The 144179-nt window shown below is 46.0% G+C and overlaps 3 protein-coding genes across 3 annotated transcripts in view; 1 reads left to right on the top strand and 2 right to left on the bottom strand.

Moving 5' to 3' along the window:
• Window positions 1-28353: 28353 nt before the first annotated feature.
• LOC119449975 (gamma-aminobutyric acid receptor subunit alpha-6-like) lies at window positions 28354-88985 on the bottom strand. Its single transcript, XM_037713299.2, has 9 exons — window positions 88512-88985; window positions 61558-61670; window positions 45736-45803; window positions 44847-45067; window positions 40345-40427; window positions 39355-39492; window positions 38209-38361; window positions 35749-35981; window positions 28354-31134 (listed from the first exon to the last, which is right to left on the bottom strand). The coding sequence occupies exons 1-9, from the start codon at window positions 88724-88726 to the stop codon at window positions 30691-30693; spliced, it is 1668 nt and encodes a 555-aa protein (XP_037569227.1). The 5' UTR covers window positions 88727-88985; the 3' UTR covers window positions 28354-30690.
• Window positions 88986-99141: 10156 nt separating this feature from the next.
• On the top strand, window positions 99142-128541 carry LOC119449974 (gamma-aminobutyric acid receptor subunit beta-like). The gene is made up of 9 exons (XM_037713298.2): window positions 99142-99345; window positions 105702-105808; window positions 106170-106237; window positions 107685-107905; window positions 110643-110725; window positions 111467-111601; window positions 114422-114574; window positions 120416-120678; window positions 123386-128541. Exons 1-9 carry the CDS (start codon window positions 99284-99286, stop codon window positions 123782-123784), a joined length of 1491 nt encoding a protein of 496 aa, XP_037569226.1. The 5' UTR covers window positions 99142-99283; the 3' UTR covers window positions 123785-128541.
• A 4478-nt stretch (window positions 128542-133019) lies between these two features.
• Window positions 133020-144179, bottom strand: part of LOC119449972 (gamma-aminobutyric acid receptor subunit beta) — a 214093-nt gene continuing 202933 nt past the window's right edge. Inside the window, exon 10 of the mRNA XM_037713296.2 lies at window positions 133020-144179. This exon is cut by the window's right edge and continues 22 nt beyond it. Coding sequence (XP_037569224.1) covers window positions 143947-144179 — 233 coding nt within the window. The 3' untranslated portion in view covers window positions 133020-143946.

Here is a 144179-nt window from a genome sequence, read left to right as displayed (position 1 = left end):
CGTTTGTCGAGAAAAGCGAGCAGATCCATTCGCGATGTCTTGTTCTATGTTCGTGTTTTGAACATGAAGGCTACAATATGATGTGAACGATGTAACGACACTCTTACAGGCAGGAAGCGGCAAGGAAAGGGTGCATGGTGACAGTCTACGATGTCCTTGTAAAAGTGCGGCGGTGAATTTTATAGGTGGGAGTTGCAGTAGTATAGACTGCGCTCAACGCCTTTCTCTCACTTGACAGGTGCGCGATTAGCAAAACATCATTAGTTAGCATTAGTAGGCGTTCCTCTCCTACATGCGTACTTCCTACATCAAGATAGAGGAGTCGAAAACCTGTGAATGGCTAAGCATCCAATGCGTCTTACACTGAGGAAGCGGCCGGTACGCGGAACTGGAGCTCCTAAAATAGACAATATTTTGAGAGGAGAAGAGGTTATGAAGCAACGCTGTTGTTGACGAAGCTGCTAAATTAATCTTACTGTTTATTGTTCAATACAGACGTTTCGTGACCGCCTCGAGCGAGACACATGACAGAAAAGCAATATTTTTCTTTCCTTCGCTGTGGTGGGAAAAGATGGAAGAGCTGCCACACCAGCCCGCGCGAAAAAAAAAAAAAAAAACCTAAATAAGAAGAAAGAGAGGAACAAAAAACACTGCTATATCCTCCATTTTAGTCAAGCTTCCTGAACTTCCAATCTTATGGGGGAAACATAGAGTTCCTAGTCGTAATTGTGCACGCCCTTATTCATTGATAATCAACCGCGTGGCGCATTCATTACGTCCGGCGCACGCGGCAAGTACGACTGTAAACTACCAATAGTTCCTGCTTTTTGTGGTCACGTATCTCTCGCAGCGACCAGTACTTGACATGCGGAGATCTTTCTCAGCCACCCGTACAACGGGCCACGTACACGAAGCTCTTTCGTGGTGAGAATCGTGGGGGTAAGAGCAATTTGTCGTTGGCCAGCACATTCTATATCATGATCGCTACCACGACAGGCTGGCGGTAGTTTGTTCCAACTCTCGTGCGCAAAAAGCTTCGTAAACTCAGGCCCAGCTTACGCCAGCGATTCTACGTCACTTTTACTCTTGCCGCTGACTGATTAAAAGTGTGACTAATATCCAACCACATATTCACGGCACGAATACATAACGAAGCAAATCACAAACAGTACTTACATAATGGTGGTTCGGCGAATATCATGCTCCAAACGATAGCCCGCTTGTGACATCCAACGCACGTTGCAACCGCCTATACTATGCTGCAAACACAAGAGAAAGCAATTAGCAAAAGCGGTAATTTGATTTCCAGTTAATTAGACTGACCAATTAGTTGTAGGCGATGCTGCAGCGGGACGTCTGAAGCATAAACGACGGGACACGGCGTGCGCACCACGCGCCGGCTCCGACGCGGTCCGACGCGCGTTCCGATAGCGACGGACGAACCGCTTGTTGAATGCCCGCCGCCGGATCCCAAGTTTCGGCGGCAGGAAAGAAAAAAAAAAAAATAGGAGCTTGTCGGGTGGTGGCAGCGCGCATGCGTCCACCACCACGTGCGCCGCTCCTTCGCGGCGGACCCCGCGTCCTCGCCCTCGAGCACCTGCTTTCATTTTCGCATCTGCACCTCCCTCGCTCGCGCGCGCGCGCGAGTGCCCGAAACCCTCCTCCCCCGAAAGCCGAACGGGAAAAGAAAATAAAGGAAGAGGGAGGCTGGGAGAAATCTCGATGTCCTATCTTTTCGTCAACCATCTCTCGCTTTTGGTTGTTTCGCTCTATTGGCACGCTTCTTTACGTTTACTTTCTCTCTCGCAATTGATCCCCCTTCGCCCCACCTGCTCGGCCGCCTCGTACGGCCCTTCTCCTCTCCTCCTTAGCTGTGTACTCTTCCATCTTCTGTTCTCCGACTCACGTTCGACGGGTTGAATGGCTGAACGGAGACGGGACCAAGTACTGTGCCGCGACGCCTGCCCGGCGAACGTAAAGCCAGAAAGGCGTGAAGCGAGCGCGACGAGTCGGAGGAGCTTGCTTCCAACGCGGCCGCGCCGGTGAAGGGACGACGTTGCGAAGAGAGATTTTTTGTTTGTTTGTTTGTTCCTTACTACGGGACGGCGCCGTCTGGTCTTGGCATTGTCACTGCCAGAATAGGTCGTATCGGGAGAGCTCTGTTGCCATCCGGTAGTCCCCTTGCTCTGCAGTATGGTTCGTTTATCGCTCTGCCTTTCATCTTTTGATGCCCTCATACTCCTTCTCCCAGTGTAGGGTAGCAAACAGAACGCACATTTGGTTGACCTCCTCATTGCCCTGATGCTTTCATGATCTGTGATACAGCACTGATATTTTTTTTTTCACTACGTCGGTGACATCAACACTGGCATTTCACTCCTTTTAATGTTTTCCTCCCCTTTCTCTTTACCCGAGTGCAGGGTAGCCAACCGGGCTCATTCCTGGATAACCTCCCTACCTTTAGATTGTCATTCGTGTGCTCTCTCTCTCTCTCTCCGTCGTACACAATGCAAGTTTCTGCAAAGGCCACTGACATACTCATCCGGCAGTGTAGGGTGAGCTCACCCAAGAGTCTGCACTCACCGACGGACGATATCCTGGACCACGTTGTTCTGGACTGCCCGGCTAACAGTTCCGAAATAAAATTAAACGAATGGTGCCCATCTTCCAGAGCCTCAACCTCCCTGGGGCGAGCCTCCAGCACCTCCAACTCCCGTTGAGCCCACGGACAGTTCATTCGTAGGCTTATTGGAAGTCGCTCATCTCTCCGCCCAAGTCTGAGTCCACATGAACCCTACACGCACATACGGATGGTAGCGGCCAAACATTGAATCCGCTCGTCCACATTTTCCCGCTGCCATCGAGCTGGCCATGCGCTGCGCTCCACACTTCATTCAATTTGCCTTTGCCTATCTCTCTCTCTCTCTCTTGTTTTTTTGCACTCTCTCCTTTCCTCAAATACAGCAGATGAAGAGGTCAGTTGAGTGATACAGTTATCGTGACTTCCCGCTTCGAAAATTCACCTTCATCGTTCGTGTCGCATCTCAAATTCACTAAGGTTCCGTTTGTACAAAACTTGGGTCCTAGAAGTGATTTGTACCAAAATACGACGTGAGTTTAGTCTTCCAATTTGCAAGCGGAGCGCGTCGCAAAACGAAAGACAAGAAGAGAATGCAGCACGAGCGCTGGCTAGGGAGAGAGAAAAAACAATTATTGATAAAACGCAGAAAGGTTAGCGTTTGCGAATTAATGTTTGCGAAGAACCGCTGAAGGACGGGCATACCCGATAAACCGCGCACGCCCTGTCCCCCCTGTGCTGTAGGGTTTGTTTGTACGATTCCCCTCACATGTCTTAAGTATACTTCCGGTACACTTCGGTAGCAGGGTCTGGTCCAAGTTGGTCTCGCGTTGTCGTGATTGCCGCCGCGTTTCAGAATGACGCGAGGTATCCTAGAAAGTAGGAACGGTCACAAAATTTGACGGGGACGAGGGAGGACGGAGGACATGTGGTAGGTATATGTTTCTTTATTGATGAGTAAGAAAGTGTTGTGATGCGTGCCACATCACAAAGGTTCATGCCTTAGGGCTGACCTCGTGCATAAGGCTGCAGCATTCTACTGCCTTGCATGATACACAATTTTTAGGTGTCAGTTGATGTTGTTGTTGCCGGAACGCCTGTGTTCATTTATGTATATTTTGTCACTTTTTCTGCTTACCTCATGAGTTCTTTGTGTAAGGCATTTTTTTTCTTGTGTGTTTTTTGTTGTCGGTGATCAAATTAAATCAAGTACAATTTTTTTTTTAAAAATCACCTGTGGCAGGTAGCATAATTCTTATCGTTGAGCTGGGTTTTTCTAAAAGGCGGACATTAGTACCACGAGAAATCGAAACATATATTTAACTAATTAACAAAACTTGACCAATGAATTTCTTAGTTAATTACTTTACGACACATATTGAAATTTCCGAATTGTAGCCGGCGAGTTTGCAAGAGGCAACCACTTGAAAATGAATTTCCAGGATGACACCAGTTTCGATATATTTCCCAAAGTGTGGGACGAAATACATAGGCGTTCCAGTTACTTTTGTGCTTCAATGTATAAAACAGTATTTTGGTAAAAAAGGAAGTGGAACAACAGTGCATTTTTTACGGCGAGTTTGATGGCGCATATCTCCAAACTGGTGTCATTCTGGAAATTCATTCCAAGTGGATGCGCCTGACAAGCTCAGCGGCTACAATTCGTAAATTGTAAAATGTGTCGTAAAGTAATTAACTAAGAAATTAATTAGTGATTTTTTAATTAGTTGAATATGTGTGTTAACTTCATCTAAAAAAGCTAAAAACTGTGTTTTAAGTTAAGAAGCGGTTCGTTGCTTAGAAAAAACGCTGGGTGAAATAGGATATGATGGTGATACGCAAAATGAAAGTACTTTTTACGCTCCCTTTCTATTTCCCTGCACTGGATGAGGACGTGGAGCACGGTAAGTGTGTCGCCCCACCTTCGACATGACGGAGGATCACTTCCAGTCAGCAGGTAAGAGTGGGTACCGAAGGTATGACCTATTCTTAATCGACAGAGGAGCACTTCTTTGTATCGAATAATATTTAGGAGTAATTCTTCCAAGAGGTGCATTTTCAGCCGGGGATGGTATATTTCATTACCACTGCACGACAAAGCGCTCACACTTGAGCAAAATCATAGTTTTCGATCTTCATGAATGCTACAAACGTTTTGTGAGGGTAAGGTATGAATCAGCTGGTAGTACGATAACACGTAGCTATATAAAAATACAAAGAAAACTGATTATAAATCGAATACCTAATAATGCCGTAGTCACCTAAACCTAATACCGTAGTCAACCTTGTAAGATGACGAAGAAATAAATGAAGTTAAATAACTTAAGGGAAAGCGAAAAATTGTGGTAAAGAGTACATCATAGATATTGAGCTGAATTCAACAATCGTTCGCATTTTATTGTGATAGTAATTATATGGATTCTCGGAGTGCATCGGCCATGGAGCCGCCGTGCTGTCTCAGCATCGACGGCGCACGTGCGGCCCGCCCGCACGTGGAAAGTTAGAAGGTGCACTTTGGCTACAAAAACGACGAAGCCAACTCGACGTCATACTTCCTTGCCCGACACGCACACACACGTACGCACACAAGCGCCCGCCATATGGCACCCGTATTCCAGTTTTTACTTGCTGCTCACATTAAATAGTGCGTGATAGCTACTAACTTTAATTATAAAGTGCTTATTGATTTCGAAATAGTTACATTATTGTGCATGTTGCAGTTGGTAAATTAGAACCGTTCAGTGTTCAAGGAGTGCGCACAAAGTAGGGTATTACTCGAACAGCGTGGTCCCTGGTATAGGAGCACAAAGCCTTGCGGGAGAAAGATGCGTAGGGCTTTCGTCTCGACCGGGGGCGCATCTTCTGCTTTAGCCGGTGTTGTTGCTACTTTAAGGCGGCCCTTTTCACTTTTATGTCCTCATTCTTCCTCAGTAAAGTGTCGTATAACATACAGCTCGTATAACATACATGACTAAGCATACCCGCCGTATGCCCGACAGTGGGATTTGTACCACTTCCGGCCCGGATTGTCCGCAGAACTTTTAGGTCGCCCGGAGAGGAGCAGCCGGTGAGACATTGTAGTGGCTGTTGGTTGTGTCATACGGTCATGCGGTACACACCTCAAAGTGGGCACCTCCTCTCTCCCCCTCTCCCCCCGTTTAAACAAAGTAACGATAAAGACGTCCTTGACAAACCGAAACAGTGGCGCATTTTCTACTGCAACGTGAAGGTGAGGCAGAATTGATTTCATTCATTCATTCATTCATTCATTCATTCATTCATTCATTCATTCATTCATTCATTCATTCATTCATTCATGAATTGCGAGAGGTGTATCGTGTGCACAAGTAACATTCGTTGATTACATTCTTCACCAGACTTCGTGCTTTGCATATCCAGAAGCGCTCTCTCAACTGCGTCAGCGTATCTCGCACATCTCCGTGAAGTACTTCGCAGTGCGCTTTGATTGCGATTAACCTTGAAAAGTGGTGTTTACTCGCCAGTATAATCGGATGCTTGAAACCTTCTGGAGCTTCCATCCGCATTAAACGCCCACCAACTCGCAGTAACCTATCTTCGTCCTGGAACGGGTTGAGACCTGCGATGTGTGACGTTTTGTCGATAGAACGGCCCTCTGAGATAGCTTTGATCTCTGCGTTGAAGAACGCATATTGTACCTGTCGAATCCAGTATTGTTCGGCTCTCGATAGCTCCTGTGCCGTGAGGGGACCAGTTTCTTTATTGCTGCCATTATGTCTGCAGCAGCTGACGAACCTCAACACCCATGCTGTAACTCTTAGCAGCTGATCGAGTCTGCTGTAACGCTCCATTACAATTAGCGGATTATTTGACTTTCTGGGGTTCTTTAACGTGCACCTAAATCGAAGTACAAGAGCGTTTTTGCGTATCGCTCTCATCGAAATGTGGTCACCGCGGTCGGGAATTGCACCCGCGACCATCAGCAGAACGCCAAACTGCGCCCCTGCGGCGGGTGAGGCAGGTGTGTTGGATCTGGTTATGCGAGCCCATGAGGAAAATATGTGGTGACGTGGTCGGTTTCAGCGCAGCCGACGCGCATGGGTACTGAATTCTTAGTCAACTTTGTCTTAACGAGTGTCCTTGTTGAACCTTCCTTCGAAGTCCAAGCAGTGTAGGTTGTCTTTGCAAGAGGTACCGTGTGCCGATGCCACAGGTTATTGATATACAGTCAGTCGCTGAGTCTACCAAGACTTTCTTCCATGATCTGATAAGGGTTCATCCAAAAGAATGGACAGCGACCAAAGTTATCTAATGATAACTAATAAGCCCGCATGCAGATAGCTGCAGAAACATTTGAGATATATGCAAGATATCTCCAGACGCATTTGCTTCCACGGCCGAGGAAATACTTTATTTATTTATTTATTCATTCCATTATTTATTTATTTATTTATTTATTTATTTATTTATTTATTTATTTATTTATTTATTTATTTATTTATTTATTTATTTATTTATTTATTTATTTATTTATTTATTTATTTATTTATTCATTTTACCCCTAAAGGCCCTCACGGGGAGGGTATTACATAGAGGGGGATACAATCATTATAACAACAACAATGCATAGAGCAATAATAAAAACAGCATTTAAAACAAAGCATAATACGAAAGGTAAGAACGAATAAAAGAACAATAAACAAAATATTATTAAACATTTCCATCACAGCGAACTAAATCTTGGAATTTTTTGTGTCAGTTTCTGTGGCAGTGCGCGATGGCAAATTGTTCCACTGAATGATCGTGCGAGGAATGAATGAGTTGGCATGAGGGGATGAATGGCACTTAACGCGTTTAACTTTGAAAGTATGATCCCGTCAGGGAAAGATGACGTGGGGTGACTGAGAGAAATCGTTCTGAAGGAATGGATGGTCATAAAGGTTACGGAAAAGTGTTGAACGAGCAATTTTACGGCGATACGATAGGTCTTCCAGTTCGGCACTTTTTTTTTTTTTTTTTTAAGTTCTGAGGTGTTTGTATAGGATGAGTAGTCTGAAAAAATCAAACGAACAGCACGGCTCTGCAAGGATTCGCTGTTAGTGATAACGTAGGCTTGATCGGGGTCCCAAATCGCCGCAGCATATTAATATTTAGGACGTATTAGACTAGCATTAGCAAGCTTTTTTACGTAGATAGGGGCCTGTTTGAGGTTATGTTTAAGAAGACCAAGTGAACGGTTACCAAAGGCTAGGGTGAGGTCAATATGGTGATGCCATGTTAAGTCACACCGACGGTACGTACCCAAAGGTACTTGTAAGTTGTTGTTAGTTCTACAGTATTGCTATTAAGAATAGTAAGTGGTTGGAATACGAGATGTACGACGAGTGAAACGCATATGTTTTGTTTTAGAAATGTTTAAGGTCATCAACCAGGACGAGCACCATGTGCTTACTTCGTTGAGGTCAGTTTGTAGGGATTGGTGGTCAGTGTCATTGGTACTGTTACTGTAAATACGCAGTCATCAGCTAAGAGTCATACTCCGGACCCTACACAGGCAGGCAAATCATTATCATAGATTAGAAAAAGCAGGGCACTGAGCACGCTTACTTGGCGTACACCAGATGTCACATGAGCAGAAGATGAATTAGAATTATTAAGAGGTGAACTGAGTTCTTGACGATAGAAAGTTTTTAATTCTGGCGAGCACATTAGCGTGGATGTTAATCTGTGCTAGGGTCAGTAGAAGTCTGTGATGAGGGACCCTATCAAAAGCCTTTGAAAAATCTAGAAATACTGCGTCGACCTGAAAGCCCGCGTCAAGCGATAAATGTAAGTCATTAACAAAGCCAGCGAGTTGAGTGTCACATGAAAAACCCTTGCAGGAAGCCAGTGCTGATATTTGAAAATAATGTTATGATCTTCGAGGTAGCTAATTACTTGGCTATGAATTACATGCTCAAGAAGTTTGCAAATGGTGCTGGTTAGTCAGATTGGTCGATAGTTAAGAGGGGAAGAACGCTCACCTGACTTGAATATAGGTATTACCTTGACTACCCGCCAGTCATTGGGAATGCGCCCGTTTGATAATGATTGTGAAAATAACAGGACAAGAGAAGACAAATGCTTAGTGATGTACTCTTAAGTATCTTATTGTTAAAGTCAAGGTGATCCGAACTACGTAGTAATTTTAAGGTTGTTTAACAAAGCTAAAATACCAGATTCGTCAATAGCGATTTCAGGGCATGCGAATATCATCAAATATATTTAATTCGGGAGATGAGCAAATATCTTCGTTGGTAAAAACTAATGAGAAGGCTTTCGTTAAAAAATCTGAGCACATTCAGATTCATCTGTTACGACGCCGTTACTGTCGGTAAGCAAAATGCCAGGATGAAAGCTAGGATTTCTGATGGGCCATAATTTACAAGGGTTGTTGGTTAACAGAGATGATAAGTTATGATTGAAAAACAGAAGTCGAGTGGATTTTAGGAGTGACTGGTACTTTTGTCACATTTCTTATATTTTTCCCCACGTGCTCAAACGAGCGTTCTTTACTGCCTGCCGGTAAAATCGCTTTTTCTTGCTGTTCATACGCCGCAACTTCCGATTAAAATCACTCTGCGCTGCTGTTACGTTTGATGGACTTGGGAGGCACGAAGGCATTGATAAGTTAGTAAGAGTATTTTTAAACAAATCCCAATTTCGCTAAACTTCTGCGAACAACCCTGAGCTCTTTAGGCGACGAAGTCTGAGCACAACCGAAGCCGTGCCAACAGCGGCGTCGCGGTGATATGCCCAACTTCATGCCAGATGAAGAGCGGCTGGCACGATGTCGACCAACGGAATATTCTAAGCAGTCTATATGCAGTCTATATGCTTCGAGGCCTGCATGCGTAACACAGGACACTGCTGTGGCGGGACCTGAAGAAGTTGGTTGAAACGGCGCGGATGCAATTTTCCGCGAAGAGGGTGGAGTCCTCAGCAGATGTGTGCACCAAATATTAGGAGGTTGTGGTCTACGCGAAGCGCGACCATATAGAATAAAGAACGTCCACAGATCATAAGCAATGCGGGAGTATATGTTAATGCGAAGCATCTAGTTAAACAACGCCTACGAATAAATGTTTATTGAAAGCTTATTACGTAGATAACCGAGTAATGTGAGATCTACTTAAGACATAAAAAAAATCACCAGCCCTCCCCTGTCGAGAAAATGGGGGTAAGCGAAGCGTGTCGTGTGTGTACTGACACAAACTTCCTGGTGACTTTCTTTCTCTCTATCTTTCTTTCTCTCGTGATCTCTCTCTCTCTCTTTCTCTCGTGATCTCTCTCTTTCGTTCTCTCTATCTCTTTCTTTCTCTCTTTCTCTCCATATCTTTCTCTATCTATTTCTCTCTTTCATCTTCCTTTCTCTCTCTTTTTGTCCCTGGTATGTGCCATTGAGCTTCGACCCTTTCTGCACTACCACCAGGATCGGCCCACTTTTCAGCGTGACACCACCACCACCGCCGACACTTGTAAGCTTCGCTTAAAAAAAAGAATGGTTGATATAGTCAACGTGCGTTTTTTAAGTCACAGGACCTCAAGTACTACGCGCTTGTATGAAACGTCCATTTTAACGCGCTGACGTGTTTACGGGCGTTACGCGTTTGGCCTGTATATTGAGATAAGCTGGTCTATAGTGCCATGCTGGGTGCCGCATTGAGAATGGTGAGTAGAGGCCAGTCATAGAAAACTCTATACTTGCCACAAAGGAACAAGTGGGAGGAGTTCCTAAGAAGCGACCACCACCACATCCAGCTCCAGGCAGTCCAAAGGGCCCACGACACCGCAACGGGATTTCGCCTCCCGGTGCCATCGTGGGCGGAGCCACCGACTTGACCTGAGGGAGCCTTCGGCTCCCCCTGGCCAGTTTCTCAGGACCATTAAATGTTTTTGTCGCCATCATGTGGTCGTGGACCTTCTAATTGTGAAGTTCCTTGCGACTCCATGATAAATGGCACACTTTGTGCATATTCTTGGCATTATGGTCGAATTGACAAGGTTGAGTTCCAATGCATCCTTCTGAACATAGGAGACTATTTGTTTGATAGATTTAGCGTGGAAGCTTGGGCGTGTTGGTGATTCATTGAAAAAAAAAACACACAGCGCAAAAAAGAAAGGGACACGAGAGAGTGACACGCACATAGCACTGTGTGCGTGTCGCTCTCTCGTGTCCCTGTCTTTTTTGAGCTGTTTTTTTTCAATTGTTTGTTCGGTTCAAAATTCCTATCTTAAGAGGAAGCTTGAGCTCGGGCCCAACTCCGATGCCTCCTATTCAAATACATGTGAAACGCAGAAATGCTTTTCTGAGATAACCACTGAGTCGATTTTAATGAAACTTTGCATTTGACAGAGAAAGGTAAAATTCTGGTGACTGTTGGAAGCGAAATTTCGATTTAGGGAATGAATATTTTTAATAGAATTTTCAAAAATTCATAAGTTCGAAAAAAATATAAGCACGAAGTTTACACATTCGTAGCTCTGCACCTAGAACAGATATCGCCGTTCTGTAAACACCATCCATTAGAGCATCCAAAGCGGACAAATTTCATATGTCAAATTTTATCTTACGTGAAGTTGTTACAATGTTTACAAAGGTTTTGCAAAAGTTCTACACACAAATTATGGGTTTAATAGAGAGCCATGTATGATTTATTCATTTTGTCCACTTTAGGTGTACTATTAGGTTAAATTTAGGACTTGCGATATCAATTTTCATTGCTGAGTTACAGAGTTGTAAACTTGATACTTTCGTTTCTGAAAGTTCGCGATTTCTGTCAATTCTTATTCAAAAATTGACGCCCTACATCAAAAATTTGCAACCAACAGTCACTAGAGTTTAACTTTTCCCTTTAAATACAACAAACATCAAATTTGATGCATTGGTTGCCGAGAAAAACAATTTCTCCTTTCCCATGTATTTAGATAGGAAGCCCCGAGCTAAAGCTTCCTCTTAATGTCACCGGTAATAAATATCGGCATGTTCGTTATCTATGTATTGTCATAGTTTAAAAGCACCGTATTGTCAGCGTTTGGTATAAGCACGATGATGTTTACGCGATTCATGTGTTCCGGTAGTTAGGCCTTGCTTAAGCGCCATTAGAGTAATATTACGTGCAACTATTTTGACATCCCCATCGATCTGTCATCATTACAAGACCAATTTCTATGCCACAATTTTGACGTCTGTAGTATAGAACACGCGCATACAGAAAGGAAAACGAAGTACTGCTGACGGGAGCACGAGGTACGTGTGTCGTTTTTGTCCTTGTGTGGAATGAACCACGAATGAAGACACGGGGGCTCTGAGCTCCGTTCCTGCGTATTGCCCTTCACATTCCATTCTATCCATTTCGCCCATTCCATTGAGTGGTCTGCGTGCATTATAGAGGTAGCTACGAGACAACGGTAACGTAATGGTATTGTGCCGTGATTTATAGCTTTTTTAAGCAGAACAACGGGGCGCTCCCGTGAACTAGATCGTAGGTCAGCTATACCATACTTCCTGACCCACCATACAAAGTAGCAGACAGATCACAATCATTCTTTCTGTTATCAAGTGTGATCGTAGCATTTATTCTTGTTTGTACTGTTTCCTTGTTACAATTTGTCACTTGTATGCTTTGTATGCTATAGCAGGGTCCCCTTGTAACAGAAATCACCCATATATATATATATATATATATATATATATATATATATATATATACGAGAGGAAAGGAAAACGAGGGGCCCGATTAATCATATCATAAGAAGCCAACAAACAATGACACCAAGAACAGCATAGGGGAAATTACATGTACTTACTGATTGAATTAAAGAAATGATAAATTAACGGAAATGAAAACGGATGAAAAAACAACTGTCCGCAGGTGGGGAACGAACCCACGTCCTCGCATTACGCGTGCGATGCTCTCACCATTGAGCTACCGTTCCCCACCTGCGGACAGTTGTTTCTTCAACCGTTTTCATTTCCATTAATTTATCATTTCTTTAATTCAAATAGTAAGTACAAGTAATTTCTCCTATGCTGTTCTTGGGGTCAATGTTTGTTGGCTTCTTATGATATATACATATATAAAATCGGGCCCCTCGGTTCCCTTCTCGTTCATATATATATATTCTATAAAAGAATATAACAATAATCAGCCTATATTTATGCCCACTGCAGGACGAAGTGATCTCCAGTGATCTCCAATATACAGGGTGTCCCGACTATCATGCACTCAGATTTAAAGATATGCATATGCCACGTAGCTGGACAGAACCAAGCTAATGTTGTTTTCCCCCGCTTAGGGATACAAATATTATTTTTTGCATTCCGCCTAATTACATATTTACTCTTAATCATAAACAATCAACTTCTCAAGTCGTATAATTAAATGAAAAGTGTCAATGAGAAAATTGTAGAGAAAAAGAACTCCCGATACAGCCTTCCGTTGCTCAGTACGTGCTACATGAAAGTTTTTCCGAGCGTAAAACAAGCCCGGGAATACACGCAAAGTGCCTCGAGCGGCCAGTCGCGCGGCACACTACCTCAAGGTTGCTTTCGGCCGTCTGGGACGACACAGTGGTATAGATGAATGTAGTGCGAAATTTCTCGAAAGCGGATGACAAGAATATGAGTAAACCACTTGTTTACAGTTACACATGCACTGCACTTCATACCCAGAATGAATATTTTGCGTAATCACTTCCGAGTGAATTTCGAAAAAAAAAAAAGTTGAACGCAATGTGCAATGCATTGTACAAAGGGTCTTAGGAGGATATACCGGGTGTTTCAGTGAACACTTTCAAACATTTTTAAAGGTTGCCTGTGGCAGATAGCTCAATTCTAGTTAACCCGTTAAGGACCCAGAAAAATCCACCAGTTACATTTTGGTGATTTTTTGTGCAAGGTGATACTTTCACACTGCAAGTACATTGTGAAAGTTTCATGAGTGCCGCTTTATTCGTTGAAACGCTATAGGTTATACTTTCACACTGCAAGTACATTGCGAAAGTTTCATTAATGCCGCTTTATTCGTTGAAACGCTACGATAGTGTACTTTATAAAGTACGCTGGGCCTTTGTGGGAGCAAAACCTGATGTAAGTCACCAAATGGGAATGCTATATTTTGGAGCTTCAAAAAACAAAAAGGCTTTCAGCGAAGAGTGAAACAAACTTTGCATAACCTTGTGGTAGCAAAATGAGCATTTTATTGGAAAGTATTTACTGGGAAGTGTTCTAACTATTCAAGTGTGCAGCATGATTTGACGGGGAAGGACTTTGGTGTTGCTTTCAGAGGCGCGCGCGATGAAAATATACTATCGATGCAGACTTACACGGGATATCTTACGATGAATGCAGGTTTTCAAAACTAAAGCATTCAGCATTTGGTTCAGTGGTAGTTGAAACATTGAACAGACTGGTGGCATCTCCTCCATAACAGTCTGTTCTTGAATTTCAGTCCTGCTGTATGAATTGGTCGGCAACATTTTCGTTTGAATTTTCTGACCTTTCAAGAGATGGGATCAACGTCTGGTTTCTAAATGCGGGTTGCTCTACTTTCATTGCATAACTCATCTCAATTGGCAGAGGAATATAGACCGTCTTTGTTGTTTTCTGTTTCCTCCCTCCTATTTTCCGATTTGTAATAAAATCCTGCATAAATAATCTGTCGTTTTAAATAATGTTCATATGATATCTAAGTGCATTTTTATTTATTTAAATTTAATGCAACACTGCTCGCTATTTTATTGACTCTGAAGATAAGAGCGTCATATTTCTCGGCAGCAAGAAAGGAACCAGGGGGAATAATAGCAATCGATGTAATACTTATTATATTTTTTTACCTGCAATGGTCTCTGAAGTGTTTGTATTCAGCAAAGAATATTCAAAAAATAGTCAGCGAATAATAATCGTAAAAAAAGCCACCGTGTGTGCTTACAGAACAAGCACTCCCGTCTAGCATACACAAAGACCCAGTGTACTTCACAAAGTACACCTATATTCATTTTCTCGCGACACTGTAAATATGTATAGTATATGGAACGTCATGCATGCATCGTTTGCGCCATGTCTTTTTAAAGCTTTCACAGAAACCTCAGCTTCGTGAAGCATATGATATACTTGATAAAAAATAAGGAAGGTGCGTGTACAGCAGCACCTGCAATGTTCAGCACTTCTCCAAATTTGACGACGAATAAATCAAACACATAATGCAGCTGACAAAAAAACTACAATGTGGTCGTCTTGGAAGGCTCTTTTTTAGCAAAATGGAACACAGTATATTTCTCCTTTAATTATTTACAAATGAAAATGGTACCGTACATTTAAAAGTACGCTGGTCCCTAATGGGTTAATGAGCTGGGCCTCCCCAACAGGCGGACATTATTAGCGCAAAAAATTGAAATGCATAATCGTATAATTAACAAAAATTTACTAACTAGGTTGTTAACTAATTACCTCAAGGTCCCTATTGTAATTTACAAATTGTAGCAGTGGAGTTCGCAAGGCGGATCCACTTGGAACAAATTTTCAGGATGACACCAGTTTCGAGATAATAATTCCCGAACTTTGCGGATAAATACGTTGGCGTTCCAGTTACTTTTGTGCTTCAATACATAAAACGACGTTATGTTAAGAAAGTAGTCGTTAACAGAAATTAAAATGAAGCTTAGACGTTGATCTTAGTGTGCATGAATACCAAATTGCTGCAAATGCAAAAATGATCGCGATAGTATGCTAAGAAGGAAAGAAAAACACGTGTCCTTTGCAGTTCTGCAAAAAAAATAAAAAATAAAAAAAGTATTTAGCGATCAAGTAACTATATTCAGTCCCGCTTTATGTTCTTTTTATTTGAAATATTACTAACAATGGCATGGGAGTCTCTTTAGAGGCGTGCAACAAATTATTATTATTATTATTATTATTATTATTATTATTATTATTATTATTATTATTATTATTATTATTATTATTATTATTATTATTAGGTTTGTATATATATATATAACACAAGGACACGAAGGAAATAGGGAGGGAGCAAGCTGACAACTGCCACCGAGAGGGGCGCAACAACGCCTGCCTACTCTTTCAGGAGGAGGGAATAGAGGAAATGAAAACATGAGGAAAGAAAAGAGGAAATGAAGAAATGACGAAGACACAGGCAGAAGAAACAAAGAGTAACAAAGAGTATGCGCTTTCAAAACTTATCATTCTTGCCCAGTAAAGAATAAATAAAGTTCACAAATAGCTCAGCTTCTTAAGCTTTCTTATCCGGGACAGGAGAGGAATTCAATCATACAAAAAAGCGGGAGCCTACCCACTGCTGATGCAAAGTTATTGTTTTTTTGTTGTTAAACGTATCCGACATCTTTCGAAAACTCTTCTGCAGGGAATGGAGTGCTTCAGTTGGCTCAGTATTTTTCCTGACGTTTTCTCGCCTTTAATTGAGGCAATTGTCAAAGCCCGGTTTTCGCTAACTTGTTGCTGCTAATGATCTCCTTCCTGTCTCTTGTTGGCACGAATGATTATCAAGATGACAATCGTGCTGAAATGTCCTCGAATAATATCGTTTTGGTGATTAATGTTAATAGGCTTAACACTTATTCATATTTTTTCCTAATTTAAATGGAGTAGCTGGAAATGTTTTGTTTGCACCCCTTCCATTTGGAACCCACTCAGTTATATAACCATCTAAATGCTTCGCTCGGGAACTGAAACATAAAATTGCTGACAACCTCACAAGATGCTATCGACAACGATAACGAGCAGACACACGCCGTCTTGGAAGCACAGCACTAGGTAACAATCTTATCTGAGGGTCAGTTTAAACCCTTGTGATATCACGTCTTGTAAGTGTCGAGTGGGTTGAGAAGTGAGCGAAAGATGGGACGAGAAGACTGCAAAAGCCCATCGTGTGGGGAGGCATCATCGCACTGGCACGTTGCATCACATTAAAAATGAAATTATCGCCGAACGCGCCAGATTGGGAATCTGACCTCAGGCTTTGACGGCCTGGATAGTACCTTTGCGTTTCTTTCTCCCTTTATCTCATTCATAGCCAGCGCTACTGATATTTCCCAACAGTTATCTACAAAAAGTGTAGGCGAGTCAGTATTCATAACAAAAATTTCGGAACACAAGTGTTGGGCAGGAACTGATAGCTTGAAGCGACAAAAAAACATTCAATCTAAAACACCAACAACCATAAAAAGTACATGCTGGTATTAGCAGCGGTAGAAGAGGCAGAGTGTATATTAAAATTTTTACCTGTTGTAGAGTGTCAATGACAACATGCTAGGCACTAACGATATAGGACCCATCAAGTCTGTCACCTGAGGCATATTGCTTCAATAATTTTCTAAGTTGAAGTTTTGTCAATTCACGTGTAGTTTTACTTGTCACGGCTGACGGTGCAAAGCTCTCTTCAGACGAACCCGCCACTAGAGGGTCGCGGCTTTTCGGTACAATTCACATCAATAACGCCGTCCGGTTGGGCGCCCTAATCGCTCTACCTGATAAATACTGACGGGTTCGAAAATACCAGCGTTGAAAAGAAGGGCACATGCGTGGAAAAAGCTTCTATACCACGAAATTAAGCCGGGGAACACGCAAATAAAGACAAAAGTACATCGAAACTGATCGGCTACATTTGACACCAAACTTCAGTACCACTATATTGCAATCTTTGCGTACAAGCGCCTCAGGCAGAGAGATAGACGTTTCTATGAGAACTCGTCGCCGGAGCTCAATGCTCTAATAACTACAAGCGAGGTAACCCGAGCGCACAGCAACAGAAGTTGAAAAGAAACGTGTGTGCAAAGCGAAGGGGCGCCAGTCCTCGGTCCCTGAACCTGCTTTTTCTGTATTCTGTATACATTTAGAACGTGAACATTCTTCTCCGGGCTTTCCTCGTACGTTCTGCTAAGCTCTGTCTATATTTCTTCATTTATTGATAAAGAGAATGTAATATCACCTCTTTTCAAATGATTAGTTTTGATTTTGTCGTCTATCTGCAAATACAGATTTAATTCAATGTGCAAAGATTCAACTGCACATTTAGCAGCGGAAATATTGAAACGCAGTCGCATAGAAAGGTTTCACGTTACATATCGACAATGGAAATTCATGGGCTTTAAATCTGCGATGTGATTAAAATTCTGCCATCAAATCGGAGTTAGATATTGCTTATTAACGCCCTATAGAGTAGGTGTTACTTAATCGAAATTTGCGATGTTTCTTGCATATGTTTAGAACTTGAACATTCGGGTTACCTCATCATGTTAATGATCGTCGTGTTTCCGTGGCAGAAGAGCTTGCCACTCTTCACAGTCATCGTCGTTACGTCGTTGTAGTGCCACGTCATCGTTCCTGTCACCGTCAACATCACACTGCGCTCGTAGTCGTCATCATGCCGACGTAGACCGCCATTTCCATTGCGCCATGAACGTCGTGGTGCTGCCGCAGCCGGGATTGAATGCCATTGCATCATGCTCATTGTCATTGTTGTCATGATTTCATCAAAAGTGTTCTGCGGTTGGAGGAGGACGAGAATTAATTTTATTTGTAGAAATGCAGAGAGGTCTGTTTGACCTAAGCGCGGCTACGCAAAACTTGGCCAGCAGCTCGCGTTAGGGTCTGCTATGCAGAGCTCATCTATGGTTGAATAAAATAGAGGGTGTGATCCCTGAAGGCGAGGTGCTGGCGAAGTTTTGCTAGCTGCATGGTTTCGACGGCAGAGAAATTGTCGCGCGACACGGAAACGGTCCTTCGTGGGCCTCTTTTTCATGTATTTGTCACTGGATGTATCATTGCGTTGGCAATGACTTAAGTTCTGTTATACGTATATGTTTAGATGAAGCTTGTGGTGGACGTATCCTTGCGTATGCATTAAGAAAAAACAAAGAAAAAAAAACAAGGCTGAGCAGACGAGCTGCATGATTACAACAAATAGAGGGCTGCGACACTGCTCGCGCCGAGACACAACAGCGAGAAGTATGGCTTAAAAGAAAGAAAGAAAGAAAGAAAGAAAGAAAGAAAGAAAGAAAGAAAGAAAGAAAGAAAGAAAGAAAGAAAGAAAGAAAGAAAGAAAGAAAGAACAGAGAATGTGCGCCTGCGGTTTGTGCTATACATCTCACTTTCTCTAGTATGAAGACAGCCATGAAATGCCTGGATCTGAGTTTCCTTTGTGTCTTCAAGTCATCGTCGTCAAAATCAATTACCTTCTCATTTATAGCTTGAATCTCACGATACGTCGAAGAAAAACAAACAAAAAACTTTGTGGAGCACAGTCACCAGTGACCGAACTCATGCCACTGCGGCGTGGCGTATAGTTTGGAGCTGGACGCACAATAACCATTCCGTTATTAGAGAACTATGCAGCTGTGCAACTTGTGCAGGATTTCGGGCGCCACGAAGGCTCTGAATGTGGAGAAGCGTATGTGTGTATTTCGAAGGCCACAGTCGGGCAAAGCTCTGTGGCGGACGAAGACGAAGTTTTGTGCATCTCAAGCGTAAATAAGTTTTTGTGAAGATGGCAGTGGCTGTGATGAGAATCTGCTCCTGTTGCGGTTAAGGAGTCCGGAGGAGGAGGAGTTGCTAAAGTCTGCTGAATTTCATTGTTTTCCTCTTTATTCGCCTATTTGAATGCCAACCTGTCAAAGCCCGAAAGCCTTGATTCTCGACTAAACTCAGGCCGATATTCTCTACTAAAATTGAGTAATTTAATACACACAACCTTATTTGCTTACGCCCTGCAGCAGTGGTGGCCTAATATCTTTGAGGGAATGCAGAACTACCACATTTTATTTAGCAAGGTCCAAATTTTCAGCTTTTTCACACGAAAGTTTGATAAAAACTCAACCCTATGCGAAGAAGGCCCACAAGGAACATAATTGTGACTCTTGTCACGAGGAAATATCAAGAGAAATTTCACTTTACTATACTGGGCCAAAGTGTACAAACTGTACATTGAGAGAAAACTTCTGTAGCACACTGTGCTATTGAATCACGAACACGCATAAACAAAAAAGTAAGAAATAGAAAAATAAAACGGGAGGTATTGAACCTGCCTGCTCCGAAAATGTTTTTCTTCGTGAAAGTGTACCGTTTGAAACGGGCGCTAAACATACATTTTGCACCAATATAAATTAACAAAGCACAACCGAAACTTTTGTATGGATCCTAATGATAGCTGGGCGAGAGAGCGAGAGAAACCATTTACGCGCTGTGGGACATACGAGTAGTTACACCCAGTGTTGACCCGGGCTGACGCGTTCATCGCAAGTCTGGATGCCTGGCGCCACCTGGTTGATTATCGACTAAGTCTGAAGGCCTCTGCGATCTGCATCATTATACTGCGGCATAAAGCCAAAAAGAGGGAGAGAGAAGAGTCGTGGGGCCATCGGAGCTTTTGCCTTACTCATTTCTTCGACAGATGGCACTTTCATTCTGCATCGATTCCAATTTTCGTTAAGCGCGGGCCTTTGAGCGCAGATTGTGATCCCGGCTTTCTCTGAGTGATGTTCAACATCCTTACGTGCGGATCGTTCACCGTTAGACGAAGCATCCGCACTACTGATAACTGCTTAAACTTGGTGGGAAATCCGAAAGCGTCCTATCGGGTGTACTTCCCTCCGTAAAAGGAAGTCTTGAAGTTCTGCTGGCTTGTACATTAACGAGGCACTTCAGAAGACCTTGTACGAGGTCTGTGCCAAGCGTTCATGCAGTGAGTGAGCAATAAATTGGGAGAGGGTGCAGCAGCGCACTTTCTCGCTCTGTCCACTCGAAAGGACCCGGTTGACCTCTAGTACAAGGCGGAATGCTGTATGATAAGCAGAGTTGCCGAGTGGCAACTCGGGAGTTGGAATGATTCCGGAATCACGTTTACGCACTTGCACGTCATTTGCAGCGAAGCACACAGATACGTGGCCTTTTTCTTTTTCTTCCATGCCAAAACTCATAGAAACACGTGACCAGTGAGAATCTGTCGAACGTTTATCTGCCTATGCGTGGTTCCTGGTAAATTTAGTACACGCGTGCACATTCAACTGGTCAGCGCCACGACTGGTCGTGATCGGCACATAGTATACGTATATCTCTGCTTGCGCCGAGATTTGACTATGCTGCTTTGTTTGGTGCTGCAGCATAAGCTTGTTTCGCCGGTTACACATAAATATTTGACACTGAATGCTCAGAAATCGACAGTACACCTAGAAGTACGAACGGCAATAGCATTGTACAAGTTCTTCATTATTGTATTAACGAGCTTATGGCATACTCACTATGCCATTTACTTACAGAGATGCGTTCAGTGCGCTGTAGCACAATCAGAATTCATACTCCGCATGGTAATGCCAATGCCATGTTGCTTGATTGAAATCGAAACACGCCGTCATGTCAGCAGTTCCACGTATCGTTCATCGCGACGTCGCAGCAGTGGTTTCTGACGTCTCCGAAATTTTCTTTCCTCCATGCCATAGCGGAAAATCTCGCTAGATCAGATATAAATTTTCTTGTTTACTTAAACAAGGCCCGAAATTTCCCTTCTCAGCTTACCTCCAACGTGGAGCCGGTATGAGGCACCGCGAGCAACATAGAATTACGAATTACTGTTTAGGAGAAACGCGCATGTAAGTTAATTAATTATTGTCTTTTCGGATTATATATACGCTAGGTAACTTTATTTTATAATCATTGATTATTACGTTTCAAACCAATTCGCAGATCCAACAGACGTTGCGTTTCCCTTACATTTGATATCGAGCACACTGTCGCACGCCTCACGAAAACCATTGCGCCACTATTATCTACAGCTTCGCTGCAGACAATTATATCAGCCATCAATCAGCCTTTTCATCCTCATCACGCACTATCTGCCACTGCTCTACCTGGCTCGCTTTTACAAGGAGAGCGCGAATAGCGCATTCACCATTTTGACCCCCTTATCGGCCATTTAAGCGCGGCGCGCGCTGGCCTTGCACAGGCTGCCACTGACCTTGCGCCTACCACAAGGGATACCCTAACGGTAAACAAACGACCAAAAACGGCCCGTTCCTCCAAACAAAAATCACAACGAATCAAGCTGAACCCCTCACCCGCACAACAGCCCCCGGTGGAAGGAGTGAGCGAACCACTCCCATGGGACCTACGGTTGAGGCCACTCTTGGGCCAGGCACGTTCGGGGTCGGCTGGACATAGAAGGCGTCGCATAAGCAACGATGGTTGCTGTTTCAGATATATATTCTGCGCTCTTGCTTCCATGGTTGTGTCGCCGTTTCGAAGATGAGTACAGCATTTCCTGCGCACCAAGTTGTCAGGGATGTGTACATCATAAAGAGCGGCAATCACAGGCTACATTGCGGGACACACACACGCATACGCACACGCACGCGCACACGCGCGCACGCACACACGCGCGCACGCACACGTACACAGGGTATTGGCTGAGCATGTTTGGTTTTTGGTAGTTTTTAATCGAAATACACTTGCTTGGCTACCCTGCCATAGCTCTCCATGCAGAGCGGGGGCACTGATCGGCCCAGCACGTGCCGATCACGTGTTAGACCGAGAGAGAGAGAGAGAGAGAGAGAGAGAGAGAAACAACTTTATTGAAATAAAGATCGTGCTTGGTTACTGTGGGGGGAGCCCCTTTTCCAGGGCCTCACTGGCTATTGCGGCGCGCAGGGCCTGGTCGAGGGTCGCCAATTGGCTTCCCAAGTCCAGTTCGGAGAGTCGGGCCCCCCACGACCAATTGCTAAATGTGTCGTTAACTAGCGGCGAGACGGCGTCTGCCGGACGCTGCGTGCATTGGTATATAGTGATTCGTTCTAGTGTCGAGGTGGAGTCGCACCATGGACATCTGTCGCTGTCTTTGTAGGGAAACATTTTGTGAAGTGCTATGTTAGTGTGGGTAGGTGTTTGTCTGTATTCGGCGCCAGTCCCTCGCCTGTCGCCTGTTGAGCTTGGGGTGAGGTGGAGCTTTGGTTCGTCTTCCTAGTCGTTGTGCCTCAAGGTGTGCTGCCGGTTGTCGGAGAGGCGTCCGTTTGAGTGGTATATGTATCGCGGCTCGGCCTGTTATACCTCGAGCCAGACGATCCGCCCGACCGTTGCCTTCCACTCCGGTGTGCGCGGGACACCAGGTTATCCCGTGGTCCACTTGGAGGCATGGTCCCAGTATGCGAAGGGCCCCGGCCGGTAGAACTCCCCGAAGGAAGAGCCGGCAGGCGTCTTGCAAGTCTGTGAGTATATAAGTCGACTGGCTCTTGGCCTCAGCGTCTCGGATGGCTAGGGCTATGGCCGCCGATTCCGCCGTGGTGCTTGAAGTCGTGCGTACGGACGCTGCTACGATCGGTCTCCCCCGGTTCGTCGCGACAGCCGCATAAGTAGGAGTCGCTGTCTCACCTCGGGGGTACAAGCCCGCGTCAGTAAAGTAGGTGTCTGCATCCTCCTGCCTTTTGCGCAGGATGGCTGCTCGGGCTTGTCGTCGTTTCACGTGGAAGTGAAGGTTCGTATGACCTGGGATGTGGTTCACATAGATTCTTGCTCGTAGATCAGATGGCATAAGTGTGGTCTTGTATCCGCAGAACTGTGGCGTTAGGGGGTATCGTAGTCGTGTTAGCACGGAGCACCCCTGGGGTGTTGCGTTTAGTCTTTCGCGCTGGGCCATGAGTGTCGCCGCGGCGAGTTATTCGTATGTGTTCGTCATGCCCAGCTCACTCAGACGGTCAGTGCTTGAGTTTTCGGGCAGGCCGAGTGCCGCCTTGCAGGCAATCCGGATCAGTCGATTTGCTTGGTCGATGTCAGTTTGTCGGGCCGCTTGGAAACGAAGAGCGTAGGTGATTCTGCTTATGTCGAAAGCCTGAACTAATTTCATAGTGTCTGTCTTCGTCATTCCCTCTCTGCTACGTGCGATTCTGTTAATGAGGCTAGTAGCGCTTGAGTTTGGACAGGGCAATGCCGGCACTGCCCGTTTCCTGTATATGCATTCCGAGCACTCGTAGCTGCTGGACTTTTCGGATGGGCTTCACCTTCTAGAAGTAGTTGTAACGGCGGAGCTCTGTTGGCTTGAGTTCTAGGTGGTGGAATATGTATGTATTCTTATTTGCTCGGTGCGCATTTCATGCCGGCATGTTTTATTGTGTATGATTCGAACGTGTCTAGGGCTTGCTGAAGTGTGTTTTGTCTGTCCCCGTATGAGCCTTTGGTCGCCCAGCGCGTAATTTCGTCGGCGTAAATTGCCACGCCGAGGTGTTCGTCTTCCTGTAACTGTAGGGCGAGCTTGCGCATTCTAATATTGAATAGGAGTGGAGACAATATTGCACCCTGAGGCGTGCCACGGCCCGGCACTTCCTATGGGAGTGACCGTGACGCTCCGAGCGCAATGTTGCGCTGCGGTCACGCAGAAAGTCCTGAATGTAATGGAATGTTCTTTCTCCGCATCCGCCGTCATCAAGGCCCTCTAGTATGGCGGAGTGAGATATGGTATCGAAGGCCTTTTGTACGTCAAGGGCGAGCAGGATTCTGTCTAGGCGGCCCGGGGGAGGGCCGAGGACCTTCGTCTTTCAGCATGAGGAAGACGTCCTGTGCAGAGACTCCCTTGCGAAAGCCGAACATCGAATCCGGAAGAAGGCTGTTACGCTCGAGGTGATTCTCCAGCCGGGTGTACACGACTCTTTCAAAGAGCTTGCCTATGCACGATGTTAATGAGATGGGCCGCAGCTGTCCGATCTCTCGCGGCTGTCCGATCTCTTGGCGTCTCCAGCGATCCCTCTGGACAGATGCAAGCCACCAGTACGGAACCCTAAACAAAATAGATCGTGTGATTTTCACATGCCGCGAGGCCTCAATAGACGAGACCAATCATGCTTACACCGCATCAGACTTAACTACACGAACTTACTACACGAACTCCTTCTACACGAACTCCTTCTACACGAACTCCTTACTACATGAACTCCTTCAAGTGCAAGATGCAACTGACCGAATCTCCAATGTGCTTTGATTGCAATGCCCCTGATGACCTGCAACACGTCCTGTGGGAATGCTGCCGCTATGCGTTGAAGTTGTAGTCAGCGCTACACCTTCAATGGATCTCTACCTGGGAACTGCGGCATATTCTCGGTCCACGGCAAAGCACCGCCTGTGCGTTACGCGCCACTAAAGCTCTGCTGACGTTCTTGCGGGCGGCAAGGCCTTAATGAAACTTTGTAAATATTCTACAGTGTGTGTGTGTGGTGTGGGGGGGGGGGGGGTGCTGTTCAGTGTTTCTCATTGTATATATTTTAATCATCACCCAGCACTTGGAGTAGCATGTCAGGCGAATAGCCAGGCTAACATCTCCAACTCGGTCGGTGCAAGAAGAGGTCGCTGCAGTATTTGGAAGCCGTGTAAACTGATTATGTATACGGCGGCTCTTCGCTTGCTCGAAACGGCGGCATTCCTTCATGATGGTTTCGACAGTCGATAGATTTCTAAAGACCAGAAGGTTGAATGCGTCGTCCGCGATACCTTTGATAATGTGCCCAGGCTTATCCGCCTCTGGCATGGACGTGTCGATTTCATGACAGAGGGCGAGGACGTTCTGAATGTAGGAGACGTAGGACTCGGTAGTAGTTTGGGCACGCGTGGCGAGTTGTTACTTGGCGGCTAGCTGTCGACCAGTCGGATTGCCAAAAACGTCGGACAGCTTCTCTTTAAACAACTCCCAGCTGGTGGGCTCTTCCTGCGTATAATACCACGTGCGTATAGGTGCGTGTAATACCACGTTCGCGGTGTTCCGTCGAGATAGAACACGACATTGGCCCGCATTATGGTCGGATCCCACCTGCTCACCTTGCTGATGCGCTCGTACATCTTCAACCACTCTTCTACGTCAACACCATTGAGGCCGTTGAACTTGCCGGGGTCTTGCGGCTGAGGTAGAGCAACGTATTGGGTCTGCGTAGTCGGCGATGCAACTGCATACGCGGTGCCTGCTGCTGGATGCATGTTCCCAGGCTGGGCGAGACGTCCGCTGCGGAGCTCCGTGGTGAAGACGCGTACCCCGCACCTCTCACCAAAATGTCACGGGTATAAACTATTTACAAAATGTATTTACAGGAGATAATTAGACAGCAGCTGAGAACACAGAGAGGCTGTTGCCACTTCGTTGTATTCTCCGTCGTCGACATTGTCTGCTTTCCTCACCGTAACAATATCATTAAAGCATGCTTTTCTCTTTCTGACTCGGCCTTTGTGGAATTGGGGGAGCAACCAGTGTAATGTTTTGTTGCGACGCTTAAAACTGTTGACGTAGGGCCTCACTTCTACACATTTTCAGAGGAAAAGAGAGAGAGAGATAAACGGGGTGGGAAAGGCATGGAATTTAACCGGAAGAGATTCTGGTTTGCTACCCTGCACTGGGGGAAGGGGAAATTAAAGACGGAAAGAACAGCGGACAGAAAAAAGCAAACGCATGAAAAAAAGTAGAGGAGGTTGAGAACGCCCGTGAGAACTATAGCCTGAGAGTTATGGTAAAAGGCACAGACAATAATTTAGGGAAGCCTAATTTAGATCAAGGACGAAGGCCTTACTTAGCCGGCGTAATGATGTCGGATGGCGTGACTAAATTATTAGGCTCAGGAGACGCAGCAGGAATGTAACGACTGTAAGCGCTTCTAGAAATATTAAGGACATTCTCTCGAAGCAATTGTCCCCCACACTTTCGTATTCCTTCGCGTCTACACAATTTGTCAGAGAAAATTACGTCCTTTCCACGTGCGTTTTTTTCTAAATGTTCTTGAGGTAGATTGTTACCTTACGTCTCTGTCGAATAAATCAGGCGAGACGACGAGGAATGTACAGTTAGAATGAGTTGCTGATGTGGTTTACTAGATGGTTTGGTTGACGTGCTAGCCCGTAATTACAGCAAAATTTGTAGTTTTGCTTTCTTGGCTTATCACGTAGCTTTATTATTTGCTACAGCGGCTTCTTATATTGTTCTTATACCTTAAACTTGAGAGCATCAATTGCTGCAGCCGAAACGAAGCTTATTTTTAATCTTAAGAAATGTCGCGCGGATGACCTTCCTTACAGTTACAAACGACGCGCATCGTCTTAAACTCTGCGAGGTGTCCTTGCTGTGAGGTGTAGAGCTATAGCAATAGAAATAAAGTATTTTTTTCCTTCATCGAAATATGAGTGTTGCACTAACACAACATGTGATATTCACATACGATGTCTGCAATATTTTTGTGAAGTTAGGTCGGCCCGCTGCTATTGGCCCCAGTATCGTGTTTCTGCTCATGATTCTTCTCTCCATGGTCGACATCGGAAGCGTAAAAATGTCCCATCGCTTCGTGCACTAGACACCTGTAGTGCCGAACTAACTGAACAATTTAACGACGTGGTGAAGAGTTTTTTTTACTTTCTATTTAAAAATATGAAACAGCGAATGCAAAATTGAGCGGAAAAAAAAGTAAGAAACGTGACTCGGACAGCGGTTGACATCGAAGAAAGACAAGGTCTTCTGAGGTGCATTAGAGTCCATGTGGTTTACTCTTGCATAGAACCATTTACTTTGTTTCTTTTAGGACTGTACTACATTCACGATTAGCCTACATTTTTAGACGGTCCTATCTCAGGTATCGGCCTATTATTTCTTGAGTTATGTCACACCTCCGGTTCCGGTATTAGGCGCGCTTGGTTTGAATGAGCGCATCTGGGTTTCATTTCATCCTCTTTGCCCAATTCTGCGCATTAGTACTGCTCCGTAGGATAGCTCTATGCTGACTTGCTGCATCGTTCTTGTTTCAAGCTTCATTTTGACGCCTTTTCCGTTGTCCTACATGCCCTATCAGGCCTCAGATCGCCTTATTTTGACGAACGCAGTTATTAATGGGCAGCCACATACGCACCATCCTACGAAACCCAAATCTTTCTGATGTCAGCCAAAGAAAAAATTGCCTTCAAAATAGAATATTTGACTAGCACTAACCTACGTGATCAGAAAGCGGCATCATCTAGTTCTTGCGAATTGATCTGGTAATGGCAAGAATTCAGCGCACGGGGCTGTCAGACGGCCACACGGAAAACTTTATGCCAGTGAAGAGTAGGTTGATAAGAAAGGAAGGCTTCGTTCTGCAACTGGCATCAGCTGAACGCTCCACTCCAACAACTGCTGTTTTTTGGTTTTTGGTGGGGGAAGGCTGCTTCCATTCGAGCACTCCGATGTGTCGACGACCATATACCGCATAGACTCTTGTAAGGGCCGCGCCTCCAACATAGCAGCCCAAAATTTGGAAACAAATTTGCAGTGGAGAAGCAATCGCGTTCGATGCCCCGATGCCGCGCGCGCGCATCGGCGAATGTTCGCAAGCTGCGTACTTCCGCGTGCCACTACTAGATGGCGAGAGCCGGAGTGTGCACAAGATCCTGGAGTGCAGAAATCGCTGGCTGCGCCGGCACCATTTTGACCAAAACCTGCGGTCCCGTGTAAGGGCCGCACCTCATCACAATTGTGAAAAAAAAAAGTGCGGCCCTTACACGAGTCTATATGGTAGAAACGATGTGCAGTAAACAAACAGTTGTAGTTGTGCGATGTGCAGTTGTATTAACTGCGTTATTCATGCCTGGATCGTATTTTCTGCCTCTAATATTGGCATTCTCAGAGCAATTTGCCATAACAAGTTCATTATATCGCTATTATCATTCAAACTTGGTCCACCTTGGCTTACCATGGGACTATACATGGGCAGGTAAGTTACAATTGCCGATGGTTATATTCTGTACAATCTTGATTTATTAATTCTGAGAAATGTTTTCTTAGGTTTGATGGCTTGTGAGCGGTAAACAATGAAGGGCAGAGGACAAATGTTGCGATGCAAATACACAGCACAATTCAGCCTTGAATAACAATAAAAGAAGCGCAAAAAGTACTTTCTCGTCTTAGCTGCTAAACCAGCAGTACAAAATTTCACATGCTACTCACAGTTTCCATGGTGGATGAACGATTGCAGTGCCGCATTTTGTCCTACATACTCTTATAAAGTAAATTGGCACTGGAGTGGAAGTTGCTGCCGGCGTCTTTGAATCGGGAGTGCAATCATGCGAACGTACGTGTCTTTCCGCCACATATTTCTCCGCGTCAAAACATTTAAGGACATGCTTTTTGCCGCAAATCAAGACACCCACAAATGCAAGAAACATAGACGACGGCATAGGCGGCACCTTCAAACTGATTTATATTGGTTGCTGACCCAGGAATATATAGACATGCGCGCCTGCGCAGGCAGCGCACAAATCTACGATTTCCAGACGTCGAACGATATCGTCTCCGATTGGTAAAGGATAACAGAAATATTGCTAATACAGCTTGAGCTTCTTTTTTATATAGTAAGCTTCCATTAGCTCACGTTCTGTCTGATTTCTGCTTCCTACCGAGAATCTTAAATTTCCTGAAAACGTGGTTGACACATGCACGCCTTGCAGTGCACTGGCAAATGTGCCACGCCATCTCTCATTAGATTTAGGTCGGGTTCCCTGGCTCGTTCATTTATGCAGTGCCCGGTCTGTCCGATCAACTTGCGGCAAAAAAACATGTCCTTCAGCAAACACCTACAAGGCCAACAAAACAGTTCTGTCAAAACATTGTTTGCTCAGTCTTGAGCACAGTCCAGAGAGCAGTCCTGAATGGCCAGAGCGCGGCTCCTATCCCCTACCCCAGTGCCACATTAGGTTGATATATAATACTGATAACGCTACAGTAGATAACCCTTTTCAAGAGTACAAAGAGTGCCCGCGCGACTATTTGCGCAAGGCGCATGCTTGTATGGGAACAGCGAACTAGTAAGCTGGCGGCGGACGCGCCGGGAACCGGTCAAAAAAAAAAAATTGTTTGAAGCAGCGTGGTGGCCTTGTTGCACTATATCTCGCGCTCACGAGTACCAACCAATTGATACGTCAACTGTCAACGTCAATTTCACCTTCCGCTGAGCGCTAGGAGGGGCAACCACATTCAGCACATTTTCGACGTACTTTCGACGTTGCGTCATCCGGCGTGGTCGAGCTCACTTCACGCCGTGACGCAATATTCGCGCTTCTGTCATGGCCGATGCACGTGCTAACCACATGAAGCGACCTGCACTACGCGCACTAAGCGCTAAACGTAATATCGACGCTCTGACGCCGGATGACGCAATGCTGGAAATACGCCGCTATACGTCTTGCGTGGTTAAACAAATTTAATTCTTGGATATTACGTGCCAAAACCCCGATTTGATTATGATGCACGCCGTAGTGGGGGACTGCGCGTTAATGTTGACCACCTGAGGTTCTTACCGCGCACCAAATGTACGGTCCAGGCATGTTGCATTTGGCCCCTTTTGAAATGGGGCCGCTGCGGCCGGGATTTGATCACGCGCCCTCGGGCTTCGCAGCGCAACACGAAAGCGACTACGCCACCACGGGGGATCAGGTGTAGTCGCCGTGTAATAGATACGGCTGTTCGCACAACACAACACTTGCAATGGATTCACATGGCATTGTTTTCTTCCATTAATGCGGGGAGCCACGCTCGATGGAAAAAGCTGATTGCGAAGCCCGAAGCTGTCAGCGCACCAATGCTCAAAGAAGAAGAAAAAAAAATGCAGCCGATTTCCGAGTACGACGGCAGTGACTTAACAGCCCAAGACGGCGCTGAACGCTTCCGTTCTCCAATCCTCTCCTTCGTCTACTTCCAGCGGTTCGTTGTTTCCCGGAAGGGCCGTGAATGCGCGCGGCGTTCCTTTCGGGAGCACTGTTCGTCGCGTCATCACGAACTCCCAGCACGTGCGGCGGCGCACGCGGACAACATAGTGACAGCGCAGGCCACACTACAGTTTAACACCACAGGGAAAACAAAACACCGATTCACGCGGCACCACGCACACAGAAGAGTCAGCTGTCACGTAGAGTGACAGACTCGGAGAGCAAACGTGGCGCACAGCGTCCTCGTTAGAAGTCGAACGTTTAACCGGAGAGAGAAGGCGTTTTAACACGGGCGGTGGACACCTCTTACACAGGACTAAAAAGAAAAAAAAAGGAAGGAAAGGAGAAGGAGACAGAGAAAGAGCGGAAAGAGAGAGATTCAGTTTTGTGAAGGCGGGTCCTCGGGGATTTCGTCGTCCACGAAGTAGAGGAACAGCGTCCAGTACAGGATTTTGAGCACGGTGAACGTGAGGGGAAAGATGATGCGCGCCCAGGCGTCCAATTCACCGGCCACTTCGCTCGGAGTGAGGCGCTGCTCCCTCGAGGATGGCGCGGGGCCGCCGACGCCACGACTGCACCGCGCGTACGCCGTGTCCGGGTGGCTGTCGCCCAGCCGCTGCTTGGGGCCCCACCAGCGGAAGCCGAATCGCGCCAAACCCAGCGCGGGGACTCCGCGATGGAGGCGGCGTTGCCGCGTGGAGGCGTCTTCCGCTCCCGCCGCCGCCGCCGCTTCCTCCTCGGCCTGCTCGAGACGGAGCCGGATGTTTTCCGAGTCGGACGTCGCGTTGTCCGCCGTTTCCTCCTGGCCGGGCTCTTTGAGCTCCTGCCGAGGACAAAGAAGGCGGCAAGTCGTGTAAATGGCACGCACTGTGATATGACTCCATCAAAGTTGGACCGGAAAGCCAGAGGGTGGGAACCAAGGAAGAAAATAAAGAAATTAAGGAAGGGCTCAAGAATTAAAGGGATGAACTGGGACTACGGGGGATCGTTTACTTCACGACGTGATGTATACTGTCAACATTAGGATGAACACCAAATATCGTATTTGGGCTTTTACAGCAAAAATGTAAAACCCAAATGCGAGCTCTACCGCCAAATGGGTCTGTCGTGTCCGTGGAGACAAAACTCGACCAATCAGCTGGAGGCGCACGCCGTGTGCGCCACTGGGTTCCTTGCAGCACCTCCAGATGGCGCTCGCCTCCACGCATCCGAGGCAGAAGCAGCACAGCCCGTGCAGGGGAAATAAATAAAAAAGAACCAGAAAGCTCGCCTTCGTGCATAGCGTTCGCCGCAAGCGTTTCCCGGAAATATTACGGTTGCATAAGCTGCACATGCCGGGAAACGACAACTGTAACATACGAAGCAGCGTATGACGTAACAACACTTTCGTTTATAAAAGAAGAACCCGCCTAGCAATTGATTTATGTTGTGATAGTGCTATCGGAAGGCCACATACAGTGAGGACTCCTGAAGAGCAGCGTGCATACGAGGCCCGGCGAAAGTGTGGTTAAGTGCATTTCTCTTCTCTCGGGTACACTCTTAGTAGGTGCACGAAGTATAGCAGCGCAAGCCAAATCGCAGACCGTTGAAACGTCTTAGGCTAATAATTAGGCAAAGTGCATGTGAATGTCACCATGTGAATAATTTAAAGCTACGTCACAATAGGTAATCGTTCTAGTTTCGTTTACAGCTTCGCTGTCCAACCATCTTCACAGCCTGGATTTGAGACCAATATTTTTTTCTCTTAAGAGATCAAGTACACTATAAAAGAGAGGCAGCAATAGTATCGATAAAAAAGCTGCAGGGTCCAAACTGCCTTCTGAGCATGTCTTGGTAGATAGTGTTAGGAGACTTCAAGAGGAGGGTAAGGAGACGAAACCTTTGCTAAAGATGCTTTTCTTCATTCTCGCTAGCCCACTATGTTGACCTGCGTTGACCACACGGTGTTGCAAGTAGGATGGTCTGCCGGTCAGAGCATTCACTAGGATCTAAGCTACATTACCTTCACTGACCGGGGGCCAGCACCGGGCGCAAGGATATTCCGAAGCCGTCCCCTATACGGTCATCACCCACACGGTCATCAAGTATGGTCATCACTTTTGGTGCCACACATCTAGAGTGCACTGCATGAGTCTGGTGGCCTGGGCCAATCATAATGGCCTAGACTGAGGTCTCGGTGCCTTTGTAACTAGAAAATGTTATTTCATCCTGCTCACGTTTCATAGCTGTAGACAGGAAAGGAAAGAAAGAGAAAGCGAGGAGCAAGGCTGGCAACTGCCACCAGAAGGGCACAACACCTGCCTATAGACAGGTCTGTTGGCGCCAGAACGCGCACCGCGACGCAAGTCAAATGAATTTGATTGCATTGATCCAAGGAGCGGCCTCGGGGCCCGGACAATGTGCGTGATAAAATTTGCACCAGGTTGAAGAAGCAGGGTTTTCCGCGCACTTCATTTATATCCTCTGCTAATTAGTGTCTTGCTACCTAAGCTAGGTCATTAATAACTGCGAGGAATATAACACAAGGTAAAAGCATCGAACACGCTATGCAAATGTGGAAGGGGCAGGTCTCGTTCCCTACTCCCCCCCCCCCCCTCTTTTCTTTTTTTTTCTTTTCATGGTTGGCGGTCATTGCCGTCGTATTATTCATGTCACGCCGACGGCAAAGCGCCGTGGAAAATAGCCGACTTGCCATTATGGCGAGCGCACGAGCTTTATACAACTGCTTATACGCTGCTTGCAGAGTACGCGCTGGCGGCTCTGACCGTTCGGTCGGGTACCCCGACCCCGGAACGTCGTCCGGTTGTGAGGAGTTTATAAGAGGGCAACGTGTTCATGTATCAAATTGAATCACTACTTGACGCGAATGCTTGATAGTTTTTTTTGGCAAAATGGCTACCGAGCTTTACACCTTAAGGTGAGTGAGTGAGTGAGTGAGTGAGTGAGTGAGTGAGTGAGTGAGTGAGTGAGTGAGTGAGTGAGTGAGTGAGTGAGTGAGTGAGTGAGTGAGTGAGTGAGTGAGTGAGTGAGTGAGTGAGAGAGCGAGCGAGCGAGCGGCCAGTGCTTGGCGCTGCAACTCCAGATGATTCAGCAAAAGTTATCTTAACACGACCAACAGCTAGCACGCCTATACTCACTGTGTTGACTGAGTTACTATGGCGTCGTGCGAATCCCAGGCGCGGCTGCCGCATTGCCATGGGGCTGGAAATCGGAACGTCCGTGTACTTTGCTATAAATTGCACGTTAAAGAAACCCAGATGGTCAAAATTATTCTTGAGCCTTCGGCTATGGCATCGTCATGACTACCTGGGAAAGGCACCACCATCAGTTTCAAGACGTGTCACCCACATACATCGACGGCTGTGAAACTTGCTGCTCTTCGTGCTACACTTCGTCTCGTCAGCCAAGAACAACCTCGAAGACGGTCAATATTCAGTGACTCGAAGGCAGCACTGCAGTCTTTACTATCAGCCCTGCGGTATGGACCACATGAACAACTCGTATTCGAGATTAGAGAACTCATCCATACCTTGACTGAGAAAGGACAGCACGTGAGATTTCAGTGGCTTCAAAGTCATTGCGGCGTCATAAGGAATGAACACGTCGATAACGCTGCTCGGTCGGCCCTTCAAAGCGAAGAAGAGGAGTCGGTACCTTTATGAAGGTCAGATGCGGCTAGAAAACTTGGAATGCTCACCCGTTATATCCCGTTCTCCATGTGGAACACACGAAGTTTCGAAAGCAACCGGCTGCACCACCTAGACTCATCTATACGCCTTCGCATCCCAGCTGAACTCTGCCATCGTGATGCTACCCAGCTTTGTTGAATATGACTAGGAGTGGCCTTTACTAAGTCTTTTGAATTCCGAATCAGATGGGCCGACGACGCCTCGTGTGATGACTTTGGTAGCGAGGAGACTCTTTCTCTGCGATTGTCCTCGCTGTAATTTACAGAGACGATCGCTCGCAATCGCGATAGCGCGCTTTAACCAAAGACCTCTAACAGAGGAACTTATTTTAGAATGCCGACATCACAAGCTGTCGTAGCGGAGCACGACGAGGCCACTGTTGCAGTTTTTAAGGGCAACAGACTTGGACAAGCAACTGTAATTTGAACAGATGTTTCATCATCATCATTATCAGCCTATATTTTATGTCCACTGCAGGACGAAGGCCTCTCCCTGCGATCTCCAATTACCCCTGTCTTGCGCTAGCGTATTCCAACTTGCGCCTGCAAATTTCCTAACTTCATCACCGCATCTGGTTTTCTGCCTACCTCGACTGCGCTTCCCTTCTCTTGGTATCCATTCTGTAACCCTAATGGTCTCGAGCTTCTTTGTTAACCCCCAAGTATCTGCCCCATATGTTAGCACCGGTAGAATGCAATGATTGTACACTTTTCTTTTCAATGACAGTGGTAAGCTCCCAGTCAGATGTTTATAGTGCTTCAAGTGCTACTGTACTGTGCGGTGACAGTATGCGGTGACAGTGACCAAATATGATTGTGTGTCTGTGCTCCTTTATCTCAAATTTCCTGTCGCTTAAGCTTCCCTCCCCTCTCTCCCCAGCGTAGGGTCGCAAACCAGATCTTCCCATCTGGTTAACTTCCCCGCCTTTCCTCTTTTTTATATATCTCTCTCGGGACGTTAAACTGCCATGTTCTTTTTTCTTTTTTTTACTCTTTTTTCTTTACAGCGAAGCGGTCTATGGCTAGAGTTCTATGCATTGTTTCGTGTCCGTCAACAGATCTGCGTGTGCAAAAACTCAGCTCCCGCATTTCATGCAAACTCGCTTCATTTTATGCAAAAGCTTATATGTCTCATCACTTGGATATGCATTTTCAGTAGATAAGTTATCAATAGGCACCGTTATCAAAATCAGTATACTCTCAGGTATTTAATAATAGTTTCTCAAAGATTTGCCGCTGTGTAACCCGCGTCGGCCATGTGTACGCACGCACCGTCCTCCCTTTGTCGTCGTTCCAAGCACTTGCGTGCCTAGTTTCCGTCCGCTCTCCTGGTGTGGCGGTCCCGTCGCGCGTTTCTAGATTCCTCCGGCTCTTGGAGGTGGCGATGTGTGTGTGCGTGTGTGTGTGCGTGTGTCTTTCTTCGGAATGAGCGCCGTCGCCACACAAGAGAAAATTTGCTCATGCCTTTGAATCAAAATTCTATGTCACCTCTATGCCATCAGCTAAACTGCTTCGCCGGTAATCCACCATCACAGCAGTGAAATAGCGCGTTTTTTTTCTTTTTTTTTTACGTGGGCAGGACTTTATATTATCCAGCTGTAAGCACCGCAATAAGGGTGGGAAGTACCATAGATGAAGGCATAGACGTCGCTGTCGGGCGTTCTGCCAGACCAATGCATATTATGCGTTAGCTTGTACCGACGGACGACACAAGCTATGAGAACAGGAAAGCAAGCATCAATTCATTACCTTAGCGAGATCTCGGCGCTCCTCCTTCTGAGCGAGGGCTTCGAGTCGCTTGCGCTCGCGGTTGAGGAGGAAGCGCTCGATGTAGTTGACGCATGCGTACTCGACGAGTGCCGTGAACACGAAGGTGAAGCACATGATGATGAACCAGTCGAGCGCCGTCGCGTAGTCCACTTTGGGGAGCGACGCACGGCCCCCGAAGCCCATCGTCACCAGTGTCAGCACTGTGGTGGCGCCTGCGTCGTTCGAGCATGAGTGCCCGAGAAAGCAAGATGACATTTCGATAGCAGTGAAATCACTGCTTCCGACAAGTTACTACCACCAAAATTGCGCTCATGCAACCAACACACTTCCCCAGAGAATAAACATTAGGTGAAGGCCAATTAAAGACATCGCTTCTCGTAAAGCTTCAAGTAGGTCTTTAGGCCACTGGCCGACAGGTTTCGACTTGCTGCTCCGTCTCTCGGTCTCATTTATCGCATTATTTTTGCAGCGAGCAAGGCTATGTTTTTACCTTGCTGCAGAAATGTCCTGTAAGGATTGAGGTGCATGCCGAGCCTGGCGGAGTACTCTGATCGTTTTCAGACAAGTGTCAATGACACCCCTCGTGGAAGGGATACATTTTGACTCGATCATCGTCACAATCAGCTTTTCTTTTTGTTACTGCTACTGAATATAGTGACAAATTATTCACCATATTGCACTTAACACACTTCGTTTACGTTGTCGTGACTTCTTTTCGTTCACTATGTTCGCATTGTGTGCGCCGACTGGCGACCTCGTGGACGACACAGCCGAGTGCTGTCTTAATGCTGACGTCGGAAGTTCAGCACCCTGATGGACTATGAGTATGAGGGTTCTATTGCAACGTAGCCTGATGACGGGTGACGAATTGTGTTCCATCCTTTTCATTTTTTTTCTGCCACAAAATGCCAAAGATTGTTTGGAGCCTTTTTACGTCGAATGTAAAGATATCGTGCTAAAGTGCTCCAATTGAACTGATGGACGTTTGCATGATTAAAACATTTGTCTAGCGTTCGACGTACTTTCTATTTTTACTGCACATTCAGTGTTCCACAACAGTTAGTTTCAGCCAAGAGAATACCGAAGCTGAGGACCCACACGTTTTTAACAGCAAATGCTTGATGTAGAAATTAGCAACCAGCTTGGCGAAGGTGGCAAGCTGTTGCACTTCGAGAGTGATTACCTTTCTTACAACACAAGCACGAATTTCTGTTTTTTTTTTCATTGCGGTGTTGCGTTGCAAGCCAACAACGACGCAGTTGAAGGATTTATTGGACAACATGAATTTAGAGTTAATCTGAAGCAGGAGTCCATAACACAGTTACGACCTTGTAGAGGCAAGTTCACTCTCGCGCAGCATGTACCAGGTTAGAAAACGTGTTCGAAAAGTTAAGGGTCGGAAACTAAGAAAACGTTGCATGTGCCAGTTTGGCAGTGCTACTTTACCACGAACAGCTGTCTAAAACTGAACCGCGCAAAAATATACAGGGGATCACGCGATTGTACACACTGTCTAGATCATCACGAAGGAAATCGGCTTAGCCTTGGCAGTGCCGCAAAAGCTGCTATGGGTACAGCGGGTTACGAATTTGATGACGTGCCCCCATCTGGGTGCATTGTCATTTGTCACTTAAAAGCCTACTGCACTTATCGTTTCACGCCGACAACAATCGCGTTTCATTTTTGATCAAATCTACAATTTATACTATAGTGCTAACACTATTCACCGAGACTCACCGATCCAACTAACGCGCAAATGACATCCTGATGATCCCCAGGTGGTCGAAATTAATCCGGAGCCCTTCACTACTTCGTGCCTCATAATCAGAACTGGTTTTGGCACGTAAAGCCCCAGAAAGAAGAAGAAAGATATCCTGATAGGAGCGTGACCATTAGGAAATGCGGAAACTTATGTGTACTCCTTCCAAGTGAACTCATGTAGACAAAGTTCAGCATATTTTTGCTCCACGTGAAACGTTGGACCCGCCGTGGTTGCTCAGTGGCTATGGTGTTGGGCTGCTGAGCACGAGGTCGCGGGATCGAATCCCGGCCACGGCGGCCGCATTTCGATGGGAGCGAAATGCGAAAACACCCGTGTATATAGATTTAGGTGCACGTTAAAGAACCCCAGGTGGTCCAAATTTCCGGAGTCCCCCACTACGGCGTGCCTCATAATCAGATCGTGGTTTTGGCACGTAAAACCACATAATTAAAGAAACGAATGGCGGTGTGCGGATGCCGCAATGTTTTGCTATGGAAGCGAACAGCGCAGTTCAGCAACCCGAACCATCTTCGGGAAGCGAAGGTAAGTCGTATACGACTAAGGCGGCAACCAAGGCACCAATAGAAAGAGGCAAAGAAAAGATACTGGGCATGAGAGCCGTTGAGAATTGCTCCACTGAGACGTGAAGAAGCGCAGCAAGACTTGAAGCGACAGACCTACAGCGACGCGGCCAGCGGCATCGCTGCGGTTGATCCAGAACGCAACCCAGGAGGCACCGACGATCATGGAGCAAGGTGCGTAAATTTGAAGGATGAAGTAGCCACGCCGACGGCTTAGGATGAAGCGGGCCATGAGTGAAGAACGTACTTCTGCACAGAAAGAGAGAGAGAGAGAGAGAGAAGGAGAAAATGTCCCGTTAGCACATATGTCTGTTCGGGGTAGGTTTTATTTTCTAATAGGAAGAGTAAATGAGGGAGTAGGTGAATGTACCGGCTCTTTTCTGTGTGATGCCTCGGCGGTGACCATGTAGAAACATCTGTGCGGCTGTGCAACTGCGTACGGGTCTTTTCTAAAGCAGGTATGTTCCAGTGTTGATTGTGCCACCTCAAGCATTTGACTGTTTAATAGTAGAGTTGCGTAGTGTAAGTATCACTTTCAACAAAACCTTAAAGCCAAATTGCGGAAGGGTTTTCTTCGTTAAAACTCTTCAGCATTCTTTGAGTGCTTTGGCTAATATGTTTGCTATGACAATTGGACCCTGCCTGTTCTTACGAGCGACACTTGCGTGTGAAGTGCTTTATGAATAGAGCCCTGGTTCATAGGAAAACGACGGCGAGAAATATAATACGAGTTTCATGATGCCTTAACTTTTAGCCAAGTGGGTCTTAGGGGAATCCTGGAGTGAAGAAAATAGATGACGTGTGTTTTTTTTATGATCATATTTGACTTTCTTTTTGCTGTTGTGCATTTGCATCAAGGCAAATGATAAACACTCACTCAGCACCCTTTTCTGCTTCAGAAAACATTGAGGCGTAGGCTAATATACACGCTGTATACACGTGATGTGACGAACATGACATTAGTGATTTATTAAAATACTCCACAGCTGTATTACAGACAAGCGAATTGAGACAACGCGTCGCCTTTCACCACGCTCGGGGGACAGCATTTGGGTGGCTTCGATGTTGTTAGTGAGTAACCCGTATACCAAGACCGAATAGTCATAGAGAAGCGACATTACTCTGACTGCAAAGTTATTCCCTGAAAGTATGTGATTTGGGAGCTATTTATCTTGGCTATAATATAATGATGGATATGTTTAGCTGGGAACAACAAACAGAGATACACACGAAGATGCTAACCGCCGCCGGGTCCATACGTAGTCAAGTTGGTCACTGTGACATTCAGAAATTCATATTGTGACAGGGTGACGTCGGGTGATATCACAACGGGTTCCGGACCTTTCCACTTGAACACCACTTCTTTCGACGAATAGGCAACTGGAATGAAATCCATAACAAGAAACGAGTTTAGTAAGAGTACCGACACCGACAGACCTTCCGTGCTCAGCTGATTGCTAGTTCATAAATGTCTATCAACACAGCATTGAAATATAGGGATTTCTCTTTTCCGAACGCGTGCTATACGGGATTTTCAGCAATTCTTGCGGCAGTGACTTCGTCAATAGCTTTCTCGCTAATACCAAGAATGGCCACTGGAACAATATTTACACGTGCCGACTATCTTATACAGCTCCCCAAGCCACATTCTTCAATGTATCTCTTAAATACATAGCATGGCAACAAGAGAGACCAGTGGCAACGCATGGTATTGTATAACTCAAACAGTGAGTGACAACTAAAATTATCTTTGGTAAATGATAAAAGTCTCATGAGATAGAGGTGGCGCTTCCTTACATGAAAATCGTAGTACAGTCGTAGCAAGTATGAAGTAACGCGAGATAACTGTAGTACAGATAGAAGAGATAAGCCGAGAAGGGATGTCAGAAAAGTTTACGCGAGTGGCTCTGAAGGTTTTTATAAGTCCCAAGTACGCACGTATACGCGTAGATATGCGGCCTTTGTCATTGCGTAACTGAATCGAAACGCTATCTCCTTAGACTATTTCATATACGTCAGTGTGACGATCGGTAGGGTGCGTAGCCCGTCTCCTTCAGCAACGACTTCAAGAAGCTGAATACACGCGAGCAGTCAAACCCTAAACGAACACCTGCACGTATGTTGCGAGAAACAAAGAAAAAGAAAAGAAACAGAAAAAAAGAGATAAAAAAACAACAGGAGAGAGTGAAAAGGAAGAGAGCAAGGAAGAGAACCGGCAAAAATGACACTCACAACTTCCGATCTCCAGCGGACAGGCCTGCGTGTCCAGTGGATACTTCCGGAGGTGCATTGGGCAGCTTGCTTTTATGGTAAGCCTGAAAGAAGATGATATTCACCGAAGGATTGTTGCTGTATACCTACGTTACTGAGGGTATCTGAAAATGCTTGTTCGTGTGATAGGCACGCCGTCACAAAATCATGCCGTTCACGCCTACCGATTTTAGTGCACATCATATAATTACATTTAGCCTCATTATTAGAACCAAATAAAACATGGCTATACACTTTCAAACAAGGAAGACTTTCGCAGGAAGGTCGTCGCTTGAAGAGATTAACGGCGTTCGAAGGAGAGCTCTGGATGTAACGTTTAATCAAGAGGATTTCTCTTCGTCCCGCTGGTCCCACGACTGCATCAGGGGTCGGACGAGACGTCACACAATCTATCCTGCACAGTCTTCAGCTGGCACACACAAGGTAAAATTAAAGCTTTCTGACGTCCAACTGATTTGTCACTCATCAAATATTGAATCCGAGCTCAACTCACATCTTAGCGCTGCCTATCTGAGCCGTGAGCACTTGAATTTATTTATTATTATTATTATTATTATTATTATTATTATTATTATTATTATTATTATTATTATTATTATTATTATTATTACAAAGCTCTGTAATACAGGAATTCATGTGAGGGATACCTATAAGTGTCACGAGGAGACGTAATAGACCACCGTATAATCGGCCATTAGCAATGCCTCTATAGGAACCTGCTTGCAAGCGAAGCATGCAGAATTGTAATTCGTTGTGCAACTAAATCCTAAGATAATGCTTCAGTATTGACGCTAACTGTTTTTAAACCTTCTAACATGGAGAAGGTCGTGTTAGTAAATTTTCGATGATGACAATCTCGCAAGGTATCTGCACCCACGCTGTCACTCATCCGGCCCTCCGCCTAAGAGAACACGACTTGGCGTCAGGGTAATCTGATAAACACAAAACGGGCACAAATCTCTACAATTAAAAAGATGAATTAACATATGTGCCACGATTGCTTATTTCTCTGCCATGCGGTGAGGCAGTTGACCTGATATAGGTCAGATATTAGGCTCCTAAAAAGTTCTTTTCTTTTTAATGAGATGAAAATCTTAGTATCCGCATGACGTAACCATAGCGGTGTGTTATCTAGAGCTGAGGAGACGTTTCTGTGCCGCTTGTGGCTTGACGTGACCTTCACGAATGCTTACTCCTTTCCGATCGGAATGGCCAACAGCCCTGCATGCGATAACTGAAGCTGCGAGGGGACAATCACCCACCATCTCTGCGAGTGCCCCCGCTTCAGTGCACCCAGGAAAGAACTTTCAAAAGTGTTAGATAGACTTGACAAACGCCCTTTGTCGGAGGAAAGGGCCTTGGGATGCTGGCCGAGACCATCCTCAGCACAGAAGGCCCTGAAAGCATTGTTAAGCTTCTTGCGGAGAACTGGTGTTAGAGACAGACTATAACAGTGTCGTATTCGCCTCCCCTTTTTCCCTTTTTTAATTCTCCTTTCCTTTTTTTATTGCGATAGCAATTATATGGACACTCCAAGCAGATTTCTGCCGTCACCGTCGCCGTCGCCGTGAGGTTCCGCATAAAGGCCAAGGGCGCTAAAATCTTCGCCGCGCGCCGTATACTGTATGTGCGAGTGAAAGCGTGCGAAGGGCGCGCGCTTTCACGGAGAGCGAACGCGCGGCGGAGAACAAACGCGATGTCTTCCGTCGCGCGAAAAGTCGCGGGGGTTTGGGTGTGGGAGGGAGGGAGGTGGGGCGGCATTGTGCTGCGGCACCAACTGCTTATCTTGCGACCACGCGCAAGGGGAATTGGTGACTCAATATCGCACGCGAAAGGAGGCAAGCGGGAAGGCAGTGCGGGAGGGAGGGGGTGCGGCTTCTACTCTGCCAGCACAATTCGGCACACGCCCAGAAAAAGAAAAAAAATTAGGGGTTGCTTCAGGCTAAGGGGTGCGAAGACTGTACAAACAGCGAAGCTGGTGGCCCTTCCCTAGCTATACCTTTGCTTTCCTTTGCTTAAGTTGGTTTGGCTTGGCTGGTTCTTAGCCAAACTTAGCCGACCCCGAGTATCGGGACGATACTCGTGTTCTAAAGGCCACTTTATAGTCCGACGTAGCGTTGACGCGCGAGCGCGCTCGGCACGGGGACGCCACGCCAGCGAAAGCGCAACACTGTATAGTCTGGTGCGAGGCGTGGCTGACGTATCCGGCGTTCGTCGGCGTGCCCCGGCTGCAGCCGGCGTCGAGATGCGACATGCTGCATTTCACACCGGCCTCGTCACCCAGAATGGACAGCATCCGCGTCTCGTCGAGCAAGATGGGCTGATGGATACTGGTGGCGGCACTTGCAGCGAGTTCGCAGTTTCGTATCATCCTTCTTCTTCTGCCTGGGGTTTTACGTGCCAAAACCAGATATGATTATGAGGCACGCCTTAGTGGAGGGCTCCGCTTTAATTCTGACCACCTGGGGTTCTTTAACGTGCACTACAGAGGGTGGTAAGCTCGCCGAGCGATGACTTAACGTGCGTCGCCTAGCAGTGCCCCGCACCAGCTGTTAGAGGTGTTGCTAGGCAACACGTGGTGACATCATCGTGAGGCGCAGTTTTTTGTTCGCACTACGCGGCCTAACCAAGAGCTTAAACAGCTCCGCTGTTAAAAAAGAAAGGTCGTTGCTACATATTTCACCCTTAAGAATGAATAAGAAACACCAAGTAATGTTTAACACTATGCTTTGAATCGCATTCAGCAAAACGGATCTAATTTTATGCGCTCCAAGTGAATACGGGAGTCAATTCATTAGACGCAGCCAACTGTTGTTAGTCATACCGACGACTTCACCGAAAGAAAATTGATTCTCATTTTTCTTTAGTTTAAATGGTGCAAGCTAGGCCCGTGAGCCTCAGCATCGTCCTACGTCGTTTATTCTTTCGGAAAATTGTGAAACAATGTAAAGAGATTTGGACGCGGATCATTGCTCTCGCTGCAGCAGAAAAATTAATTAGTCGCACCGGGGTATATATTATGCTGTTCCTCAAAGAAAAAGTGTCATGACTGTTACACGTGGGATTTATGGGGGCACTAAAAATTTATAAGTGGCTTTAAACAGTACACGCATAGCAGCGTAAAAGTAAAAAAATAAAAAGAATATGAGATAAATAAAATTTTGAAAACGTCGTGCAGAAGGTCAGAGTGGAACTCAAGATGCCGTACTAGGCGGCGCTTCTTCCCTGCTGCAGAGAAAGCTTATGCAATGCCAGTAATAATCATTCAGAAGCTTTAACATTTTTGAAGGTACAGAGTGGTTCGCTGTTAAACGGAACACTTGAGTGCAGAGCATGCCCGGATTTGTCTCTCTCGCAAGAGTACAACCTGCTATAGATTTGTAGCAAGTAACTTATAGTTGGTAGCTCTGACTCCTTTCAGCACACCTGTTCAGTGTACTGACATTGATTTCGCAGCCACTAGTAGCTAGGGCGTCAGCAAAGCGAGAGCCTCACATTTGAATGTTTCCTTTAACAGTGGACCGCACTGTACATGCCAACTGCTGTGACCATTATTGACGAGTTCATCCAAGAGGCCAGGCAATATTGCTCCGGATATATTACCGACATAACATTTCTTCAATAGCGAGCACAGGTTGCACTGTGCACTTTACACAAAGTTCCAAAGTTCCAAAGAGATGCAAGCCTATAAGCCTTCATTTTGGGGTTTTAAGTGCCAAAACCAGTTCTGATTATGAGGCACGCCGTAGTGGAGGGCTCCGGATTAATTTTGGTCACCTGGGGTTCTTTAACATGCACTACAACGCAAGTATACGGGCGTTTTTGCATTTCCCCTCCATCAAAATGCGGCCGCCGCGGCCGGGATTCAATCCCGCGAACTCGTGATCAAGCCTATGAGCCTGGGATAAGCTCCAAGATGTACCGGCGCACAAGTGAAAACAACACGCAAGTGAGATGACGCGTTCCTGATTAGACAGTAAAGGTTAAAACCTGGATGCACAGTATGCATCATAAAAAAGTTGTATACTATTCCACGCGTTCTTCGAGTTAGAAACTAAAGTTCGGGCAGCTTTAGTTTGTCTTAGTTTGGAAGTTAAAAAAAAATATTGAACGAGCATATACCGCAGATCCCTGTTCGAGTGGATTGCTGCGGAGGAGGACGTTATTTGCGACAAATCGCAATTTTCAGTGACTAATTAAAGGGATCTGTTACGCAACTTTTGAATGGTTTACGTTTGTACAGAGCAATTGAAGGTCTAGAGTAGTTATAACGCCATGCCTGCTTAGCCCGAATCCTAAGTCTAGCGCTGCATTCGAGATATCCATCCCCAAAATCAGCCGAAATATGCATTGGCTTTAGAGTTAAAGTATTACCGGATAGCCTGAAGCACGTTTTTTTCTAAACTGTAAACTGAAACGCCAATGTATTTCGCAGTACACTGACGCATATCCCTTGAACGTACCTCATGGAGTACATGAGTCGACCGTCGTGGAACAGGCGGACGAACTTGTTTGGCACGGTGACCTTGTGGAGATAGGAGCTCTTCCCGTTGAAGAAGTACGTGTCTGGCGTCCATACGAGCTCCAGGAACTGCCAGCTGACCGAGAGCACCTTGGTGTCGCCGTGGAAGCTGAGCCGGCGGTCGTACCACGTCTGCCGGAAGTAGCAGTCCATCGAAAACATCTGCGAAAGCGAGGTGGTGCATGATTTGTCGATATTTAAACGAATGATAGCGACTGTACATGTACATTTGTAAAGTCAACCACAAAAGTTTACGGACCACGGGATCTCAGAAAACGTTCAATTTCCGAGTAGCCTGCAACAGTAGTCAGTAAAACCGAACATTACAATGTTGTCCACATTTACTGCTAGAGAGTGTACATGCGAATACTAGGCTGCGTTGTGAGGCTGCGAAGATATTCAGTTTTTTTCTCAGATGTCGTGTTCCGCAAAATTTTGTGGTTGACTGTAGGCGATAACACAAATAAGAAAAATAGCTGCATGCAAGTGGTACTAATTGTGTGCGACTAACAGTTTTGTTAACCATTTGTTAGAATTTCAATGATTAAGTCACAGAGTCTGTTCTAAACTGATGGATGACACTCCCCGGCAATGAAGGCCGAAAGTGGCTGGTATGATTGTTGTACGTTTTTGTTTTTCTACGTGCGCCTGTACTTCTTTTAAACTATTAAACACCAGATCCGAAAAAATATACTTCCTTCGTATATATATGTATCACCATCATGCGATTTCTGTGTGAAGCATCACTGATTGAAGCTTGGGGGTAAACAGAGGCAGCGGCGTAAAGCATTAAAAAAATGTAGATAGGAATGCGAGCTACACAGACATACCATCTCGTTTTCCGACACCGGCCCGAAGCTTCTGATGAGAATGTCCGTGAGGATCTCCGTCGGGGGACCTGGAATTGTGACAAAATTAGACGCAGACTCGCAGGGGGCCACGCATCACTTTCCGAGAGCGGAAACCTTCCGAATAAAAGCAGAGTGGAAGAGGGCTGCACGTCAAAAGCATTTTCAAGAAACTGCAGCGCCGACTCGGAGGAAGGTAAACAGGTCGTGAGAGGCGCATGCCTCAGTCAGTTGCAATGGACTGGAACTGTCGTGGAAGCATGCACGTTCAAAACAAGTCGATACCTCTGCGGAGAGTGCGTCCTTTGCTGATATTTAGAGAAGCGTTGCAGCGCTCCGACTTTACTTTTTTTTTTATAGAGGAGTCGGAAAGATTTGTAATAGCAATTCCTCGACGTGAGATGCTATTTGGTCTTTCTGGAAACCTCTAAATAAGAGTCTAGTAGATGCGTGCGGTACTGTGCGATTGCGCTAATTGAGTTCCATAACGTGCAAGAGATTAGAATATTTTAAAACATACAATGTCGAACATCTTTGAGTTGACCCCTTTCATATAGAGGATATTTTAACGGTCTACAGATGCTTTGAGAATCATCTTTGTGTCGTGACGGAGGGGGAGCTGGAGTTACAGGCACCCCAACCTAAGCCGTTTTCCGAGCGCTGCAACGCGAACTCGGAAAGGAGTGAACATGAGCTCCAAGATCCTGCAGACACCTGCACGATGCCCGATCTCAGAGGCCACTGGTGTGACGCTTTCCACTTACCACTGGGCATTCCCCACTCTACTGGAGCTGGTATGCGCAGTCAGTGCTCAGCGATTGAAACGCGATACTCAGAGCGCGTGGCTGCCGGCAATTTCTGTGCCACCGATGGGTGCTGGAGACACCGGGCTGATGCATTCTTGCATCACACGAAAGCGACTATCTTTGTGAGGAAATGCGACTGCATTCGGGCCCTCAGTGATCACCCAGCGCTTACCAGTGGTTCAAAAAGCGGCGGCGGCACGCATGCGGTCCGAGTATCGTGTTTCAATCGATGAGCACTGTACAAATTTTTTTTAGCGGGCTCTTAATGTATTGCTACTGACTATTGCACGCGCATCGGCTGGTATTCATGTTCCGGCTGGTATCGATGCAAAGCGGATCCACACGACAACCACACACGTGAACAAAAGTGGCAATGAAACGTGTGCTTAACCAATCGATCATATGCTCGAATGGTGGCTATGCTTGCTGCTTAAGCTCAACTCTTGCTTGAGCTGAGATCGTAGCGATAGCAGTAATAACAAATATGATTTATCTTTGCGCTATTTGTTGTTATATGACCAACCGATCCGACGTTTACTGTCGTGATAAAGCCCGCACCAGTAGCGACCACAGGTGGCACTCGGGCGGGGATACTGATTGCGTCAGAAAGAGGCTACGTGCACCTGTAGCTCTCCGCGGCTACCTCGTCACCCCCCTTCCACATCTATGGGTCGGTAATAACTAAGGATGCTCCGCTGACTCCATAATGGGAGTTTGGCCATCTTTGTTCTATGTCAATGGCATATGCAAAATACCACATACATACAATATTCTGCTCTACGCCGATGATACGAATACATACTTCACTGATTCAAATTTAGCAAATATAAAAGAAAAGGGAAAATTTTGGCTAGCGGAGCTTTTTCTGGGGCTAGAAGCAAATCAGATTGAACGGAATATTACAAGAACACAAAAGTACATAGTATTAGAGCTCGAAATCTTGCTATTAGGAGTAAATTAAAAATCAAGTTTCAAGACAACATTGTACGCCCTGGTAGCAGCATAAAATTATTAGGTGTGCATTTTCATGAGCACTTATCTTAGAAGGTAAGTGTTAATTATTTGAAGCTTACAAGTTATCAATGGTTGTAGTTATTCTATCAAAAATTAATCTTGAAATTCCAGATCACTTCAAAACTGTATTTTATTACTAAATGATCCTGTATTATTTAAATAACCACCACTTAGAAATATCCGACAATTAAACTCTCGACTAAAAAAATTCTCGTGAGAACTTGTGGTTTATGAAAGCACTATAAATTTCATTTCAAAATATGTTGTTCTACGCACTAGTGAACTATACCAACATAAGATAGGAAGCACTATCTGGAATATAGAGAAAGACAAAAAAAAATTATCCGTACCCGAATAAAAGCTGCAATTTTCTAAAGCTTCACTACCGACTGCCAAAATGAAAAACAAATTACGGTTTGCCAAGTTTAAAATATCAGATTCCATATGTTCTAAATGAAAATGATGGCATGCTAAAAGAGGTGATGAAAACGATATACCTAAAAGGTTTCATAAGATAATTTGCTCATAATTTAGTGTCATAAATACAGGTTTTACCTCATTCTGAGCAAGTGCACCTGTACGTTGCATTACCTGTGTGCACACGTTTTGTATCTTGCTCAGCATTGGAAAATTCTTTAATATGATTATCGGAATGTGTAACTTCTTCAGGTATGCTTTCTATTATAACATCCTGCATGGTGTTTGGCTCGACATGCAGTGCACATTACCGTATCAGGAATCAGAAAAAAATCTGAGTTGGGATCACCTGCTCTTAAACAACTAACTATGCTCCTTTTGCACGAGAGGTACGCCGATCGCGTACATATTTATACTGATGGACCAGAAAATCTCCAGTGTTTCTCTGGAGCCACGGTTTTCCCATCGAGGACCACCACCACGAGTTTGAAGACACGTCACCCAATGACATTGATGGATGCGGAACTTGCAACTCCTCGCGCTGCACTTCGTCTCGTCAGTAACAACCTCGTGGTAGCGAGAAGACTCTTCAACACCTTCTCTGTGACTGCCCTGACTACAATTTTCAGAGACAATCGCACGCAATCGCGATAGCGTGCTTTCACCCAAGACCTCCAACAGAGGAAACTATTTTAGAATGCCGACATCGCAAGCCATCGCAGCGGAGGACGCTGTTGCAGTGTTTAAGGACTACAGAATCGGACAAGCGGCTGTAACCTGAACGGATGCCACAAGTGCTACTGTGCTGTGCGGTGATAGTATGCGGTGACAGTGACCGACTGTGATTGTGTACCTGTACACCCTTTCTTTCTCTATCTCTACTTTCCTGTCACTTTACCTTCCCCTCTCTCCCCAGTGTAGGGTAGCAAACCGGACCTTCCCCTCTGATTAACCTCCCTGCCCTTCCGCTTTCTGCTGTCTCTTTCTCTTTTTGTTTTCATCATTGCATATGTACAATGTATGTCTCCATGTCACCGATGTTGTTTAGACTACAAGTTGTAATGGGTCAAGGTCCTCTGGCAGGTGCAGGTGACCGCCTTCTGACCCTCAGTATGAGTTTTTTCCCCTCATTTTGTAAAAAAAAAAAAAAAACTTATACCTCCCTTCCATTCCGTGAAGATGGTCGAACAGCGAAGCTGTGTTAGTTACACCACTTGTTTAGAGTGTTACATGTGCATGTGTTGCACGTGATGCAATTGCATAAGCACAAGTAAACACAGCTCTACAGCAGGAACTTATATTGAAACGTTGCGAGGCGAGAAGAGGCAGCGACTTCCAACGCTAATCGACGAGTGTCCAGTTCTTTGGTCGAAACCTGCCGAGCCACCGCCAGAGGCATCAGCTGCAGTCACAGACACAGCACGCGTTTGGCGCGAACGCGGTAAAACGCGGATGGCGTCGGCAGCAGCTCTGCGCGTTGCGCGTTATCCGAAAAGGCGCGCCTAACAGAAACACTCTCTCTTACACATAGATTTTCTCACTATATTACCTAGAGAGAAAACTGGCGCTGCTGCGCTGTGGTATCCATGGGAATGCCGGTATATTGACTTCGGATTGGCTTCGGATTGGCATCGTTCTTGGAGAGCCAGAACGCCTTGAAGACGTTATAGCACCGTTCCGTCTGTCACAATGATTCATTTCCTACTAAAACAGGACGTAAAAAACCGCTTTAGCTTTATTATTACACAAACACATGTTTTCTTTAATTTTGAGGACTTACAATTGGATGCACAATTATATGAAACGTAAAAAGTATCAGCTGGCCGCTAAAGTTAGAGGGCAGACGACAAGATTATTGCTCGCTTTGGAACAACTTGTCGTCTGTTCTTGCTTTTCTTCGCTTGATTCTGCATTGGAGGTGAGTAAACTTCATTGAGAGTTGTAATATGGGTGAATGAAAGCGTTTTATGTAGATTTTACTTTAAGAACGCATAATTTGTGTTTCCATATCCACGTTTTAGACGAAGCCTCGTTCAACACAAGCCAACACAAGCCTCGCAGACACATATCCCGTCATTCCCATGAGGGCACGGCGCCCTTTAAGAAACTCGCATAGACGGTGGGGCCAGTTTACTCTCTAGGTGTTATAGTGAGAAACTCTATGCTCTTACACACATCGCCTCTCCTCCTCGCGCACAGCATGACCTTTCATTGGTCGCCTCCTCCCCCAGCGTCTCTCCTCCTTTGCTTGTTACGTGACCTGCCCTCTGCCGGCGCGGCTCTCATCATGTTCTGGTCACGTGACCTGCATGACACTGGTGGACGGACGGACGGCGCAGCCTCGACCATCAACAGCTCCGGTGAAAAAAGAAAAAAAAAAACTTGAAATGTGAATAAAGTGTATCTCTACTGCTTTACACAAACACCCAAATCTGCAGGCAAGGTGAACGGTTACCACAGTTTCTGTAGAAAGAAGGAGATTACTGGCAACACGATTGCCACTTCAATCCAGCAGTGATATTACTCGTCAAAAATATATGTGCGGAGAGACAGAGTGCGGCTTTTCAAGCGTTCTTGCAAAAAAAAAAAAAAAAGTAGGAGATCATGAACTTAAAGCTATTAGTTCGGGCAACCACTAAAGTAAACAAAAAGTCTTGAATATGAAGATTTTTTTCTTGCTGTAACTAGTTCGACATAGACAAGCGATTTGACTTTATACGTAGTTATAGACTTCGCGGGACACTTAAGATCATTTTCTGAATCCAAAAAGTAAAAAGACAATAAAAAAAAGTAATTCTGGGGTTTAAGGGCCCGAATGTGCAACAGTTGATTATGAGGTATGCCGCATATGTGGATGGTTGCGAATTGGTTTTGAAACACCTGCGGCTCTTTACCGCTTTCTCGGAGCACGGTACATGAGCGAATTCTGCATTCCATTCCCCGTCGGCATCTAGCCTCCGCGGCCGGGAATCAAGCCCGTGACCTCGTGCTCAGCAACGCAACGCAATAGCCTCACCGAGCCGCCGCGGCTGGTATTTCCCGAACCTAATGACACACACGAGCTGCAGGCTCATCCATGTGGCACAGCACCCGGTTTCCGCTCGCGCTCGTGTTTGCGAACCCTTCGCCCACGCCTCGCATCCCGCAAAAGAGAAAAAAACTCTCGGTTCTCGAGCCGGGAGGCGAAATCCACACTCGTGCATCATCTTAAAAATAGGAGAGACGTCCCCGGAGTGTGCGATGCCCGTACCCAGATTAATCACGAGCGCGCGACCTCCCCCCACGCATCCGCGGGCGCTGCATCTGGGCTCTCGGCCAACGGGATCGCCCCCGAAAGTCTGCCACCTGCGTTGCGGACTGTGATTCACCTCTCTACGAGGAGCCGCGGGGAGGAAGTCCTCTCTTTCTCCGCGCTTTGCCCGCGTTCGTCGTCTAAACATTCAAGAAACTGAACTCCGGGAGCGAAGTTGCACGCCACCCCGTCCGTGGGGTTCTTTTCTTTCTCTCTCTCTCTTTCTCCCTCCTGTTCAAAAACTTCATCGGCTCATTTCTTTCCATCCAGTCCTGTCGAATTGTTGGGAAATGGTAATGCAGTGGTCTCTTTTGTTGTGGTGGCCCCCACATCGATCTCCAAGCACTCCTGGGATACTGTCTGACTAAATCTAAACAAACAAACAAACAAACAAACAAACAAACAAACAAACAAACAAACAAACAAACAAACAAACAAACAAACAAACAAACAAACAAACAAACAAACAAACAAACAACAAACAAACAAACAAACAAACAAACAAACAAACAAACAAACAAACAAACAAACAAACAAACAAACAAACAAACAAACAAACAAACAAACAAACAAACACAAACAAACAAACACAAACAAGCAGACAAACAAACAAACAAACAAATGAAGAAACAGACAAACAAATAGAAAAAATGTAGCTGTAGTTGGTGCACATGGGGTCCACATCTTGGACGCGCCTCAGAGACCTGAACGACGAAAGAAGTCTAAAATTAACAGCCGTCTTCAGCAGAAAGAAAGTTACCCACACTTTCTTGGTGTTTATAGAGGCAGCAAAATATCTCACTCTCTCTCTCTCTCTCTCGCATATTTTTATCCCTTTCCACGCTATACATGCTAGAGACGAGATCTTAAAAATTGAGGACGTGCAAGGGGCTAACGCGCGCTCATGGCGAAGCCCGTGCGTATGCGCGCAGCCTCTCGGTCTTCTTCCGCGAGCATCGAGTTGCACGCAGTATTTTGAGGAAGCTGCCTGGCGGCGGTTTTCCTGAACACCGCAGGCTACGAGACCACGAGGAGGAATGATGGATGAGATGCGAACGCGGACTCGCCTGACCCCAGACTGCGGCTGGGCGGGCTCGCCCGAGTTCCTCTCTGGAAGCAGTGCCGGGTTCCTGCCAGCAACAGTCTGTGCGCTTCTGTTTCAACAGGTCCCCACCACGCACGGCCGCCACGTGGCGCATGTCGATGTTTACGGATACGGAGGGCGTTGATATGAGCCCCGACAGTCAGGTACCGGAATTCTAGCTGGATTCTGTCCGAATGAGATGATGCTTCTCTTTCAACTACGGTTCAGTGTCTTTGGACAGAAGTGAAAGTTTGTGCATAGCTTATATTTCGTATTCATTTCATTATGGGTAATTTGTATCTCTAGTTTACTGTTACCTTGCATCTAAGCAACTGAAATAGCATTCTTCAAGGTGATTGGCTAGGTTAAACTTCACTAATTCCGTAGAGGTTGATTGCAAAATATGCCCTTATCACCACATCGTACGTACGACAACACCCCCCCGTGAATCCTAAGCCACCTGCTACCGCTGTGTTGTGCACGCGGCTTACTTTGTGCGTGTTTCTCTTTCTCTCAACTTTCGCTCTCTTTCTTTCATTATCCCCATACACCCCCCCCCCCCTCCTCCTCCGTGCAGTGTAGCTAACCAAAACTACCTATGACTAAGCTCTCTACCTTTTTTATACGTCCTCTCTCTCTCTCGATTATCCATGAACGAAAGGTCGGTAAGAAGCGAATAGGTTAGTGTAGAGACAATTTACCTATAATAAGGCGACAAGGTAAAACATGAAGAAAAAGTTACACGAGAACCCCTGACGCCAACAGTACGTTCTTACTTTCATGAGATGATGGCTAGAATATTGATCTTTGCACGAGGCCAAGAACGCTCTACTACCCTTTCTGTGGGTTTTTGACCTGACCTGCGTTTTGCTAAACCTGCATGCTATTGCGCGGCTTCTGTATGTGGTTTACGTTTTCTTTCTATAGCACCTTATTCCTTCGAATAACGTTAGCGTGCTTAGATTTAAAAAAAAATAATAAAAGAGCAGTTTCCGCTTAGCTTGGTCGTCTTTCCTTACTTCCCTTCAACGCTCCCGCGAAAGCACAGAACAGTAAGAGCAGTTGCAAACGAAACGTAGTTCGCTCATGCTAGTAAACTTACGCGAAGTCGTGCGACTTAGATTGTCTTGGACCAAATACCACGGAGCATGCGGGGCTTGTTTTTGACGTCTCATGTACTGCACAATTTCGTAGAGAAGCTTGTTGAAAGGACTGCTTCAAATGTTGGTTAAACAGCCTGCAATAGGTGCACTTCATTAAACACAATTTCACTGATCTTACCGCATGCGTCCGTCCAGTATACTTTTTCTTGGTTATGCACGTTTGGAAGGCAGTGCGCGGAGGTGAATTGTGAGCGATTTCCATCAGGATTACGCTCTTTCGAGTATATAACCATGAGCTTACATGAAAACGTTGAAGACATTCAAGCAATTAGGGTATTAGAATATTTGTTATCAGATGGTCTCGAGGAACGCTAATAAAAGTATTTAGAGACGCTTCTTACAGGGTCAAGCGTTAACGATGGTAAGATTGTAAGCTTATTGCTCTAGATTTAAGCTTCTTCAACGAAAAAGCGTGAACGAAATAACAATCATCCGAAGGTTATTTACGACTCTGCGGTGAACTCTTTTGAGCGCGACTGGTGCATGCATTGACTCTCTGCCTATATATCGCTTTCACACCTTCATAGCTGTCCCCTTCTTTCTCGCCTGACGTAGGGTACACAAACGAGTGCATTTCTTGCCAACCTCCCTGCTTTTACGTGTCTGTTTCCCTGTTGAATATTTCGACGAGTACGAGAGGTATTAGAAAAGTCTTTAAATACAAGCATGCGAAGTATGAAAAAGGGAAGAGAAGTGGGGATCAACTAGATGCTTTTCAGTACAGCGATCACGAAGGTGCCTAGAAGCTTTGAAGACATTCGAACGATTAGGATTTTCCGTTGTCAGATTGTCGGGAAGGAACGCGAAATAATGGCGTTAGAGACATCACTTGCGGGATCAAGAGTGAATGAGGGTCACGTTGTAAGCTGATTCCTTGGGGCTTATCAGCTGCCTCAACGAGAAACGATGGAGCAGATAGCGACAAGCTCTACTGCACCGGGACCGGAGTGTTTCAAAGAGACCGCGCGCGCGTGTGTGTGTGTGAGTCGGCGAGGAAGCAAATTGTCAGGAGCCGGATGTGGGCAAGGAACAAAGGAAAGAGAGACGGCTAAGAATGTCGGCGGGCGTGCGGGACGAATTTAGCCGCGCCCTGTCTTTTTCGACACGGCAATTTAGGTGCTTTGTGGGCCAAGGGGGCTTAAATAAAGGAACCGCGCTTGGCTCGCATGCAGCTACTTGTTGAGCAGTCGCAATCGCACAGCTCGGCCGTTTTAGAGCAGGAGCCCAGACAGGTTTCCCGGCCACCCGCTCAGTCTGGTAGGCGAAGGAGCGCATAATCGATGAGTGCAATTAACCCACAGACAAAGGACCAATACGGACTGTTCGTTGCTCGACCTCTTTACTCATCGATCATAACTAACCAACTAACTAATTAATTAATTAATTAACTGACTAACTAACTAACGAAGCCAACAGCCAGTGAAGCCGAGGAAAGCGTAGAAGAAATTAGGACCTGTTCTTTGTCGCGATTACATTTCCACGATTCTCAGTGGCTATGGTGTTGGGCTGCTGAGCAAGAGGTCCTGGGATTGAATCCCAGCCACGGCGGCTGCATTTCAATGGGGCGAAATGCGAAAAAAAAAAAACCGTGTACTTAGATTTAGGTGCACGTTAAAGAACTCCAGGTGGTAGATATTTTCCGGAGTCCCCCACTACGGCGTGCCTCATAATGAAATCGTGGTATTGGCATGTAAAAGCAAATAATTTAATAAACATTCCCACGATTTTATTTCTTTCCTTTAGTCCACCGCTTACGACTGGCCGATCATTGTGATGACATAGGCTTGCCACTTTGGACCACCGACAATGGGCGAGAAAGAAAAGAATTGGAATAGAATCATTACATTATCCTACTTTGATTGTATCGGGGGAGGAACTGGTGGAGATCAGACAACAGCAAGGTTATGTACCCACTCGTCTTCGCCCTTGTCTGTTTATCATTGATCGTCAATAGTTAACGTTCACCAACTAGCCCAAGTTTTGCTGCTGTTGTGGCGTCCTTTAATTGAACTATATATTTAAACACGAAATTTAGGTTTAAATTTACGATAACCTTGATATCCCTAATAACGGAAAAGGGAAAATGAAAGTGGTAGAAAAAATTGGCACTTTCACCCCAAGGGCGAAGCACTGACCGCGTTAGCAAGGTTAAGCCTTGCGCTTGAACTTCTTGGACGGTGTTCTACTATGTTGCGCCCGACTAAGAATGTCGCGTCTGACTAACGCGGACTCGACATACGCGGGTGTGCCAAAATTTCTGGCACCCTTGAAAGCATTACAACGCCAGGTAGGGCCTGTAATGATATCGCAGAGGCACCACTACGCTTCCTGCATAGAGCCTCGCTGATATAGTAGCACCACTTTCCGTTTTGAGCGCTCACATTGTTTTGCACTTTTAGTATTAGGCTGAAAAGATTTAAGATAAAAGGCACGTGCTGTGAATGCTCTGTTTCAGGACATTTGTTTGTCGGCTGTCATTCTCGAAATTCTGATGAATAATCTAGCCAATAACTAAGATCTGGTATGGGCAACTTTAGTGATTGAATAGCGTAGCAATCTAACGGGGACATATAGCGCGGATAAGTATAAAACGTACATAATACCTTAATATACGAGGACCCCCACGGTGACGACGACGGCGAAAATTCGTTTGGACTGTCCATGTAATTGCTACCGCAATGAAACCAATCAATTTTGCGTGGCGGAAGCCAAATTGATAAATTGGTTATATATAAATTTATATAGTAAATTGCGAAAAAAAAATTTTGGAGTTTTACGTGCCAAAACGACGACCTGATAATGAGGCATGCCGTAGTGGGGTACGCCGGAATAATTTGGACCACCTGGGGTTCTTTAACACCCCGATCAAAATGCGGCCGCCGTGACCGGGATTCGATCCCGCGACCAGTAAATTGAACCCTCAATTTTACTGAACCGTTCAAGAAAAGCGGTTATTTCCCCTATGCTTTTCTTAGTTTCATTGAATGTCGACTTCTTATGGTCAATAATAAAAATTTACCAACTCGATTTTGTATATTACTCTCAGCACGAAAGGACGACAAACTATCGTATCAAAAGACGACGAAGCTCACGTCGAAGGATGGCAAAGTATATGAGAATTAGAAGCAATGTTTTAAACAGGCGAGTAAAACAGCAAGCACGGGGAATGACCGGAGGAGTTAGGGAAGCTGATGACAGCTTTCCATCGCTACTCTTCGATGCGACTGTTTATAGAGCTCTGTGGTTACTATGCACAACTCATGTCACTGTGCTTTCTCTCGATACTCAGTCTCACCAAATCCGTGAACCGCGGCGAATCACAGGGCTCGAGTGTCAGCCAATCACCAACGAGAGCAGCATTGGTCATTTCATTTTTGCCTTATCCACGATCGTAATATATATATATATATATATATATATATATATATATATATATATATATACAGCTCCTCTGAACCTCTTGTTCTCTTAGATGTAGTGTCGGGTGCTTGTTACGGAGAATGGAGAACGGCTCGCCCATTGCGCTCCAATGATCCTTCCGTGAAGCTTCCATTAACTCGGCGCCAAGCAGATGGCGACCAGCGGCGGACAATGGAGGAGGCACTTGTAGTTCTTTGTTCTGGTTGACTGACACGACTCATAGGCTTCACTGCGCTGCTCGGATTTGGTGAGATTATTGGTGAGCGAGATTTGGCGAGAACTCGCTCCTGGAGTCCCTCAGCAGTGGCGGGGTGCACCAGCCAATAGTAGCACCACGTCAGCGGGAGGGGGGGGCGAGCAGTCCGCTCCAGCAACGCGGCGGGGGCACAGAGCCCTCGGTGTCCACAGCGCGGCGAGAGACGGCGCCCATGGCACCGGATTCAGAGCGTGACTTGGAGGCCATGGCGACAGCGGTCACGTCGCGCGCGGGCTACGCGCCGCTGGACCCCGAAAAACAACGCCGCCAAAGCTCGCTCCGCGTACGCAGCGCGGATTTCTCTTGTTTTAACGCGCCGTAGGCCACCGACGCCGCCAAGCGTATGCGTGATGACCGTCAACTTGATGATCTTTTTTTCTTCTTTGTTCCCGAGACAATGAGAGGAAAGCAAAAGGGCGAAATAAAAAGGAAAGAAAGGAAAAAAGAGAGCAGCGATATAACCGTTTGGAGACGTGTATTAAGCTTTGCGAAAACAGCTGGTTAGCTAAAGGCTAGCACTGATGGCAATACATGCATTTTGAATGGTGACTTAAGGTTCTTTCGGCCTTGTCGTTCTATTTACAAGGACGTGCACAACAGTGACGCAGGCGCAACTGAATTCATTCCTAATCATCCAACTACGTGAAAGTCTGGGACGAACGTCGCCGGTGCTGCTTGCCGTCCAGTAATGCTGCAACTGCATTGAGATATATATGACACGTGATTGGCACAGTTTTTGTTGTTGTTGTTGTAAGATCATTAATGTAGAAATATCATTTATAACTACCGCAGCGCGCATTGTGGTAGGCGCGCCATCGTTATAGGAAATAGTCGTCGCACCATCGATGGCGTGAACTAGGCCAGCGGCTGAAGTTCGGGGCGAAAATAAAATGAAATAAAATAAAACAAAATAAGTTATGGTGCATTATTTAGGCCGTCTATCTAGAATTAACTAACTTAGGTTCGCGTTTGTAAGGTTTCGCCATCACCGCCTCACAAGTGTCAGCGGTGGTGGTGTCACGCTAAAACCCTATCGGAAACCTGTGGAAAACTCGCGTCTCGTTCACTTCGTATATACCAAAATTGGCATGGAAGGGTACGACTGTATGAATAACAAGACTGATAGGTCATGGCATGAGTAACATCACATGCTCGTCAGTTATGTCGCGATTATCGATAATAAAATCACGTGTGCGAATATGCAGGTGTGAGCCAGGATATGCGTGTATGAGCCAGGGGATAAGAAAGAAGGGAAGGAAGAAAGAATCAGACCAATCAGGGTCGTTTGGTGTGTCGCGGGAGGGGAAGGGAAGGAAATGGGGTTGGCGCGCACTCCGCTGGGCTTCTCACTCCTCAGATCAGTTTCGGCGTCCGGATGGGAAGTCCGCGCGCGGCGTGTTCCGCCGAGGAGCAGACAGCATTTGAACAACGGTGCCGCGAAGTCGCTCGGGAAAGGGCTCGTCGTCGACGTGCCGATTCTAGGGTGAAGGCTTCCCAAACCCAGGTGAAACGTCAGCGAGGAGCCGCGGACACCCGAGTTGCGGGAGCGCGATGTTGAGGCCAAACGTCAGCGAAGAGCCGACGATCCTGAGTTTAGGGCAAACGAAGCTGAACGCCTACGACAGCGTCGTCTTGCCACAAGCTTCGCTTACCCCCGTATTCTCGACAGGGGAAGGGCTCTGAATTTTTTTTAGTAGCGTGACCTGCAGTGACCGACCCTGGGACCTGTACTGTGTGTTCTACTTTATTATTGGAGGTTTGGCATCTTGCTCTTTCTTTCCTCTTTCCTCCCCTTCTTCCTATCTTCCATTTCTATGTTTCTGTCTCCTCCTTTTCTGAAGAGTAGGCAGGCGTTGTGCCCCTTCCGGTGGCAGTTGCCAGCCTTCTCTTCGCTTTCCCTTTCCTGTCAAGTGTATATATGTTTTAAAATCATATTTAAATGTATAAATGTATATATGTTTTAAATATATGTTTGAAAAACACCGGGATAGTTTGCAAGGACGAGCTAACGCACACACACACGCACGCACGCACGCACGCACGCACGCACGCACGCACGCACACACACACACACACACACACACACACACACACACACACACACACACACACACACACACACACACACACACACACACACACACACACACACACACACGCGCACGCACGCACGCACGCACGCACACGCACGCACGCACGCACGCACGCACACACGCGCACACACACACACACACACACACACACACACACACACACACACACACACACACACACACACACACACACACACACACACACACGCACGCACGCACGCACGCACGCACGCACGCACACACACGACTCTTGAAGTTTCGCTCCACAGGCGACAGGAACAAGTACTTTTTTGGTGTGATTCTCTGGAGCTCTGGAATGCGTGAAACGCTTATGACATCGACTGGTCGCCGTTACTGACTGTGCAAACAAAATGTCATCACGTGGGGTATCTCTCGTTGCCCATTGGATACCTTCCGACGTAGGGATTGCCGGAAATGAAGAGGCTAAACGGCTGGCTTCAACTTGCGCTCATAACGACTGTGACTGCCCTGAACTTTCGTGCAAGCTTGATGGCGCTCGTCTGCTGATTCGTCGCCACCTACTCAGGCAGCATCCGGACCAGCGCTTCGCAAATGGAACGTTCCCGCCTTGTGTTCGCGGTCGAGGCTTGCCTCGTCGCGCTAGGGCGCATCTACTCAAGCTAAGGGTTGGCAGTGTGCACGTGTGCGACCATTTACACAGACACGGATGTGTGGCCAGTCAATCGTGTACGTCTTGCGGTTGCTGCGAGACACTTCAGCACCTGACATTGGAGTGTCCCGCTTTCAGTGCACAACGCATATCGCTAGTGAGGGACTATTATCTCCTTGGCCTGCGGTGTACCACACTAGGCGAATGTTTGTACCCCAGTGATTGTGCGTGTCGACGCGATCAGGCTTCATCGCGCTCTCCTTAATTTTCTAGAAGTAACGAACTTAGGGTCACGTTTGTAACCAAAAGACTATTTCATCTATTTCACATTCTTTAGTAGCGTGACCTGCAGTGGAGCGCCGTACTGTGTGGGACCTGTACTGTGTGTTCTACTTTATTCTTTGAGATTCGTCATCTCGCTCTTTCTTTCCTCTTTCTTCCCCTCCTTTCTATCTTCCATTTCGATGTTTCTGTCTCCTCGTTTTTGAAGGCGTTGTGCCCCTTCCGGTGGCAGTCGCCAGCCGACTCCTCGCTGTCCCTTACCAGTCAAATGTATATATGTTTTCAGATCGAATAATAATATTAATGACTGGCCGTGGACACTGAGCTTGCATGGCAAGTGTAATGTAGCAATTACTCGGGCAGCAGGGTTTCACTTAACGCAACGGTGCTTGCCATCTCAGGGACTAAAAAGAGCTGCCCACGAAAGAAGGCAGACTAATCAAAGTACGGGTAAGACTCGAAAGTTGCTAAAAAAAATCAAAATCCACTGCTTGCTGGAACGCACTGGCGGAACCGGTGGAAGCTATGAAACTGTATACCATGCTATGTAGCTTCTTAACTAAACACAGCGCCATGGAAGCATTATACAACGCTGCATATTCACCGCTACGCATAGAAGGACGCGAAATGATATAATTTACGATGAGAAGTGTTGAAAAAGGGCAGCAAGCCATGCAAGTGCCCTGCTTGTATTCTCCTCCACTGACACTTCAACGCCTTCTACACTGCGCGAAATCAAGGCGCTGTCTAGACACCCAACGTCGCCAGTGCCCAACGACGCGTAACCGCCACCCACAGCTGGAGTTGTCAAATACACGGCTCCAAATTGCATGGGTCAATTCCTGAGTCAGCACAATACTAGCTGGTTCACCGGGCCAACCTGGTTCACCGGGTTTTTTGTTGCTTAATTATGATGTATAGCAATATCCTACGTGATGGTTGTGTTTTACTGTATGCTTACGGATTCTTTCTGCTTGCCTGCTTAACATGCTTATTTCCCCTTTATAAGGGTTATGCGTTTTAAAGACCTTTGCGTATTGGGTGCTGAAACACCATCTCTTTTTCTAAGGCAACAGGTTCAATCCCGGAGTCAGTACAATTTTGTTTTACCAGCTCGCGCCAAACATCGCCTCTATGGGCTCTGCCAATGTAGTTCCTCTAAGATTGCGCGTAACACAGAAATGGTTTAAATGCGGTCAAAATTTCTTTACGCGCCTTGCGCTTCTCGACTTTATAACCGACGCCTGTGAAACCTTAGAGAGGGTCGGGAGCCTCAACTTGAAAAACGGGGGGGTCTCCATCGCCGCTAGCCTAGAAACGCACGCTCACCGCGCTTGGATACGGACCTCCGAATCCTGGTCTGAATTGGCGGTTGTAGTTCTTCTCCGAGAGCAGGCTATCCAGGAGGCTGCTGGTGTTGGCCATGATGCCTCGAGCCGCGCGGCTGCCTTCGGCCTGCCTGCGAGAAAGAGAGAAAGGGAAACATGTCGCCCTGGTAGCCACTTTAAAGCACTACACGGCAATAAAGCCGTATAATGCTTTATTAAATTATAATTATTATTATAGTAGCCAAGTTAAAGCACTATACAAGAGAGAATGCTTGCGTGTACGGCCATCGGAGCGTAGATTCACATTTCATGACGAAGCCTTCACATACACATCTACAGCTGTGTTTAATTGTGGTTTTACATGCCAAAACCACGATTTGGTTATGAAGCACGCCGTAGTGGGGGACTCCGGATAAATCTGGACCACCAGGGTATCTTTAACGTGCCCCCAATGCACGGACACGGGCGTTATTGCCTTTCGCCCCCAACCGAATGCGGCCGCCGCGGCCGGGATTCGATCCAGCGACCTCGTGCTTAGCAGCGCAACACCATAGCCGCTAAGCCGCCGCGGCGGGTTCCTTTTAATTGTTATCAAGTCAAGACGACTGACTATACCATAGGAATCCTTTAGTGAAAGCCGCAAGGATAACACTGTTTGACAGTAGCGGCGGGAGGGAGATCATTGGTAGTGCTCAAAACCTCAATTTAAACACCGGCCCACCGCGATCTATAGACCTTTCCAACGATGACCCAATTGCTGCCGTCATAAGCCCCACTGGGCAGTTGTGTGGGTGGCTAATTGCCCTGATGCAAAACATTAATTAAGAAAATGCCACAGCTTTCTTTTTACGCATACTTGTAGCATACTTGTAAACATTTCTGTTTTGGAAGTAGGTCTGAACGCGAAGTGCTCAAACCTACTTATAAGCGTAAACATTATATGAGCACAATTACAACCGTATAATGAAATTCACGATGTAATGCGATGAGTAATTATAAAATGTAATCAGCCTACATGTTTCATTTTGCGTCTCCCTTCGTGACGGCTAAATATATGTGCATGATAAGGTGTCTGTAGAGCTGTAGGGGTTTCTAGTGAAACAGGAAACAAGCCAGGACGCAGCCATATACGCCTTCTGCGTGTAACTCGACGTGTTGGCCCGGTGACGCGCTATCGCAGAGAGTGGCACGGACTTGCGAAACTTTGCCAGTGATACTCATGTCCCGTTAATTGTTCTCGTCAATAGTAGCGCCGTTGAGTTTTTCTTTTTGTCATCGTATCGGTTACCACTGATTCATCTTAGCTCTTCTTTTAGATAACGTGAACCAAATATGCTACTGTAATAAGTGTTTTCAGTTTTTTTATTCATGCGCCTCTACTTTTTCTTCTTGTAATCGCTACTTCCACCCTTTCCTTTTGTTCCCCTTTCTGCTTGCCTGTACGCAGAGTAGCAGACAATAACACAGTAATTCAGGCAGTTCTCACAGCGTTCTTATTATGATAAATATTTCTGACTCTTGGCTTGACTCTGGAATATTTAACTTTGCAAGCTACTCAGCATCGGGCATTGAAGCATTTCCTAACCTTAAGTGCGTTTTCTCACGGTTATGCAAACAATCGAAATGCGCAATACTTCCATAGGTTACCACAGTTGTTCTCCAATTACGCGTAGCAGTTCGAATGAGCTGTCCACACTTACCATCCACGACACGCAAAAATCGGCGTTGAGTAAGCTTGGCTACACACCCAAGATAAGTGTGCGTACGTATAGCTACCATATGAATATTACACGCCCCCTTTCATGAATGGCCTGTTTTAAACACAGTGAGTACGCTTCTTTTTATGCGAAAGCATCAAATGGCCCATTGAGCAAAAAATCCGGCGTCTGTAGGAGTCAAGCGGCACCTAAATTTCTATTGGCTGCGACGCCACGTCACGCGTGTCCCTCGACGGAGCAGAGCGGACGAAGGGAACACCTGCTGACGTGCTGGCGCGCCAGGCGTTGCGTGAGGGGAGAGGGCATCGCCGCGACGTCCCGTCACCCTCGCTCCCGGAACCCTGCGTTATCCGCGCGTTCCTTGTCCGTGCAAGCTCTCACCTGCGTTTTAACTTTGCCTCGGTAATCGCAATAAGGAATTGTATAATGTATGTATAAGAACACGGAATAAATCTGAAAGGAAAAACGTTGGCGGTAGTGAGTTTCGGGGACCTACGACCTCACGCTCGGAAGCCGAGTGCCTTACCCACTGGGCTAAACCAATGGCCAAGCGTCTCAACGCGCTCGCTTGCCCGCGAGGAGTTCAATTGTACATTAATACTTTCGAATTCACAGCTCATGAGTAGTGCTTAGGTGTCCTCGGATTATTTACAAAGCGCTTATATAGAAAAAGCAGAAGAAAGCACAAAAAAGTGATGATATAAAGCAAGCGAAAAAGCGGTCTGGCAATTCAGCGACTGCTATACTAACAGAAGTTCAAGGGCACAAGGCAAAGCGAGCGAGAGGCAATGATGACGAAAGTGAAAGAGGGGAATGGAAGAAAAAACAAACTAACCAGGAATAGATACCGTGAGGTTCTGTATAGCTGCTGGCGAGAGCGCCGAGCAGGAACAAACAACGACGGTAAGTGGCATCATCGATTCCTTCAAACAAACTCAGCGAGAATAGATCACTAGGTTAAAAACACTACGAGCTCACGTCTTTACGCGCCCTCCTCTAAATTTTCGCTGACCGGAGAGCTCACTGAATGACGGCACAAGAGAAAGTCACAAGCAAAAAGAACGGCACAAGGCGTTTTGCGATCGTTGACTTGAAGCGAGTATAAAAAGGCATCTCTCGAATTCCTCTGAGCGCAGAAAAGAACAAAGAAAAAAGGACTATGGAACAGAATGTCGAGCGTTTTTCCGAGAAGACCACACGGATTGTCATGATTAGGACTGATGCAGGCAGCCCGAGTCCTTAACGGCCCAATGAGGGCCGAGTGCCTTCGTCTGAGGAGCGTGCTTGCAGGGAAGGATTACGCCAGACAAGGATAATCCCGACAACGTCGCGGCCTTTGTTCGGTCAAGCGCTCGCGGCGCAGTTTGAGGCAGCGACGGCTCAAGGGACTTTAAGACGCGAGCTCGGCCGTAGAGAGTTCGCGAGAGCCGCTCCGGAGTCTTAAATGAGGACGATGCGCAGCTCGAATGACGCGCAGTGGTTCATGTGCGCTGTGCTTCGGCTGGGGCACAAGGCATGACTTCAGTTTACGTCGGGTAGACAAGCGCCGTAGGCATGTTTTCTGCGTATAACCATTGAGCACATGAAGAGTCCCGTCGTTTCAACTACTCTCGAAATACTGCGTCACAAGTATGCGTCCATGTAGTAACTTTGACGCACAATAATACTAGTGGATGAATATCACCAGTGGCGAAAAAATGAAATCTCGCTAGGTGCTGCCTTTTCATATTTTATCTTAAGACCACAGTGTTTGTCAAAAGCCGGAATCATCATCAAGCAGCAACGAAATAACCCTTCATACGGGCAAGTTGTGGTGGCTTGCTGTATTATCGATCAATAAGTTTTTGGGGGATGACTTCAATTTCATATGATGCAACGCCTATTTCATTGCCTCAAAGGGAAGACGGCCCCCTTATCGACGCGCCGGGTGCGACATGAAGATGAAGCTGGATGATGACGTTTACCATATCATCTACTTCCGTTGACTCATTATGTCAGGTATTCACACAGAGTGTGTATCTCCGAAATTGATCGACTGAGAGTACGGTTTCTCACACTCATATGCAACGCATGACATGTAAAGTACGTACCATTACTTCACGTAAATGAGCTGAAAACTGATGCAAGAAAAAAAATAATAAGAGCGAAAAATTTACGCGACGAGAGTGGGGCGAGACCTGAGCTGTTTGCATCGACCTTTGTAGATAATACAATGAGGTACTATAGACCACCGTGCATTGGGACCACGCTGACGAGGATGTGCGCTATTCCCTTCTCGGGTGTTCTTGGAAAATGCTGTCGTCTAGAAGAAGATGGGGAGGGGGGGGGGGGGTAGACAAATAAATATTTGCTTGAATAGAGGGTTCGTGAAGTCATCACTTGCCCTGGCGCTCAGCTGCATGCCCTAGTACCTGTAGTGACCGTCCTCGCGAAGTTTCGGCACGCGAACCCAATCCGCCCTGCGCATATGCGCTCGCTTTCGGGTGGTATAAAGAATGACCCAATTATTTTCGCAAAAATGGATTGGTAAACGTGACGAGAGTAGTGGACAATATGTATAAGTATGTGTACTCAAATTCGAAATCCAGCTTATCTTGAACAAATTTTTCAGAAACGAAGTTCGATGGACCAATCCTGCACAAAATGTAGGTTCTAGAAATGTACGAAAATAAGTGGACGGTAATGCATTAGAAAACACAGCGAGTGTGTGTATGGTAACCACTTATCTGGTTTAATTATTGAGAGCCACTTTTTGATAACCACTTATCTGATTTACTTCTTGTTCACTACGTAAGCGATTTTCGAGCGTTACTTGTAACCTTACAGGAGTCATGTCTTAATAACATAAACGTACTACGAAAATGTATCTGACGAAAGCACGTGCACAGCACGTGATTCTATGCTCATCATTTGGTTCGCGTAGCAAAAGAACGCAGTTCGGACTGTAGGTAATGAGTACTTAAATTATCTAAGAGTTACTGACCTTTGACCTACTGACAAGCATTTTGCCAGGTATGAACTCCGCAACCGAAAGAGACCATCGCTTTTGAAAGACCTCCAGCGAGCCAGACTATTCCTGCAAACGTTCTTCATTCATAATGCAGCTAGATTAAAGCGGGAGGACATACTTTACGCGGCCGCCACTTTTGTTCAATATCTGCTCGATGAACCGCATAGGAGGAAGAGAGAGAGAGAAGAGAAAAAGAAGACTAAAACACGGTGACGGTAAAATAAGGAAAGGACTTTAGGTACGAACGTACAGAAAATTCAGATTTCGTACTACGCGAGAATGGCTATATAAAAAAAGAAGATAAATAACGTTTGAAGAGAAGTAACCACGACGCAAGGCCAAGATGAGAGACCAAAATGGAGCAGAAACTTCAAATGCAAATGTGACGGCACGAAGAACACCTGGCGTCACCGACTTGAATAACCAAGTGCCAGAAAGATTCGGTCTTCAACACGAGAACAAAAAAAGAAAAAAAAAAGAAAAGCGCTATAAAGCAGCGGGGAGTGAAAAACCTTGGGGGGATGATTCATAGGGCCGCCGGTCCATTCTTTATTCACTTTTTCTCTTGGCACTCGGCTTCTTTCTGCATCAGCTGAGCTCGAAGCTGTCCAGCACTGATGTTAAGTTTGCGTGCAAAGACAAAGTTCGGAGCCGGAGGAGGACTGTCATCTCTTAAGTCGCATTAAGCTCGGCCGTCATCAACATCGTCTCGACTTTGTAGGTTTATTTCAAGTAATGAAAATACTTTCGCCTTCGTTTTAAGGCCATGGACTTCGCTGTCGAAGTCGATCGCGTAGTTTCAATCCCTGAAGACGAATTATTTGTTTCTAAGGTTTTGACGAAATAATGAAGCAAACAGGCAGTATACCTTTAGTGTAAATTAACAGCTCACTTTTTTTGGCGCTGAACCTTGAACTGGTAACCGAGAGAAACGAATGTCCTTACGTTGGCCTCAGTTCCCATGTCGTCGACAATATTCTATCCTTTCTTATATGATGAACTAACCAACTAACTAACTAGCTAACTAACTAAACCACATGAAGTAAAAATAGCTTATAAATATAAACGAATTCATTAAGCATACTTTAGCTTTCTCTTATATGCAAGTGGTTGTCTCACCTTAGCAACTGCTTAAAATGCCGCAACAGACTTGGACAAGCGGCTGTAGCCTGAACAGACGTCTATAGTGTTGCAAGTGCTATTGTGCTGTGCGGTGACAGTATACGGTGACAATGACTGACTGTGATTGTGTGTCTGGGCTCCTTTCTTTCCCTCTCTCAACTTTCCTGTTACTTAAACTTCCCTCTCCTCTCTCCTCAGCGTAGGGTAGCAAACCGGATCTTGCCATCTGGTTAACCTCCCTGCCTTACCCCTTTCTTCTGTCTCTCTCTATTGCCAAGGTGGAAAAAAATTTAAGAAGTGAAAGGGGCAATGCAAAAACTAAAAGAAAGATGAGTTGTCGAATGTATAGGAAATCGAAAATCAAGGGCTCTTCAAGGTAAGCGGATAACAAACCCTGTATCCATTTATTTATCATTTACCTCCGCCCCCCTATACCTTTCCGCTCAAGCGCCGCTCCGACCACAGATGAATCGGCAAAAGGAAAATAATTGGAATAGAATCGTTGCGCTATCCTAGCCGGAGTCTGTTTGCCTTATCAACACAACTAAACGAGCAGGCTTGGCACACACACGCGTAATTCCTGTAAGATACCCAATGTGTGACCGTCCACGTTACCGGAGTGTACTATACACGGCACTCCCTAGAGCGGACACTATAGTAGGTTCAATTGCAGCAATGTGCCGGTACGCCGCTTAAACCTCAATATTCAGGTCACCCTGCAGCAACCGAGGTGGCGAGAAAGAAATGCAAATCTAAGCTCCGGCCCTTGGCCTCTGCAAGTTCAGCCATAACGGAACACTATGCGAGCAAAACCAGGAGTATCCGTCCACTCACAGAGTTTTAAATTTTAAACTGCATTGGCGACACCATGCTCTCATGGTTCTGTTTTTTTTTTCATACAGCACTCTACGATTTGAAAATGGCATTACATCACCTGAAATGAATAAGAACGTTCGGCAGTGTCACAAACGCACAGACGCATTTCGAAACGCGAGGTTGATAGGCAATCTGTTCTTGGAGGAATGGGTGCCTGCAGAAACCAGCGAGGCTGGCCGTTTTTGTATCAGCCTTTTTATTTCGCACTTTTTTTTTGTAATCCCGCGACCACCGGGTAATCAGTATTAGTCATGGCATATCGGTTCGCGTACCGCCATTTAGGAGCATTGAGGCGTGTGAACGGCTCCAACATTTTCATTCGGATTGTGTTTCGCTATTTTCGGTACAAACCGAGGCGAACGCGCACAGCACCATATACGTGACACTTTGCAAGCCACATATACTGGCGGCGCAGTAAAGGAAACCATGAAAGAAAAGAGAGAGAGAGAGAGAAAAAAAAAAGCACCACTCCGAGTTCTGTAACAAATGTCATCCAGGTCAGGGACGCCGCGCCACGCCGGCCGTGTCCGCGTCAATTCATTTTGAACCGAATTGCGGGTTCCGGACCCGCGAGGCGGTGTCTGCGCACCGCACGGCGGGTGGAATGATAAATTTGCCGCCTTCGAGGGGCGAGTGTCACGCCTGGGGGAAAGGCAACAACGATGCGTCACAAAGCACGGCGTACTCTATAATGAGGCAGTAATCAGCAGAGACGTGTATAGCGGGCGTTTAAAGACTGTGACGTCGAGATGTACAGGTATTTTTTGTTTCTCGGCAACATGGTATTCGCGGCATTGGACGGCAATAATTGTGTGACAATAGCCAATGAGCCAGTTCATTTGTACTACATTATATATATATATATATATATATATATATATATATATATATATATATATATATATATATATATATATATATATTGAATTACAACTTTCGCATGCATTCTATAGATCTGAATTGAAGCCAAGGAGTGCCCAAGGTGTGCCCATTTAGAGTAAATTGTGCGAATAATGCTATAGCTTCGTAATATGCGCCCTCGCACTATGACACGAATACGTTGGTGCGCCACGTGCCACTTGATCAAAATGTCTTATTGTGTACGGCAAGGCAGAGAGAGAGAGAATAAACTGCTCGGAATGCCAATGTATATTGCGACAGGTGTTACGGGCAAATAGTACAAAACTGCGGTCTGTATGAACGCCTGTGACTAACTCAGCGATGAACGCTTGACTGTGAAACTGGGCAGGGTGTGAACTTCTCCCTTCCTTTTAATCTCTCAATCACCTTACTTCCTTCCCCAGTGCAGAGTAGCCTACCGGGCTCAGCCTGGTTAACCTCCTTGCATTACCTTTATTACTTCTTTTCTTTCTTAACTGTTTAGGTATGCCTCATTATTAATTAATTAATTAATTTACCATACTGCAAATGTTATCAGAATATATGCATCTGTCCTTTTCATACTATTAAATTGTTGAATGCAGGAAAAGCACTCCCGCTCCACTTCCAGATCACAACAGTGTGTACAAAAATTCCTAATTTAAAAGATCATCAGAAAAATAAATTTGTTTACAAGATTGCTAGCAATTAGAGCGCAATTCTTCCTCCCACTCGCACAACTTAAGCGCTGAGGAAAAATGTATTCTTTACCTTTCACTATACATTTTTATGATGAATTGCAACAAATGATTGAGGGCCTTAACCGAGAAAGTGTCAGAGTAGGGTTGAAGATTAATATGCAGAAGACAAACGTAATGTTCAATAGCCTGGAAAGGGAACGAGAATTCATGATCGCCACTCAGCCTCTATAGAGTCTGTGCAGGATTACGTTTATCTAGATCAATTACTCACAGGAGACCCTGATCACGAGAAAGAAATTTACAGAAGTAAAATGGGTTGCAATGCATACGGTCGGCATTACCAAATCCTGACTGGAAGGAAACCACCGTCATTGAAAACAAAAGTAGATCACACTGAATGACTGCAGACAACGACTGTCAAAACGCTGGCAGCAAGCGCATACGCCGCAGCGGGCGAGGTACGTGCGGTCTATCGCTTCAACGGAAACTGAGCGGCGAATGCACAGCGCAGAAAGGTCAGAGCCGTGTGGAGATAAGAGACGGTGCGAGCGAGCGACGAGCGCGGTTGTTGGCAGAGTAGAAATGCGCCCCCCCCCCCCCCCCCGCTCCCTCCGGCGCTCGCTTCCTTGCTTGCGCGTGGAAGATTGAGTGCGTTCGCTCTCCGTGACAGCGTGCGTCCCCGCACGCTTCCGCTCGGGCATACGGCGCGCGGCGAAGATTTTATCTATACGGAACCTCACGGCGACGGCGACGGCGACGCCGACGGCAGAAATCCGGTGGAAGTGTCCATATAATTGCTATCGCAATAAAAGTGTACAATCATTGCATTATACTGGTGCTAACATATGGTACAAAAGCTTGGAGGTTAACAAGGAAGCTCTTGAACAAGATAAGGACCGCGCGAAGAGCGATGGAACGAATTATATTAGGCGTAACGTTAAGAGCCAGGAAGAGAGCGGTGTGGATCATAGAGCCAACGGGGATAGTCAATATTCTAGTTGACATAAAGAGAAAGCAATGGAGCTGGGCAAGCAATATAGTGCGTAGAGCAGATAACTGGTGGAGCATTGCAGTTACAAAAAGGGTTCCAGCGGAAAGGAAGCGCAGTTGAGGTCGGCAGAAAATTATGTGGGGTGAGGAAATTAGGAAATTAGCAGGTCCAAATAGAAATCATCTAGCGCAAGACAGGGGTAATTAGAGACCACTGGGAGAGGCCTTTGTCCTGCAGTGGATATAAAAATTAACTGACCATGATGATGCTGCTGCTGCTGCTGACACTTTGTTTATATATAAAAAAACTTACACAACTCTAAATTAAAACAACTTAATGCTGGGGCTTTATATGCAAAAACCACCATCTAATTATGAGGCACACCATAGTGGCGGACTTCATATTAATGTTTGATCACCTGGGGTTCATTTCTCTTCATTCATCTTTCATTTCATGAAAGATGAAAGTGGTGCAGTTGAAGCTGCACCTTCACCAACTTCACCGATTCGCAATACGAATGAGTAGACTGGAGTTTCCTGCTGCTATAGTACTATAGTTCGACCAAAATAAGTGTGCCAATATCTTTTTCATAATATACACTACCCCGCACTCACACTCATGCATGCTCACACTCATCTACGCTCACTGGCGATCTTATTCACGGCCATTCGCACTGACTGACGCTGACTGGCATTCATAATCAGGTCCACTGACGCCTTTCATCCCTCACTAGTACTCGCATCAGTACTGTGAAATGACTACGAGTGAGTACGAGCGAGTATAGTCATGTGTGTGCATGCCGACCTAGCACGGTTAGTATTATGTTCTATGTGGCATTACTGTTGAATGGATCTGCCAATTCCGCCACCTTGGCCGCGAAAGTTGCTGGCTAACACTGACAGGGCTGGGTCGCACATACATGTTATATCGCTAAGTGCTCAAGAACGTGAGTGGCGTGGCAACGAGCCGTGACTCAATTAGTAGACCTCCGCTCGCGTTACACGGGGGGCTGCTGGTTCAGCGCCCCCCATAGGTGGCAAGTTAGTCAGCAGAGACATTGCTGCAGTTTCCTGAAAAAATGAAGAGCTGCGCGCTTTTATTCGATTTTGTTTACTCAATATGCCTCGAGGCACATTTCCTGTACCAAAAAAAAAAAGGCTTATACACATTAACATATTACCGTACGGCATAGGTTGGCAATGTGGGAGAATACTCACTCACACTCACTCATCATAATTTTTTTCAGGCCCCACACTCACTCACGTTTACACTCACCTCCAATCTCAATCACAGCAATCACTCGCACTCGCACTCACTTCCCCTCACACTCACTGGCGCTCACTCGCACTCACCTCCACTCACACTCACAGACACTCACTCGCACTCGCACTCGATCATTTCCACTCACAATCACAGGCATTCACTCGCACTCGCACTCACCTGCACTCAAACTCACTGGCACTGATTCGCACTCGCACTCACATGCACTCACACTCACAGACACTCACTCGCACTCGCACTCATCTCCACTCACACTCACAGGCACTCACTCGCACTCGCACTTACACCTTTGAAATGAGTGTGAGTGAGTGTGAGTGAGTGCACTCATGAGTGAGTGCGCCGACCTATGCCGTACGGACAAACCGATCGCCAAACATTACAAATCCTAGACATTTTCATTTAACGTAACGCTACTATTTACAACCCTTTCTTTCAGTTTGCGTCCATAGGCTCCCTCGTTTAGGTGCTACGGAGAAAGATAGAGATATATAAATTAGACGAGAAAGACAGGGACGTTCACCGAAAGATAGATATCCAGTTCGCTACCATGCATTGGGGAAGGGGTAAGGGTAGACGCACAAAGAAACGCGGGAGTGTCACAGTCGTTCAACTAGGTTCTCTACCGGTCAAGCGAGCTAGCTGCTACGGAAATGAAGCACTGATACCTTTCCCAGTGCAGGGTAGCAAACCGGACGTGCATCTGCTTAATCTCCCTTTCCTTCCTTCTATTTCTCTCTCTCTCTCTCTCTCATGCAGGAGCCCGGGCGCACGTTCCCAATCTTTCTTAATCACATTTTGTACAGTGTATGCCGAAAGTGCTTCGACCCTGGTCGTGGACCAGCAGAGATTAGCTCTCTTAGGCTCTACGGGATTTTATCGTGGACAGTGACTGGATGAGTTTTGTGGACCATGGCATATGAGCATTTGAAATTTTGTCCACGTTTCCAATACCGGTTCAAGCTTGGGTTGTTCTCTTGCCCTCACATAATTTTTTTCCCTTGATTTCCCGTGAGATATTTACTGTTTTCCTATTTCGTTTATAGACTTGTTATGATTGTGTTGTTGGGATAGCCGAACTTTTCTGTGACCGAACTTTACATATTTCGAAGTAAATGAAGAAGAGAGAGAGAGAAAGACAGAGAGAAAAAGCAAAGAGAGGAAAGGCGGGGAGGTCAATCAGACGAGCGTCCGGTTTGCTACCCAACACTGGAATAAGAAAGAAAATAACCAAAGGTGCTCAAACCGAACGACAGTGCAGTTAGTTTGTTCATAAAAACTATTTTAGCGCCAACGTCTTATATGATCCTACCAATAAATAAATATCTGGCAGTTTCATACGAAGGACATGTGAAGTATTGAGAAGTATTGTAATTACCAAGTATTGACAACAACAACAAGGCTTAGCACTGGCTCAAGCACCTCGCACCGCGGAGCCCCCTCATCATGCGACCCATGCGACCAAGGATTGCAGTGTCCAGAATCTGTCCAGTTTTCATTACACCATCTCCAGGATCCGCCCAGTTTTACTGTTACATTGTCTCCTAGATCGACCCAGTATACGTTTTCAATTTTCCTTTACTCGGCGAGAAACCTACTGAGAAGACGCGCCACGCCAAGCAAAACTTTAATAACGGAATTATGCACTTAAATATGTATACATTTGTTGCAGTGAAGGTATTTGAATATCATTACTTCATTACTTTGCTGTCAAAAGACAGCAAAAAAGAAAAAAGGAAAACTAGAAAAATCTTTAAAAGTCCTAATGTATGGGCAAGTTCCTGTTCGTATCAATATTGAGAGATCGTGCGAATGCTTCACTCTTTAAGCAATCTTTCCTTCGTGTTATCGTTCACTCTCTGGATGTAAATACACATTGCCCAAAGTTTGCAACAAATGCTGTTTTTCTGTTGCTCTCAGCGCACAAGAAAAAAAAAAAGAAAAACAGCAATTCATCATGCGAGCCTGGCACGCGGCAGAATCCGGCACGAATTCAGTTCCCCGTGCTCAACGTCCTGTAAAATTCAGCCGTCGCCGCCAGAAGTGGGATCTGTCACTTCGAGACAAGAATGCTACATCATGACTGGTTAGCGCGTTAGTTAACCCTTTCCCAAGGCAAGGCGTGTGACTGCAAGAGTAGAATTTGAATTATTTATAGAAAGGTCGGCCTGGTTTTGTGCTTCCTAACCTGCTACTCTGTACTGGGGAAAATTGAAAGGGGAAAGAAAGATGATGGCAATAATATTGGTGTGATGATGCTAGTCGTCCACACAGCAGCGTAGTTAAAGTCTTGAGGCTAGTCCTGTGTCCTGTAAAAATTGTAGCACGACCCGTATTCTTATTGTAGTGTATGTCATGTGGGGCCAAGGACCCAGGTGGGTGACCAGGTTGTTGGTGGCAGATACAAGAGACTGAGGACGTCTCTCATACCAGTGCTCTACTCACCGGTGTGCTGTTTTTTTTTTTTATAATAAACCATCCCCGAATCTTGCAGATGCCTCATTGATGCGGTGAAGTGCGGGCTGTGGAGTCGCCGGTATATACAGTGACGAAACCCCAGGAATTCCCTTCGCGTTTGAGCCCTGCAGCAGGTTCCGCCAAAAACGAAGGCAAGCTTGTTACACGACGTATAACTTGGTAAGAGCGACTGCCTTAGACATCCAGCGGACAAGTCACGGCGATGACGTCGACGGGGACTACCTGCCTCCGTAATGCGACCGCGCGTCAGCGTCGTGGTGTGCACGACGTTGGCGGCAGGAGCCGTGAAACGAGACTTGCAGGCGGGAGCGGCGTGCTCCCGTTTTTTCCACCTCGACTGAGCGCGGGGTTGCACGCACGCGCGCGCTCTTTCGCAGATTGAATCAAGGCTCCAGAGCTCTTCGCGTCTGAGACGCTAAGGCCGAGACGAACGCTGGGAAAGAAGAACCGAGATAGAGAAAGTGAGTGGGCGAGGAAGAGAGTGGGTGAAATAGCGAGAGGGAAAAGCCCCCAGCAAATCAGTCCAGAAATACTCGCCCCACAACACCGCCGCCATTCCTACGCGTTTTCCTTTGCTAACCGCATGCCGTGGGAAATAGGCGCACGGAACAGCGTAACGACGTTGCCACGGGCGCAATGCATCCGCGTATGTGTTGTGTGTGTGCGCGCCTGCGAAGCTTTCGCCAGATGGACCGCATCGGAAACGATGAACGCGAGGATGCGAAAAGCCGGTTACGGACCCCTTCGTCTGAGTGATCTCAGCGAGGGAGCAGTCATTTTCTAAATGCGGCCGCGGGTGTATCTTCGGCATACACCCGCTGAAAATGTTGCGATGGGCTGCTGTGTCCATCCCTCCAGACTGCGCCCCCCTTCTCGCCTGCCTTCCCACCCTCCTTTCTCTCTACCTGCTCGATAATAATAAGTCGTGACGATCGAGACGCGCGCGTGTGGAGTGCCAGCCATACGTTCTCAAGATCGCCGATGGCTCCGCTTGGGGCTATTGACTGTGGCCCATCTTCGCCCATGTCTGCGTCTGTACCTGGGAACCCGCGTGTTCAAGTGCTGTTATCGTTTCGCGCGTGCTGGAGGGCTCTAATTATTAGCGATTCTAGCCCTGGAAAATCTTAGATGCTTGATTGCTTGTCCTCATGAAGGACATTAAAAAGCACGTTCTACGCTTTTATTTAAGTAAGCAGCTATGCCACAGAGCAAGCCTCACACACACACACACACACACACACACACACACACACACACACACACACACACACACACACACACACACACACACACACACACACACACACACACACACACACACACACACACACACACACACAGCACACACGCACACACACACACACGCACACACGCACACACACGCACGCACGCACGCACGCACGCACGCACGCACGCACGCACGCACACACACACACACACACACACACACACACACACCACACACACACACACACACACACACACACACACACACACACACACACACACACACACACACACACACACACACACACACACACACACACACACACACACACACACACACACACACACACACACACACACACACACACACACACGTGCACGCAGGTGCATGCACGCAAAAAGACATGTTGCACACACAAAGGAAACGAAAGGAAGGAGAAAGGCAGAGTGGTCAATCAGAACGGACGATCGGCTCTGCTACCACATACTAATGGCGAAGAGCGCTTGATAAGATTAGGAGGAAGTCGAGAGACGCCGAGCACATGCACACGATCCCCGCACGGGATCACATTTCATACCAGTCAGTGGCGAAAGCCGTCTGTGCAGCTCTGTTGACATTAATAATCGCAAGAGTGGCCTTTGTCACACTCTTCTGTAGTGGTTGCTGAGGTCGGCATTCCGAAGTGGTTCGTTCCTAAAGTAGCCGGTCGTCAACGCAATAGCCACTAGCGCAATAGCCAGTCATTTTCTCTTTAATCTGTATCGAGGACAGTCGCAATGAATGTGTTCGAGGTTCTCGGGAAGTCATCACACGCAGCGTCTTCGGTTATTTCAATACGCGGTGTGCTAAATAACTTCGTAAAAGAAGCTTCTACTCACAGCCGACGAAACAGCGCTGCGCAGCGTCGGTAGGTGAATCGAAGAGTTCATATGGTGATGGTCGATGATGTTGTAAACGTGGCCTGCTCCACACAGACAACGTGATGTCGCGGGCAAACAAGCGTAGTTCTTTCAGCTGAATCAAAGCTAAGCAGTGGGATCGATTCCTGTTTCTTGTATTGACGAGCTGACCGAGCAGCGTGCTTGGCCTGCTCGTTAACTAATAACAACACAGTGACGTGGAAACCACTGAAAGACGAAACGGTGTTCTTTCTTGAGTAATATTTGAAGAAACTCGCCGATCTTGAACAACGGCTGTTCATGCGCTCCGCGCCGTAGGACTGATAGTTTAGACTTTAGCGCTGCTTCGGAGTTACAGAATACCTACGATTTCAGTTGCTCCAGTCTGACGAGACGACGTGCAGGAAGAATTGCTGTAAGTTCAGTGGTCGTGATGTCGTTAGGTTGGACGACTTGAAACTGACTGTGGCGACTCTCGATGGGAAGACGATGGCGCCGGCGGAGTCGCTGAGAGTGTCTCAGCCGCCAGCGTGAATGTGGAGAGATGATCGGCGTATCTTTATAGAACAAAATGAGCCAAGAGAGCTGTTTAAGAGCAGATGAGAGCACAGATATTTTAAAGCGAAGCTTTATATAGCTAGGCGAAATCGTATATGGCTAGGTGAAATCCCCTGTGTACAGAAAACTATCATCATCAGCATCGACTCGAGCGTCGTCGTCTTCTTCCCCAGCTGGATCGTTGAAACCCCTAAGGTTGCGCTCGTGCTCGTGCTCGGCACGCGCTCGTGCCACTGCTCTACAGTGGCTAGAATAGGGAAGTGTGATTACCGCCCGGCGGCTCCTATGGCAACCACCGTCGCCGCTTGTGATGCATCCGCCAGGGGGCGCTCGCACTCGTTTATACGTCAAGCTGCGCGCCCGATACGAATTGGTCCGCGAGTTTCTCCCGCTTTCTGTTGGAAATTCTCGTGCGAAGTAATGTTTCCTGCGGTGCCGACAAGTGCTCAGGGATGAGCCGCCGACAAAGTCACTGTTTTGTGCCTGTCTGCACGACTGGTTACAAATCGTGCAAAAAGAAGTTGTCGCTCTTCGGGGTACCGTAAGACGAGGAGACGTACCGAAAGTGGCAGCGCAACATACCTCGGGTGGAGAAGCCACTCGAACGAAATGCCGCTTTGTGCGAACTGCATTTCGATCCACAGTTTGTGTCGCGTCACTTTGAACACATCATCAGTGGTGAGCTGGTGCGTCTGGAAAGGAGCAGGCCATTGCTACAACCGGATGCGATACTGACGATCTTTCCAAACGTCCCCAAGTACACCTCCAAGCCAGTGCCTAAGAAAAGTAATCCGAAAGAAATGTTGGACCCACAGTTTGCACCTCAACAAAAAAGAAATAGCGAATCGACGTGGCCTCACCCGACACGTCGGATGAAGCACCCACGCTTGCCGCCAACTCTGGATTACCAAAATGTGATCGTGCCTTCCAATCAGTGGGGTAAGCACGTTTGTTTCTGAAACTTCCCTTTTTGTCGCATATAGCGTCTGCATACTGGGGCCAATCATGAGCTTGCTTCACGCCGTGCTGTTTCGTTGCGGGGACAGCATGATCGAACACTAAGTGTTTGTACGTGGTGTCGAGCGCTCACTTGATGAGCACTGCGATCCTCCATCCCTCCTAGAGGCTGTTGACATCATGCAGCTCTGTTCTGACGCTGCGCGGTCGGTGGAGTTCCCTCTTGCGCGAAGCTCCAACATGACAAGCTGGTATGAAAGCCTCTACCCACGAAGTGCAAGGGGCTTGTAAGTGGCCCTGAGAAGTGCTGCATCGCCTCCAAGTACCTCAGAAGGCTATTGCTCAACCAGAGGTGTCGACCTAGGCAGCTAAAGCGTAAGGAAAATTACGCCCGGAAGCTATAGGCAAGGACCCAAGCTACGGTGCGCCGCCCAAGAGCCAAAGCGAAAAGCTTGGACGAGGCTCTCGCGCAGCAAAAACAGGCAAATCACGCGATTGAAGAAAGTGCACTGAAGAAGAAGATCGAGAAGCTCCCACCCAAACAGAAGGCAGCAATCATGCAGTGCTTTGAAGCTGCAAAAATGATCAATAATTGCACCATATTTTGCTTATAACATACCAGTTTTCAAGAAATCTTGCAAACGTGAAAATATTGAGCGAGCCAAGGCAACTTTTATGTAACATAATCATCGGTGCATGCCAATTAAGGGCAGTTACATATATTTAAATGAAATCCGATTGCATCTTTCTTTAACGAACAACTCGGACTCAATTCATCTTTGCAAGCAAGAACAGTTGTTTTCGTTCATGCGTGCGTTTATAGACAGTAATTTGGCGCGTAAAATAAGACCGCAGTGAAGCAAAACTCGAGGAGTGTCCGCGCGGCCTCCGAGGTAAACATGCCAAGACGGCCTAGATCTCGCAAGCAAATGACGTGTTGTACCCGAATTTATAGGGCGCATATGTCGCTCTAATGTTGCTGCGATCTTCGCGAACACGAGTGGCTGAGCAAGATGTGCCATTTGAGGTAAAGAAAAGGAAATTCGCATCGCGAATCGGGGCGCTTATCCGGCTAGTCGATCGTCGGGCCTGGCATAGAATAAAGAACCAACGTGAATACAAGCGTCAGCGCCGCCTTGCGGCTGCATCTGAAACGCGCACGCGAGCGGCGGGGCCTTCGTCACACTTCCCTATTCTAGCCACTGTAACTGCTCCTTCGTTTGTTGTCGTCATCTTCTTCCACAGCTGGTTTCGTTGCCGCTCACCATTCCAGCGTAGAATTTCACTTCTGTTGTCGTAATGGGGAGGCCACGTTTACGGGGGTAGGAGCCATTGCTTAAGGAGATATGAGCCATTTCATTATCTTACGTAACGGACAGATTTAATTTTGAAGCAATTTAATTTCGAATAATCGCAAGCGGCAATGGCGGGCGAATGCTGCTAACCACGCCGGCGAGCCAACTCGAGAAATCGAACGCAAGCGCCAACAGCGGACTGCGGACATACCATCGGTGACGTCGTTCTCTCCGTCGCAGCCGAACGTGTGTGTAACCTCATAATTGAGAAATACTTTAATCAACCATCGGGATTAACCCAGTGATAAACACCGAGGCCGCACGTTTCAGCTTCACTGGTTAACCATCTTCACGTAGTAGAAGGGCCCACGATTTTTTTTTTTCGGATTTGTGGTGTGGTAAACTGTAGTTCGGGTTGACGGCACCGAAGAAGAAGCGCTGGTTTAGGTTGCAAATGAGGGCGCTGATAATCATGTTGAGCACACAAACCAATACAAACATCAGTCTTAATTAAAATCAGAAGAAAGTTTTTTTCTTATCACTTTTAAAGGGGGTGCTAGTGTGCTTTTCATAATTGGAAAATAGTACACAATATATTGTAACGCCGTCATCCCTGAATATAAGCCGCCAAAGCAATTGCAGGGCCATGCGATAGGTAATGCTGGACAAACAGGGTCAAGAAGCTGGGTGGCTAAGTGGTGCATGGTAGAGCACTGCACGGGCTCGGGCTTACCCGAAAGCCTGGGCCGGGCCGGGTAGAGCAGTTTTTTTCACGGGCTTGGGCCGGGCTCGGGCACGGCGTGTGCTTTTTGACCCGGGTCCGGGCCGGGCTCGGGTTTTTTGATGCGGGCCCGGGCCGGGCTCGGGCTTTCTGCGAGTTATTCTCGGGCTTCTCAACTCTGAAAAACATGTATTTTTCGGTCTCGGGCCGGGTTCGGGCTGGTTTCGGGCTGGTTTCGTGCCGGGCTCGGGCCGGGCTCGGGCTTAAAGTAAAGGGGTGGCGGGCCGGGCCGGGCGGGTAACGCAGATTATTTCCGGGCCCGGGCCGGGCCCGGGTCTCGCCATAAATGTTTTGATCGGGCTCGGGCGGGCCGCCCAATGTAAAAACGGGCCCGGGCCGGGCCCGGGCCGTAAAAATCGGCCCGTGCAGTGCTCTAGTGCATGGACTATCGCAGTGTGCCTTGCCTGTGATGCAACGAATGGCACCGCAAGGATCTTCGGGTAGCACGAATTACAAGTTAGAGCAATAAAAACAAGATTTTTAACACCATGCACATGGCAGTGAGAAATTTGTACGAAAACATAACAGCTGTCAAAAATTCGCGTACTCTAAACGTAGAGATAAGCACAGCAGCTATATGAATTAATGTACATACAGTTAAGCGCAGCAGGTCAATTCCTGCCCCTACTGAGCACCTTGTGCGTCATTACGGATGCAAGGATTCGATTTTTGAGGTATAAGGCCTGGCAGAAACGGCTTGGTATACTTGGCCTCTGGGACTGGCATCCATGCAGTTGCCTTCTAAACCAAAGCAACCGTTAAGGTGAACAAAGACTAGGTGTCATCGAGAGCGGCGAGTTGAGGAGCTGAGATGGTGGCAATACTGCCAGGCGTCGAAGAACATTGGCGAGAAGAGAGGGATGGAAGAACATGTAGGTGGTTGTCCAGAGGTCACTTTGATGCTGCTGTGGGACATGGCTATTGGTGTGTCTATTGCTAGCTCCGAAGGATGTGTTCTTAGACTTCTCCAGGAGTGTAATTTGCTACGACACAGAGCTTGAACGGAGTTTAGCCACTGACAGCGACGCTCACAGGCATCGGCCCACATAGGGTCGGCTCACAGAGTCGGGCCACAGAGGAGGCAATGTGGCCTGCGGCGGGTCGGGCGTTTGCTGGTGGTGGGATGGTTGCTCGTGGTCTGCATCTGGATGGAGTCGGCTGCATCCGTGACAGTGTAGTTGTGATAAGGCAAGGAGCTTCCTGCGAATAGTCGTCGCAATGGCGTCGGCGTGCTTTCGCGAATCATGAAACAGCGTTGGGCAATGGTCCGTAGGGAACGAGGCCTTATGTGCGGATGGCGTTTTTGGAGAAACGAAGGAAAATGCGTTGTTGTTGCCCAGCGACGGTGAAGATTTAGGATTAAAAACATCATCATGAGTGGTCGTGCCGCCAATCAAGACCCCTTCCAGTGCAACGAAGTTGAATCTGTCAGAAAACGCCGCCAGACCTGACACCGAAGGTCTTGAACCCGTATCTTGCACCATGTTTCTTTAAATCGCAATTTTTTTTCCTTGAACAGCTTTAGCTGGGAAACCTATATAAGCACAATGTTGCTCTTTTGATTCGCTGCTACGGCTGCCACATTCCGATGGAAGGGGAATGCAAAAAATTTCGTGTACTGTGCTTCTGGGTGCACACTGAACAACCAAAATAATCAAACTTAATACGGTAACCACCACTATACGGCGGCTGTCACATACCGTGTGTTGCTATTGGGACGTTAAACACCATTAGTCAATAAATCGCTGCCTGCCTCCGTGTGTATTAGTAGAAACAGCCAGGACGTGAGTCCAAATCCTGAGGCAAGGTTTAGGAATGGTGAGAATGGGGGCACATCATTAGGGCAGGCATTAGGCTTGTTTGGAGCGGCCGTGTTTTTTTTTTTTCTTTTTTTTTAGTATTACTCTGAGATGGCAGTTAAGAGCTTGAAATTGGGCTTGTTGCGCAGTTAGATAATTACTGAGATATATTTGAGCATGAAAATTAGAACAGTTAGACAATTAGCTGCTAGAAATGGACTTCGTTTTCTTTTTTTAGTACAACAAATGCTATTCAAAATCACCGAAGCTGTCGTTTTCTGAGCGACAAGAAGAGGGGAAATGGTGGGACCAGAATGTTCGTTAGTCACAACGATTTGAAAGCAAAATAAAAGCAAGAAAATCACGCATGAAATTATTTGTTTTCGTTACTCACAACCATGTGAAATATAAATAAAAATAAAAAAGGATATGTGAAATTATTCGTTGTTTTCATTGAAATGTTATGCTGAGGTAAAGGGAAATGAAAGATGAGAAAACAACTTGACACCGGTGGTAGCCGTACCCACAATAATCCCCATTACGCGTGCTACGCTCTTACAAACTGAGCTACGGCGACGTCTCTTAATGAAAGCAATTTTCTTCGGCCTGGGTTGCCACGCGGCAGAACGTCAGTACGGAACAAAACATAAGCATGCAGGTCCGTTTCATAGAGATATTGCAATAGTAACTTATAAAATGTGTTGCCTATAATCCTTCTTTCATAGTCTTCAGCTTGATCACTGTTCAATTTCACACGTCCAAAGTAGATGGCGGAACGCCGCTGCAGGCGCAGGAGTGGAGCACTTCGGACACTGGAGAATGTCTTCGTATGGTTGACCCCAAGCACAGGTGGTGGCTGGAGTATGGACGGCTCCGGCCCTAAGTCTCTGGAGAGAGACTTCGGGACTAATGGAATCACTTACACCCCTCGTATTTTAATACGGAAGTCGAAGTTGTCACGGGAGGAAGATAGCGATGTAGCTGACTTAGGCAGCGCGACTTGAGGAGGACAAGAAAGGAGGGAACATACAGGACATGCGCTGTCGTCAAAACTGAATTTATTTTCGGAAACGGAACCCTAATGTGGAAATACTCACAAAAAAAGAGAGAAAAAAGCTTTCATAGATGGATACCAATCTAAACATAAATACTACTGAAATTGTATAAGTGAGTCCTCACACCTTTCGGATGTACTAGGGGTCTCTTTGCTGGTTGTTAATAATGATAATTAATCACCGACGCCTTGAACATATAGCTGCTTCGGGGCTCCTGGAGTGAAAGCTTCTGCAGCTTCTTTGCAGAAGAGGTGAAGACAGCGCTCGCCGCTACTTCACCTCCTAAAAAAAGAGCCTTGTCGACTGATATCCGCTTACAGATGAAGTGCTTTCGCTCTCTTAATGCAAATGCTAGGCTAATTAGAACATAAAAGCTGATTGTTCCCGACGAAAGTATTATCTTCGGCCGAGTATTGATGAGGTCATCTACAATAAAATTTTCAAGGTCGATCAGGCTTCATTATAATATCATTAACACATAAATGCGCATCAACCAGTGTTTTTACCGTAAAATAAGCCGTTCCAAACGACTGGGAAATGTGAGGAAAGCGCTTCCTTTCCTTCCTCATAAATTAATTTTTTATCGGGCCCCTCCTAAGATGGCGGCTGTGCGGCTTCACTTTCGGGACATCATTTCTACTACAGCAACACTTTTTTTTTTTAAGAAATCTTCTTATGGCTGTGTTGCGCGACGAAGTCATCAGCCTTTCACCGCCTCAGCCGAACGAACTTTTAGCTGATCACCAACATGAAACTGGTAAAATACGAGGGGGCGAAAAACCAATTACGAATTACTGGCTAAGAACCTGTGCTAGAAAACTGGTATCTAATTAAGTAAGCTTTGCTAGAGGGAACGTTTACTTTTTAAACATTGATAATTACTTTTCAAAGCAAACATTCGGGACTACACTGTAAGTGGTGTTGTTGGCTCTTCTTCGAATGACATTCGTTAACGAGCACTCCGATGCACGCCGGCCTTCACTGCAGCATGAAAATGACAGCGAAACTCGCCTTAACAGTTCGCTGTAAAAGCAAAGAAAATGTTACCATTGGGCCAGGGTGGGTTTTTCTCGAACTCCGAGAGAGAGAGAGAGAGAGAGAGAGAGACCTCTTTAATTAATTCTGAAGAGGTTTAGCTCGTGGCATGCTTAGCATACTACTCCAGATGGATATATTGAAGTTAAATTATATATGCACAGGGCAGGTCATAGATACACAACGTACGCAGAACCATCAAAACACACAACATACAAACTTGAGTACCTCATTGAGGCCACTGTCTCTAATGATGGTTAGGCTAGGTTAGTGCCTTGGCTGCACAAGACGCACATACAGCAGATCAACGCATGGGCCATGTACACGTCGATAGCTCAACGCAGAAAAATTTTTCACGAATACTCAGTGTGAACATTAGGGCTGTGCTTTCTTCTCATGTGAATAGCCTACAACCGCAGCCTGAGTGTCCTATGTCTCCCGATAATTTGCAACCAGTGCGCAGTAGCGATTTTATCCGCTTAAAAGCAACCCCTAACTTCTCGTTGTGGGAAACGAACATGGTTTCGCCAGAACATTCTACTACAATCAATTTCAACGCGTTATTGCTCATTAAACAATTAAATTCTTAGGTTTTACGGGCCGATATCATGATATCATTATGAGGGATGCCTTGGTTGGGGAATAAGGATTCACTTTGACCACCTGCGATTCTTTGACGTGTCGCTAAATTTAGGTACACGACCGTTTCGGCCTTTCAAAATGTGGCTGCCATGACCAGGATCGAACCCGGGACCTCGAGGTCAGCAGCGCGACGCTGTAGCCACTAAGTCACCACGACAGGTGTTGTTGTGCATTAAAAATATTTGCATGGTGGGAGAGGCTTTGATGCCCTCACCGGCTCATCTACGCCTATATATAGAGAGAGAGAGAGAGACAGAAGAAAGGAGAAACGCAGGGAGGTTAACCAGGTGGGAAGATCCAGTTTGCTACCCTACGCTGGGGAGAGAGGGGAGGGGGAGGTAATGTGAATGGTGGTGCATGGCCATTCTTAGTTGGTGGAGCGATTCTTCTGGTTAATTCCGATAACGAACGAGACTCTAGTCTATTAAATAGGTGCGGGGTTCAAGCACCTGACAACCTTCTTAGAAGGACAAGCGGCTCCTAGCCGCACAAACAGAGCAATAACAGGTCTGTGATGCCCTTAGATGTACGGGGCCGCACGCGCGCTACACTGAAGGATGCAGTAAAGAATATATATATATATATATATATATATATATATATATATATATATATATATATATATATATATATAATACAGAAAAAAGGAGCACAGACACACAATCACAGTCGGTCACTGTCACCGCGTACTGTCACCGCATAGTGACAGTGACCGACTGTGATTGTGTGTCTGTGCTCCTTTCTTCCTGTATCTCTACTTTCCTGTCATATATATATATATATATATATACTCCAAACAAACTCGAGGTTTGTTTGGAGGAGTTCCAGCAATACCGAAGGCAAAAAAATGCGAATGCCTATATTGCTAAATCTGAGCGCAGCTGTATACGTGTTTTCATTTCACGATATATTGGGTGGCGCTGATAATCTGTGTCGTGCGGCACGTTGCAAACGGAGCGAAGTGTGGCGCGACTGTCTCGCTAATCGTGACGCGTGGGCACAATTCATAGCAGACAGACCTCCGATCATGCAGCACTTTGTTTCCATAAAGACGACGCGCGCTACCCTGGCGCTATCTCGTAGCCATCGTCGCCCTACGCGTTTCTTCTCGCGCCTTCGCCATACCCATCCTCCTCCACTTTCCGTCTCCTGATTCCGGTGCACCCTCCTTCTCCGCTTTCCTCCTCGCGATTACTCTGCTATTGCCGTCTTTCATCTATCGCACCGCGTTCGCTCTTTAATCACTTTGCTGTGCTCGGATTACGCCGACGCTCGCCGCCGAAACGGGCGCCTAAGAGCTGCGCTCTAAAAATCCGCCTCCATTCCGTCCTGTCAAAACGGATGCACATCGAAGCTGGTGCGGACGTTAGACAAGCACCACTGACGTTAGGTGACGTTGCACAAGCACCTTCACCACAAGCGACGCACGTCCCGCGCGCACGCACGTGTGCGGAAGTGCAGCCCACGCCCCTCATTCTTTTAGGCCGTCCGCCAAGCGGAAGTGCCTTGTTGAACTAAATGAATGTTTAAAAGTAAATTGCGCCAGAAAATGCGTGAAGTACGACTTACGCATGATACGTTCGGATTGTTATTGGTATATACGAGGAAAAATAAATCTGTCACGCGGAAACTGAAAGACGAAGCCCTTTTCCGGCGGCCATTTGATGTCTGTTTGAGTGGCCTCTAGGTGGCGGCACCGTTAGCACAGCACACATCCTCATTCTTGTAGGCCCTCCGGCTAGCGCAAGTGCGTTATTGAACTAACTGAATTTCTCGAAGTAAAATGCGTCAGAAAATTCCTAAAGTACAACTTAAACACAACCTAGAGACATGATAGCATCGGATTGTAATTCTAATATACGAGAAAATATAATTCTGTTACTAGGAAACTCAAATACAAACCCCTTTTCCCGCTGCCGTTTTTTGGGTGAGCACGCCACGAAAAATCCCAACCAACTAGAGGCTAACAGCTTCGCTGTGATAAATGGGGCCATGCACGGCTCACCATAGAGCATTCACACGGGATGCTCGCAGAATTAAGTTCCCGGACAGTCTCAGACGGTGATGGTAGGAGTACAGTGCAGTCACCTTCAAAGAGGGTGGCCTTTAGCACAGAAGAGTGTTCGGCCACTTTTTGAGAAAAGTTCCTACTAAGGAGGGTTATCGACGCGGCTGAGATTAGCTCGAAAAGTACATCATTGGGCGACGAAGGATAGGCAGTGGCACAGGCTGTGCTCTATTGTTGTGCCACACACGCAAGTATTCCATACGGCGCTATTGGCCATTCACATAAGGAATGAATAAGGATTCGTAAATGCGACATCTAACTACAAGTGGTCCCTGGATGTAGCGTGTTCCGTATATGCCCAGTCGCTGTGAACACACCAAAGTCGAATACGAGAAAAGACAGTTACTTCCGCAGAACGACGTGTCGTTGGTTCTCTCGGTCTTATAGCGTACCGGAAACAATGTCGTCGATGATCATGTGTACAGGACACCATGATGTTTTTGTGAACAAAACCTACAGACAACACCGCTCTCTTGAGCTACAAAATTGCATTATTTCGTTACCGGCTGAAGTAGGGGAGCTGCGACGGAAAGGAATCATGATTGTAAGATCTTGCGTCTCAGGAGCGAGACAAAGAGAGAGAGAAAAGTCATAAGGGAAAGACAGGCAGGTTAACCAGGTCTCAGAAGCCAGGTAGGCTTCTGAGGAGGCTTAGCGAGACTCACACGCAGCGCGACAGTGCCGCAAACAGCGGAACAGCTATGGGTGCCAGAAGTTATTGCATTGCTACTCGTAAGCCCATCTTTACAAGGCTTCTGGGCCTAACTGACCATCAGTACCATCAGTATGCCCTTGTTTAACCATTCCTTCCGCCACATAAGCTCACTTGTGTGATGGGGTTAAACCCTATGAAACAAAAGTTTGAAAGTTATGGCTATACATATGACTATAGATTATGCATCGACTATCCTTGGCTCGATGCCTTCTATCGAATTATTAATAGACTAGCATACGTGCATCTCAATTCCATCGGAAAGCGGTCTCCGCTGGTGGGCTTGAAGCGGTCATCTTATGTTCAGCCGCAGAACTCTGCCCCTGAGTCAAGCTTGCCACACTTTGATATTACCGAAGAATAAACGTCAGGGGTAGATCATTCCTTCTTAGGGTAAGCATTTCGTATCAATAAACAGTAGTGAAAGATGGACTGCTACACTCTTCTTTCATTTATAAAGATGTTTGGACACTAGCAAACATAAATAAATAACAATTGAGCTAGCACGAAATACTTAGGGGAATAGTTAGGAAAATCATCTTCGTGATAACGGAGTGTTTCTCGATTGTCTAATACAAAATTCATCAAATGTCCTCATTCAGATGTCCGATGGATGTGCTGTCCAAGTACATCGTTTTTACACCTACTGTACCAAACGCAAACAAACAGTTGAGTTCAAAATCATCAGCTCTATGTGTTGTGACAGATCTCTCAAAAAGTGTGAGAGTGTGAGGGTGTAATCGGGGTCCGAAGTCGATTATGCTTTTATACGGAACTTCTCCCACCCAGCCTGTTGTACCGTTATAAGTAACGCGATAAAAGCAACAAGAACTCCCGAAATAACGACACAACACCGAGACAGCCAGTGCAGACGTCCAGTACGGTAATACCTGGTCCAGGTGACGAGGAAGCAACAGACAACGGTGGCCAAGGCCGGCGACGACGTCCCAGTGCCACGTCGCAACGGCTGAGGCAGCGACTGCCGCGTTGGCGTCGAAGACCGCCGTCCGCGCTGGCCATGAGGCAAGCGGCGGTCGGCGGCACCGGGACGGGCAGATGACGAAGCTCTTCCAGGCCCGTCGCCACCACTGCTGGCCGGACTCATGGTGCTGTCCTCCCGGGTCCCGCAACCGACGGCATCGCAGCATCGTGGCGACTCCAGCGGACCGCCCCTCCCCCGTGAGCCGCTACTACCTCCGCGCGCTCATGGTCTGTCCGCCGCCCACGTCCACGGAGTCGGCACCAAAAGACTGCGGCCACCGCGACACGGCCCCGGGTCTGGCCAGGCAGCCGCGTACAGGTCCCAACTCCGGCGCGCGCGCACAGCCGCCCGCGGCCGAGAAACAGGGTCGACGAAGAGAAAGTTGGCGCCACTTCGCGTCTGAATCCCGCGCGCGCGGTGCGCCGGACGAGCGCGCGGTCCTCTCGAGGTAACGGTGAGAGTAAAGGTACGTGCGCGCGAGGGTGCGGGTGTAGGGGAGGGAAGAGGGCTGGCGATGCGAGGTGAAAGAGGGAAGGTGAAAGGATTGTCGCTGGTCTTTGCTGGCTTCCTCTCTTCTTCTTCCCCCTCGCCGCCTCTTCTCTCTTTCTCGAGCTCCCTCGTTTTTGTTGTGTTTTGCGTCTCCGGCTATTTATGGGATTAGGGAGGAGGGCAGCGCCGCTGCGCGGCGCGCGATCCAAGCTCGGGCCCCGGCGTTCGAGTAGTCTCCTGAATGGGACCCGAACGACGTTGCTGTAATTGGAAGGGCGGCCGGATTAGAGCACCTGCGCGGATGACGCGACCGGGCGGCGGGATTAACGCGGACAGCTAAGCTCGGCGCTGCGGCTTGCCTCATCCCGCGTTAGCACGGCCGCAAGCGACATGCGGAAGAGGAGTTCGGAGGAGGTGGAGTGGTGTACACAAAGTGTAAACTGCGCCTCATTCTCATTAATGGTGAAACGGTGTTCGCAGACGGGGCAGCATCGAGGATCCGCAATGCTGCGCCACTCGAGTCAAGCTGATTTCACAAGCATTGTTCGGAAACAACTGCACGACACCGAGGTTCGCTGCAGTTCACCCGTTCGTATAAGCCGCGAGGCCATCGCTTCTGTTTGGTGTATTAAGTATTCTCGGGTGACCGCAAATGTCAATCACGGAGGTCGTTTACAAAGACATTCCACAAGAAAATGAATGAATGCGCTGTTGAGCTATGTTTGCGCCTCGGCGCCCTATTATCAAACTTGATTTCTGACGCACAATTTCATGCAAAAGATAATAATGAAGGACACACTGAGACCATATCTTCGTTACTATAGTTCTCACTAGAATGAAACAAAACAGCATGACTTCTTTGTTAAAATAGAATGCTCTTGCAACATAAAGGGAAGATCCGCGTTTCTTCTCTGTGTAAAAGGTAGCCTTGCAGCGATTTATAGATTGTCCTTTTCGTATCATACCAGTTGTGATATCCGTGTGTTTGTTGGCTCCACTGTGGCTAAAATGTTTTCCTTGCAATGTGTCCCACTTTGATTTGTGACTGTGATTTCGCATTGCTTCAATTTAGCTAAAACGTTTCTTTTGTTCTTTGCTCAGCCCGACTGACCTTTCGCATACATTTTCTTTTTCGTATATACTGATGAATCCATGCGTGCAGGGCTGACTGCGTGCCTCAGACTTTCGGCTTATACAGTTCAATGCATTCGCTCTAGGGTTTACTCCTGTTATTCGCAACCGTTTTCTTCTCCTGCACGTTCTTTACGGCAATAATAGAGTAGTCTTTCCGCACTGCTGGTCAAAGCACTATAGATATGAACCTCGAGCACCTAATATGTTTTTGTACATGGCGAGGGAAGGAGATAACATATTTAATGTGAGATTGAGATATGCAGTGAGGTCAGCCCCTCTCTGGCTTGCTGCTCGATACGTATGGGAAAGCGAGAAGGTGGAAGCAAAAGCAATGCCATCGGCACGCGCGTGCCGGTAATTTCATATTTATTTCATTTCATTTATTAACACACTAAAGCTGCAGCTTTAGAAAAGGAAGATAAAGACAACATAGAGGTAATGAATGAAACCGTAACTAGGTTGATCTCAGAAGCAGCAATTGAAGTGGGAGGTAGGGCACCAAGGCAACGAGTAGGTAAGCTCTCCCAAGAAACAAAGGACCTAATAAAGAAACGACAGAAGATGAAAATGTGCAACTCAAGAGATCAGATAGAATTCGCTGAACTGTCAAAACTAATCAACAAGAAAAAAGTAAGGGATATTCAAAATTATAACGTGGGAAAGATTGAGGAAGCCGTAAAATATGGACGCAGCATTAAATCAGTAAGAAGAAAGCTTTGCATAGGACAAGGCAAGATGTATGCACTGAAAGATAAGCATGGTAATATCATCAGCAATTTCGATGACACAGTAAAAGCAGCGGAAGAATTCTATACTGACCTGTACAGTGCCCAAAACAGCCAAGCTACTTTCATTCAAAATAGTGATGAACTGGATACAGAGGTTCCTTCTATAACTAGCGCTGAAGTTAGAAGGGCCTTGAAAGACATGACCAGGGGAAAAGCTGCTAGAGAAGATAGAATAACAGTATATTTAATCAAAGATGGAGGAGATATCATGCTTGAAAAGCTTGCGGCCCTTTATACGCAATGCCTCACAACTTCATGTGTACCAGAGAGCTGGAAGAACGCCAACATTATACTAATCCATAAGAAGGGAGACGTTAACGAACTGAAGAGTTATAGACCCATTAGCTTGCTTTCAGTATTTTATAAAATATTCACCAAGATAATTTCCAATAGAATCAGGGCAACACTTGACTTCAGCCAACCAAGAGAACAGGCTGGCTTCAGGAAGGGATATTCTACGATGGATCATATCCATGTCATAAATCAGGTAATCGAGAAATCTGCGGAGTACAATCAACCTCTCTACATGGCTTTCATAGATTATGAAAAGGCATTTGATTCAGTAGAGATACCAGCAGTCATAGATGCATTGCGTAATCAAGGAGTACAGGAGGCATACGTGAATATCTTAGCAAACATCTACAAGGATTCCACAGCTACCTAGGTTCTCCACAAGAAAAGTAGAAAGTTACCTATCAAGAAAGGGGTCAGGCAAGGAGACACAATCTCTCCAATGCTATTCACTGCATGCTTAGAAGTATTCAAGCTCTTAGACTGGGAAGGCTTAGGAGTGAGGATCAACGGCGAATATCTCAGCAACCTTCGGTTTGCAGATGACATTGTCCTATTCAGCAACAATGGAGACGAATTACAACAAATGATTGAGGACCTTAATCGAGAAAGTGTAAGAATTGGGTTGAAGATGAATATGCAGAAGACAAAGATAATGTTCAATAGCCCGGCAAGGGAACAAGAATTCAGGATCGCCAGTCAGCCTCTAGAGTCTGTAAAGGAGTACGTTTATCTAGGTCAATTACTCACAGGGGACCCTGATCACGAGAAAGAAATTTACAGAAGAATAAAATTGGGTTGGAGTGCATACGGCAGGCATTACCAAATCCTGACTGGGAGCTTACCACTGTCGTTGAAAAGAAAAGTGTACAATCATTGCATTCTACCGGTGCTAACATATGGGGCAGAAACTTGGAGGTTAACAAAGAAGCTCGAGAACAAGTTAAGGACCGCACAAAGAGCGATGGAACGAAAAATCTTAGGACTAACGTTAAGAGACAGGAAGAGAGCGGTGTGGATCAGAGAACAAACGGGGATAGCCGATATTCTAGTTAACATTAAGCGGAAGAAATGGAGCTGGGCAGGCCATGTAATGCGTAGGATGGATAACCGGTGGACCATTAGGGTTACAGAATGGATACCAAGAGAAGGGAAGCGCAGTCGAGGTCGGCAGAAAACCAGATGGGATGATGAAGTTAAGAAATTTGCAGGCGCAAGTTGGAATACGCTAGCGCAAGACAGGGGTAATTGGAGATCGCAGGGAGAGGCCTTCGTCCTGCAGTGGACATAAATATAGGCTGATGATGATGATGATGATGATTAACACTCTCAAGGCCTGCAGGAATTGCAGGCCTTGGACATAGGGGCACATAGGGGAGAGAGCTCAGAAAGATTCTAAAGACCTTAAACCAATGTTTCTCGTCACATTGCTTGTGAAACAAGTTTGCGGATTCTATTTCTGTGGCATTTGAGCGAATATATCGTTTAACCAGCTCGCAAGTGGAAATAACGGCAAATCAAGAGAATAACTTCTTTTACAGGCTAAGCGAGAGCTATCGGTAGACTACATGTCGCAAGTAAGAGGTGATTTTAACATCCGAAAATGCTTACTGAGGTGGAGAAATAGACCGAGCGTCTGAACCAATCCTGGCAATAGCCACGGAAGACGAAATAGGGTGAGTTTTGCATAAGAGTCACTGAGATAAAAAAAAGAAAAAAAAGGAAGCGACGAATAAAGGTAAATACAATGAAGATTACACTTGCAACTCATAAAAAATTATTTGTGCGAGCAAGACGACTGGCCCGATTCCTCATTACTTCTGAAGACCACGTTTCTGGCGATAAGAGGCAACACTGGGCGCTCATTTCCCTATTGGCGACATTCGCAGAACGAGTATGCAAACACAAATGAAGGCCAGAAAGAAAACCAAGCAACGGTCGCAATTTAGTAAATGAGCCAGAGTTTCAAGTAAGCCAAATCGCCTTGTCGAATCGTTAAACGCACACAAATATGCAAGGCACCACGATAAATATATCGGAACAAACGACACAGCATCTGAACCTTCATTTCTGTAGTATATGCGTTATATATTCAAGCAAAATAGGGCATGAGCTCCCGCAGAAAAGAAACCCGGTGAAAATCCTACAGTGTGTGACACACAGATTACAGTCAGGTATAGGGAGGGCTGTAACATGCACGCTGTCTTCTCATCACACTCGATCTTGGTCACCTGAAGGGCAGCTGAGTCAAGATGTCTATGTGCAAAAGTTGGCGAAGCTACACCCGTTTCTGTCAGGACCTACATCCTCGTGCTCTCAGGGGAGGGAAAATTAATTGCTGGAAGAGCGCCATGGCGACTGTGCACTATTTGTTGTCAGGGCTTCATTTGATCGGTGGAGGAGGCGACGGAGAATCCTCCCCTCCACCAAAACCAAGCCTTATGCATTTCGAACCGTTTGCTGTTGTTTTCATGCTCGGTTAACGGGGGCCGACGCGATTGGTTGTTTCACTTTCCTCAATCGCGTGGAAGCTGACTGTAGCACGATGGAAGCTTTTTTTTTTTGTAGCATGCCTCGTTGAGTATCCGCAACATGACCAGCAGTGAGAGATCTTTCGCAGTCGTCTAATCTCTATAGATAGGCGCCCTTTCTCTGTGCAAAAGATGTATGGACCCCGGTCGTGCCCTATCAAACAGAGACTAACTCTGAAGGCTCAACGAGATTTGCTACTAGAGAGTGAATGAAGAAATCCCTTGGGAACAGTAGTTAATGTGCAATCTTAATTTCATCTGTGTTTGGATGAACTGTTCATGCTTGTGCTGATCATTAGTATAAGGTTACGATATTGTTTTCAGCCCTGACAATTTCGTTGTCGATACAGTCACCAATGTGTCCCCACAGCAGCCTGAGGCTTAATAGTTGCTCATTGTCTATAATGTGTTAGCTGCTGGAAAGTTCCTTTGAAGCATCTTGCATGAATGGCTTCGGGTTACTATTTATCCTCATCTCATACAAATCTCATAAAAAGACATTTCCATTGGCGCGCATTTAATCCTTTCACCGCATTAGTTTTTACTGATATAGGTGTCACATGCAAGTCACGTTTCCAGATCCTCGATCGTCCCTCGAAGCGCAGCCGCTCGCGGCACGCACGCCCTACCTTCATTCTCTCTGTATCCACTATTTACTTGTGGACTTGTAGCAGCAGGCCTGGTTGATACGACAAAGTGCGTAAACAAACATTTATAGCTATAGTTCAGATACAAACAAACTTCGCGTATAGCTCAGTGATATTGTACGCCTCTGAAACACAAGTGCCTGGGTGCAACACATTCAATCCCCAGGGGCGTATAGCGTCATCTTCCTACGCTGTATGCTAAGTGCGTAGCTCGCGCACTGCACTTGGACTGTACTGACTTTCTTTTTAGTTCCCATTGGTGTTGGGGCAATTTAAGTTGCCTTTCGCTTGATTGGGGGTTCCTCTTCTCAAAGCCGTGCGCAATTAGGGAAGAGAGCACGTCATGCCCACTTCCCCTCAACCTGTTCTGCACGGTAAACAATCCAGCTGTACCGTGCCGTTTAAGTCACGGTCCCGACGTCGCATTTTCAATTACATTCCTCTGTGACGACACGGGGGTGGTGTTTCACGCATTCTGGGAGCGCGGCTAAGTGAAAGGCGCACCATACTTCCTCAGTACGTTGAGTATTTGTCTAAAACGATGGTTTGTGCAATAGCCGCATCCGCACTTATGAACGAGCAAGCGAGAATACATATTGTGAGCCCAACCCATGCCTGACTTTCATCTTCATCATCAATTGTACATCTTCCTCATCTGTATATGGCATCATCAGCTGCAAAGCTTCATCTTCGCCTGGCAGCACGAGCTCGGCTGGAATAAAGCGGTTCCTTACAAGTGGTGGAGGTGCTGGGTGCCGTTCACCCGTGTAATGGCCACGTGCTTCCAACTGTAAAGAAAACTAACAGTGAAGTTTAACCGCGCACAACCGTAGTTGTACCAGCACGGCTAGTTTCCTATCGGTATATCTACTCCGCGAATGTACTCACACTCTTTTGTTTCTTTTTTTCGAGGCCTTTGCCACAAGGCTCACTTTTTGCGTGCCGTCACTCTCGAAACAGTCTTTTGCGTGAATGATGGCGCACCCATTGGCGAGACTCATGGCTGCGAAATAACCGACCTTCCTACCAGGCTGCTTGCTACAGCGTGGGCCCACTTAATCACTACGCGCGTTAAATTGCGCAGTCACGTGGTTTTCGCACGCACCGGAGTTGAGGCTGGGATAGTGCATGCCACATAAGTTCGCTACCCGAAATGACACGTCTTTTGGAATGAAGCCTAAAGCAAAATTGTGTTCTTGGGGTTGACATTTACGCATTATTGCCCCACGTGACATCCAACATCCTTTTCCCCGATTTCAACTAGCGCTTTGGACAGACGTGTTCTGCTTGAGCGACGTAATGAGCTCACCAGTGTGGCTTCCACGCGTGGGGGCGCATTAATTCTTCTCGGCGCTCCAAACCTTCACCTACTTGCACAGTTTTGCTTCGTGATTAACGTAAAAAAAAAGAACAAGCTAAAATAGAATCGCGTTCTGCTCGCTTAGGTGTGACAAACTTCAGTTCAGTGTGGCGACCATTTCTTCAGCTTGGTTTTCCTTTTTGTTTCTTTTTCTTTCTTGCATGTCCGTCACCATCAGATAGGGAAAGGTCATTGGAAGCCTCGGTTGGTTCATTATGAAAGTGGAACGTTCTAGCTCTCAAGCGCGTCGTCTGTGTTATGCAGAAAGCATTTTCCTCTACGGTACAAACAGAAAAGGAAGAGAGAGAATAAAACGTAATGTTAGGAGGAAAGAGCACACATTATTGGATGCGCTTGCTTGAATTTCGCCTAAATCTTGCTCATATATAAAAAAGTCTTTTAAATTGCCTGCGACAACATTTCCCCGCTGCTTTATGCTGACTAGTCTTTTTAACAAATCGCGTACGTTTCACAGATGATTCTGGAAGCAGTGCGGATCGTATCGTGTTAGCTGCACGAAATACGAACGTGCAAGTAAAGATACAAGACGAGGGCGCATAACTATTAACTAAGTGAAATAATGGGATGAAAGCCAATATGCACACCAAAAACATTGCGATGATGGCCCATAGGCAAAATTACCTATCAGCCATTGTCTTGAAATACGCACAGTATAGGGGCATGTTCTGTCGCAAATTATAATCCATTGCCAGGTAAGACATATAAAGTATCTTGTCCTTGCCAGTCTTTATGTCATTATTCCACGACACACTTGTATGTCCTCTTATACCGGCATACCTACTGGAACTACGAGTGTTGTAGGCTAGCAACAAATGCTGCCTGATTGAGCGGCGACAAAATAACGCATCTTCTTTCTAATCTATACAGGCAGAAGTCTTTTACCAGAATTGAATCGGGGTTTGAGTCAATAATTCCCCCTCCCCGCCGTTTGCTGATTGCTAGACAAAGAACATTACTCATGTTTAATTGCGTGAATTTTTCTAACTTTATTCATGAAGCGATAACTGTAAAAACACCAGAACAACGGCACCAGTTTTCAAAGACAAGCAAATGTATTATTATTGCCTCTAACGTGATGATGTCACTCGGCGGACACGAAATTAAAGAACGACAAATCGTGGTTATTCTCATTGTACTTAAATATGACAGAGAACTCAAGTTTACGGAAGAAATCGTTTCTGAACAAGTAATTGCCTCGTTGAGCGCGGAACTGCCAGTCGTGTTTCTGCCCAGAAACCAGCTCTCTTGTGTGTGCTAATTGCCACTCGTTTGTTTTGCAGTAACGAGTTTCTGATTAGTGTTAACAAGGCGCCGACGTGTGAATAAACTATTGAAAAGCATCGCTTAACGATAAATGTTACGGGTAATGACGGTGATAGTGTATAAAAAAGAGCTCGCGGCTACGACTGGAATCTTGTGGATGCACTAAGTAGGGCAAGCGTACGTGGTCGAGGTTCCTCAACCTCTTTACAAATTGTGCTCGGACGGAACGATTATTGCATTCGTTTCCGTGGGAAATCGAAAGGCTGAATGAGATTCCCTGAGCATAAGACGAGCGCCCCGCAGGCATTGGAACGAGGCAAGCGGCTGGGAGTGTGCGGACACTCGAACTGTCGAATGGGACTACAACACCTCTGTTTCAAATATAAAACTTTCGCTTCATGAATTTTATGTTTTTTTTTAACATTTCATTATGGCCGAGTGTGTTTGGTCAGTACAATTAAGAGAGCTTACCTGCCAAAGAAAAGAACTAGTGAAACTGTTCCGCCAGCCACTTCAAGGGTCATTTGCAAGCAAAATAGAGGCTGTAGGAGCTTTTTAACGCTTGCTCGTTTACTTTATGTTCAACGCATTCGGGAAACTAAATAATCGCCCTCTGAGGGGACAGACAGTACTAGAACACCGTCCCCACCATCAGAAGGCACTGGAGGCACTTTTGCGCTTTCTGAGAACGTTTGGTCTGTACCAGCTTCTTTGCCTCTGCAGTACTGTCCGTGCCCGACACTATACCCTGCCCCCCCCCCCCCCCCCCCCCCCCCACATCCCGTCTCTCTCTCCATTCTGTCTCTTCCCCTTCTCCCTTCCCCCGCGTAGGGTAGCCAACCTGACTGCTTAACATCCCTGCCTTCATTATATCCCCCATATTCTCTCTATCTTGCTCGTTTACAAGCTTGCCGGTTGAACAGGCATCAAAGAAGTGTTGCGTGCTTAAAAAAAAAAAAATTATCGCCACCTGTACCGGAGTTTTGTTTTTCCTACCATCAAGACCAGCAAATGTTTTAACGCGATAGCGTTAAGGACCCCGTGTCGCAGGGAATCCGGAGTCGGCGTAAGCGCCGGCGTCGTTGGTGGAAATAATCATGCCGAACCACATCATTCCGAACCACTTCGACCGGGCGGGCCCTTCACGTGGCGCAAGGCGTTAGTGAACAAAAATTGAATTTCTCAAAGTAAGATCCATCAGAAACATCGTAAAGTATGACTTAACCGCAACCTACAGACGTGATAGCGAGGGATTGTAATTTGAATATAAGAGAAAAAAGCCTGATAAGCAACCAGGTATCTTTGAATGTTATCGCGTTCCGCTCTTAAAGGCGAAGCTTAAGCGTGCTCCAATTTTTTTGTTTCTTCATTTTGATGTTCGAAGCTCTCATTTCGAAATTATTTATAGCCGTGATTATTTAGCTATTTTAACACATCTTGAGTGACCCATTCGTGAAGTTTAAAGAGATCGCGGGATCAAATAACGGCCGCGGCGGCCGCATTTCGATGGGGGCGAAATTTAAAAACACCCGTGTCCCGTGCACTGGAGGCAGGTTAAAGATCCTCAGGTGGTCAAAATTAATCGGAGTCCCCCACTACGGCATGCGTCATAATCAAATCGTGTATTTGGCACTGGAAACCCCAGAATTCAATACAATTCAACGACCTGAATCGACTGGAAGTTTTTTAACTAGCCGTTTAACCTAACTAGCACGAGTGTTCTCGGACACGTTCTCAATGTCTGAAACGATGTTACCGTTGCCCGACAATTGTAACCGCAGCCTTGTACACAGCGGCAGAACGTCATAGTCCCTGAACTACCGCAGCGGGCCAGAACACTTCTAAACGCCCGTAGTCGAGTGCCCGCCGCGCCAAGAGCCCAGAAGTTACTGGCGTTTCTGTGGGCTCAGCGGCAGTTGCTCCATCTAGCGGCATCTGAGGCGACACCACGACGTCATTCGTCACGTGACGAATGCGGCGCATGCGCGGTACGCTCCGGCCGCCGCACCGCGCTTCAGCCCCGGGCTCGGCGGTGGGGACGAGGAACGGCACCCAGCCCGGCTTCCGACGGCGCCTTCGGCCCTCCGGGGAGCAGAACCTGCGTGGTCCGAAGTGCCACCGAGGTGCCAGGCACAAGCCGAAGCCGTCACTGTAGGATGCTGTGCGCAGCTTGGTTGATTCCGACATGCATCGCCTTACAACTGACGTTCGGAATTGGGTAAGTGCTGCTACCCCTGTTCGCCCGCCCGCTGGAGCTTGTGGGGAAGCAGGCCCTCCCTGCGCCGGTGCGTTCGATACAACGCTTTTGTTTCATGTCTGCGTTGTGCGCTGGCGAAGAGCGACAGTACATTGTTTTTGTGTGAGGAAGCGTGCTTCTATTGAGAGAGGTAATTACCGTCATTGCTCTCAGAATTTAGCGACGCGATGTGCCACGGCTTGTTTCGAACTCCAGCCAGGTGCGGTTAGGACAACCGTACGCCTCCTCCGATTCGTCTAGCTGTTCTTTGATGTATACACTTTATATTGTAGTGTTAACGCAGACTTCGCGGGTAAATCACACACTTAGCATCGCTTCGCGACGAGTATCTCACAAACTTTCACCAAAACGTAAGCATAAAGTGTTACGTGCTCCATGTGCTTCAGCATAAAAAAGACTTCTGCGTGACCATTAGAAAAAAGATGTGCACGGAATTTTGAAAAGTTGGGTATGCAGATTAATTCGAACAAGGCAATGGCTCAAAGAGTAATGCAACGATCATTCCCTGAGAGTTTGTTTCATCGATGCCTGAAAACAATGCTGAAGCCCCCCCTAAGACACTACAGCTATGCAGGTATGCAGCCTTTACAGGCAAGAAAAAACAGATGGCGGGAGCAAGTGTTGGAAGCGGGCAGTGTGCATAACAAGATTCCGATAAGACAACTCTCGCAAAATGATTAAGAATGTAGTGAGAAGGGACAGTAGACTACAGTGTTTGTGTCGATAGCCTAAAGGAGTGCATAGGTTACTAGGACGGCTAGAAGCACAGCAGACGTGACTAAATTCGACGTGATTACTGTTACTAGCGATAAACTTAAAAACAAGATGACACCCGCTCACATGCGACGAAGCGGTACACTCTTCTCTGCTCACTCCTGTAACAAATGGAAGCGAGCAAAGCGTCAAGAAACTTAATACCTGTGAATTGTAAATATACATAGATTTTTGTGATTTACACAGCATGCCTGGGCGGTGCATTTGTCGTAATAACAGGTTCTTCAAATTATTTAATTACTTTATTGTAGATATGCTTATAAACCTATCCTGGAACAATATGACAGATATTGGAAGTTAGGTACGCCGTGGTGTCTACGCTTTACACTGAATATATTCAGTGTATACAACCTTCTTGGCAAAAACAATGGACAGAAAGAAATGCTTGAAATGCACCATTTGAATTCACGCTGTTTGATGCCACAGACTGCTGGCATCCAAGTAGTGGCGAAATGGTTAGCAAACCGCCTTTTGTCAAAGCTGGAGATTCTTAATTTTCTCCGAGGCTTTCCCATTGCCTTACAAATTTATTGAAACACAGGTGCAGGGTATGCAATCGTGACTGACTTAAGTTATTCAATATTTCAACCCTATACAATAAATTACAACATTCTTGTCAGCGGCACACAATGCCAGACCCACTGCAGCCTGTACAGGATGCGTCATGGTGGACTGGCTCCGCGTAACCAATAGTCATTTAATAGCATTATTACATAAACTACCTCGTCAAAGCACTCGACAATATTGCGCTGCACTGGCTTTCATATCAAATGACTTTTATAAAACATTCTGACATGTCATGGATATAAGTAGTCGCGAAAGCTGACACACATCAAAAGGTGGGACAGGTGTTGTTGAGGACAAGCATTAAAGATGCACCGAAGATACATTTGTATCTGTTACCTAGCTTTTTCTTTTCCAATAAATTCTGATTTAATAAACATAATTTGAAGCTTCCCTAATCTAATGCCAAAGCACGCGTTTTAATTACGCCAGCAAATGTCTTATTTCTTATCAAACGCCTTTGATAACAAACAAGAAGCAATATTTAGTGCAGCTAGAGTAGATGCTTGCCAATTTATTTGCGTTCAGCAATGCTATACTAAGCCTTGGCGATATTGATTCTGTTCACACTCCTCGCTGCAATCGCACGTTTAAACTTGGCTTCCTCACACTTCCGTTTTGCAGCAGCTTTCTTTTTATCTTTCTAGAGCGAGATGCGTGGTACTGAACGGGAGCTAGCAGCGCTTGTTTATGACGAAAAAAAAAAAAAAAGCATTTTTCTTGTGGTCTTGCGCATGCATTTTCCTTCATCGAGCGTGAGGAGGCAATTGATTTCTGATTTTAAGATAGAATAAACTTTTGTATCGTTTTGTATTTATGTGAATAAGTCCGAAAGGCTTGCGAAGAAGGCTGCGCAAGCTTCAGAGGGCCCGATAAGCTGCTGAATTGCTCGATTTTCGTCACGCACGCTATCCGTGTCAAGAAAACACACGTGAACGATTATCATTGTCTTACTGCTTTGTATGTAGTTTATGTTACAGAGCACTTAAATAGGTATTCTGTGCGCGGTGCCTTTAACGACTTGACAACAAGCGGTACGGTGTTTGGGATTGGGCTGCAAATGAGATTTTTTTTTGTAGTAGACACTCTTACGACAGAGTAAAAGCAAAAAGAACACTATAATGGTTCGGGCCTTTGCAAGGCAGAATCCGGGTTCAATGACTCAAGTGTGTGGCCTGTAGATGTTAGCACGACAGGAAGCATTTGTGCAGGGCATGTAGATAAGCTACTGACTTTTAATTAATGTAAATCTGAAACTAAACTTGGTAGTATCTGTTACTCAGCGACCTCAGATATGCGGGTTAAGGCATTTTAGAGAGTTTTAGCGCGTCAGCCATTCCGATACACGCAGGCGGATGGGGCAAAGTGCCGTGTGAGTGGAGGCGTAAACCTGTGCGACTGGAGTGGTGGCGCCACCGGGTAGCACACAGCTCAAGCAGACGGACACAGACCAACGCTATTTTACTTCGCTGCTGATGAAGTAGAACATTTTCTGAGGCAACGTGTTCATGATTACGCCGCTGCCGAAAACTTGCACCAGCAGCGAAGTAGAATACAATTGGTTCTGCAGTATTAGCTCGGTGCTTGTCTACGCCACTAGGTGGCGCCACCAATTCGGCCGCTCACATTTACGTCTCCGATCAATCGGAGATCCGCCCAATCCACCAACGTATGCCGGAATGCCAGACACGCTGAAACTCTTTATTTTACTTCCAAATTGCTGCGGGAATTGCGCCGAAGATGGTAGCAAAAATTTGTTTGTACTCTCAGAGCTACACCGTTAGCTGCCGAGGATGACAAGGTCGCCTTTGACGAAGATAGGTCCTCCTATGGAAACGCTGGCCAGTCTTCTGAGGCATATTATCCCTGTTTGTAACTTTTACACCGCAGACCATTTCCTAATCTAAATACAAGGGGCACAGATTGTACAAGAGAATGTTTTTAGTACAAAATTCGTTCGAACTCGACTTCGGCGCCACACTCTGTCTTTTAAAATATCTTTATCGGTTTTAGTATATCCTTTAGTGGCTATTATACAAATTAGCTTTCATCAGAAACGAAGATGGTTTTTATTCTTATCTATTGTTGGAATTGCCCCTCCGTACTGATTCCCATTTATATGTGGTCACCTTAACGCCAAAACCAAACTTAAGTTGGCGAGAAGATGGAAAGTTGTGTAATCAGTAGCGAACGAACAAGCAATCCCTCTGTAGCCAACGCTTCGACAAGCGTACTTGTCTTCGTCAGTGCCCTCACGAATACAAGTCTCTGTGTCGAAGCGTCGAATACAAGTCTCCGTGTCGAAGCGTTGGCTACAGAGGCTATTGCTAGTAATATTTGTTTGAGAGCGAAGGCTGAAAAAAAGTTATCTTTTGAACAGCTGCTTCAGGTTTCTGACGATAGACTCACTCTCCGAGTAACTAAAGCAACTTTTTAGCCATCTCACCTATTCTGACTTCACATAACCTTTACAACAAATGCTGCTAAACGCGAATCGTGATGGCTTACATCGCGATGGCTTACAGTACTAGACCGAGACATATTAACTATTCCCATGGAAGAATAACAAAGTAAGGATAACGGAGAGTACGCAATAAGAGCCTAGTCGGTATTTCAGACTTTAAGCGCTTTCTTCGGCAAAACTGTTTCATTCCAGGGCTGCCTCTAAATTATGGAAGTATTTTCCATACCACCCTAAGCAGTAAGTTGATTTGAGAGAACAACGAGGTTTTGCAGCTCACGCACTTTCTGCGCCATTCAATTTCCCAAATGCACTTTCGCGGCATGTGCATTTGCGAATGCCCATCACGTGCTCACTTTTATCTCATTCTCACTCTCGCTTCATAAGCTGCTGTTTCATTCATTTTCGGCCTCTGTATACTTTTCTTGCACCTCACCCTACTGCTTCTTGAGCGTTTTGCCATTGCGCACATATTTCTTGCGCTATGAATGCATACGCGAGAGCGAGAACGCATTGGGTACACGAAGAATGCGGATTTATAGTTTTTTAATGAAAGAAATCATTCGACTCGTTTTCCTTCTGTTGGGGCGTCCCACAACGAAGCCCTTGACCGAGGTAAAAGAGATTGTCGGTACGAACTGGTTCAGGGTGACATTGCATTCATACGCGAATTGGGCTAACAGCGTCGTCACTGCTGGCCTTAAAACTGACAGATGCGACGCGTTTCACTTGATAACGGATTCTTGCCCGACAGGGCAGAGTATTGAGTGAGATTTTAATGCACCAGGAATAAAGGGAGACAATTTTGAACCGAAAGAGTAGGAATAGCCATAGCTCATGTCAGACCACACGACGTGGAAGTTGCGACCGGAGGAGCACCAATGTTTTTCTAAAGGCCAGCACACATCGAATGAATCTCTTCACCAATGTAAAAACGGGCACTCCTTAGTGCACTGTGCGAAAGTTCTACTTAAGAAACAGGACAACAGCATCCGAGAAACCGATCCGGCGTAGATCCTTCGAAATAGGGTTCATACCTGTGTCACTAAACAGTCTGTACGGCCGCACAAAAAACAATACTTGTCTGGAGGCATATCTCTTGGATGTTTGTTTTGCTGCCTGAGTCTGATATTCTGCTGTTTTTTGTTGCTACCTGGCTTTCTTCTCATATGTAAACTTGCGCACCAGCTGTGGAGCTCAGATGCTGTAGCGTTCTCTTGGTGAACTGAGAGCTCGAGGTTTGCCAACGAAGGTATATACATAAGGGCCCGAAGCAAAAAGACTCCGATGGAGATATTTAGGTATAACGATGTGTCAGGATACCAACCAAGGTGAAAAAACTACACCGACACTTTGGTTTGCGTCTTGACACATCCTTGAAAGTATCAACGAACTAGCACCGCAACAAGTATTGACAGATATTTAGGTGCAGGTGAAAGAGTCAGGTAGCTGAATATAATCCCAAGCTATCCCTTTAGGGGTCCACTATTGCGCGGGTGTAGCTCTGGGATATAAGGTGACGTAATATAAAGAGATCATCACAGTCTGTGATTTTTCTCAAAGAGCACACCTGTCATTTTTAGTCGTCTGTGCAAACATTTTATACACTGTGTCCCTGTTCGCGCTTTGCTTTCCGATTAATTTCCTTTAGCCGGAGGGGCGCTTTTTACGCATGTAAAACTGCAAGAAGGGCACTTGTGCCGAGGTAATCATGTACAAAGGACAAAACGTTGCTCATTTTTCACCCATTATTCGTAAGACCTCTTTTCCCATTCACATAAACTCACTAGGAGCGCCGACAGTAAGTGGGACCTGGTATGGTGCGGAAGAAACCAAGCATGTGCTCAATTGGCAATTTTGTTTTCGCATAACAAGACGAATGTTCATGCTTTTTGAATTTCTTGCATGTGTCGTATTGGAGCTTCCAAATTTCACATATGCCTACTATATGCTTAGATTGGTGCAGCAAATTCATGCTGCGGTCAGTCTGATACCAAGAAGAAGAAAACGTTGCTAATATCGAGTGGCTCTGAGCTACCCGAACTACGAGTAGACCATACGTATTGAGAAAAGTATAGCTATTTAGTATTACTGTTTAAATGGTAACGTTGCAATGCTATTAGCTTCGCCCGTTGCAACCAACGCTCGAAAATGTTGTTTGCTATAAATTTACATCGTGTAAATAACATTTTTTGCATGAAGCGTACACTGGACAAGTACTTACGACTGACACATTCTTTGTCGGCGTCAAATAATTATTATCATTATGTATTAATCATGTGAACATATATAAACACCATTAGGAGAGAAAGAGTCGGGCTAGCAATTGTCTCCGAAAAGACACAACGCCCACCTGCCTGAATAATATATGTATATAAAAACACAATGAGAATTTTCTACTCAGTGTTACTTCAATAATGTAACAGATTAGGAACTGTATCCTGCTCACAGCACACCTTGCTGTTCAATCGCCTAGATGTGTTATTTTATTGCCTGCTTTCTTTCTTTCTCCTTTCAGCTCCTGCCAGTACAATCATCAGCCACCAGAGCAGCTAGAAAATATAACGGACATCCTGAAGAATATTCTAGAGGGATACGACATTCGGCTACGCCCAAATTTCGGAGGTCTTTTGCTTTTACATTGTGTTAGAAATACACTAAGAAAAATGAGTACCTGAGTATTGAATGCCTGGGTGCTTTAGTAAAATGAGTATTTTAGATACCTTAAGAGGCAGAAAAGGTTAATGATAACAAAGGCATAGAGGTTGGCCGGAAGCACGTTCTGCTAGCCAGCTACTTTGAGCTTGGGGAAGAGAAAGGGCATACCTTGAGCACTTGTCAAACGAGCATAGGCAAAAATGCGTCACAACTCAAACTAAGCTGGCTCTTAACCAATGATAAATGATGCCTTTCTGACAGCTACTTCAAAAAAAGTTTGCATTGAAGTGGTAAACATATGCCTCACCATTGACTGACTCTTTTCTAGGAAAACCCTTGTTCATTGGAATGGACATAAACATTGCCAGTTTTGACAGCATATCAGAAGTCAACATGGTAAGCATTCTGCAGATATCTTATAATAAACACTTCGGTGTGTACAGGTAATAAGTCGTGTGAACTTGCCCAAGCTAAGTGTTATTTGGACTTTGACGAATCTAGTACAGTGTTCGGTGTCAGCGATGCAGAATGAAGGAAATTGTTGGGAACCAGAAGGTGTTTATGTATTCTTCTTGTACATAGCAACTTGGGCCGCCCGAATCGAATGCAAACAACTGGTGTATAAGGTTGGGCGCGTGGGTTTGCGAACTGTGCCAGCTCCCCGTATACCTTGAAAGCAGTAAAACCACAACGGTGAATAACTACATTCTTGCAGGTATGCTGAGATTTCAGTGCTCGAAAAAGAAATGACAAGTTATTGTAATTGATTTGCAGCTCCTCATTACGGCATCCTCCATGCTCATGCGCAGATTTACAGCACGAGATCAATCAATCAATCAATCAATCAATCAATCAATCAATCAATCAATCAATCAATCAATCAATCAACCAACCAATCAATCAGTCAACTTTAACATGGTGTATATTACAATGTAAGGCTTACGGGTCTCGTTAAGTTAGTGTTTAGGATAGCTTGAAAAGTTTGATTTGGGAACGCCGTTAGAGATAATATCTGCAATGGCTACGAGAATTGTGCATGTATGTAACGATTATTACTTTTTTTACTTGCGCTTACTTTTCTCTTTTCTCCCCTTCTTCCTATCTTCCATTTCCATGTTTCTGTCTCCTCCTTTCTAAAGAGTAGGCGGGCGTTGTGCCCCTTGCGGTGGCAGTTGCCAGCCTGCTCCTCGTTTTCCCTTTCCTGTCAAGCATATATATATTTTCAAAACAAATAATACAAATGATAACAATAATTTTTTACAGTAAACCATGTAAGCTGCGCATGCTTTTCATTGTGCATTCCAGATAAGAATGGGCAGGCCCAGTTTCTCATGAAAGCACTAACGCCCCTGTGGCCTGGTGTCAGCTGTATTCTGTTGAAAGACAATATGAACCAAGCGAAATGAGTGAATAAATATCGACCTTTATGCAAATAAAGGCGGCTGTCCAAGACTTCAACATTAGGTCGCAGGCGTTTATTCATAATCGAGATATGTACAACTGCCTAATTTGAGAGGAAAATTGTCATAATTGCAGGCATGGACACGAGGGCTGAAAGTTGAATGAACCGGGGTAAAGCCCCTCAGCCAGGCTGGTCAACGTTTCGATAGCACCTTTGCAGATAGCCGTCGCCGGTGACAGCACGCGACGTTACTCCTCCAACATCTCAAAACTAACACGCCAAGGATGAAAAAGATTGGTCCACCTGTCCAAACGCCAACAAGCTCGTCTGAGGCACCTTACCCTGGCTAATCCAACTTTTATCACACCGAATGTTTCCATCTGTCAGCCCTCATCTTGAATTTTCAGAAGCATTCACAAAGATTTCTTGCTTTGTTTTCAGGACTACACGATAACCCTGTACCTGAACCAGTACTGGCGCGATGAGCGGCTTACCTTCAGCAAGGAGAAGTACGAGTTGACGCTGTCTGGCGACTTCGCCGAGAAAATTTGGGTGCCAGACACGTTCTTCGCCAACGACAAGAACTCCTTCCTCCACGACGTCACAGAGAAGAACAAGATGGTGCGGCTTCAATCAGACGGACACATCACTTACGGCATGAGGTGTGCAATGATCTGCAGGCTTGTCTTAAAGTTTGATGTATGTCTCACCAAAAAGTGTACACATGGGGCCAATAGAAATTTTTAGCTTGTCCGGTATTGCGGCAAACGCAGGTGGACTGGGCGTTTTACCCGAGGGGTGGAGGCGTAATTGTGAGGGGCCTTCATAGTGCAGCCACCTGGTGACGCAGAGCTCAGTCAGGCAAACACAGAGCTAATATTACAGTAACCAAATGCATTCTACTACGCGGCTGGTGTAAATTTCGGAAGCGGCGCAATCGGCGTTGTTGCCGAATATTTACACCAGGAGCAAAGTGAAGTACTCTTGGTTACTGCAATATTAGCTGTGTTTGTCTGACCGAATTCTGCGCCACCAGGTGGCTGCGCCATGCAGGCCGCTCAAGTTTACGCCACCGCCCCTCTGGTAAAACGCCCAGTCCGCCTGCGTTTACCCGAATACCGGACACGAGAAAACTCACTATTAGCCAAGAAACCCACTTCCCACCGACGCTAGTATCTCCCTACGACACAAACATTTTCACATTTTACTCGGTCAAAATATGCAACTGTGAATGCTACAGAAGGTTCATAATAAAAATTTACCAGTGTTCAGAACCTGAAATAAAAGAAAACAAAAGAAAACTTAACTGCTGAATGTACGTAAAATACGCGACTAGATAAAGGGAGAACGTATACACAGACCATCGCATAACTATAAAGCTGCTCGCAATAGAATGACGAAAACGACATGCTAAAACACTTGTCGTCTCACAATCAATTTACTGAAGACACGACAGAGAAACGGAAATAAACCGCACTGTAAGACAGCATGAAACTCTTTTATTTTCACGCGTTATTCTAGAGTTTATATTATACGAAAAAATGACCATATCACAAGGAAAAGTTTTGCGAACGATGAAGAGGGTTCAGAAGATGTGGTGCTTGATGAAAAGTTGAAGTCCCTAATAGGCTTGAAGGAGTTGACACGCCATCACGTTTTACGGACGTTCTCCCTTACAACGCTGCATACGAAATGTTGGATAACGAATTGTATGAAAATTCTTCATACCGTATTGGTGAAGCAGCGCACTGACCAGGACAAGGTGGAGAGACACAAGAATTCAAGACAATCGCTGCTTGTGTCTTGTTATTGTATTCTTGTGCCACTCCACCTTGTCCTAGTCAGTGCGCTGCTTCATCCATACGGTATGATTAATCACCAATTCGCCCAACTTTCCACATTACTGTTCCAAGATTTTTCTTTGCACCGTTAGTTTAACCGTTACTTTTTGATGTAGTCAGTCTAACTGTTACGCTGTAATATCATCGTACTGTGTGCGAGAGTATCGGAGATAATGTGCATGAGTCTATGAAACCGGGGATGTAATAACGAGACGATTCTATGTCAATTCATTTCGTTTCCGAGTTTTGTCAGTGGTCTGAACAGCGCTCCGGTTATGGTATTGCCGGGATTGACTGATCCTGAGCGCAGATGATAGGAAAGAAATATATATTCGAGTAATAGGAATTGTTACAATAAACTGGCACTGATAATGGGACAAACAGCAGCCGGCAACGTACTAGCTTTGCAACATCTCCTTGTATCACGCAAAGTCTGATCAATTATGTGAACGTAAGCGCTAAAGTTGTACGAAAGGAGAGAAGAGTACACGAACCGGAAGGACTGATCATAATCGTAAAAGGTGCAGTATTTGTTGAGAAGGCGAAGATCCTTTGCCGCCCATTTCCTACTTTACAAAGGGCCTAACCTGATATGAGAAATAACGACGTCACGTTAAGAAATGTATGTAGAAGAGCTACCAGCCTACCACTTGCGAAAGACAGATCGGATGCTATGAAGCACAAAGCGGAATCAAAGCGGCGCGCCATAACATTAAAACCGAAGAGGACGACAAAAATCCTCAAGCGACCCTGCTTTCTCAAAGCATGCAATTCCCACCATTAGCTGCCACTTCCTCACGAAAGTGTTGTTAAGGAAACTGCGGCAGCACGTTGAGAGCCAGAGTGCACGCACATCAGTGACGAAATGGCGACACAGAAAAACGCCGAAATGTATCTCACCATCATGATGTATGAGGCCAGTGAGAATGATTTCTCGATGGCTATTTGGTAACGCTGGTAAAAGGAAGGACGTATGGCTAAGCATGACTCACAACATAATTTCCATATATGAGGCTTCATTGTGATTTGATTTTATCCTCAATTGCAGCCCTTGGTTCGACCAATTTGTCGAAGGACGTCACCATGTCGAGTCAGTGCTTGTCCCGGGATGTCTCGTCTTGTAAACTGTGCATTCTGTCGTGGGGATTGCGTAAACGTGACACATGTTCGGAAATATGTCATTGCGTAGATTTTTCTACAATGATTTTGCTATAACTTTTTCCCCGTTATATTTATCTTGTTCATTATTTAGCTATGCCGTTTTCCTATGTTGGTCTCTGCTTTCGATAACCTTTTTGCATGTTTTCTTACGATTTAGTTATCTCTCCCTCGGCATCAAAAATAGAGAAGCACATTTTTTGGTGTCTCTAAGCAGCAATAAAGGACACTGTTTACAGTGAGCAAACAGCGCCAAGGTATTAAAGTAATGATGTCTGCTTCCATCACATTGACGCTTTACTGTAACGAGGATGTATGTATTTCTGACAACTGTGGCACGAAAGTTGGCTGCTCGTACTCCGTTCGCTGAATACGACATTAACACATTTATTTTACCCAGGTTCACTACTACTTTGGCCTGCATGATGGACTTGCACTATTATCCACTGGACTCCCAAAACTGCACGGTTGAGATCGAAAGCTGTGAGTAATAACCTACTCTTCAAAATTATTGCTCCAGGTGCTGATTTCTCTTCTGCTAAATTAAGTTATAGCCAAAATTACAGTGGCTGTGAAAAGTAAGCGCGAGGAAAAAATTAAGATAACAGTGGTAATGCCGGGTTGCTAATATAAGCCTCAGTGAAGTCGGGAATAAAGCTTTCGCAAAAGTTTTCGTGAGAATAATTTTACTTCGTGCCTTGGCTGGACAAAAAAAAAACTGGAATGACAGTGTCTTATAACATCACCCATCTCCAAAGAAGCATATATATATATATATATATATATATATATATATATATATGCAATGCATATGATAGCATACATATATTTCCGCTAAGCACGTCATCAAGGCAGCGCGACGGTAAATAGCTAGGTACGGTTAGCCCACTTCTTCGACCCCGTTTGTAAGAACAGTCAATCTACGATTTCTAACAGTGTAGTCTAAACCGGTTGCTTAAGCAAGATTAGCATCAAGCCGAATTGACCAAGAAGAGAAAACTACAGCATGTTTTGAAACATTAGCGAGGCACAATTCTGCAAACTTGGAGGTCGCGAAATTGAGATGCAAAGTTACTTCAATACTCGCTGTTTCGTTAGCATTGTTAGTACGAACGTTAAAATTTTGAAACCGACATATTTGATACGACGTTGTACTTGGGGTATTTGCCATGATTTTGCATAGTTGTTTTATTTTTATTTGTTCAAATATGTCCCCATCTGCAGATGGATACACTGTGTCGGACGTTGTAATGTTCTGGAAAGATCCAGAGCCCGTCGTCGGGGTTGAGCAGTCTGAACTTCCGCAATTCTCTATCATAAGATACGAGACAACTGATCGAAAGGAGAAGCTTGCCACAGGTGAGCGGTCATTTACTTGTGAAGATAGAGCTGTCTTCAAGTAGAAGGTCTTGAAGAGATGTAGAAATAATTGCTGCCCTATTCTTGCTGTATAATTAAAAAAAGACATTCAAGCATAGGAGCAGATGAGCAGGCAAGACAACAAAAGGACTAAACAGAAGAAAAGTGAAAACTATGATTATGTCCGAGTAAGTGAAGTCGCCATGACCGACAGTAATTGAAGCGCCAGACAGCGACATCCCAATAAATCGCCATATTTCTAGTAGCATTTGTGGCTTAGAACCAGAAACCACAATGATAGCGGTTACGTGCTAATCAGAAACTCGTTAGAAAAATTTGAAGCTTCTTGACCGTCCTGCTTTCGCCAAAGAAGAGATGCATCTCAGAAGCCTTAGTAAATGCCTTTGTGAGAAAGGCCAATATTGAAGTTAACTAGTGCTGCAATTTGTACACGGTTGGCGTTATGTATCTGCCTCAGCAGCTCCAAGAAATTGTCATCTACGCCTTGCGTACTCGCCTGTATGGGCTACAAATGTATTCCAAGATGGCAATATCGAAACTGTTTTTTGCCTATGGTTTTGTATTGTTGGTAGAGCCTATACGAGAGGCAATGCCCTTCACGAATAGCCCAGAAGGTGGCAGTCACTTTCAGACAGCATAAAATGATGTACTCGGAGAACTACAGAATGGGTTCAGACCACGCAGACGCTTAGAGGATAACATATTTGTCCTAACTCAGTGCATAAAGATTTCAATAGCTCAAATAGACCTTTAAACATAGCTTTTCTAGATAATAAGGGAGCTGACGACAACGTAAAGAGGGAACTGTAATGGGATATTCTAAAACGGGAAGGCATAGATGACAATTTCTTGGAGCTGCTGCAGATACAAAACGACAACCGTGTTCAAATTGTATGTGAAGACCGTAAATGCAATGGAGTTGTGGAATTCACCAATGAGTGAAGCAAGGGAGCCCTTTGTCTGCATTGTTGCTCACGCTTTATCTTAAGGGCATAGAAAGACGACTAGAAAACAGTGAATTACGGGTTGGTTTATCTTAAATCAATAATGGGTCAAGGGTGCAACAGAAGGTCCGTGGGCTGATGTATGCGAACGACATAGTGCTACAAGTATACAATGCAAGCAATTTGCAGAAACTTGCGAATGTGTGTGGCAACGCAGTGACGTATCTAAGCCTTAAATTTGGCACACAGAAATCGCGAATGAGGATTTTTAATGAAGAGACGAGTAACAACGAGGGAACAATTCAACAGCAAGTCAAACCCATAGTCAAGCAATACAAATACCTGGGTGTATATATAAAGGAAGGAACTATCTACTCAAGCAGCCATGAAGATAATTCAAAAATGAAGGGGAAGCGCAATGTAGCTGTACTGAAACACGGATCACTTTGAGGCTATAATCCGACAAGGGAGTAATGGTGCCAGCGCTAACGTACACAAATGCCATTATGCGCTTAAAATTGGATATCTTGTCGGATTCAGAAGTTAACCAGAGATTGGTAGGCCTGTCGGCATTGATCACTCATAGTAAAGCCACAAATGGAGCGTTGCAGAGTGACATGAAATGGGCCTCTGCTTAAGCCAGAGAAGCACAGAACAAAAATAGATTTCAAGAATGACTCAGTATGACGAATGAAAATAAATGGGCTCGTAAAGTGCACAAACATTTGTACCTCAAAAGCGTGGACATAGAATGGAGAAAGAGTTCATGTGCGTGCTGCAAAAATCCGGAGACAATTCAGCGCATCCTAATGGAATGTGAAGGTATCCACTCAGCGATACCCGTAGGTAACGTAAACCTTTCAAAAGAGCTGAAGTGAACGGAATCATTAACCGGTCAGCAGTCCAGATAAACAACGCTCTTTCCTTTCGCCTGTCTTTTTCCTTGGTGTGTTGCGTCTTTTCGTTATATATAAACAAGAGACGTTTAGAGTGTTGATGAAAAAAAAAAGCAAAAAAGAGATTTATAGGACCGTATTCGTTACAGGCAGAGATAATGGTACAAGGTAGATATAGACGTTTTCATGAAGAGAAAAAAGATTAAGGAGATGTGGGCAAAATGCTATAGACCTAAAAGCGTCTATGGCACACCAGATTAGATCAAACAGGCTATGTGAATATTTGTGCCCGACCAGGTTTAAAGGCGATCATCGTCTTAAAGTGAACATCAAATGCAAAACAAGCAAAGTGTATAAACCAATTTGGAAATATTGCTGCTTTGAGTTGTAATTCACTGCATCAAATGCGAGAGCCACTTCACGAAACACCAACAAATATTTTAGGGTGCAAAAAAGAACATCATAACAGCTTAACTTTATCCATAAGAGCCATTTGAAATGTATGCGGTGTGCCAGATACTCAAGATGTGCTGTAATCTACACTAACATACCACATAACTCTACATAGCAGTACTGTCATTATCAGTACTGTCAGAAGTGAAATACTGTAACTGCCAACACTCCCAACCGACTGGCGCTACCATTGAGCTTATATTTAGATGCGTGTTGTCAGTGTGAGTAATAACGTCCTCTTAATCACGCACACATATCGTTGAACAGTACCTTCATTACTACGTGTTGCATGTCTAGTACTATCAGCAAAGTACACTTAGTACGACTCTGTGCATATGATGCCCACGAATCTATTCCATGCATTCTAGTTTTGTGCTACAGGTGGGTGGATGACAATTTTTCTATTTCATTCAATATATGTTGCTAAATTAAAATCCCCTACTAAATGATTTAGGTCTCAAGTGGAGTGAGTGGAACCTTTTTAATGCCTTGTCCTCTGCTTGCAGGAACATATCAACGATTATCGCTCAGTTTTGAGCTCAAGAGAAACATTGGATACTTCATCTTCCAGACATATCTTCCATCAATATTGATCGTGATGCTATCATGGGTGTCCTTTTGGATCAACCATGAAGCGACGTCCGCGAGGGTTGCTCTCGGTATGTATTTCGAGGTGGCCTAAGCAGAAAGAGATGTTTTTCATTGGCATCCCCCCCCCCCCCCCCCTTAAAAAAATTGGTGGACGCTTAAGCTTCGCTTTTAAGAGTGGAACGCGTTATCATTCAAAGATCCCTGACTGCTTCTCACGCTTCTCGACAACTGCAGCTTAAGCAACCGTAATGGTTACCGGGAAACACTGGTGGCGAACGCTATGCACGAAAGCGAGCTTTTTGGTAGAAACGCGGCCTCTTGTGTGGGCCATCCCGGAGATATTGCACAGCCGCGCCAAGCAAATTGCATAATTTTCAGGTTTCCGTTTTTGTTTCGTACTTTTAATATTTCAGTCTGAGAAGATTTAACATAAAATGCATGCGCTGTGGGTGTATTGTTCCATGACATTTGTCTGTGGATTGTCATTCTCAAAATTCCGAGGAACAGCTTTGCCAAGAATGCAAGACAAGGTATGAGCAACATTAATGATAGAATGGTGTGGAAATATAACCCGCACATACCGCATGTTATATAAGAAGGCGTGGCATAAAAATGTACCTAAATATATTCGGAGGGCGTGGTTGGGGATGATTTTCTCCGCCACCCGCCGACATCACACCCCGACACCAGTTGCCGACGCCGGATTTTCTGCGACACGGGGCCCTTAACGCTATCACGTTAAAATGTGAAAGGGAAAGTATCGCCTTAGAAATTTTGTTATTGGTTTGCTAGAAGTTTAGCGTGCTCAAATTAGCACGCCAAAATTCGGTGATTATATTGTCACCGAGGATCAGGACACAGACGCTGCATTCTTGGGAGTCGTCGATACATTTATAATTTCCCAGCAGCAGCACGACGACTCAGAACTGCTTCCGCTTATTCATTTCTTGGAAGGCCGAGGTAAAGGCGTGCCTCGACTGTTTGGGCGCAGTCTGGCGTCATTTTGTTTGAAGGACAATGTTCCCTATAAGAAGAACTTTTCTCCGACGGGCAGCACCTACTTACTGGTCGTGCCTGCTTCGCTTCGCAATGAAGTTCTCGCAGCGTGTCATGATGAGGCCACCTCAGGTAATCTGGGCTGCACACGAACATTGTACTGACTGCGGCGGAAGAATTATTGGCCGAAGCTCCCAGCCGATGTTAAACATCATGTACGCACTTGACGTGACTGCCAAAGACGCAAAGCACCACCCGACAAGCCAGCTGGTCTCCTACATCCTGTAGAGGTACAGGGAACGCCCTTTGCCAAAATTGGCATAGATTTTCTTGGACCGTTTCCAACTTCAACTGCAGGGAACAGGTGGATTATTGTCGCCACTGACTACCTTACCCGTTATGCGGAGATAAAAGCTACCCAGTGCGGAACAGCAGCTGAAGCAGCTCGATTTTTCGTCGAAAACGTCGTGCTTAGGCACGGTGCCCCAGCGGTTGTAATTTTACAGAGGAACCGCGTTCACGGCCGAACATTTAGAAGCAGTTCTCAAACTCAGTGGCACAGCCCACCGGAAAACGACAGCCTATCATCCCCAGACGAATGGACTAACGGAGCATTTTAACAAGACACTCGCAGACGTGCTTTGCATGTATGTCGAACTGGGACGAGATTTTGCCTTATGCAACCTTCGCTTATAACACCTATCAACAGGAAACTACTCGTATGACACCATTCAGCTTGGTACACGGTCGCGAAGCCTCGACAACTTTGGATGCAATGCTGCCCCACGAGTGCGACGATATCCATGCAGATGCTGAAGAATTTGCTCAACGTGCCGGAGAAGCCACACAGCTTGCACGTGTACGCATCCACCGCCAGCAAGACCAGGACGCAATGCGGTACAATCGTCAGCACAAATTCGTCGCCTACACACCCGGTGAAAGAGTGTGGGTTTGGATACCTATTCGGCGTAGGGAGCTTTCTGAAAAACTACTAAGGCGATATTTCGGTCCATACACAGTTATCCGACGACTGAACGACGTGAATTAAGAGGTCGTGCCCGATGGTGAAGCTTGTTCGTGGTGCCGCAAGCAACCCCCCGAAGTGGTGCATGTGGTAGGCATGAAGCTGTACTCTTCCAAGTGACTCGCGTTTTAGTGTCTCGTACATGCATATGCTCAAGTTGCGCACCGGGACGATGCTTCCCCTGGGAGGGAGGCAAATGCCGCGTGTCTATGCGGCAAAGACGACGACGTAACAAGACATATCGGCACATGTGAAAAACATAGAGAGCAAGAAGAAGTAGAAGCAGTGACTAGCGCGCGGTATTAAAAACCGTCCGTTATTTTTACTGCCTCTGCCGACAAGTGCGTTTCGTTTGTCCCTCGAGTTTCCGACGTCACGACAATACGTTCAGAACCTCTGTTTTCCCAATGTCACGGCACAAAGACATCTGCGATTTCAGTATTACTATTTTAAGACATTCTAAAGCATATTGTCTTTAAGTATCTTGTTCAATTCGTGTTCTCTCGGTGGCGAGTGTATGATGAACATTTTTGTAAATTTTAGTAGTTAACAGAACAGACGATATAAAAGGAAGCAAAGCAAACAATACCAGCGCTCGCTTGCAACTGTATGGCTTCATTGAAAGCGCATGATATGTAGGCCAAGAAAATCAACAGAAACAGCGAAAACAGAAGTCAAATTAAAACATAAATGCTATTTTCCTAGAAAGCCAGCACTTGGGTGAAAATCACGTGGAAGTCGCGGTACCGTTGGTTTTATTATGCCTCCACAAACGATCACGACTGTCTTTGTCATGTTTACGCATAAGCATGATTTCCGTCAATGAAGACAGGCATGCGCATTTGAACCTGAGATCATATATGCGAATAATATCGCTATGTGTTTTACAATATTATGCTCTTCTAGATGCTTTCCAATCTTTCCGATCAATGTACACACTGCCGTTCACAAAGAAAGATTGCACAGGACAATTTCTTTCAATGACTGCTATATTGCCACTGAAGAAGTATATACAGTGGTATACGTATTTTATATTGGCATCATTCTTCACAGTCAACCATTAGTAGCGTGCTGTCTGCTTAATGGGATAAGCAGAAATGTTTAGAATGACGCGAACATTGAGAATGATCTATCATGGTGTATCATTGACGCAAACATTTTTCTTGCTCCCTCTACGAAGTTCTTATGCAGAAAAAAAAATAGTTTTCACTCCGCTCTTGGAGGACGGTCCTTAGTGCAGGCGTTTTTTTTTTCCAGCTCGTCACTGAAGTGCAACTGCCATTCTGCCCATTATATGCATGACAGATATGACACATAAAATGATGTTTTGTAGTTTTTTTCTTGTTTTAACCACTAGGTTAGTTTGCTATTTCACACAACGGCGAAAGTTTCGCGACAATTTTGGTGAATCCAGCTTAGAAAGTTTCATTTTTTTCCACCTTCCGAAGAAAGGAAATACTTGAAATTTTAAAGAATGTGGTTAAGGTGATCAATATTGTTCAGAACACTTTTTTTTCAACCTGAGCCAATTACCTTCAAACACTATTAAAATAAGTCTACACCTACTTTTCTTTCCATAATTGCTGCTAAAGCGATATCACACTTGCTCAGATTCAGCGCACACGGTGAACGCCTATAGCAGCGGTCAACTGTACTTCATTTGACAAAACAAGCACTGTTTCCTGTTGCTTTCTCTAAGGCAATCGCTGTGAACCTAAGCCTTACAGGCGCTGGACCAAAATCAACTTTGAAGTAGGAACTAATTACATTAGATTGTCAAACAGACTAGTGGTGTCCTAAATGCTCTCTACCACCCTAATGAAAGAAGAAAGAAGGAAGAAAGATTTATTTTCTTCTGTATCTTTACGTAGGTGTTACATTTGTCTGTGGCAAATTAACATGGTGCGTACTATAGTATATTTTATAGCGATTAGAATTCTTCGGGAAGTTTACCCACTTAATATTTATTATATGGTATTTGTTAAATAATAAGTGGGTAAACTTCCCAAAGAATGCTAATCGCTATAAAATATACTATAGTATGCACCATGTTAATTTGCCAGACAGACAAATGTAACACCTACGTAAAGATACAGAAGAAAATAAATCTTTCTTTCTCCTTTCATCCTTTGGGAAGTTTACCCACTTTGCGGTATATATGTTTGCACCTAACCTTTTCTACGAAGTGACAGAAGTTGTCTAATAGCTTGGGCCAAGAGGTATGTGCTGGTTGCTGTCTTGCCGAGCAGACAGCCTGGGTCACTGGGTATGAAGCCGAATATAGTCATTGGTATGACCCAACAAGTTAGGTCACTGGGAAAGTGCCGTGGGGTTTGTGCCACCTGGGTATGTGCCGGAATTGACAACTTCGGCACTGCCTATGTGATGCTGGTATGTGCCCATTCTTGGCTAATCGCCCCCCCTCCCCCCCCCCCCCCTTCCTCAAATGGATCGGCCACGGTGACACCACGGGTATGTAGCCTTCGATACATTAAAGCGATAGAGCCCCATTCACAACGGGCAGATGTGCATCGAGCGCGCCCGCTTGATGGAGAGCCATTCAAAACGAAGTTGTATATCCAGGATACTAGGGACACTACGTAGTTTCAACTGGCGAGCACTGCGAATAACAAGATACACTGTGTTGGGGAATCATTTGGCATTGTCCGTTGGCAGCGAGGTTGCCCCTTCGTGTGTCTCCGGTGAGGACACGGCGCGCCACTAAATTGCTTTAATGCTCATCGCATTAACCTCGACATTCATCGTGATGTCTTCTGCCGGAATTTTTTTTCTGCTTAGCTTCTTTTTAAAGAAAGACCTGTATATGGCTAGGCGAAACGAAAAACCGTTCGCTACATGTTTCGATAAACGTCGCCATTGGCTGCGCCGTCAGTTACGTCGTTCTCTACGTCGCTTCCAAGCGGGCGCGCCATTGGCAGCGCCGTTAGTGACGTCGTTCTCTGCGTCGTACCCGAGCACGCACGCCTGCTCTGCCCGCAACACCGCCTCCTGGGCTCGCCGTTGTCGCATGCGTTCGATATCTCGAGTTAGCTCGGCGTCGTGATTAGCAGCATCCGTCCACCATTGGAGCTTGCGTTCCACTAGAAACACAAACATGTAACCAATAATTGAGAAACGCTTCAATACAGCGCCGGGATTAACCCACTGCTAAACACCGGGGCCGCACGTTTCAGCTTCGCTGGTTAACCATCTGTAGGGAGTGTTTGGGGGAGTGATTTTTTTTGTCTTAGGTGTATCTAATGCAATGTTTTCGAGGATGCACAACCAGTAAGAAAAGAAATTGGCAGACTAAACTGTGGTTGACGTCTACGTAATGCGAATTATTTATTATTTGTAGAGAATGGTTGTATGAATAATGTAGCTATTGTGCGGCGAACGGTTATGAAACATTATATGCTGTAGTGTTTCTATTTATAACAGGTTAGACAGAATGTCTCAAATGGCAATATATAAGAATAAAAGCAAACTAAAACATACTGGCACGCATCTAGTGACCCCAACCCTCATACACAGCAAACATACAAAGCGGCAAATATCCCCTGGACCCAGTGGACGTATCCTATCGCCCCAGTAGTTCATACTCAGTCATCTCTGTGGCACATAATTTTAGACTGCACTATCACTGGTATCGGCCCACGAAAACTGCGAGATAGACTCCACTATCACTAGGATCGGCTGATCAAAATGGCGAGATACATAGCCCGGCCGCCCGCCAAAAAAGTGGCTGCACTAGGACAAGAATGTTTCTGCTGAAATTTTGTAATGCGCTTTACGCATAAGTCGTGTAAAACATTAATTAACACAGCACTTTCACCAAATGGTTACCTATGCTCTGCCTCATGTTCTTTTATTGTCATCATCTAATCAGGCATAACGACGGTGCTGACCATGACCACCATCAGCACGGGAGTGCGGTCCTCGCTGCCGAGGATCTCGTACGTCAAGGCCATCGACATCTACCTGGTCATGTGCTTCGTGTTCGTGTTCGCCGCACTGCTCGAGTACGCGGCCGTCAACTACACCTACTGGGGAGCGCGGGCCAAGAAGAAGACGAAGAAGAGCAAGGATACCAAGATTCCGCCACCACCCCACCACCCCAATGCCCCACCGCAGGCGGATACCCCTTATCCGGTGAGCAGGCGGCCTGTCATCTCGCGCTCCACGCAAACTGCAATACTCTCGGCAGAAAACCCGTGTCATTGTACCATCCCTAGCACACTTGACAAATCTTCGTCAGCTTGGGCTTGCAGTGCGCAGTTATGGTCCCAGGGTCGAGAAACCTTTCTTCTCACCAAGCAGTGCGTTCTTGGCAAATGCTCTCTATGCTGCCTTCAATGTAGCCTATAGTGAACCACGTAGTGAGCGATAAGCCATCCGAGACAATAACGCATGCATTCGTTTTGCATACTGATCAAGCTCGTCTACTCAAGGGCGGTGCTGTTGATTAAAAAAAATTCAGAGCCATTTAACTCTGTGAGGGTGGATGACCAGTGGAGTTGCATCTGAGGTCTAGACACGACTGATGACGCGTCGTGGGTACACTGATGTTTGTGTAACATTGAATACCGAACCTTCCCAAGAGAAACGCCATGAATCACTTTCAGTCAGACCGAGACACGTCTATGTTGAAGTCACCCACAATTACAATGGGAGTAGGAGTCGGTAGGGGTGATTCAACCAAAGGTGCATACGCTTGGCGTTTGCGGCACGATCTTCGTCCGTATTACGTGCCACCTGCCATCGCCGCGCACATTTCCGCTTTTGTTCACAATGTGTTCTTCGTAGGCGCGCTGTTCTTCCGCAGTCCTCACCGCACGCGGTCTATCCATTGCAGGGGCGGAAAGGAACTGAGATAAGGTTACGTGGTTTGCCTATAGAGCCCGTGACGTCAAACCGCAATTCATACTAAACAGTGTCTACTCCGGTTTCACTTTTTTATTGTGATATTTTTGTATCACAATACGTTTTGACACTTCTCGCGATTAAACGCAGCTGGGGCATACCCAGCGGTATGCTTTTGTCACCCTTATTATGACCGGGATCGACAGGTCGTTAGCTCTGGGGTGGCCGCCATCTTTTTTGCCTACGCACACAAACCGCCAGAACCTAGCGTATAACAGCTTCGCTGCAAAAAAATAGTAGTGAAACCTAAGCAGCGAAGACCAGCATTCCTGGCAACAGATTCTTAAATGCAAGTTGTGAATCCGCGACCTGTGGCAGTCGGCTTGAACATACCTGTGTGTGCGACACTTGGGTGCTCTAGCCATTTATCAGGACTGTAACTCGCTATGTCCCTGAGTGCTTCGTTTAGAGGGGCCTTACAAACATAAAGATACGTCAGAAATTTATTAGAGAGTCTAATCGGGCCGCTAGTGTCTGCGCGAGAGAGTAGCATGGCAGCTTAGGCGGCATGAGAACGTTGAGCAGTGTTTACGAAATATAGATTAAGAATTATTGGCGCTGTCGTTGTGGAAGTTCCTGCGATGAATTATCAGAAAGCAATGAGGACTTTCTTTTCAACATGATCCCTCAGGTTTCGGGCACACTTTGTCTCTGTCCATAATCCAAGAGAACAATTAATTTTGTTCGTTTGTTTGTTCGACCAGTCTGGGTTGTCTTGCTTTGAAAGGGTCCTTTGAACCATAAAACTTTATCATCTGTACTCTGGAATCAAGTGTTTGACGAAAACTCGTTCGGGATTATTTATAGTGACTAGTAAAATGGACGCCGACCACAAAATAAATAATAACAAGGCGTGAAAAAAGCCCTCACAGGTTTGCCGGAACGACTCGTTAATATTTATGCTTGTGATCGGCGTCTATTTTGCCTTTGACTCTAATCTATAGTCTGTTTCGCAAAGAACTCGCACAGAAGTGGGAGCTACAAGAAGTCTCCTTACTTCAGATTCCCCGAGAGAGAGAGAGAGAGAGAGCTCCCTTCGAGACTGTGCCGAAGACTGTCATCGTTGACATGTCGTCTTCAACCTCTCAAAATGAATCGCTCAAAATGGATTTGAGTGGTTCCGTCGGCACGATCGTACCAGAAAGAAAGCACTCCGAAGCAGATCAACTTTCAGAGAAGCTCCGATAACTAATTCAGATGTGGTACCGCCACGTTGGCAACTCACTTCTTTTCATGGTAATGTTCAGCGGACTTCTTGAGGTCGAGTTCGTGCAGAAGTTATCCGTCAGCGTCAGTTTTCGACGTTATACGTGATTTCCTGCGTGTGTTTGTAGAGTTCGTCTTTGCAGGCTTGAAATATCTTGAAAGATCGAAGAAACATACGGAGGCGTGCTGAGGGCTCTTACGGGACACATATGCCTTCACGCATTTTGATTCTAAGGTTATATGTGACTGTCCGGGCTACAGCATACGGAGGTGATGGCTCGGGTTAGCACTCGCTCGCTTCGATCACAGGCCATTATCGAAGCAAGCAATTTTGGAATGTGTACCTCATAAGTCATCGCCGCAGAGGGCGACGAAGACAATCCTGCAGTTTTGGGGGAGCAACAGACCTGCACAATCAACTTCAGCCTGAATTGGGGTTTATTGAGATGCGCATGATCCAGCGCTCCGATAGTGTGCGGTGATGGTGACTGGCTGTGACAATGTGTTTCAACTCTCTATATCTCTCTGTTTCTTCTTATCTCTCTATCTCCCTTCCCCCGTTTTCCCGTTGTAGGGTAGGAAATCTGATTTTCCGTTCTGGTTAACCTCTCTACTTGTTTCCTTTATATCGTCTCTCTCTCTTTTTTTATTCTGAATCCAGATATCCATGAACATTATTATATACTGCATTCGGCGTCTGTCATCTGCTTTGCATTTATTTTCGTTGCAGAACAACGAAGAGATCATCGAGCTGCACGACGTGCGGCTGTCCCCAATCCCGTGCCTGCGCAACCGGCATCGTCCCCTGTCGGCGCCCGGCAGCGATAGCGAGCTTAAGTTCCCACCATCGTTCCGCATGACGGGCCGCTTCCCGTACAACTCCCGCACGTTGCCGGCAGGCGCTTGCTACCGAGGCGCCGGTCATCGAGCAGGGGCGGACTACGGTGGCGGCGGCGGCTTCGCGCGGAGGCCGCGCGTCTTTCAGACGCTGCGACGGGGCGCAAGCGCCATCAGGGCCTCCATGCCGCGCATCAAGGACGTCAACAAGATCGACAAGTACTCGAGGGTCATCTTCCCCATCTCGTACCTCCTGTTCAACGCCGTCTACTGGTGTTTCTACCTCATGTGACTTGGCACCTGCAGTCTCTGCTGCTGGGCCCCACGTACTGTGAGAAAAGGAGGGAAACACCTACCCGACATTCGTCGAGGTCTCGCCGCTCTGGCGTCGATGAAGTGGCGGATACATTTCGGTGACGGCTTAAGTGCGGTAAATGTTACGTGCAAGCGAACGAATCTCGCCGCACTTGAGACAACACTTGCACTAACGCAAGAACGCACCCAGAGAAGGGGTCCAAGTTCGGTCGACGAGATTGCTACCTTTCAAATGTATTTTCTCCGTTGTATTCTATAGTACCGTTTGTAGTGGCTTCGATATGATGAACGCCAAATTTATCACTAATATTCTGGTGTCCTCGCACGCAGCCATTATGATAACGAGTTTTCAAGTACTTCTCGCGAACATACACTCTTCTTGACACAAGACTGGTGAAACGGCTTGCTTCACACGCTTCAGTTTTACTGCAGGTATACGAGAAGAGTGCAACGACCCATAGCCAAACCAAGGCTAAGCCACGCGAGCGACGAATGGATACTGGTAGTGCTAATACCATGCGGTGTAAACTTCCTTCCGTAGACAACGATTTCAACGGTTGGCTACCTTTCAGAAAAGGTTAACCGGTGAATTGAACGAGCGTTGAGAGTCGGACGAAATTACCACCTAGTAGTTGCATAGCGCACATGACACTTGTTTCGCGCCGCTCTTTTTTGACGGCCAGGAGTTCTTAGTGCATCGGGCTTTAGCAGACACGGCTTCATTATAAGTGAGGCATCCGTCTACACCGTAATACCAAGAAAGGCTGGTGTACGTATACGTACTTAGCAGTGGTTTACTTCTTCAGTAACGACCCGCACCAATCGTGAGCAATAACTGTTGAAGTTTTCAACTAAGACTGAGTACGCAAACACGGAGGTAGTGATGGAATAGAATATATATTTACTAAGAACTATTTATCATTTTTTTCTTTATTCGAGTGTCGTTCGTGTCGCTATGTGAAACTTTGTTCCCAAATGTGCATATTGGGGAGCGTGCAGCCGCACAACGTAAAAAATGAGCCAAACGAGGAGGCTTTAGCGGCAATATCAATGATTCAGCGGAAACTTCGCCGATTCACATGTAGGCAGTGGGGACATATTCCCGCTTTGTCAGGACTCACTGCTTAAGTGATAAAAATTCAGTGAGGAGATTTGTTCGCACAGGTTTTATTTATTGTTTGAGGTAATTACATTTACTCGATGAAATAACAAATGTTCGGAGTTATCGCTGAACTGTACATAGACACTGCCTTGGCACGAAACGCTGGTAAATACGGCTTGTGCTGCACTTTGCGAAAACTTTGCCGAATTGCTTAATCCGCTGTTTCACATCTTTCTCCAGCGTAAGCAAATGTACATGAACGAAGGAATTCTATTATTTATCGGACTAATTTCGTGCATTGCAGGGAAATCGAGGAGTTCCGTTGGCCAACCAGAACGAAGGGCCAAGACAAGGTTCCCTCCGTTGCACATGGTACAAAAACAGCGCAAACTGCACGATAACAGAGAAAGAGGTACAAACAGGACGAGCACTGCGTCAGGCTGTTTCCTCTTACTTTGTGTCGTGTACTTTGTGCCGTTTTCGTACCGTGTACGTCATATACCAACGAACCCAGGTTGCACTCCTACTGAACGTAATTTCCTTCGTTGCCCGCCTCTGATCACGATGGTTGCGCGACTCCGAGTGAGTCGAAGCTTCACGAAAGTGTCAGTGGCGCACAATAGGCGAGTCGTCCTCCCTTCCCTCAAACACGCAGCCTGATGTCGTTACTGATTGGTCGACACAATCCCCAACTTCCAGTGCACTGCGCGGATTAGGTGAGACGAAGTACAGTGTAGTAACTACATTACTTTTTCATTTATTACATATGTTATCCAGTGCGAGTATACCGCTACAGATCACCCAAACTTGAGAGAATCACAACATTCATATACAGTTGTAATAAAAACAGGCTAACGTTTTTTGCGTTACTCAACTCAGCGGGAAAGAAATGCTTCTTATTTCACAGACAGCGGGAGAGGTCACTGGATATGCGTCCCCAATGGCGACGAAATAGATCCAAATGATACCGAGCACTTTTTGACGAGAATAATAGCAGGGTATTATGAAATGTTGACGGCCAGCTTTAGGTCTTCCATTTATTAGTCATATAAGCGAAGCGAAGTGTCCCCTTCTGTGTAGTAGTCTCATCGCGCGTCATAGCCAAAGAAACCAAAAGTATTTGGTTCATTGCGGTCAGGTTAAGCAGCAGTTCTTGGCACAGGTTCAATGAAAATAGTCATCCGGGTAAGGAAAGCTAAAATGTGTAAAAGCAAAGAAGTTAATTCGTAATCTTTTAACCATTTTTACAGCCATTCTCACTAAGTAAACTTAAGAAGTGGCAAATTAAATGCGCCAGCGTCAACGCGGTATGAAAAAAAAAAACGAGCACACAAACATGTAAATAAGTGATACATTGATAAAACTGCAGCGCTGTCCGGCGATATACGAGAAAAATCGACCAGACTTGATTAAACAACCGCAAGCTGTTCGGTCACTTAGCCTTGACTGCGCTGAAATAATCATGGTAACTTTCCACCTTCAGGGGTACTACTTGCATACGTCGGTCTAGAGGCTTGTCTCTGAAGCGGAGTAGTAAGACAGCCTTCTGGACTTTCAACCGTTAGACAACGATAGCTTCTGGCGCCTTCGGGACTTCACGCGGCTGTAACGACGTGTACAAGTCTTCCTTCTTTAGTGTCGCTACGATAGATTACTTCGTTAGTTTTCAAACTCCGCTATAGAGCCGTCGCGGCAACATTATCCCTTTGCTTTGCATTCACTGAGGACGCGTCAAGCAGTGTCCGTAGAGCTCCGCCGCTCGGTTAAGAAGCAGTTGTAGTGCACCTTGACCTCCGATAGAGAGCGGCACGTTACCGATCTCGAAGGCCAAGTGTATACCGCCTAGCCTGCGACATAAAAACGGCAAACGCCATGGCACAAGCATGTTGCACATGACTAGTTTTCTATCACGTGGCGGCACGCGTAGTGGATTTCACTAAAACTTAGTTTTGCCCGACGGGTGCTTGCGGTGATGAAAGTAAGTCACGCGTGGCGGCGGCGGTTGAGAAATTGACGCCATTACCAAGGAGCGCCGTTTTTGTACTTTTTCTGCCCGCCCGCAGGAATGGCAAGCTGTCTGATGACTGCCGCGTAAAGCCACACTTTGCTAACTGCCTGATGCCGGTTTTTCAGGCAGTGTTCGTAGTGCGTCACATTTTCTCGCAGATTTCATCTCACCATTTCCATGCAGCGCTGTGTAGTCTGGAGCTGGCGGGCTGGTACCAGTTCATCGAGGGTCGAGCTCCCAATGCTGCTTAAAATTAACAACCGTTCGTGACTAGTCTGAATATTGGCTATCATCTCTTGGATTATGGCACTTTTTATCTGTGCGCATTGGTGCATTTTGTTGAATAGTTAGCGGGCCATGAAGCCCAAGCAGGGCTACCTTACAATAATTAACAGAAACTAAACTGAAACATGTAATATTTGTACAGAATCATCTACAGAAGCTTTTTTACATCGTGAGTTATCTATGAACTATGTTTAGTTTATAGGCTATCCACAAACTGCAGTAGGGGATACTTTCATCGGCTATCTAGTTATGTGTAGCCTATAAAGTCTATAGATATTCCGCATAAACTAAGAGTCCATAAAAGTCCCTCAATATGTGTACATGTCTTGTTGGCAGTCTATCGGTTTGTTACCCTGCGCGTTTTATAAACATTTCTAAAATATGTATTTCACGCTTGTATATCTACGGCGGTAAATCTACAGAAAAGCAAAACAATTTATAAGATATTTACAGACGTTCTAAGGACTGTCTAAATATATGTATGTGCTGAGAGACGTTGTCAAAAAAAAAAAAAAGAGACAACCAATCAGAGCGGTGAGCAGTGTCATCTTCCAACTGCTGTCCTTGACCCTCAGCACTGCCTTGAGTGTCTAGCAAAGCATTCCTCGCGGAAGATCATGAACTGTCCTTAATTCTGGACATGCGGCATTGTAAGCCCTTCTCCTGATTAGCTGACGTGAAATACGGCTTCCAAAACGGCACACAACCTTTCTCACTTAGCAAATTTCAAATTCAGTATAATAAACAGACCAACGCTAATCTAGCACAGTTGTTACCAAAGAAGTGAGAAATCACCAGTCTTGAAAATAAAGTTCGAAGCTGCTGCAGGTTTCAGCAGGTATAACTTCAATGTCATCTTTGTATGTCGTCATGCTATCGTTCTAGCCACCCGTATATTTTTTTTGTCTCACCTTGCCTTCTAAGAGGGTCGTTGACAGGTTTGGAAAGAGCGCTGACCTATGCGAACAAAATAAATAAGAGGCAAGAGAGTGTTCAGACGAAACTTTTAGGCTAGTTTTTTTTTTCTATGCAGCTCATTTTCCAACTGCTGTTTGTAAATGTTTTCAGCCCATAGCTTCCACAAACAACATTGTTCTCATCTCTCAAGATATATATATATATATATATATATATATATATGAAAATGCAGAAGTCATGTTAATGCTTGTGGGTGGAAAAAACAAGGTATTTCCCACGAATCATGATTATTTTTGTTTTTTTTCTCTCTCTCTTTGTCAATGACATAGTATGAGAGCACAGTAGGCGCCTGTTCACAAACATGATGGTTTTCTTTACAAAAGTGTCATGAACTAATAAAGATGATTTATATTTCGCCACAGACTTTGTCCTTTTTTTCTGTTGCAACCGTTCTCCCTGCTCCCGATACGTGCGAGTATGTAGACCCGTGTCGACAACATGGTTCTTACGGTTTAACGGTTCGAGTGAGCAGAAATCAATTGTTATGTTGAACAACCAATTAGCGCATGCGGCAGGTGGGTCAATGGCAAATATCTCTTGTAAGAAAATTATTACAAGTATTTGACGGGTGTGCGCGGCGTAATAGGCAGAGTCATAACTAGCGGGAAAAAGTAAAGTAAATTATGTGGTTTCACGTCCTGTTATGAGGGACGCCGCCATGGAGGGCCTCGAAATAATTTGCCCACCTAAATATCCCCCTGTTGGTTGTTTGAAGACCAACACAACTCAATGAGCGCAATGACCCTGAACGGGCACAAGTTGAAGCCACACTGAAGGTCACACGAGACTCAATGAACAGTCTGATCACACGAAGATATAATCTTTTGCCCTCAAACAAACCGTACTGTTATTCCGGCATGATAAGCACAGAGAATGCATCCACGTTTACACAGACGGTTCTGGCTCCTATAAAAGTTCACCTGGAGCGATGGTAATTCCCGCGAAATCTATCATCATCCAGTTCAAGACCTCCCACATTACATCATTGACGGCTGCATAACTCGCAGCCATCCGTGCTGCTCTGGAGTTTATTGATCACGAATCATCCCAATCATGGTCCATCACAGTCATTTTCCATCTTCCAGTGTCTGCTGTCCCTTTTCAATCACAGACCTAACGTGCAATTAGTTGCAGACATCCGACTACTTCCCCATCACGCAATCGACAAGGGGCACAACACTATCTACCAGTGAATACCGGGTCACTGCAATGTTTCTGGAAATCACAGTGTGGCTGACGCTGGCCCGATCGGTCCAGGACGGTGCCCATATTATATCAGTACCACTGTCGAGAGCAGATGATGACACAAGGCTTCGCGCTAACAACATTATTCGGAGAATAATCCTGCAAAATGTTTTGCGGGCCCGCAAAAGATTTTTCAAGATGCCGTTTTCCAACAAAACATACAACATATTCCATCGTCGTTAATTAGGTGTATGATTGTAATTAGCCTGTAAAAGTGAAATGAACAGGCGAGTGGGCTTATTTTCTTGAGAACTGGTTGGGAATCACTGGTTGGGAATAATAGTGGTTGGAAATGGTTGGGAATCATTGTGTCCCTGTATATGCCGCGAGGAGCATATATAGGTGCAAGATTGCCAGGTTAGAAAAGTGAACTGTAGCCACAAGATTTCAGGAAGTAGACAGAAAAGTAGCCAGCTGACTGCAGGTTCCAAAGAAAGAATGACAGGTGTCATTACTAGGGCAAAGTATCAAAGTATCAAAAGTATCAAAGTAACAACACTAGGGCAAAGTATCAAAATGCCCCTTTTGGAACGGTTCCGTTCAGCGCCACTTGACTTCATTTAAAATGTGTCTTGCGACACTGGGCAAACTTTCACTGCGCAACCGAAAAAAACCTATTCAAGGGAAACACATTTAAGTTAGAGGTTGTAGGGCGTGCGAAATTGTTATTGGTTCGAAAATTACAAAGTGAAAACGTTAGTTTTAAACAGGACAATTACAACTACCGCTCTACGTGGTTCTTAACAAGAGTGAGACATCGATGCCATATGAAAACACCGTTCAGTGCCTAGAAAAATTCCAAGAATTGTGGACATGACAAACTAGTTGCTACAAGCGTTCAGCTAATTATAGCTGCGCTCACTTTAGCAGTAATTTCTCCAGAGTTAAAATATTTCGCATATGTAATGATCTCTTATGAAATTGTTCTAAGGCACCAGAACACACTGACAAATGACTAGCAAAGCAGTTTAAGTTGTGGACGCGACAGTCATCATCCCAAACTTAATCATCGATAAAGTGGAAGTTGCGTAGTCCATTTTAACGGTGATGATGGTCGTTGCACGTTCTTTGTGATTTTAGAAGCGTTGTACAGGAAAGTATGTCATTCGAGAATTATAATTTAACTTCTCAATTCGTAATTTTCATAAGAGAATGTTGGTTTTAAATGTAGCCAAAGTGTAACCAAGTGGCCAACCCGAAGTATTTCCCCCATCACGAGCCTTCAAAAGTAGCCAATTTGGTGCGAAGAAGCCGAGCATGACGATCCTGCTACTCTGACACCACTAGTGCCGACATCTTGCGGCGGTGTGCGTTGCCGAAGAAATAAATGTGTCCTGAACTTTCCACAGATGGCGCCGTTGTCCTACACTACTATTTTCCAGGTAAACTACTACGATACTACAATACAGAGACAGAGATTTCATTGAAGAAAGAAAAGATAAAGGAGAAAGAGGCAAAGTACTAGACGGTAATAGGTGTAGTAAAACCTGATTAGATCAAGGAGGCTAGGTGATTGTTTGTCGCAGCCACATTTCAAAAGAGGGGCGAATAAAGATCATCATCATCGAGAATAATAGTTACCTTGCCCATCCAGAGATGGCGGTGTAATCCTACTACGGGTAGATAACGTGCATGCACATCGGGAATAGAACAAGCAGGCAACTATAACAATACTAGACGGTGTCACAACCGTTCGCGTAGCGCTGTGATCAAACCGCCAATAATGTATACCAAGTCGGCCCGGCAATGACGCTTTCTCTAAGGAAACAAATATTCTTCCTGGCGAAATTTAATGATGTTGTGCTGAAGACGAAGCGCTCATTCTGTGGGAATGGGTTGTGATGTCATGGCTTCCGGTATTGTCAGAGGGATGTCCGATTCCATGACAATCAATAAATGAAGAAAAACAGGCCTTCGAGACTCTAGGCTCAAAGTAAGCACTAAAAATCTCGCAGGCCACATTGGCGTGAACACTGCCCAAGGCAATGAACTGGACTTGTCAATCTTGCCTTTCGTTTTCACTTCTCAGGCTTTAGTACAACGACGAAATTCAAACTTAGATACGGCTACATTCATTCTTGATGTAAAGTAATCCTCGCATAAACGTTGGGGTGCTGGCTCAATCGATGCAGCCAACGCACCGTTTGTAGCGCATAGAGTTTCCTATACAATAATTACTAGAGGGAGCTTTGGCGCTGCGATCATTCAGCTGGCCTGTGAATGATGGTAGTGCATGGATTTTTGTGGATTCGGGGGATCTTGTGGCTTCGTTTATTAAGCTTTATCTGGGCCTAAATTGGCCTAAATTTCAAAGCAACTTATACTTTTTGTTTTAATACAGAGGGTGATGAGACTCTACAAGAACGCATAATTGTTGCAATTAAAGTGCTTCCGCTTGTCCATGCGTACGTGGCGTAATGGTTTCAATATCGCGATTCTGTGCTTAGGAGTAAATCCGTAAATCCGTAAATCCGTAAATCCCGTAGACACTAGCACCCCAGTTCCCTCTAGTAATTGCATGAAACTCAAGATTGCAGAGTCATACAACAATCTCTGAGGCCGAGCGACACTCACCGTTTTCCGTCGATTCTCCTCCTTCCTAATGGCCTCAAAGATTTTTTACGCGGATGCGTCCTTCGGTGATTTCGGAGGCATCAGCGGAGCCAGTTCATTCAGCTGATGGCAGATGGCGTGGACTTACCAATTTTCGTCACATCGCCGTTTTGCCTTCATACAGCGTCGCGACGTGCGTTCTTTCTTTCGTTGTACTATAAGCATACATGTCGTCAGTTCGTTTTGCTTTATTTTGTAATAATTGCATGACTTCTGCTTGAGATGAATGCACATCGCAGAAAGGCAATCTTGTGGAGCATACAGGGGCCAGGGCCGTATTTTCGAAAGATCCACTTAGTTTTTGGTCATTTCTTATCACCCGTCGCGATGCATGACCGATATTGATGATAATGGTGGCGTGGAAACGGCCAAGACAACAAATACGGTTGAAAATAATGTAGAAATAAAAGAAATGGAGTGTTAGAAAATACGGCTCCAGGTAAAAAAAGCTACACAGTAAAAAGCTACAGTAAAAATGAACAACATGTCATACCACCATAACTGCATCATCGATCTCGTTAATATGTCTCCCTTACTGGCATCCTGATCTACGTAAAGAGCTCGCAACTGTCTCACTAGAGAAAAAATAGAAAGGATAAAATTGCGTTCTTCAGCAAGGAGCTGCACTTATAAGAATAACATAGTGAGCGAGAATTTTTCACGTTATCTTTTCTTGGCCGACAACTTACCAAAGCTGCTTCATACGGGATCGTAGGCTGATCTTATAACAATATATGAATGAAAAGAATCATTGCATGTTTTTTCGTGAAGCCTATCATAATTAAGGTTTCAAGGACAAGAAAGTCTACAGAACATCAGAATGAACAGAGCAACCTCCTAAATTTATACAGGCTCTATCTCTGATTTCACCAGAGACAAGCTCACAGTTGGCAGTCGAATCCGAAAGGAAAAACAGAAGCTTTGTCCAGAAACCGACATTCAAGGTAAAATTGGAAGGAGAAGTAAACAGGCGTCAGCACGGTCGGTTGTGTAATCAGCGTTTTATTTCAGCACTCTCGTATCAAACATATTCGCCTAAAACAGCTTAGTTGAACAAAGGTGTATTTCCCTAAGTGGTAAGAAACTTGAGCCATTGTACGCGTGACAAAGAAGTCCAGTGAAGAGCCGCCAGAAAGATAGGTTTTTTTTTTCTTTCTAAGTAGTAGTGCGGCAACTTCATGTATATCAGAAGACTGAACACCAAAATACCTGGGCTATGTAGTGCGTTCAAACAAAATGTGAACTCATCACAATGGTTGAGCCCATTAACGCAAGGTCAAGTTAAACTAAAAAGAAGACGAGGGAGATGCAAGTCCGAACAGTGCTATTTCCAGTAACCTGCTAAACGTTGGATGAAATGAACAGCCTAACATGTCAATGAACGAAGCTTATTAGTTTCACAACTTCGACTTCATTCGCGTATTCTTTCCGACCGGGACTTCTTGACTGCAGGCGGGAAAACAACCCGACGCGGCATTTTCTTTTGAGAGCCGGCAATGCAATCGCTGTCTGTTCATACTGCGCTCAACAACTTACTCACGACGCACAATTCCCTAGTTAGCTCTTAAAATACGCATTAACAAAGAACGTCCTGCTATATGCACTCGCCTATGTCTACGCTGGTGATGAAGACAGCTTGTGTGCGCCCGAGTTTTTTCAGGCCTGCAGTCAAACGCAGCATGTCATCTCAACACTAGACCGGCCCGGAATAAGTGATTAACGAACAATCGTCCATTGCTGACACGGCGCGGTACTTTTTTTTTGTTCGATTGGCAACAACTGGAGGAAACGTAGCCTTTAAATGCCTGCATTGACGTCTCGCTTTCCTAAAGAGTAGAAGCGTGAGTAATGACGCGCACGAAACACGCTAATCAAGCACCGACACATTATCTTGTGCTGTGGGTAACAGTGCTAAAAAGACTACGTTATATAATTTGTTTCTCTTTTCAAATGGTCGTCTCGTATGTGTCAACTGATGTTCGCAAGGAGTTACTCTACAGCCAGAGGGAGAGAGAGATAAGGCTCACTGAAGTGCGTGGGGAGATCAAAACTACAGAATTCAACGAGTTCAAGTGTCTTGACACGACACAGACGTGGAACGTATTAGAAAAGACGGCGGCCAGTGCTGTGTGCGGAAGTATACCTTTAAATAGTGAGAACGACGCAAGAGTTCTTTGTTTAGGTGAACATCAGGTGCAAGGGGGAACGCCGATAGAAACACCCCGAAACTTCTTATGTACTTGATAATAAACAAAGGTCTTATTGCCGTCAAGAACTATTCTCAAACCACAAATAAAATAACAGCTACGACAAAAACGAAATAAAAAGCGCAATCATATCGTTGGAAATGTAGTACAAGGCCTGAGCACAAACTTAACAGCGTATGTGGTGAGAAAATTTCACTTCCCTGCTGTTCTGAATGAACTAGAGGTTTCACAAATGCAGCACCATTTCTATGAGTGGCTTGTGTTTTCTAAGTTGAAAGTGAGGATGACGAAACAAACTAACAAAGTGAGACACTTCGGTAAAGATAGAACGTGACGAGCATTTCACGTATTGCATACGCTCAAAAAAAAAATGACACTGTGACAAGAGCAAATAGTCTCCGATGACAGCAAATATACGGGAAACAACAAAACGTGACAACATAACACAGACACGTTTCCCGCATTCCGAAAACCTGTATTACACCGGGAAGCACCCAAGAAACACTCTTGTCTACTCTTCAAATTCTAAGTACATGGTATTCGGCCAACAGTCACGCCATCATAACACTGAAGAAAGGCTCTCAGACAAACGGGGACATTGTCCTCACCTCGGCTCGTGTATAACAGAGAAGACAGAAGAGCCACTGAAAGAGGAGCAAACAGAGTGAACCGGAACCTATACAATGCGCGTAACAATTCACCACGGAACAGGAAACGCCTTTGGCTGCACAACAGTCTTGTCGAGTAACGTGTTTCCCAGGCGGTTCCGCTTCCTCTGACGGAAGGGAACGTAACGCTATACAAGACAAGAACAGAAACAAACACAAAACAATGTTGCACCCCAATGAAAGACACACACTGTTCATGGGGGTGCTGTTGGGTGAACAGTCCGTCGTCAAAGACGCGGCATGGCTAAGTTCACTATGTGGAATGCGGCTGCTGCAGCTCCACCGTGGTTACAAAGCGCTAACAGGAGGACGAGTTTCTCTACTCGATTACTCAAGTGCAGAACTGCGCAGTAAATTGTGCTCTTTCTCTCTCTCCACTTCTCCGTCTCTCTCTTCATCATTGTTTGCTTCTCAATTCCTTCTCCTCCTCCGTTTGTACGATTCAGAATACAGATGGAACCAGCGAAGCAGTCGGTGCGACTAGACGGGGCACAAATCTGAGCAAATACTTCTGTCGCGGAGAGCGTCACCCCACGTAGGGGGCATCACTCACGGTCACGATATTCGGGAAGAAAGGGTGTCTAAGTGCACGCAAGAGAGAGAGAGAGAAAGAAAGAGTTTGGGACGGGTGTGCCGACGGGGAGAGACGACGCGGAAGCTGAGGAGGGGTCGGTGGCACGAGCACATACACGAGACAGAAAGCTGCGAGCGACGGTGGGAGGAGGCGGGAAGCTCGCTGGCTTTGAGATTATCTCACATGACGACGAATCACGTCTGCGTGTGTAACGTCGCATTTTCTACAGGGCAGCTAGACTGCGCAAGCACGCGACTCGGCACAAGACAAGGACAGCTAAGCGTTTACGGGGCCGCGGTCGGCCATTCTAAGCGAGACTCTCTGCGTTTCGGATGAAAGATTTTTTAAAAGAAACGAGACTATAATGAAAAGCTACGAAGGAAATGGGGGACCGAGGTGCACCTCCCGACAGCGTGGCGCCGGACGTGGGGAGGTCGCCATCTGGTGACGTGGCTAGCCGGGCGACGAAGCCAGGGGCAGCGCCGCCTGGCACTGGAAAGTTCGGACCGGGCTCGCTGGAAGACGCAAGGACACAACGGCGGGGGAGGTTCTAGAGAGTGCGTCTCATGCACACCGGTGTGTAGTGGAGTCTCTATGTACATCGGATGTCTCTTGCGCCCCGTGTGGCCTTCATGCCTAGAGAGAATTCGCCATGCACTTTGTCATGCACTTATAAAAAGGAGCACTAGGTCTAACACAGTAATGTTTGTGATTATATACACGAAGTTTGTAAGCACTTATGTACACAAAATGGGAAAAAGAGAGAATCGGCTGTTTCCACTGTGTTACGTGTGTGTGTTAGTGTCTCGCGTAAGCATGTATATATATATAATATATTTATATCCTCTCTGTTTCTCTGTGGGTAGTTGTCTTGCCTCAGATGGTGGCGCCTCCGAGTGAGGCGACGGGATTGACTCTCTGAAAGCTTCGGTAAAACTGCGTTATTCTTACTGTACTGCTGGCTGGCCTGAACTGAGCTACGCGGGGGGTAAATAGTACGGGAGAGAAAGAAAAGTCTGCAGGACCTGAGGCGGTGTACGACAGCCCAGCGAAATCGCACGCGTCGAGCGCAGCGAGCGTCGTGCTCCGCCACGGCGCACGTCGGAACGCGCGCACCGCAGCAAGGCACGGCGCCTCGCTCGGCGCGACGCGCCGCAGATTGATCCACGAGGACCCGACGCCGGGACGCTCCTAAAAATGGCGGGAGACCTGCTACAGGTTTACATAAGCAGGAGCGCGCGACAGATACCCGAGGTCAAAAAACCTATCACCGAGGTCGCAGGTTGGCGAGCCGCAGGACACCGCCTCCAGACCTGCAAACACGCTCCGTGTAAACCTGCCGGAGCGAAAACTCCTACAGCTGGGCGCTTCTTTGATTCCGCAACCTGCCGCTACAGAGGCAGGCGCGCTCGACGCGGTAACGCGCCTGTTGCGCACATAAAATGTGCAAGGGGCGGTGGGGGTGATGTGGGTGCGGCGCAATGCGTTTCGCGATATCGCGACTCGAGTTTTTTTTTTTTTTTTTTGCGTCACTGCCCGCAGCGCCTCGATCCAAAGAAGAAAAAAAAAACATACAGAAAAAGAAGATGACAACTCTGAAAACATAAGACCGCCGAGCGAAAGGAGCGTGCCCCGAAATGTGGCACTCGGTATATTATAGCAAGTGCGACGTTCCGTCGCCAACTAAGTCGACGAAATTCCAACGGAAGCTCTCGGCGCGGCATTCGAAGACTCGGCCCTGTACGCGTTGGGAAGTGAAATCCGTCGTCATCATCGACAACCACCCACGTGACGTTCCTGTATAACGTAACAGGCGTTCGAAAAGAAGGATGAATGTAATTGCAAACGTGTTGGGGAGCTCAGTAGAGACGTAAGCACATGTTCGTCGTTTTCGTGTTTTTTTTTTCTTTTTTTTTCCATAGCGGGATGGTGGTCGCATATCCGATCTCGAGAGAAGAGGCACGCTTTCGCTAAAGCCAGGACAGCGGAAGCGTTTTGTTGTTTTCCGACTTCCGATGACGTTGTTCATCGCAGGCGAACACGAACGGCAACGCTTGTTCATAAAATGGCGAGTTTCGGGTCTTTCCTTAGAGATTAAATCGACTTCAATGGCCGAATCTCACTTCAGCGATACCCTGAAGCGACCACATAACAGAGCTAACTCATGTTATGTCGCATTGGTTGTGTGGAAATAGGTGAGACGGAAATGTTGACGTCACTGTCGTGATGCAACCACGCGCAATTGCCCACATGCCGGCTTCCGCAGTTCGCGCTTCTTAGTCGTTTGAGCAATAACCAGTGTCGCCATTAGCTTGTGGCGGCAAAGGTGTAAAATACGCGACTTCAATCCTGATCCACTGCACACTGCATGGCCTCAGTCCCAGAGAGTCAGCTGTCGAAGCAGTGTACAACATGTTGCTTGAACACTTGCTTTTGCGGCCGTGTCCACGCGAGATGCTAGCCGGGAGTTCCGGACTACTTACTCTTTGACGCGGCATCTTGGGCTTCCCATTTCTCTCAGTCGTCTCTTTTGGGAGGGGATGGGCGCTTACTTCCGTTCGTGATTTCTTTTACAGAGAAAGAAAGAAAGAGCGAGAAAGGTGGAGCAGAAGTAGTTTCCCGGCCGGGGAAAGCGAGAGAGAGCGTAGTTGGCATGCACACGTTTAACAGATACTCGTGTCTACGTAAACATTCGCGAAAAATAATTCAGGTACATTGCGCTGGCATATCAGAGGATATCTATATCTATTACATTGGAGTTCATAAAAGGGCGCCAGAGTTTAATTAGCAACAATAGCCTGGCCCGTGGAGATGAGTTCGCCTTTGAGGAAACATAAAATGGAAAGAACTCAGGGTAAAACAACTCAATTCGTTTCGTTACGCAGGCTGCTCTTACACCTTACCATCTAGTCGACTCAGTTTTATGCACCCCCCGTTCAACCTAAACGAGTATTGCCGACCTTCGCTTTAAGATAGAAACACAAATATGAAATGAAAAAGAAATCATGGTGAGTTGTTTTGTTGGTCGTTTTTTTTTAAATAGAACGTTACTTCGACTGATTCTTCGAAAAAAAGCACAAACCTAAATATGTGAGCGCCGCACGAATCCGTCACGTGCCTACCTAGTCTCCAGAGCCGATAGTTGTGAGTAGTGTAAATACGAATAAAGCAAACTATGCACAAGTTTCAGCACACGCGACTTTACTGCGTCGCTCGACACCGGAGTTAATGCAGATATGAGAGAAGTTCAACTGTATAAAGATAACTTAGCGTTTCGCTTTCTCGGTTCCAGGAAACAAGTATTTTGTTTCGTGAATAAATTATCTTTCGTGGTCGGTGTAAAGATCTAGGCACATTAACAAACTGTTTTCGTTTCGATCGTTTCACCAAGCTTTCGACAAAGCGTATTAACCGCAGAGACAATTAATTGCTGTTTTATTATTAACACGACTATTGAGAACACGATTCAGATTCTTAGCATGAATTGAGCCGGATTGATCTCCAGGAAATGTAGTATTATGCGGGAGCGAAGCTTTATAATCGATTGCACAGTTCTGGGCATTCTGTGAAATACCAAATTGGTCATGATGAGAGAGCAGCAACCCAAAGCACGCGTTATCAAACTTTCTCAAAGAGAAAATAAAATCACTCAAGAAAGCACACCTACCGAGGGATCGTACTATAGGGATATTCACACACGCCGTCGTAAGCTGACGCGCTGTGTTTACTTTTTTTTTCTTTGTCTCCTCTGAAATTACAACATGACGCTGTCGTCAGAAACCATCATCTCATGAACGAGACGTACACAGAAATTGATCAGTCATTCGCACACTCACACACCTAACACTGGGGGAGAAAGTTAGACTCATGACAAAGTGAACACGTGGACACCGTGGCGACCTTATACGAGTGCTCGAAACAGCATAGCCTCACGTTATTCCTGGTACGGGCGAAGGACAGACGTTAGACACGACCCTGGATCATTTATATATGGACTGGGACACCGCGCGAGCCGGCAAACACCAAGAGATAAATCTCGCTATAATCAACATTCCACGGACAAAAATATCCTGAAGGGAAAACCAAGGGGAAGAGAATTCGTCCAAAAACAAGCTTCGTACGATGTCACTGCAACGATAACAAGCGCTATACTTTTCGACCAATCAGCTAGCAGATAGGAGCGTCTTTCAGTTTGTATGAATAACGACAATCATTAGTAGAGTGTTACTGTATACGACGGTACGGTTCCCTTGAAATAGATGCAGCTATTGCCTCAGTTCTCTCTCTCATTCTTAACACGGGGTCAATATGCGCCTAAGAATGCGAGTGGATGTTTAGCTTTCCACTAGCAAAATCCAAGCCAGTATTCCCAATGCAGAGTTATTTCAAACTAACTGCTTACATTTGAATAAGATAATAATCACTGGAATATCATTAGCATCTGTCAAGAATTACCTTGAGTTGATAAACATGAAAACGTGGTCATGACTTTTAGTTTGTGGCAAGAAGTACAGTATTGTAGAAGTAGAAGAATTCACGTATCTAGACTGGCTAACGAGAAAACTGGCCATAAAGAAGTTACCCGCTGTAATTCGTTGCAAGTGGAGCCTAACCCAGTCGCAGACAAACACCTATTCTGCACCATAAGGTCTCGCCGATGTGTTATGTACAAGATGACTGATTCCTTAGCTCGAACATAGTGAGCTTAAAAGCTGCTCTCATTCGCGGAAGCTAGCGTGCAGAAATTCAACGAAGAATGTGGATGACCTTGGTGCCCAGTTACTCACTCAGTAATTTTTTTTTTTTTTTGATTTCAGGAATGGACATTCGAATTTGAAACCTGAGCTTATCTTTGTCATTACTTGCCAAGCCAACACCGTATCTGCCTTTGATGGTACCGAATAAACCCAGCATTCTCAGGACCAACTGCACGCTAAAATCCGCAAGCGCAACAAACAAAACTGTCAGCCTGCAGCGGCCAGGAGCAAGATGAACTCACTAGAGACTTCGTAAGTCCTTCCACAGAAACGTCTGCATATCTTGCGCCTCGTAAAAGGATGAATGATAAAATTAGAAACTGCAAGAGATCAACCGGTTCATTTTGTTTCCTGGCGCAGGCACACTATCGATGGACCTGTACAAAAAGCCCTTCGCGTTGGCCCAAAGTAAGGTAACGGACTACGGCGCATCACGCAGCGACAAACAGGGTGTGTCATGTGCCATTTAACTTCCACCACAAACACGACATCGACGATTATCACACCGAGGGTACAGCTCCGAGCGGCAGCAGCACGGGCGTGTGCGTTTAGGCCGGCTTTCGCCACAAGCAACGAAGGCGTTCCCGCCTTTCGGGGAGGGCGGTTTCCCGAACAGCGAAGCCGGCTCAGTCGAACAGGTCACATTGAGTACGCAAATGGCCCGTCAGTGAGGCATCATTCTTGTGTAAAACACCACTACACGAGAGAAAGACGTGCTCTCTCGCTAAAAGGACGGCATCTACTCCTACGACCCGCGCGGAGGTGTGCAACGACACGCAGTCAGAGCCGGGAGGGGGCGCTTCCTGAACGAAGAGAACCGAAATTTGGGCGAGGTGGTTCGTGTTCAGGGTTGGCGAGAGTGCAAAGAAGAAGAAGAAGAAAAAAAAATACGAGGCCATAGAAGATCAGACGACTGACCGAGCGCCGCCTTTGTCGTGCGGCTTTCGCGTTTATCGCCTGAATTTCTAGGGACCCTGTTTCTTGCGCAATCATCAACCAGAAATTGCGCTCCTTGTTTTCTTTTCTTCCCTTTTCGTATAGACGATTTTTGTGTAGTCATGTTGAAAGCTCATCAGAGAGGGTGCTAATCAAATTTATGACGTGTTGTCGAATTCAAGCACGCTGGCATTTGAAGCCAATCAGACAGGGCGCAGAAGCTCCCTCAGCTAACCAGAGCTGAGAAAATGGCGAATTTTCCAATACAGGGCGCGGGCCTTTACACTACCTAGAGGCGCACGGGGAGAGAGAAACTAACGTAACTGTAATGAACAATCCGCAAGGATCGTATGGAATCGTGACCAATGTGCCAAGGATAGCGCCACTTCACGTTACCTGCACGGCTGATAGCAATAAGTTTCGTACAGCGCGACACGTTAGCTTCTACGCATCATGCACCACCATTCGCTTCTCTCGCATATTTTTTTTTCTTCATTCATGCCATCCTGACACTATCGAGGGAGCAACGTCGGACACAAAATTAAACGGGAACAGCTTCATTCGATAAGGGACGACAACTGATCGCGCGTTTTTCTTAACGAGATGCACACCTGCTCAGAAAGGGCACGAGGAACGAGAGGGTTCACAACCGACGCACAAGAATATACACACTCGATGTTGAATCGCGTATAGCATATAACGTTTACTTTTTTTTTTGTTAACACACGAAGCCGTCTTTTCAGCAAGATCGCCTTCTTTTTTTTTATTACCCGTGATGGGTTCCGAACAGTGGCGTGAAAGCATTGACTACGACATTACTTTACAACAATGATGAAGAAGGGGTAACGAGATGAAAAATACGTGGGATGCCTGCGGTATAGTAACACGTGCGGGGGGCGCGCAGCAAGTTATATAGGCGAGTAAATCAGACGAGAGAGAGAGATAGAGAAAGATGAACGCTGTGGTAAGAACCTCAGCATAGAGAACCACCTTGCCGTTCACGTTGTCAACAGAGATGAAAGTTTAGCTGTCGCAACAGACACGGTGTAGTTTTGGGACTTCCGGCCATGCAGTACACGACATTCTTCTCGAGTAGTTCGAGAAGGATATCCTCTCTTTAGACATTATAGCCATGAGTGTTTTTCGTTCTCTGCTGCTGTTTGCTTTCTGCCGCTCACTTGGGTGCGGCCAAGGTTTCAACGACCCAACAGAAATTGCGCATGCTTGTCATCCACCGTTCTCCCTTAAACATTGTTGGATTCTTTCTAGAAAATGGACCATGAACAAGCGTTGTCATTCGCGTTCCGCGGACACTCGACGTCATGGAAACGTCCCCTGCTTCCTTCCAGTACAGCGTTGACGCGCGGCTTCACGCTCGAAACGTGAACGCGAAATCACATCGTACACGGGAATTCAAACTCTCCCTCCAATCCTGGCCATTGTTAGCCGATCGGCGTGTAGCGTTCCATTTTGATTTCCTTTTTTTTTCTTTCTTTCCTTTTTTTTTGTGTTGCTTGTTTCGTTCCGGGGACAATGGTCTGCTCGCGCGGAGCGAGTAATGCGATCGCTATTGTTATGTGGTCGTTTATTTAGGCTTCGACTCATAAGTGTACTTTTTTCTGTCTGTCTTTCCCCTTTCTTTCTTCGGTTTCGACGAAAACGACCTCCACGATTGTGAACCAGATGCTAGTAAAGAAATAAGAAAAAAAAAAGAAAGAAAAAGCGGTAAGCGGAGTACGACACGTGTCTGCCTTTCCTGGCTATACTCTCGACAGCGGTGCTTGGCCGTAGAGCCAGCATTGGCAAAGCGCACCTCGAAGTCGTGCAGACACCACGCGGAAGCCGAGGGTAAGGCAGTGCACGCAGTGACCGAAAAGAGAGAACAATCAAACGAAGGGCGATTTTGGTGGGCCCAGCCAGCGCCGCTTAGGCGCATGAGCGTCGCTGCGCGTAGCCGTTGTGACGCAACTCTCGTGGACGGACAATGTTACGGTCATTACCCTGACAACACGTGGCGCGCAGTGCCGATATATAAGTTTCGACAATGCGGGGGCAATATTCACTCATAACCTAAACTTGGATTGTGGCTGGCGCTTTCACTCGAAGCACCGTCGTCGACGAGCGAGTAAGTCGCTATAAGCTCATGGGCGATACTGATTGATGGCTGGGCTTCAGACACAGCGTACTGTATAATACGACTGACTTACCGGGTGCATAAAGCTTCCTTTGTTTTGCTCTTTTCTTATCTTTCTTTTTTTTTAATTCGTCCACCAAAGTAGCTTCTAGGCGTGAGAGATCCTTCAAAGCACAATCGAGCGCGCTCGTCACAGCGGGAGTCAGAGTTAGTCGTCTCGAAAACAGACGACGCCTGTGACGCCCACCAGCGAGAGTGACGTCACGTGCAAAGGAAAGTGAGGCTGAACTACTCGAGAGAGAGAGAGACGCGCTGAGCATGCGCCTCTGCCGCGCTGGCTGGGCTCCCCGGGGGCCCGAAAGCCGTCGGAATCGCCACACGGGTGGGGTGGTGGCCGAATTTTGTTAACCGTTTTGGTGCTGTTTTTAGCTTCATATACTGCGACGTTGCGCGGCTGGTTGGTGATACGGGGGGCCATGTTTGCTGCTGTTGCCACTTCTCCCACACTTCGCAGAAGAGGGGAGGAGGAGGACGAGCGGCGACCTATTTTCTCTCTCGGATGAGGAGAACCGTGCGCGCGCACGCGCATGATCACCGCCGACGGCAGCGCCGTGCAGCGGGCGAGGCGCGCACTAGTCGTCGCCGACGTCGTCCGGCAGAACGTCGCTGATGTGCAGGTAAATGATCCAGTACATGAGGTTGAAACAGACGAAGCAAACGGGGAACACCACTCGGGAGTACTTGTCGATATCGGAAGGGCTGACGCCAAATAATTTGTTGGGGTTCTTGCAAAACGCTGCCTCGATGTCCGGCGCGCCGTTGACGGTGTTCTCCAGAGTCGAGGATTTGCTGAATCCTTTGGGGT

Source organism: Dermacentor silvarum, chromosome 4 (genome assembly GCF_013339745.2).
Source record: "Dermacentor silvarum isolate Dsil-2018 chromosome 4, BIME_Dsil_1.4, whole genome shotgun sequence".
Classification (NCBI taxonomy): domain Eukaryota; kingdom Metazoa; phylum Arthropoda; class Arachnida; order Ixodida; family Ixodidae; genus Dermacentor; species Dermacentor silvarum.
Note: the sequence above shows the minus strand (reverse complement) of the source record. Positions and strands in the feature narration are given on the sequence as shown.

Bases quoted from the DNA above. Each gene is read 5' to 3' on its own strand.
- LOC119449974 (XM_037713298.2), top strand. From the start codon at position 99,284: ATGCTGTGCGCAGCTTGGTTGATTCCGACATGCATCGCCTTACAACTG. The intron at 99,346-105,701 runs GTAAGTGCTGCT...TTCTCCTTTCAG, and splicing joins CAACTGACGTTCGGAATTGG to CTCCTGCCAGTACAATCATC. The intron at 114,575-120,415 runs GTATGTATTTCG...TCATCTAATCAG, and splicing joins GTCCGCGAGGGTTGCTCTCG to GCATAACGACGGTGCTGACC.
- LOC119449975 (XM_037713299.2), bottom strand. From the start codon at position 88,726: ATGAGTCCGGCCAGCAGTGGTGGCGACGGGCCTGGAAGAGCTTCGTCA. The intron at 45,804-61,557 runs GTCCGTATCCAA...TCACAATTCCAG, and splicing joins ATTCAGACCAGGATTCGGAG to GTCCCCCGACGGAGATCCTC. The intron at 35,982-38,208 runs GTCTGTCGCTTC...CGAACGACGCAG, and splicing joins CGCTGGCCGCGTCGCTGTAG to GCGCCACCACAGTGCTGACA.